This window comes from Dreissena polymorpha, chromosome 11 (assembly GCF_020536995.1).
Source record: "Dreissena polymorpha isolate Duluth1 chromosome 11, UMN_Dpol_1.0, whole genome shotgun sequence".
NCBI classification, from domain to species: domain Eukaryota; kingdom Metazoa; phylum Mollusca; class Bivalvia; order Myida; family Dreissenidae; genus Dreissena; species Dreissena polymorpha.
Window position 1 is genome coordinate 23768043 of NC_068365.1, and position 144179 is coordinate 23912221.

The 144179-nt window shown below is 35.7% G+C and overlaps 2 protein-coding genes and 1 long non-coding RNA gene across 6 annotated transcripts; 1 reads left to right on the top strand and 2 right to left on the bottom strand.

Annotated features, from left to right (window-relative positions):
• Positions 1–5184: 5184 nt before the first annotated feature.
• Positions 5185–21989, bottom strand: LOC127851622 (catalase-like). 3 transcript variants are annotated; one of them, XR_008035854.1, is made up of 13 exons: positions 21822–21989; positions 20080–20251; positions 18994–19104; positions 18112–18242; positions 16759–16809; positions 15305–15484; positions 12273–12464; positions 11723–11875; positions 10896–11034; positions 10184–10338; positions 8271–8438; positions 7020–7080; positions 5185–5913 (listed from the first exon to the last, which is right to left on the bottom strand). XR_008035854.1 is itself a non-coding variant. In XM_052385448.1 (13 exons), exons 1-12 carry the CDS (start codon positions 21876–21878, stop codon positions 7037–7039), a joined length of 1521 nt encoding a protein of 506 aa, XP_052241408.1. In that variant the 5' UTR covers positions 21879–21989; the 3' UTR covers positions 5185–5913; positions 7020–7036. The 3 variants fall into 3 exon arrangements, 2 of the variants coding, with proteins under 2 accessions (XP_052241408.1, XP_052241407.1); XM_052385448.1 differs by having other exon boundaries at positions 7020–7048; XM_052385447.1 differs by lacking the exon at positions 7020–7080.
• Positions 21990–30744: 8755 nt separating this feature from the next.
• On the bottom strand, positions 30745–85318 carry LOC127851621 (inhibitor of Bruton tyrosine kinase-like). Of its 2 annotated transcripts, XM_052385445.1 has the most exons (26): positions 85189–85303; positions 80070–80204; positions 78640–79301; positions 78330–78426; positions 77947–78086; positions 76664–76774; positions 73020–73105; positions 69271–69473; positions 68791–68968; positions 63200–63320; positions 61184–61379; positions 59926–60094; positions 58961–59066; positions 56766–57217; positions 56111–56203; positions 55728–55857; positions 46631–46727; positions 43709–43810; positions 43056–43173; positions 41294–41354; positions 39008–39334; positions 38507–38700; positions 37074–37220; positions 36568–36759; positions 35797–36046; positions 30745–33408 (listed from the first exon to the last, which is right to left on the bottom strand). In XM_052385445.1, exons 3-26 carry the CDS (start codon positions 78958–78960, stop codon positions 33271–33273), a joined length of 4029 nt encoding a protein of 1342 aa, XP_052241405.1. In that variant the 5' UTR covers positions 78961–79301; positions 80070–80204; positions 85189–85303; the 3' UTR covers positions 30745–33270. The 2 variants fall into 2 exon arrangements, with proteins under 2 accessions (XP_052241405.1, XP_052241406.1); XM_052385446.1 differs by lacking the exon at positions 80070–80204 and having other exon boundaries at positions 85189–85318.
• A 29717-nt stretch (positions 85319–115035) lies between these two features.
• Positions 115036–116620, top strand: LOC127850794 (uncharacterized). Its single transcript, XR_008035455.1, has 3 exons — positions 115036–115590; positions 115848–116033; positions 116327–116620. It is a non-coding gene; the product is annotated as an uncharacterized LOC127850794 (long non-coding RNA).
• Positions 116621–144179: the final 27559 nt, after the last annotated feature.

Below are 144179 nucleotides of genomic sequence, written 5' to 3' on the forward strand. Positions count from 1 at the left end.
TAGGTAGACATATCCCGTATCAGGTAAACTAACATCTATATTTATCTTCACCTGTCCACATGTCCACTCTTCTTTGTTATGTTAATTCCCTCTAGCGCCGACTAATTGTATGGATATAACATCAGTTATATAGTGACCTAGTTTTTTACCACTAGTTACCCCAATTCTAACTCAACTTATATATCTTAAGGACAAATGTTCTCATCAAGTTTCATGAAGATTTGGAATGCAGAGTGTTCGTAAGCTTTTTTAATTTGTGACCTAAATTGTCATCCCATGCGACTCAGTTTAGAAGGAAATTGATAAGTAATTATCTGAGCAAGTTTCATGAAGATTTTGTAATAAGTGTGACCTCTAGATTGTTCACAAGGTTACAGTCTTAAACGTTTTTGATTCGTTGCGACCCAGTTTTCAATTCGATCGCGATATTATTTGAATATAAATGTTCTGACCAAGTTCCATACAGATTGTGCGATACACATGACTTCTTAAGATTTATCTTAAATTTGACTTTTTAATTTAATTTTTACGTCATGCCACATATATTAGAACTCATTTGGATATTAGTATTAAGGACACATGTTCTGAGCAAGTTTCATGAAGATTATGCATGATTAAGTGTGGCCTCTAGAGTGTTCGCAATATTTAACTATAGGCTTATAAGGAAAACCACCATGCCTCACTCTCCTGTCCCCCTGCAGTCCATTTTTTCAACGGACCGGAGCCTTTTTTCAACTCGGTCAAGAGATAATAAGAACGAATGTTCTTAGTATGTTTCATAGGCTATTTGTGTGACTTCTAGAATGTTCAAGAGGTTTTACTATAGCCTTATTAGGAATAATACCCCGCCCCTCATCAGGCCCTATTTATCAAATTACAAGAACCGAAATATCATCGGTCAAATATTCTAACCACGTTCGGTGAATATTGAGAAACACATGCTACCTCTATAGTATTCACAAGCTTTTCTCGTAATTTGATCTCTTAACCTCGTTTGCGATATCATGTGAACCAGTTTCGTACTCGAATGCATTATTGGGACAAATGTTCGTTACAAGTTTCATGATGATTGGGCAATTAATGGTGCTTCTGAAGTGTTCACAAATTTATTATAATGTACGACGGACACAATGCGGTAACAAATGCTCACATTATGCTGAGGTGAAAGAAAAAGTATTTCGTTACAGGAAAGGGTGTCGTTTGCCAAACTTTATCTTTTTCAACTATCTACCACACAATAATAACGTGTGATCGTAAATAGTTTTTGAACTTCATACGGGGTACATGTTCCCATTAATATAATATTTTATGCTTTGCAATCTATAAATAATGAGGCCATGTAAAAAATAAAATAAAAATAAAACAAATTTATATTAAAGATAAGATTAAATATTACTTTATAATTTGTAGCTATATACTCATTTGATTAATGCTCAAGTTTTGTACAACATCAGCTAATTGAACGGTTAACTTTCCATTTTCGCAACAAAGCTTTTCCCATCAAGACATTCTTATGACAGAGAACACACACCTTTTGTTTTTGAAAGATTCTTTTTAAACAACATGAAAAGGGTCCAAACATTTATAAATGCATTCCATTTAAAATAAAACAAAATGCTAAAGCCGCAAAAGGTTACCATATTGATTAAAATCCACCAAATAGTTAAAGAGCAATTAAGTACACATACAACGGTTTTAATAATTTATAGTAGAAACACACACAAAGAGTCACATTTTTACCTAACAAGGTTGCAGACAAAAACATTATATAACAATTATCTACACATAAAGGCCATCCTACTGTGAACGTTTAAGCTAGTCCATCCAGAAGTTATAGAGGAGTTAAATTCAAAAGTTTCTGGATGGTCTTACGTAAATATTATGGATGATTAAGATCATTGTTTAACGCCGCTCAATTTGCTAGGTGAAACATCGCTGTGTACACTATATTCTAAAATTAAAATAACCCATTTCACAACTCATTTCTTTCGCTTTACTGTTATTATGGTCATGCATTCTATTTATTTTAATAATTACTATGTTTTGATTTCTTGAAGAATTTTCAAACTGTTTTGAACTTGTAAAACTTCAAACAGGTCACTTTAATTAAAGAACTTACATGAGTTAGTTTCGTGTGTGCTATCGTTGCTGCATGAACATGCTGTAAGCACTTCGGATCAGTCAGTAGCGTAGACAGTCTTTGGAAATAGCCCTGCAGATCAGAATCTGTAACTTTGCAGTCGGAAGTGTGACGTACATCTCGGCCTATCTGACGGACCTACACAACACGACATTATGGTACATGATCAAGTTATTTGTCTGTCTAATGTCAAATATTAATGAACAATGGCTATGTTACTTCATGCCGTTTTAAGAAACTCATATTTAATAAATAACATGAACTATGCCTTAGCTATTTTAAATGACTCTTTCCTCATCGTAAATACATTAAATTTCCAGTCACATAAATAGACAAAATACTCGATGTGCATGAAACTCGTGCGGTGCTTAAAAATGCCATTTCTAGTGGACATTGCTCATCTGGTGGTGGAGGTGACCGACATGAAGAGGAGAGACAGTTCTGGAAATGTAGGCAGTTCAACATGATGCTTATCGCGCCATTAAAGTCTGATTCCTGCACCGTAGAAACACTACTATATCCGTCCGGAGGGAGAAAGCATTTTCCTATTTCCCAACTGTCACTTGCCCATTTTTTTGGCATCAGTGTTCCGCCAGGACGGGCTTTTATATCTGTGATATAACGTGATATTCTTTTTTAATTTATCACATGTTAAGCATTGCTGTTGTTTCTGAGATTTGTGAAAAGGGCAGTAATTCCGTTTTCGCTTGTTACAATATATGTTCGTTGGGCATGGTATGATTTGTTCAATTGAGCAGTTTCCGCAACTTGTACCAACGGCTGTGTGAAACTTCTGTAATTCTGTATCCACAAAGTTAGCTAGTCCTTCCTTCGTTATATTAAGTGCTAAGCATGCCTTGAACCAGTTATTGGTCTCTTCGTCGATGAACACGTTGATGTTGGAAGCCATCCTGCTGAATAAAAAATACACATTTCAGTGGTGAGTTCTTTGATAAACACGTTATAAACACGTAATTTGTTCTGTAGTTAGAATGTAACACGTTCATTCAAGATATCATTTATTTCATTTTCTATTTACTATGGTATTTGTATTGCTCATCTTCTTCTGTATTTTCAGTAGTTATGTGTGAGTTCTTGTTATCGTTACACTATGGTTGTGTGCGACTAGTAAAATATTTAAAATACACGTAGTATTAACTGCAGATAATGATTGATTGATATTATTTATGAATGTTGTAGGTATAATATTCAACAACCTCGCTTACTCATAATTTAAATACTCATCAGAAATATGTATATATTAGTATTAAATTAAATGCTGTTATCAATTGCATGTACTTAAATGTGCACATATGGGTCATTAGCCTTCTTGAAATACTGCTAATAAAATCTTGAATATTTAATCTTGAATAATACATAGTCAGAAATCGAACAGTTCCAAACAACGACATATAACGTAATGATATATAATGATTACGCCCAGCTGTCTGGCAAGAAAGCCAGTTCGAATGCAACATACCCGAATAAAAAGACGATAAAGTGCTAGAGAAAACTGCAATAATTATTTACAAAATTTAAATAATCTAGAAGAAAACTAAAAACAGAACCATACTTTCCTTGGATCTTTCATATAACCGGTTAGAGACAGTGAGTACAAACATTATTTGCAAAATAAACATTGAAGCAATACATGCTATGCTTTTAAGATCTGTATATTATATCGAAAAGTGACAATGAGGAGTTCGCATAACCCGTTTAACATCGCCTGGTAATACTTCTTGTCAGGAGACTAATTTCAAGACCAGCGAAAAAAGTGTTGACGAATGTATGCGGTAATTTGATGGACCACCATCGTTGCGCTACATGCTCTTGAAATAACTTATGTAAAATTAGATAGTTGAACATGCCATTCATTTAAAAGAAATGTTTAAACATAGTTACCGATCATAACCATGTAAGGAGACAGCTCTTGTTTTATTATGAACTTTAACTTATACATTATTTTCAAAATATAAAAGAAGACAATACTTTTCAAAATATAATACTTAAACAAAACAAGAGTTCCGCGGTCCAAGACATATGCCCCTTCAACAGGGCTTTGAACTAGTGACCCAAATTTCACTACGGGTCATCTACTGTCCAAGGCCAATGCACATGTAAAGTATCAAGCCAATTGACCAATACGCTGACGATTATTGATCGGAAACAATTTTCACACTTATTGCGACAGTAACTTTGACCTTGGACCTAATGACCCCAGTGTCATTAGGGATCATCTACTGTCCAAGGCAAATGCACATGGGAAGTATAAAGCTAATCTGTTGATTCATTGACGAGTTATTGATCACTAACGATTTTCCCACTTATTGTGACAGTGACCAAGACCTTTTAACTTTTTACCCCATGTTTAATAGGGGCTATCTACAGTCCAAGTCCAATGTACATGGGAAGTATCAAGCCAATAGGTCAATGTATTGACGAGTTATTGATCGGAAAGATTTTCACACTTATTGTGAGAGTGACCTTGACCTTCGATCAAGTGACCCCAATTTCATAAGGGGTCATCTACTGTCCAAGGCCAATTCACATTTGAAGTATCAAGCCAATAGGTCAATTCGTTGATGGGTTATTGATCGGAAATGATTTTCACACTTATTGTGACTTTGACCTTTGACCTTGTGACCCCAATTTCATTAGGGGTAATCTACTGTCCAAGGCCAATGCACATGTGAAGTATCATGCCAATCAGTCAATTAATTGACGAGTTATTGATCCGAAATGAACTGGTATATCAACAGACAGACCGACAGACCAACCAACATCCAGCAAAAGAAAATACCCCTTTTTCTTCAAAGGGGGGCATACAAAAAATCCTTCTAAATCTGGACGGATCTTCTTGTATGTGAGAGCATGGAACGATAACTCTGTGTGGAGATTATCAACTCACTTGTTAAACATGTAAAAATCACGTGGCTTAATTAATTGCATTAAAAGCGAACGAGTAAATACCACACTGCATAATCATTTGCATGAATAGTAAAAGGTATGTCAGACCAAATCTTTAAACTCCAAACAAGATAACATACTGATATACAAATTTTATTAACGATTGTCTTTTTGAATTATCAATTTATACTCTGTAAAGTACATATAAAAATCAAATGCATTACAACCTTTTAACTGAAAGAGCCTCCACACAATAAAATGTACACTTAACAAATACTTAACAAATCACACAATTAGAAAAAAATCTGATTAATTGCGCATCAAAATAACAATCTTGTACATCTTGGCTAAAGCATAAAGGCCGTTGCCTTCTGTACATATAAGTTTTACTATGTGCTAGCAAAATGGAGGTCAATTAAAACATAATTGTTTTGCTTTTAATTCCGCTTAAAATATGAATTGTGACAATAGCTAGCAAAACCATTATTATAAAAAAACTGCATACAAAAAATTAATCACAATCTAATAATGCTGAATGACAAACTGTAATTATTAAAGTTATAAGTTAACTGAAAAGCAAAACAGTTTTTAAATCAGGATTACAAAAATTCATAACAATTATGAACAATTTTTGACATGTACATCATATTTATATAAACTTAAAACCAATGGTTTAACACCATTATTAACTGCGTTAACATCAATAATTTCAAGCTTGACCAATAATGTATCTATATATTGTGTTGCAATTATATACAAACTTAAATATGCCCATAAAGTCTTTTTTTATAATGCCGTTTGTGCATATATTTGAAATCACTTAATGTCTCTCCACGGTTGTTTTACAATTGTGCTGGAACGCTTACCTGAAAAGGACAAAAAACAAAATTATATTGTTGAAAATTGATTTTAAATGAAGAGCAGTCACTTATATGAGAGTATCAGAACGGAGCATATGAATATTCATTAAAGTAGTTATTTATATAGTTCAACTAGTTTGGCAATTACATTTCGTCATATGGTTAAATACTACAGTTTTAATAGTTTGTATAATATCTTAAATATAATAATGACTAACAGTAAGACAACTTTATATGGAACCAATGCATCACTAAAGTTTATACAATAAAAGGTGATTTTTTCATGTTATCTCCTATTTATTTATAGGTGTTTGAATATATAATATTCTACATGAACCCAGTCATTTGATAATTGCAATTATCATAACCATAAGTGATCTTTGTAAGACAAGCACATATCAAGTAAGTTGAGCCAGCTGATTACACCTCTATGATACACCACTTCTTTAACTAGCAAAACAAACAAAAGTTTAAGCAAAATTATTTATCAACACGCATTTACTGTAGCTTACAACAGGTATGGACAATCTGACTGTTCTAAATAGATAACCTTATTTTACTTCAAATGCAATATTGTCCATAAAATAGTTTACAAAATGTTGCAGTTACATAACAGTTGTATAGAATGATGAAAAGTTTTGAGTAAGATATCTCTGAATTAATTCGTAGAAAAGTTAACAAATTTAAAACAAATTTTAAAAATAAAAATGTTTCAAACAGTTGTGTTACAAGGAGGAGAGGTTTAATACTCAATAGACATGAATAATGAAATGTTGGTAAAAGTGTGCATGTGAAAGGCATGGGTTTATAGTCTGATTATGATACTGGACTCATCTTCAACTTAATTTCACATTTACCCCCATATCAATAGTATGTAAAGCATCTGTTTACATTCGGCGCAGTATGCAGCCACGGCACTTTGGCTAATTTCCCTCAAAGGTACCCATGTATTCTCCAGTGAGGAGAGGAGCAAGCGTGAGAATAATTTTCGCTCAGGAAAATTTAGCAGTCTGAGCGGGATTTGTTTATAGTCTTAATACTAGAATGCCGCCCATTAATCCAAAGCAAATCTCACTAGTTAATAGATAAAAATACATAGATCCACAACTTACTGAAACCTGAAGCTAAACTAATCTTCAATCTACATGCGGACAAAAGTAGAAAATTCTATACCTGCATAAGTTTCATAAAGTTATTGGTCATACAATTTGAAGTGGTTTATTTTTTACTCTTTAAGGCTCTTTAACTTAGTTTTGCAGATATAAAAATGTTTAATGTTTAAAAACTTTTTACATAAACATTTTGTATTTTGAAACCTTAAACTATCATGTTACTATATACCTAATGACAGCATGGTGAAAATGAAAGAGTGATCTTGATATTGGAGCAAAAGACACAGGCATTGAGCACAAAATTTCCACTCAAGAGACGGTACATCTAAGATATATATTATTTAATTTGTAACTAAATAACGTAACAGCCTGCAAAAGATGTATCATGCCCATGTTTCGCCCTTACAGTGTGACCTTAAAGTTTAAGCTACTGATAAACATCTTGCTTGACACACACTCTCCAATAATTGGTAAGTTATTGTAAAATGGCCCAGGTATACAATTTATTGTCCGGATTATCTGCATAATGCTCGCACTTGACCTTGAACATTTAGTATTAACTTCACCTGTGAGCTACGGACACAGGTCTTGCATACGACATGCCATCTCCACATGCTGAACATTTGAGGTAAATTAAAATTGTCAATGAATGATGAAGTTACAGTCTTGACAACCTATATCATGCCTAATTTTACATTTTAGCTGTGTGACCTTGTCCCATGAGACATAGGGCTTACACCCGACTTGTCATCGCCACATGTGAGAAATTTGCGGACAATTTTTTTAAGTTTCCAATAAAAATTATGAAATTGTAGTTTTTAAGGGATAAATTATGCCCACATTTAAGTTTGAACTTGACCTTTAAGCTAGGAACATGAGTCTTACAATCGACATGCCGTCTCCGCATTATTATTTTGTAAGGTAAGTTTTTTCTATGATTGAAAGAGGGATGAAGAACATACAGTCAAAACAATGACACATTTACATACTTTCTGGCGCACCCATGCACATAACACAACCAAACTTTGTAACAGCTGTGTCAAGCTGACAGCTAGCCGGCTCGACAACAATTTTATTCAAGTGGAACCATTTATGGAAAGAAGATGTCTTATTTCATTCTTTGCAATGCTTACATCACAAATCTTTGAAATGCTAAAATCGGCAATCTGATTCTCTAAGATATCTTCAATAACAAAAAACAGACCTGAATAGCCGAGGACACACATACAAACCAAACTAAGTTCAACATACCTGTTTCTTTGCCTTAAGCTTGTCAATTTTCTCCTGTATCATCCTTCCGTAAACTGGGTCAGCCTGGGCAAAATTGCCAATGGCACGTTTCTGGATGAACTCCTGTGCCCCAATTAAGTGACCCGCAATGTTGGATGTTAGATTCTCACGATGAGCAGGCGAGAGGACCTATTGTAATGAAGGATTACAAAAATGACCACATTTTGCTTTTGAATTAGTTAATGGGATGCTTCTAAGATTCTAAAAACAAAATAATTTCCAAATGCTTTTTGTGCAATTATTAGTATAATATAAGCAATGCAGTTATAGACAACATGAAGAATATTAATATTAAAGAGGTCATATTAATTAAAAAAACTTTCAGAACATTTGTCCCAATGATATATTGGCGGCATTTGATATTTTGTTTCCTAGGGTCAAGAACTAGTTCACACAGTGATATTAAAGAAAATGATTATGAAGGTTCTGAAGGCAGCATTTATAGCTGAATCATAAAAGTGAATAAGAACATTTGAACCAATTTCATATGGGCTTAGTTTATAAACTTGATCAATAGGGTCAAAAACTAAGTCACTTGCTCTAACAAAAGAGGAACACTCTCCCGAAAGTGAGATATTGTTACTGTCCAGTTTAAAATATGGCTGCCATGAGGTGTTGGAGTTTTATATATGTGAATATATATGTGGATATATTGTTAACATATCATGGATATATGTTTTTAACAGCTTTTCCACTGGACAATGAGCTAGCCATCAGTTGAGCATAGGTGTGACGGTTTATCAAATAACGTGAAAAAATAAACATTTCTTTTTCCATAACATTGTGAACAGAAAAAGGTTTAAATTGCGATCATTAAGTTCTAAGAAAAATCAAATGACCGAGTAATGTATTAGAAACACATATAAAATGACTTTAACATTATAACAAGAGGGCCATGATGGCCCTGAATCGCTCACCTGACTAACCAAATACAATCCCAACCCAGATTTCATCAAGATAAACATTCTGACCAAATTTCATAAAGATAGGATGAAAACTGTGACCTCTATTGTCTATACAAGGTTTTCTATTATTTGACCTAGTGACCTAGTTTTTGACCTAGTGACCTAGTTTTCCACCCCAGATGTCCCAAATACAATCCCAACCCAGATTTCATCAAGATAAACATTCTGACCAAATTTCATAAAGATTGGATGAAAACTGTGACCTCTACTGTCTACACAAACAAATTGTTGACGGTTTTTCTATTATTTGACCTCAGATGACCCAAATACAATCCCAACCCAGATTTCATCAAGATAAACATTCTGACCAAATTTCATAAAGATTGGATGAAAACTGCGACCTCTATTGTCTACACAAGGTTTTTCTATTATTTGACCTAGTTTTTGACCTAGTGACCAAGTTTTTGACCCCAAATGACCCAAATACAATCCCAACCCAGCTTTTATCAAGATAAACATTCTGACCAAATTTCATAAAGATTGGATGAAAACTGTGACCTCTACTGTCTACACAAGGTTTTTCTATTATTTGACCTAGTTTTTGACCTAGTGACCTAGTTTTTGACCCCAGATGACCTAAATACAATCCCAACCCAGATTTTATCAAGATAAACATTCTGACCAAATTTCATAAAGATTGGATGAAAACTGTGACCTCTACTGTCTACACAAGGTTTTTCTATTATTTGACCTAGTTTTTGAGCTAGTGACCTAGTTTTTGACCCCAGATGAACCAAATACAATCCCAACCCAGATTTCATCAACATAAACATTCTGACCAAATTTCATAAAGATTGGATGAAAACTGTGACCTCTACTGTCTACACAAAAAAAATGTTGACGGACGCACACACACACACGCACACACAACTTCGTGACAGGTGAGCTAAAAACAGGCACGGTGCTTACCTTGTTAAAGAATGTGCCCACTTGTGTGAAGTTGTCATCGTCTGCGGTATTATAGCGGCCAACCTGAGCATTAGAATACTTGTCCATATGCTCCACCCATTGCTTGTCGTCTACTGGTCCACTAAAACTGTTTGGGAAGTAATTGGGCGCTCCTCCTGAAAAAGAGATGTTTCTTGTGTTAATGATTATGTATAAATGGTTTTGAGGAATACATTTAAATATCAACATTTACTGATAACATGTAAACTGTTTTTTGTTTCATGAATCATCTCTGCCTTTAACAACTACAGACATTTAAAGCCATCAATTTATCAATAATGTAAAACTATCATTACTAAGTTTTTAACATGTTATATTGTAAATGCACTATCCATACACCATACATTACATAACTGATCTATACATCAAGAAAGTTAACATCTTCTGTACCCTTATTTGTTCTTCTTCATGACCCAGTCCATTTTTGAGTTTTCGACAACAGTTAAACACTCACTACCATTCAACAGCTAGAATTGTAACAAATCAAAAATTACCCAAATAATACCAAAGTTAGTTACATAGAACAATTTAGTGAACATGAAGAAACGCTTTGCCAAATAATATATATAATAGAAAAAAAAACAACCTGGTTTAACATTCTAAATGTTATGAATGAGATTTCACTTCAGATTGTTTGTGTAACATGGCTCAAGGCAAAGAACATTTTACACACCTTGGTTATCATTGACAGTCTGAGGTCCATCTCGCTGGTAGTTCCTCAGGCGAGCGTTGTACGGGCAGTTGACAGGAATCTGCAGGTAGTTTGTACCCAGGCGGTGTCGATGGGTGTCAGAATAGGAAAACAGGCGACCCTGGTTTCAGAAAAAATAGTCTAGTTGTAATTCATTCTAACATGAATTCCTAGTTTTGAATATTTTGTCTACCTTCATGTTGAATATTATTTTTCCGGAATGATATTTAGAACAATTTAAATTTTAACATTAAGTAAACTTACAAGTAAATTTTTTAGTTCATTTGTCACTTGTCCATGACATTTGAATAATAATTTTAATTAAGAATCCTTTAAGGGTTGTAAGAAGGGACTTTATTTAATAAGCATATTTAGTCACTTAATAAACATTGAAACTGAAGTGTGCAATTTAATTGTATTATATTTCTTGACTTCACAAACAGAATAAATTTCAATGAACTTGAGTATTGTGCTTCATCATTTCAACGAACTACATTACAAATCATGTTTTATGATCTGCCTTATTTTGAAAAGTTAGCGGACCTCCCCTACAAAGGTCCAATCTATATTCATTAGACTGACTAGAATATTTTATATAACTGTTTGTATACCAGTGATAAGACTATTTTGTGGGCTTGAAAAGCTTCGTGTAAAGTAGAATAAAATTCAGTAAACTGGTCTTCAAGTTGAATTACGTTAATAAATTGCCTCTACCCCAGTGATTTGGTGTAACAATGTCTTCTCAGGAATCAACAGGGACCCAGTCTCACTTGCTTCTAACTCAGATATCAGGTAGGACATTTTCTTACCTGCAGCATCTTGTCAGGGCTAGCTTCCACGCCGGGGATCATGTGGGCTGGACTAAAGGCAACCTGTTCTACCTCGGCAAAGTAATTCTTGGGGTTGCGGTTCAGCACCATACGGCCAACAGGAATCAGCGGAAACTCCCCTTGCGGCCAGATCTGTTAAGAATAGAAGTAGCTTTAAAGGACAATCTTGAGTTTAAAAAAGGCTGAATGATTTTTAAATGCTACTTCTTTTTTTAGATTTACAATATCACACAAATTATTGGAATAACCATTATAAGTATGATCATTCTAATCACTTGCAACACCGTGACCACAACAATTCCCTTTCCCTTACAAGTTACAGCATCCAATTCACACTATTGTTCAACAATGCCCCCGTTATCTTTATTATTTTAATTATCACATAAAACATAATAATAATACACATCATCATCCTGAGCATAATCCTTTACAAATAATAAAGTACACTATCTAATCCTTCCCCAACCCACATTTTTATCGTAAAAATGACACGTGCAGTATATTCAGATTAAAAATGGTGTTTCCTGACCTTCGTGAGGTCAAAGGGATTCCAACGGAATTTTTCTGCCTCCTCGTAGGTCATGACTTGGATCTTAAGGCTCCACGAGGGGTAATTGCCCTCAGCGATAGAGTTGTAGAGGTCGCGCATCGCATAGTCGGGGTCACTGCCCGAAAGCTCCCCAGCCTTGTCAGCGGAGAGGTTCTTAATGCCCTGGTCACTCTGTAATAAAGAAATAGTAAAGTATGCAAAAAGAAAAAGGAATGCCATGTTAGTGTAAGAAGGGTAACATTCTTCTAAACTACATACCAAAATATCACACACATACCCCCGTATTTTCAGGTAATAGGTAACATCGGAATATAAGACGCATTCCCAAATTGTTAAAGTTTTTCGAAAATTTTTTCACATATCAGATGTGTCAGTGTAAAAGAAGCACATAACAAATGTAAAATATTATCAAGAATGCATTCATATAAGCTTATATATGAAATGTTTAATTATCTGATATTTTGTATTGCCATATATCTTCTCCATTTATAGAAACAAATTGGCTTTTTGGGCACATAGCTTTTTCAGCCCAGTCTGAAAATTCAGGTTAATTTGGCAACAAGCTTATTCGGCCCAAAATTGATCAGGCCATGAAAACCACAATTTCAATGAGGATTTCACCCTGTTGTCATCACCAAAAGCGACAAGTTAAATCAGTCTCCTGCAACTGATTGATTTGGGTGTAAAATGAAATTGTTGAATGAAACAAGAGCTGTCACCACAGGATGACATATGCCCCCCTATAAACACTTTGATAGAAGTTATGAGCATTTTTCGAAACCTAAACGCAGATTTCGAAACCTAAACGCAGACCCTAAGTTCAAGGTCAAGGTCACAGGGGTCAAAATTTGTGTGCGTATGTAAAGGCCTCGTCCATATACACATGCATACCAAATATGAAGGTTATATCTCAAGGGACATAAAAGTAATGAGCATTTTTCGAAACCTAAACGCAGATTTCTAAACCTAAACGCGGACCCTAAGTTCAACGTCAAGGTCACAGGGGTCAAAATTTTTGTGCGTATGGAAAGGCCTTGTCGATATACACATACATACCAAATATGAAGGTTATATCTCAAGGGACATAGAAGTTATGAGCATTTTGAGAAACCTAAACGCAAAGTGTGACAAAAGGACAGACAGACAGACGGACAGACGGTCCGATCACTATATGCTCTCCTTCGGGGGCATAAAAAGCGCAAATCAAAATGTGGGGTATGATTATCACTCCCTCATTTATGCAATGCTTACATACACATTTGGATATTCTGACTTTCAATTTATTTTATTCATGAAATTTGTCTCTATATATATATATATATATATATATATATATGTATCACACAATTAGAAAATAAGATGATGGTTACTTTTGTCTGGTAAAGAGTCACATGTTCAGTGCTTTCCACAGGCCATTTAATGGTCCCTTGCCAGGGCGCTTGAAAGTCGAAGTCAGAGTCCCCAGGGCCTTGAAATTTTCTGATCAGTGTGTATTTTTTATACTGCAACTAGGCATTTTAAGATCAAAGTGATATCGACTTCGCCGAAAATTGTTAGAGCCGATTTATGATCCTCTGTCAATTATGTCATATATATCTTTTCCCACCTAAAGCCCGCCTAAAGGCGGATCGTCATTGTAATGGAAAATCGATATTGGCCAACGAGAGCGCACGCTTTGAATGAGCGACAACACTCTTAGGCAGTAATACCTGCATAAAGATCATGCATACGACGAGTCTCGGCCACTTACTAAGAAGACTGATGGCAACAGGGTGTAATCCTCATGAATATTGTGCATTTCATGCATAATATGGTCAAAACATTTATTCGGCTTGTAATGCGTTTTAACAAATTATCGTTGAATTATTTACGCACAACAGTAAATGTTTCTGTCCATTCTCAAATGAGCATTATTAAATTTGTAATCCAAAACATGTTTACGAATTTTAATGCTAACATTCATTAACAAATTCTTGCGTAAAATAAACAGTGCTTTATCCTTTGCCTCAATAAAAAGCGCGCGAAAATTATGCAGACATGTAGAACGTCGCATGGAAAGTGTGGGTGTATTTTGTGTTGTGTAAAAAGGAGAACATCACGTCAGGCGATTAACGCGTGTTCAGAAGGAAAAAAACGCCCCGATTGAACATTTCATCACATCTTTAAATAGTAACATATGCCAAAATGTATTTAATACTTAAGAAAAATGGCGAATGTTTGTGTTTCTTGAAAAATTCTTGAGCACTTTTATGGTAAATGTTTACCAGAGTTTGCTTTTTAAACTGGAATATACAAGATTATCCAGTAATGTGTAGCGACGGGAAAAGTATTCAGTACCCCCTCCCCAAACAGCCCCGGGGCGTCTGAAAAAAATCCCGAGGAAAGCACTGATGTTATAACCCGAAAAATGCGGTACACAATTGGAATTCATTTTAGGTTTTCACTTAATTCCTAGTTGTTCACACCAATACATGTTGTAAATGGATTGATTAAATATATTATAGGAAACTATTATTTTTCAAAACTAAGCATTCCTTACTGACGTTCAACAAATTACAGAAATGACCTCTTAGTACATCTATTAATTTTGTAAGTTGCCACGAAACAAGGGATCCAGTCTTCTAAATGAAAGTAGCAAACAGGTATTACATTTTAAAGGATTTTTTTAACGTGCCATATTTTGACTAAATTCATATACTTTCCTATATAACACAGGCTTTCCCACATCAACATCATCCAACAGAATGAAAAAATCTGCAACATCACATTTCCAAACTGTATTTTTCCCCACACAACATTATTCCGCACAGCCAAATGACCCTTCAATCATTTTCCGACAAGCTAAGAAACACAAACAATAACCATTCACTTTCCAGTGCTACTTGATGTACACCCTCCACCAACACAGGGGGGGGGGGCAAAAAATAACAAAAAACCTTCACTTTGCTGGTAACTTTCAAACAATCCTTCACTTACTAAGAGCCATAAAAACACAACACATAATTGCTTACCTTAAAGTGGAACTTGCAATATACAGCTTCACCATCCTTGTTGACAAGCTTGAACGTGTGGCTTCCATAGCCGTTCATTTGGCGATAACCATCTGGCGTGCCCCGATCTGAGAAGAGGAACGAGACCTGGTGGGTCGTCTCTGGTCGCAGGCTGATGAAGTCCCAAAACATGTCTGGGTCCTGTAAAATTGGTAATCAGGCAAGAACCTAGCCACGTCATCTTAAAATAGGAATCAAGACATATCCGCCGATGTAGCTTCAGATAAGCTTCTGCATCCTTGAACTCTGATATAAAGTTATAACTTCTGATGAAGGTAGCTCTTAACAAAACTGCTTAAATGCGTAGGCTGGTCTGTAGCTACGCTGCCAGCATATATTATAATACTTACTTGAGCACTTTATTCTTTTGGAAACAATGGTTTTCATGTTACAAGCTCCTGTGATTTAAACCTCTATTGACCTAATAAAATTGATAGATGTCGTCCTTTCCTCCCAAGTTACTATGAAACTAATTTAGATTATCATAGTTCAAAGGTTCTGAACAAACTTTTTAAAGATTTTTATATCATGAAATACAAACATATTATTTTATGAAAAAATAACGAATGAGTAACGTAACGACCTTCTTTTGATAAAATATTCAAACAGCAAACACATGTATAAATCGTGGCTTATGAAAAACTAACTCACCTAGATAATTTTTGCATCATAATAATGAAAACTAAATCCCTAGGCTTAAGCGCCAATTGTCTTTTATTTTGTTTATATTTCCTATTAAACTTGACACGAGCCTAACTTGTTTTCATAAGCGGTTAAATCTGGCTGTCAGACATGTTAATTGTTTGTTTACAGAAGTTTTGCATACAATGTTTTGATTAATTGTGTATTCATTGTATGTCCATTGCATTTGTTTTATTGCCATTGTATTTGTCATACGTCAATTGGATTCGTCACATATCTGTTGGGTATTCTTGTATATTTGCTAGCTGAAGTAAAAAGTTTACAACACACTTTAGGCAGCCGGAGACATCATATTCATTTTCTAGTTTCTCAGAGCCGGTCAGGGTCCTGTATGTATCTTATTAACCAGAATAATTTGTGGACTTAAAAAGCGTTGTGTTATATGGCAAAATACATTTGAATCAACAGTTCATCAAGTTGTGTGCGTTATTATTCCATCGAATCACACATCTGATCACATTGTTAGTGCAGACTTAGGGACAAAAGCAGTGTCTTACAAAACAAAGAACTTATAGGCCACAACCGCATTATGTCTAAAAACCTCATTTATGAACAGTATGTAAAGACGTGAATTAATACAAAGGTAATAATTGCAATTATTGAAATACATTCATGGCAGATATTGGTGCTAACATGTATGCTTCTTTTCACAAGATATCATGCCCTGGATGTTCCTTTTGATATATAATATAAGACAAGTTCAAGATACTGACCTTCAGGTGAGTCTGAGGATTCCTCTTCTGTGTGTGAATGAAGCTCGGGAACTGAAATACAACAATACATGTAGATGCGATGGTTGGGGAGACTCTGTTACTAACAATAGCTGTCAGAGGATATCAAAGTGGAGATCAAACCACAAAATTCGACCACACATACAGACTTACTTACAGATTGACTCAAAAGTGCAATGCTAAAAGCCTTCAATCATGTGGGGTAATATGTGCATTACAAAAAGATGGACTGATAACATATAGAACAAGTGTCTATGACATTATAATTGTTTGTTTATTTTAATGTAGAAGTTATAACAAAGGTAAAAACAATATTACAACACCTATTGAAGTATCCTCTGGGTTTTATGTACAAAATCATATGGTCAAGTTATGCATGCATATCTAAATGCAAATGTATCTACAAAATCTGCCTCGGTAAGCCAAGTAAACTTATCATCACTTTTGCGTTACCCATCAGTTTTCCCCCCTTAAATATGCAAACACAATTCTGCCCCATTCCCAATCTAAACAAGATATGTGTTTGTCAGAAACACTATGTCCCCTTTTGCGCCGCTTTGAATTTTTTGTTTGTTTGTTTGACCTTTGACCTTGAAGGATGACCTTGATCTTTCACCACTCAAAATGTGCGGCTCCATGAGATTCACATGCATGCCAAATATCAAGTTGGTATCTTCAATATTGCCAAAGAATTCATATAATGAGCGATTTTGGCCATATATATTTGACCTCTGACCTTGAAAAATGACCTTGACCTTTCACCACTCAAAATGTGTGGCTCCATGAGATACACATGCATGCCAAATATCAAGTTGCTATCTTCAATATTGCAAAAGTATTCATAAAATGAGCGATTTTGGCCACATATATTTGACCTCTGACCTTGAAGGATGACCTTGACCTTGACCTTTCACCACTCAAAATGTGCAGCTCCATGAGATACACATGCATACCAAATATCAAGTTGCTATCTTGAATATTGAAAAAGTTATTGCAAATGTTTAAGTTGGAGCGAACAGACCAACGTACAGACCAACAGACAGGGCAAAAACAATATGTCCCCCACTATAGTGGGAGGGGGACATAAAAAGTACCGTATATATTTTCCCCCAAAGTTTTTTTCATTAATATTTCAATAATTCATCTCCCTATCCAGCTTTATGAGTTGGAACATATTGTTACAAACACTTGTATTTTTAATTGTATTGCATTTGTTGTAAGCAACAACAAAAAAACCTGATTTCTCTATTTTAGTCAAAACAACGTAGTATTTCCCAATACAAAGGACCCCATACCCATTCACAAAATGGTGGAACAAAACACTGCTGTTCCTACCAAGAAAGGGTCCCTGATAAAGAAAATGGGTGTATTATTGCCCACAATGTCCCAGTTCCCTTCCTCTGTGTACATCTTCACAGCGAACCCTCGAGGGTCACGTGCGGTGTCTGCGGAGCCCGACTCCCCTCCTGTTGCCATGACAACAATACGTTACTAATCAAGAAATCATGTATACACATAGAGCATATGTTATGAACAATGTGATAAAATTATAAGTCCAATTTATATACACTGTTTTCATTTTACAGCATCATGAATCTGATTCTATTGAAATAATTGCAACTAAAATGAATAGAACAATTATCATTATGATTCTAATGATGATGATGACTTTTATTTCGTTACAAAATTAATAACATGTAGATAAAACCAATCACACCAGTAAGCATTTTCCTGTGATCTGTTTTAAAGCACTAGATGCTGATCTCAAATGAAAGATTCATAAACATATATCCATTCAATATATATAGGATCTGGCACAAGTTGTCATATTATACCATATTTTATTAAACGAGTTCAGGAATTTTGTTAGTAAGCGAGCTTTTGGCGAGCTTACAAACAAATTTCCTGGACGAGTTTAATAAAATATGGTGTGATATGACAACGAGTGTCAGATCTGTTTTATCACAAGCTTTTAAATGAGCAAATTAAATAAATATTTACGCAAACATAATGATAAATCTCGAATATTGTTTACATTTCCTGACGTCATTTGGAATGCCTCGGCTTTTACAAAGCAAAATAACAAAATGTATTACACATGTTTAATATAAAAAATATGTAATGGTTGTATTACACTGGAAACACGGTATAGCATGTGATAAAAGTTTCTATCTGCTGTAATACTTAATTGCAATAGTTGTTCTAATGTCAACTCACCGACAGTAGAAAACCGTACAGCCAAGGGTGTCTTCTTGCCAACAAACTCAAATGGCTTGAGTTTTGTATACTTTGAGACATCATGGGTGCACTCAAAGTAACCAAAAGCACCTAAAAGATTCAGGAATATTCAAAGTACAGTGACAAATTGAAGAACATCAAACATGTGAAAATTTTCAATGAAAAGTGGGAGTTGTATTTGCTAATATGATCAGCTCAATGTAGGTAATATTTTTGGTTTCTTATGAATCTGTTCTATTAAAAATATGTCACGATGGTCAGTTTTAAATCAATCAATACTTAAGTATACAATTATAAAATCTTATTCAATGTTAGGATTTTTATTTTTTATTTTAGAGACATTTCATTGCATATGGCCTGATTGAATTAACTAATACATGTAACATAACAGCAATAAAATGTTTTGTGATAAATATTTTAAGCTCCACATGAGCATGTTTTCAAAAAAGAGTGTCACTTTAACAGTCACAAGTGTTGTGATAAAAAAAGAAATCCATTAAAAAAGGAACATTAATTTAAATTTGGGGACCATGTTTAAAAGTAAAAGTAATAAAAGCAATTCACAACCTTGGAATGTATAAGGCGTACAATCTTATATCTTGATATTATATAAAGTGTAACCCAGTTGCATGAGCCACTGTTATCAGCATGGTTTGATAAGAATGAAGACAAGAGCCTTATTATGACCTTGCATTTTAAACATTCTAGATTGTAATTTGTACAAACCCTTGCATATTGTAGCAGATAAACTCGGTGCATACAGCTATTTGACTTTAAATAATGCAGCAGAGTCCACGTCTCAAATATGTGTACAAATAGAACAAGTCAGTAACTTTTTGTCACTTGAACATTAACCAAAAATGTAACATGTTCATGCATCAAAAGCCTCAAGTTTTGTGAAGCACTCAAGTCCATTGCCTGGGTAGAAGCAGTACAGGGTACTTGGTGTTTTAATAGAATATCTTTAGAATGCTCTCAGAGTGGAAATCGAACATGGGACATCCTGATCTCTAAGCAGACACAGTATCCATTATTCAACCGCTTACTAATACCAAGGCTTGTTACCTGCCCCTTTCGCATGCACCACCCTCTCTGGGATCCTCTCCCTATTGAAATGTGCCATCTCATCTGTGAACACGAAATCCTGCATCAACAGGGGACCGCGCGGCCCCACAGTCATGGAGGCTGTTTTGTTACCCACCGGGGAGCCTATACCAGTTGTCAGGGTGTCTGGGCTCTGGAGATACATAGCGATTAAGCTAAAATAGAATGGCAGGGGCCCACCTTTCATTTCCATGCTCCACACTTTAAAAGGGACCTTTAAACATTTTAATAAATTGACAAAATTGGAAAAAAAATGATTAAAATTTGCAAGTTTTTGTTTTAGTTATATTTTTTGCTAGGAAACAGTACTACTGAACATTTACCATTTTCTAAAATATCCATTATAAGCATCTTTTGACGCAAAAGGATTGTATGATTTGGAAAGTTCTGTTGCTATCCTTTGATTTTGCGACATTGCGCGGATTGCTTATATTAGGAATAAAATACATGAAAGTTACATCAGCACAAATTGTTTATGCGCTAAATGCGGTATACTTTTACTGGTTGGAGTCCAGGTGTAGATTACTTGTTTTCTTTAAAAAAATTGTTATATACTGGAACTCTTTCAGGGCTCAACATTAACAGTTGTTCTATTGTCCCTGGCAAGTTAAAGTTGGGTCCGGGCAAGTTATTTTATAATCTAGTTGTCCGCCCAGGCAAGTGCAAAAAAGGACATAGAGCATTTTATTTAGACTTTAATTGCTGTAATCATTTTGTTAAATGTGCACAAATAAAAAAGGTTTTGTGGTGTAGCATTTTGATCTTTATTAAAAAATATGAGGTTTACAGTAAATGTGATATTTCATGTTTGGGCAAGTGGCTTTACGTTCAGGGCAAGTAGATTTTCTAAGTACTTGCCCAGCAGGGCAAGTTGGTTTTTAGGTTAATGTTGAGCCCTGTCTTTAGTTCCAATTGAACTAACAAAGTTTACCATCTGACAATTTCTCACGAAAAAAGGTCCCTGTGCTCTTTTACAAGCACACCCCCCTCTGCCATATTTAAGTCTGACTAAATCCCTTAATATATATATCAGACGAGGCTTTGAATATAAAAATGCCAGCATGGCAAAGTGGTATGATTAACAAGAGATTGCCAAGCAATAATGTCTCCTACCGGTGAAACTCCACCCTTGTCAGAATTTTTTTTACATTTGTTGCCATAGCAACCACAATTTTTGACATACAAACAAAATGAATTGACGTGCATAATCTCCATATTGCCATCTGTCCATGTTTCAATTTTAATGAAAAAATATTTAGAACTTTTTAAGTTATCGCAGGATCCAGAAAAGTGTGACGGACAGACAGACTGACAGACAAACTGACACACAGAGCGCAAACCATAAGTCTCCTCCGGTTTTACCGGTAGGGGACAATAACATTATTCCTTAAATGAAAGGGAAATAACAACTAACTGTCAATTGCCTTAGGCTTAACTTTTAATTACATAAGTCTTACATTTTGAGATATTTAAGTTTATATTAATTTAGAATAAAAATCTAATAGCAGTTACAGCGCAGAAAATCTTTTAATTTGAGGCTTAGCAGATAAAATTATGAAAAAAACACTTCACAACAAGTAAAACGCATTAAATATACAACCCATATTAGACGGGGTTCATTATTTAGAATTATGTCACTGACAGTGCCACACTGTCAACGCGAAAACTCGCGTTTGAAACCTCACAGTTGAATCAACACTCACCCCCTGGGTCCGTTTAAACTCTTCCATTTGGTTCGTAGCCTTGTCTCGGTCTGCCATGCTTGTTGTTTGACGATTGCAAATCCAAATATCAACCCCAAAACTTGAAAAGTTATCTGGGTTATATACAAGTTGTATCAACCATTAGCCTTGACCTTTTTGTAGAACGCGTCTCTGACGACGCAAAAGATTTTCAAAATGGCAGACGAAGTTGGAGTCGAACGTCGTGATGGAAATGTAGCACTTATTACTGGTGTGTTTGCAATGTTAGTTTGTTGGCAATAATTAAATTTTAATCCGACAATTGTCTGAGTCGACTTTTTTGACAACAAATATGATAATGACCTGTAATTATTATTAACTACAGGCCCGTACCCAGGCACTGGGCCCAGGGGCCCGGGCCCCCCCAGCTGGCTGTCGAGTTATGATTTTTTAATAAAGGGCCTACTGCAAATTTTCTCACATGAAATGGCCCAAAGTACACTTCCCTGCAATACAAATGTGCAGATGTGTTTTATTGCCCCTGATACACAAGGGGATTAGCGCTAATTTACTCGCCAGTGGAGATAAGCCCCTAGGCATTGTTTTCTTATCACCTTGTAGAAACATCCCCGATCTGTCAATTACCCATTGTGCTCAATGCTTCATCTTTTGATGGTGGGTGTAACACGTCTTTTGATTGGACAAGGAAAGAGAAACAGCGAATGGATGAAACTGATACAGAAGGTCGTAGGTCTGAACGATAATAGTGTTTTCTCTTTTGAATTCAAACCTCCTCTAGAGTCATAGCTTATTAAACATTTCTGTGAAATCTGTCTTGTAGATGATAAACATTTTATAATGAATTAACTTTGAAAATTTATATAGAGGAGGTTTGATTTCAAAGAGAAAATACTAGTAGGTTATATGGTAGTTTCTGACATACAACTATAGTAGTATTTTCTCTTTGAAATCAAACCACCTCCGCAGTCATACTTTATGTTAAATTTCATAATAAAGGTTTTTTAGTTTCAGAAGGATGCTTTAACTTCTTTATAAAGTGTAATACATTTCTGAAATCTAAAGCTTTAAACATGTGTGTGAATTTCACACCAAGAGGTCGTTGATAAAGCATGTCACGCTTTTTTTTACCATTTTTACCTCGACATGTCACAAACTGTTACAAAATATTGGAGCCCCCTTCCCTAAAGTACGTCACAAACTCACACTTTCGAACATTTTTTTTTTAATTAATACTTAATTTAATTTTAATCTAAAACTCAATTCACTATTAAACCGTATTAAAATTTCACTTACCGGTAAAAGACATTTCACATTACAGGCTTTTATAACTGTAGGATTGTTACGATGAGCAGTATGAATATTTATCCACGTGTTAACCTCTAATAAAAACGAAATTATAATTTAGATTTTCTTTCAACCCTTTACTAACTAAAAATGGAACAGTCCAATTATTTCGTCATTGAAATCTGTGTGGAGGTTGTGCCTATTCAATAAGCCGGCCCAGCCAAGTTGCCTATTGAACATTCGAACAACAGAATCAGGAGATACGCAATTCGTCTTATTTTGACATAAAACTAATTCAAATGTTTCACAATTTTTTGAAAATTATTTTTAAATTCTACTAAAGAAATAATAAATAAATTATACATTTTTTTTAATAAATGTGTGAAATCACACATGGCCTGACTCCCCTCCCCATGTCACAAACTGTCACTTTCTTACTCACCCTCCCCCTACCTGGAGCGTAACAAACTTTATGGACGGCCCGTAATGGTTAAAGCTTTAGACTTCAGAAAGGTGCTGATTTACTTGTTATATATCCATAAAATTATAACACAACATATGTTTCTATATGCATTAAAATTCACCTTGAACAGTGCCTAATAAAAAAATCTATTCGGGGGGGGGGGGGGGGGGGGGGGGGGTTGCCCCTCCCGCACCCTCCCCGTTTGGGCCCCCCCAGTCAACATTTTCTGGGTACGGCCCTGAACTAACACAGAATGTCCAAACTTGTGGTTGACACAAGACTTAAGTGCAGGCTACATTCAACCAATTATGACCAGGTCATCGGCATCTTTAACACCAACGTAAAAGCAGTCCTCCTCTATGGGTCTGAAACAGCTGGGTTACCAAAACCATCACCAACAAGATACAGACATTTGTCAACAAGTGGTTGGGCCCAGAGGGGATAATCACGTGATAGTCAAGATGGCGACGTCCACGCCGAGACTTTTATTTTTCGCCGTTTTATACCCTTTATTACTCTTGTTTAAATTTTTAACGACACTCACTTTCCAGTTGTATCAGTAATTAAGTGATAAGTGTTTATTTCGTATTTAAATTCGCTTTGTATCTCGACTTTACTCCGCGCAAATTTTCTTAGTGGAGCCCAAATTAGGTCATCCCACTAAGAAATTTCACTCCTCGTAAAGTTGAGATATAGAGCGAATATTACTATGAAATAAACTCCAGTAACTTTCTTGCTAATATGTCTGGAAAGTAAGCGGAATTTAAAAAATATAACAATTTATTAAAGGGTATAAAACGGCGGAAAATACCGGCCTCGGCAGGGGACAAAAATATTTCTTAACTGCACTCGTCCTGAAGGATGAGTGCATTAAAATGTTCACTCGTCCTGCAAACACATGCACTCGTTCTTCAAATATGTATGAAATAAAGATTGCAAAGGGCTGATATGACTAATAAAGTTTCCTATATCACTGCTAAAATGCTGCTTACTCAGTTATTCATGCCAGCTGATCACAAAAGAACGGACGTTTGAATATTGCCCCCGTCCCCTGTAAAGAACGCTTGTTTGTCAGACATTTTTCAGACGAAATGCAGACTGGTTTAAAAATTTATTTTGCGGTTAAATAATTCTTTAAAATACTAATACTAAGAGTGAATGCAGTCGGATGGTTCCCTGTCAACATGCACGCGAAAAGTTTACACCTAAAAGCCAATATTCACTCTGGACACTGACAGTTACGCATAACAACATGCACCTGCTGTATGAAATTTACAATTACAATTTCCGGTTCAATCGTGTTCTACTTTCGGAATAGATATGCTTTAAGAAAATGATTTTATTTAATGAAAAAGAGTCGTACTGGTCAGAAAAAACATATTTCAACATTAGCTTTTTTCACTCGTCATGTAGGACGAGAGCTTTAGAGAAATTCACTCGTCTTTTCAAGATTTCAATCCTCAATACGAGCGGACGAGTTTTGTGTCCTGCTCCGCATGAACGTCGCAATCTTGATAATCACATGATTACCCCCTCTGGGTTGGGCCACATTTCCAACATCAGGTGGCCTGAGAAGATTTCTAAAAGACCTATGGAGCAGAACCAACCAGAATCCCATTGGACAGGACATCAAAAAAAGAAAATGGGAGTGGATAAGTCACACACTTTGAGAACCAATCAGCAACGTCACAAGGCAAGCACTAGACTGGAACCCACAGGGAAAAAGGAAAGTGGGATGGCCCAAACAGTCGTGGAGAAGGTCAGTTTAGAGCGAAGTGAAGGATGCCGGAATGACATGGACATAAATCCCATTGGACAGGACATCAAAAAAAGAAAATGGGAGTGGATAAGTCACACACTTTGAGAACCAGTCGGCAACGTCACAAGGCAAGCACTAGACTGGAACCCACAGGGAATAAAAGCTGCGCCATGAGCGCATGATACGCCCGTCGTTCGCCAATGAAGTAGTAAGGTAATAAATAACCCTTTGAATCATTTTTTTACTTCAGTTTATTTGTATTTGAATACATGGTTTATTTTATAAGTACATGAGCATGGAAATCACGAAATTTTGACGAACAAAGTCCCATAACTCTGGAACGACAATTCAGAATTCCGTCAAAAACGAAAGGGGATCAGGGTTTATCAATATTAAGATTGTGTTGAAATTTGAAAAAAATCCATCGAAGGATATTTGAGCTACAGTAGGACATTCAATGAAATCACGAAATTTTGACGAACAAAGTCCCATAACTCTGGAACGACAATTCAGAATTCCGTCAAAAACGAAAGGGGATCAGGGTTTATCAATATTAAGATTGTGTTAAAATTTGAAGAAAATCTGTCAAAGGATATTTGACGTAGCGTACGACATTAACAGACGGACGGACGGACGGACGGACAGACGGACGCGGGGTATACCATAATACGTCCCGTCATAGACGGGCGTATAAAAAATCCATCGGGGGATATTTGAGCTACGGTAGGATACATGAACAACAATAACATTTAAGGTCACAGTGACCTTGACCTTAGAATGAATGACCTTGAAATGACCAGTGGTCATCTAAGTGTGCTTGCAAACCTTCATGTCAAGTTTGAAGACTCTATGTCCAAGCATACCAAAGTTATAACAATTTTAACATTTTAACATTTAAGGTCACAGTGACCTTGACCTTCAAATGAATGACATTGAAATGACCAATGGTCATCTTCTAGTACTGGCCAATCTTTATTTCAAGTTTGAAGACTCTAGGTACAAGCATACTAAAGTTATAACATGAAATAAGAACTTTAACATTTTTACATTCAAGGTCACAGTGACCTTGACCTTCAAATGAATGACCTTGAAATGTCCAGGGGTTACTTACTAGTTCTGGCCAACCTTCATGTCAAGTTTCAAGACTCTAGGTCCAAGCATACCAAAGTTATAACAACTTTAACATTTTTACATTCAAGGTCACAGTGACCTTGACCTTCAAATGAATGACCTTGAAATGTCCAGTGGTTACTTACTAGTTCTGGCCAACCTTCATGTCAAGTTTCAAGACTCTAGGTCCAAGCATACCAAAGTTATAACAACTTTAACATTTTTATATAGCTACAGTAGGACATTCAATGAAATCACGAAATTTTGACGAACAAAGTCCCATAACTCTGGAACGACAATTCAGAATTCCGTCAAAAACGAAAGGGGATCAGGGTTTATCAATATTAAGATTGTGTTAAAATTTAAAGAAAATCTGTCAAAGGATATTTGACGTAGCGTACGACATTAACAGACGGACGGACGGACGCGGGGTATACCATAATACGTCCCGTCATAGACGGGCGTATAAAAAGGAAAGTGGGACGGCCCAAACAGTCGTGGAGAAGGTCAGTTGAGAGCGAAGTGAAGGATGCCGGAATGACATGGACCCGGCTTAAGAGAACAGCCCAGAACAGAGTGCTTTTGCGTGGTGTTGTTGCTCCTATAGGAGTCGCAAGATATAAGTCAAGTAAGTCAGTCATTCTAACAATCCTTAGCAACCAATCAGAAGGGCCAATATTATAAGAAACATTGTACACGATACAGATTACAACAGGAAGCTAACTCTAGCCAGTATTTTGTCAAAACGCCAATTAAGGTAGTGCACCTCTAATGATTTCCCGCGATTTCTTCGAAGGTTGAAGAGCCTACTATTAGGTGCCGTAGCCTAGTGGTTAAGGCGATAGACTAGAATTCTTTTGGGATATTCCCGCGCAGGTTCGAATCCTGCCGACGACGTATACTTTTTTGCGACGCGTTTTATTTATTTTCTAACGTAATTTGATTTAATATGGCATATAAGCTATATTTATTGTTAAATATGTTGCAATTTTTATGCACATTTTTCAATTATTAAAATTAAAACAACGTTATGGCGAAATTGGGTGATTTACTGTTGAAAATACGAACCATGCATGTTGCATTTTTATTTTTATTTCAAAAAGTAAACGGTAAATCTGTCTAGTTCTTGGTATTTTTGCTGTATATAGTGTTTCTATAAAAACTAAGTTTAAAATATGACTTAAATGATACTATTTTGAATTTTATGACACTTTGTTTTTAACCGACCCAATTTTTACTTGGCTGAAATCACTTACATTTCATGGTGCTCTTCCATAGATAAAAATTTGTAAAAAATAAATGTCTGTAAAAGAATACTTATTTCATCTTGTTTAAACTTTAAACACCTTTACAGCATCTGTACACACCAACTGCATGCCCATATTTGGAAATTTGAATGAATTATGGAACTTTTATATACCCCAGGGGTGAAAATAAACTGGACAAAAGCCGAGCGTGGGGGTGGTTTTGAAAAATTCGGTATATTTTTTTTAAAAGCATGGAAAGCCTACCTACAAATTTGCATGTAGTTCAGTGAAATGATGCTGATTAAGAAAATAATTAATTAGATTATATTTGGATATGTGCCCATTAGAGGTGCACTACCTTAAAATGCAGTTTTGGTTGCTATGCCCAAGAATACAAATTTACCTATAGATTGACATATAACATATTTTGTAAAAAAAAAATCACTTTTAAAATTCAAATGTATTCATAAAGAGGGCCCATACTACTGATAGACATGCTAATGTTTAATATGTCAATATATTTAAGTGTGTATAACTGGACTTAATAAGTTTTTGCTGCATTCAACCAATTATGGTCAGGTCATTAATTACACTGGGAGAACTTAATTTTCTCATCTGGGGCTTGCCTCTGAATATGTTGGGGGGACAGAATTAACATATTGTACAGTTCCCTTATATTGATCGTCTCCTGGTATGAATCGTTTTGTTTATATTAAAAACGAGGCTCTCGTGATGACGTCACAGGCATATACTTCTAGTATTTTGCATAACTGACAAAACGTCCCTTGAAAACAAAAACAAACACAACCGAAATGAGGAAAAAAAGGTATAATTGCGTTTCAAAATCTTCATCATCATCATCATCATCAATCCCTTGGCCGGTGTGGCTGTTGGGGGGAAATAAGGGAAATAAGGGATGAAGATACATAAATCCTTCTCCAGTCAGGTCTGTTCTATGCTACTGAGAGTAATTCATCCATTGGAAGGGATGTCCACTCTTACATTGTCCAGTCAGCTTTTCTTCTGACGGCCTTGCCGTTTACCTCCCTCTAGCGTGCCCTGGAGAACAGTCTTACAAAGAAAGTAGTGTCTTGTGACGCGTCCAAACAAGGCCATCTTTCATCGTTTGACAGTCACCAGTAGGGGCTCTTGTGGACCAACAAGTGTTGCAGTCATGTTCAGGACGTACTCGTTGGTCTTGTGCTCCGTATAGGAGATGCGGAGCAGTCTTTTGAGACATTTATGTTCAAATGCCTGTATTCTGCGTTCTGTGTCCGCGTGAAGCATCAAGGTCTATCAGCCTTAGAGTAGGATGGAGACTACGAGTGACTTGTAGAGCCTGTACTTGGTGGGAAAGCTGATGGAACTGCTTGTCCACAACCAGCTCAGTCTGGCAATCGCTGCGGTCGCCATGGCAATTCTTATACGGAACTCAGCGATCCTTGGATAGGGTTTTGCCGAAGTACTTGAAGCTGGTCACTTCTTCTAGCTTCTTGCTGTTCATTGTGATTACTGCACTGGTGTTGGTTGTGCTGTTCACCATGATCTTCGGCTTTTCCGTGCTGACCTCCCTCCCGTAAGCTCTTGCTCTGTTGGTGAGATCTTGAAGTTCACTACTGGTGTCACCCATGAAGTCAATGTCATCAGCGAATCTATATTTGGAGATGGGGTTTTCACTGATAGAGATAGAGGTGTGATGGTCATGGAGTCTCCTGCATTACTAGTATCTTCTCAAGAAAAATGTTGATGGGAGAGAGCAGACATCCACTGATGTCCTGAAGAGGTCCCCCTGCTGTCTGTTGAGAAGTACTGCACTTACTGTTGAGTTCTTGAATGACTTGCGCCAGCCCTTCGTCAATTTTGAACCATCTCATTACATGCCATAGGCCATCATGAAACACACAGATGGAAGCTTTCTTTAATGCAATTAAGTTATGAAAGAGCTAACATTGGTGTTGCAGTTGTTTCTTAGTGATGATTCTGCAGTTGAATATCTGTTCCACTGTGCTCCGCCCAGCTCTGCATCCAGCCTGCTCTTTGGCCAGCAGTTCATCAGCCTTACTTTTCAATTGATTGATTGATGATGCAGTAATTCACCCGCAACTTGAGGTTGCCCTTTTTCGGTAGGGATATTACCAGTGACTGGGTCCACTCCTTGGGTCACTTCTTCTCCTCCCAGATCTTTTGGCATAGTGCCATCATTGCTGCAGTCTCTCCTCCATGCTTAATCAGCTCGGAAGGGACGTTATCCACTCCCGGAGATTGTTCTGCTTTAGAACTTCCCACTGCCTCTTCCACCTCTGTATGGGCTGACTTTCTTCATCCGCTTCTGGTCTGGGATTGTTGACTGGAGTCTGGTTAAAGTGGATAGTTGTAGATGTCAATGCAGTATTCACTCCATCTGTTTAGGACTGCAGCAGTATCGGTAAGGAGATTCCCCGTCAGTGTCGGATATAACACTGGCATTGGGCTGACTGGTCTTCGGGAGGGTCTTGAGGGTGCTATAAGCCTTCTTGCTGCTGCCTGCGGTCATATTTAAGTCAAAATCTTACTTTAACTAAAATAATACAAATTTATCCATTTTCCATAATTGATCCTCTTAAGTTAATTTCCATATAAAGTACAAGGTAAAGCAGACAAATGCACTAATGTTAACAGAAGGCTTTCATTTATTTATTTTTTTTTAACTTTCTCCTGATTCTCAGAAAATGTTGCATGAACAATTTTAGCATTAAAACGTTGCGCACACATCGCGTCAGGTAATATACACATGTTCAGTGGTTAAATACCCTGTCCTTATTGGATGTTTATTTCAGGCCATCTTTTAATAGTGACATATAAGCTGAAATTTATTTGAACAAATGTTGAACATTTGTGCTTGTTAAATTCTTGAGCACTTTTATGTGCTCATGTTGCTCAAAAGAAGAATGACCCATAGAACAGAAACTTGTAGTGAATTTTATTCCGGGTGTGTATGGAATCGGCTTTGAGTGATTAATCACGCTGTAAAAAAAACACTTTTGACATGGATTTAAAGGAATTAAATAAGTCTTTGACGTTAAATCATGTATTGTTGCATTGTGTGCATTTATTCGGAAATTCTGTTATCTGTTTCCTTGACCGCTCAATATGCGGTAACAGGAGGATATTTGCAAATAAAATTATGTGAATTTACAAGTAGCTACCGTTGTTGTTACTCTAGTCCAAGAATACTTATACATTTTGTTAGTTTTGCGATGTCAGAATTTAAACTTAAGTTTCTTCTTGAATTTTCACATCTGTACATTTCAAGTACAGATGTGAGCATTCTTAGAAAATCAAGTCAGGTCTTGGGTGTGGATAAAATTAAAATGTTGGTAAACAGACACAATTCTATGAAGATTTTTTGTTTATTTTACTCATTAGTAACCTTGCACCAAAGTAACGCATAGGTATGCATCATCAACAGGTACAATTTAATATATACATTAAAAACAGTACTACTTTTGATATCCATTAATTAATATATTGCTACTACTACATGATCATCCCTGTGTCCAAATCAAACTGAAAACCTCATTACCCAACGTGTTAAAAATTTGGTTTAAAAGGTAGACAGACATTATTAACATATGATACTGATCACCAGTAATGATCATGAACTAGTTTCAATGAGAAATATATGATTTACATAAACAGTTATCATAAATAATGACCATGAACTAGTTTCAATGAGACGTCCATGATTTATGTAAACAATTATCATACATAATGACAATAGGTTATTGCCTTTACAGTCATTTAGTTATTTACAAATCAATTGTTTACTGAATTTGACGCTTTATCAACACATCTAGATGTGATGAAGATAAACTAATATCATACCCAATCCTTATATAAATATTTTCTTATGAACATACACTGACTTTATGACATACATTTAACACAATAGGATAAAAAAAATGTGAGCCAATAAAAAGAGGAGTTGATTAACTGCTTCCTAATAAATATTAGCTATATGTTAAAGGTATCAAATAGATACTGCCAATCATTGTATTACCACAATGACTAGAAGCACTACAACTGAATATCAACTACATATCTGTAGTGTACATGTATAGCATAAATAATAGCTAAATCAAATAATTACAAATACATACAGCACAAATATTTTCTCAATATGCCAAACTTTAAATGTATAATATTTTATACACATGTCAGCTTATAATATGTAAGATCAAAAAACAATATTCAGATATACACAGATAAAACCAGACATATTTATCAACAATATATAAATTGCCATATCACAATTAACAAACAAACAAAAGTGATCTGGTTGATATTATTTAAAATATATTTGCAAATTTTGGGAGGGGGGTGGTATAAGCAAGCATTTCTGTAAAATAGATTGCAGAATATTCCTATACATGAAGCCTGCAAATCATAATATACCGAAATATGTAACTTTACAAATAGACAAGTCGTTCAATTAAAGCAATGGAGAATTGGCAGTTTACAGCTATTGAAATGAAATGCAATTTAGTGTACCCATAAAAATGCAATCATGAAAATAACAAATTAAACCCTGCACTAATAAATAATGGTAATTTATGATAGTATGCTACCAATTTACTCTTTTCAAAACTACCGGAATACCAAAAAAGTGAACCACAAGGTTCAAGAATAAAATGAACCATCAATACAGTTATGAAATATAACAATACATGTGTAATACTAAATATTTTTATGAATGATTTTATAAATAATGAATGAAAATACGTTTGTAACAAATCATATGGCAAGGACAATTAGTTGAATTACTTAACTATGTCATTTTAGCAAATATGTGTCATTTTAGCAAATATGTAAAGATTGCGGAAAAAGATGCATGCAAGAATATATTAGCAATAAACATCTGTTTTGATGGGACAAAATAATGCACCCAGAACTGAAAACAGACGTTTTTAATGACAATAAACACAAGAAACAGATTGCCAAAAGCTGGAGATTGAGATGGAATTGGTTTTCTAACAAAAATGTATGACTACAAAGATATTGATTGCTTGAGGCTGGTATATAGAAAGGGTCAAAAGTACTTTTAAATAAGTTAACTTGGCTAAAAAATGTAATGACATCTTCTGCACAAAAAAATTAAGTTGATTTTTTAACAGTATAATTGCATCAAGTAAATGAAATACCTTAAGTAAAAATGTTGATATACTCAACATAAAACAAATAGATTTTTTTTTAAGTGTAATTTAAGATTGCAACATTGTTAAGATTATTTCTTCGGATGACACAGCAGCTATCATACTAGGAACCTAGCAATCCCATATCTGACGTCATCCTTATAGTTTTGAGTTCGTAAAAACTGGGTTTTCCACTCATTTACACCAAGTGAAAATAAAACTGACGGGGTTATGTGTTGTCTTCAAAATAAAGTTACTTCAATTCTTATGTCAAAATGTTTGTATGAGTTCCAAATCAGGTCTATTAGATCATTTCAACACAAGACATTTTATACCAAAACATGTGCTTAAAAAGTTCATGGCTACTGAAGCATTTGGCACTTTCATAGTGTTGCACTTGATCACGAGGAGATGATCATGAAGACTGAAGCCTCTCCCGTTTCCAGAGCGGTGTAGCTGACTGCCTGACTACCCGCTCTACCGTAATTCTCTCATCCACATTGCTTGAAGCCTGGTAGTGACGTAGCAGGTCCTGTATTGCCTGCTCCTCCATCTGAGAGAACAAAAAAACATCATTTTATCACAGTGAGTAAATAAGTGTTTATCTCAATGATTTTAAATGTACAACTTTTTACCATACAATAAAAGGTAAGATATTAAACTTTATGGTATATTTATCATGGAACAAGAGATGTGTTTGTCAGAAACACAATGCCCCCTAATGTACCGCTTTTTTTTTACCTTTGACCTTGAAGGATGACCTTGACTGTTCACCACTCAAAATGTGCAGCTCCATGAGATACACATGCATGCCAATATCAAGTTGCTATGTTCAATATTTCAAAAGTTATTGCAAAACTTTACTATATTAAAGTTTTAAATTTTCGACCTTTGACCTTGAAGGATGACCTTGACCTTTCACCACTTAAAATGTGCAGCTCCATGAGATACACATGCATGCCAAATATCAAGTTGCTATGTTCAATATTTTAAAAGTTTATATTGCAAAACTTGAATATAATCAAGTTTTAAATTTTTGGCCTTTGACCTTGAAGGATGACCTTGACCTTTCACCACTCAAAATGTGCAGCTCCATGAGATACACATGCATGCCAAATATCAAGTTGCTATGTTCAATATTTCAAAAGTTATTGCAAAACATTAATATATTAATTTTTTACCTTTGACCTTGAAGGATGACCTTGACCTTTCACCACTCAAAATGTGCAGCTCCACGAGATACACATGCATGCCAAATATCAAGTTGCTATGTTCAATATTTCAAAAGTTATTGCAAAACTTTACTGTAACCTTAAAGTTTTGAGACAGAATGACGGACAGGCCAAAAATAATAAACCCCCCATCTATCGATCCGGGGGCATAAAAATAACCAGGCCTACAAAACTTATGTAAATCAAAACTCCTCATTAAAAACATTTAATTAACAAACACATTATATGTAATTTCATTTTTCTAATAAAATTGATGAATAAGAGCTGGTAATTGCTATCAAACCACTTCAACTATCCCCCTTGTTAAACTCGACCCTTTCCGTGATAACTGTATTAGTGACAGTGGTTTATTGAAGCCTTCTTGTCCATGATACCTGTATGGGTGGCAGTGATTTATTGGAAGCATTGGTCAGTTGATACATTGCATAAGTGACAGTGGTTTATTGGAAGCCTCCGTCAGTTGATAAGTATATAAAAGACAGTGGTTTATTGGAAGTCTTGGTCCTGATGCCTCTATAAGTGAGAATGTTTTTTTGGAAGCCTTGGTGTCTGAAATACCTGTATAAGTGAGGGTTGCTAATTGGAAGCCTTAGTCATTTTACTTGGGAAAGTGACAGTGGTTTATTGAAAGACTTGTTCAGTGTCTGAGATACCTGTATAAGTGACAGTGGTTTATTGTTAGTCTTGGTCAATGCCTGAGATACCAGTAATCTGTATAATGGACAATGGTTTATTGGAAGTCTTGGTCAGTGTCTGAGATACCTGTATAAGTGACATCGGTTTATTGGAAGCCTTAGTCAGTTGATACCTGTATAAAAGACTGATTTATAATTGGTCTTGGTCAGTTGATACCTGTATTAATGACAGAGGATTATTGGAAGCCTTGGTCACTTGATACCTGTATAAGTGACAGTGGTTTATTGAAAGCCTTGGTCAGTGTCTGAGACACCAGTATAAAAGACAGTGGTTTATTGGAATCCTTTGTCAGTGTCGGAGATACCTGTTTAAGTGACGGTGGTTTATTTGAAGTCTTGGTCAGTTGATACATGTATAAAAGACAGAGATTTATAAGAGGCATTGGTCACTTGATACCTGTGTAAGTGACAGAGGCTTATTTGAAGCCTTGGTTAGTGTCCGAAATACCTGTATAAGTGACAGAGGTTTATCTGATGCCTTGGTCAGTTGATACCTGTATAAAAGACAGGGATTTATAAGAGGCATTGGTAACATGATACCTGTATAATTAAGTGACAGAGGTTTATCTGAAGCCTTGGTTTGGTCAGTTGATACCTGTATAAAAGACGGTGATTTATAAGAGGCATTGGTCACTTGATACCTGTATAAGTGATAGAGGTTTATTTGAAGCCTTGGTCAGTGTCTGAGATACCTGTATAAATGACAGAGCTTTATCTGAAGCCTTGGTCAGTTGATGCCTGGATAAGTGACAGTGGTTTATTTGAAGCTTTGGTCAGTTAATCCCTATATAAGTGACAGTGGTTTATTAGAGGCCTTGGTCACTTGATACCTGTATAAGTGACAGAGGTTTATTTGAAGCTTTGGTCAGTTAATCCCTATATAAGTGACAGTGGTTTATTAGAGGCCTTAGTCACTAGATACCTATATAAGTGACAGAGGTTTATTTGAAGCCTAAGTCAGTTAATCCCAATATAAGTGACAGTGGTTTATTAGAGGCCTTGGTCACTTGATACCTGTATAAAAGACAGAGGTTTATTAGAAGCCTTTGTCAGTGTCTGTATCATCTCCTCCTCATCCTTCACTATTTCTGAGAAGCTGCACATCCTAGATGGTGGGCTCTGTGCAGCCCCTCCCATCCAGACATTGTCAGGCGACTGGGGGCTGGTTGGGCTTGAGACTGTGCCCCAGGGGGTGGGGATGGCCTCAGACTGGATCTCGACCCTTGGGCTGGTCTTGGCCTTTTGGTTCAGAGGCAAGCCCCAGCTGTTGAGCAATGACAAAAGAATTACAATATCAATACATTTTATTGGTTAGCATCGTTTAAAAAATTCAACGCAAAACTGTTCTTATTCTTTTTTTTTTCAAAAATGACACCCATAAAGTTTCATGTTGAAATGTGTTATAGATTCATATCTGAGATATAGTCATAAAAAGTTCCATTATACAAAAACAACACTGGGCAACAACTCTTATTCAAGAAAGCGAAGAGTTGTGGTTCTTAAGCATGGCTATTCTCCTCCTTGATATCTATACACCTATTTAGTTTCATGTTAAATCTTATATAGTTTCTGACATATAGCTCTACAAAGTTTTCTGACAGACAGATGGGCAAGTCCAATTCAATATCACTCCGCCTTTGGCAAGGGGATAAATAAAAAAGATAACATTCTTAGGCACAAATTTCTACATATTTTGTATTATACTCTTCAAAATTATACGTTTGTTCTATCAAATGCTTTAAATCAATCAATCTTACTCAAAACACACCACTGTTCTTACTTTACCTGACAACTGGTCCTTGAGTTTTGGAGACAGATTTCATGAGACCAGTGCTACTCTCCCCTGACACGGGTGCCTTCACCATGGTTACAGGTCTGACTGCAGTTGCTGTCTCCACTGTAGGAGGACCCCTGTGTGACTTCTGGTCCTCCACCATTAGACTGCGGAAAGACTTCACTTCCTTGCTAGTTGAACCCCTGTGCAGAGCATTTAGTACAGACTAAATTTCATAAGGCATGTGCAATTTCCCATTTTTGTATAAAAACGGGTATATTCATATATAGCATTGTGAAATTCTAAATATCTAGTGTGCATCATACTATATTCTAGGAATGCATTTCCCACATCAAATGCATAAGAAGTAAATATTCACTGCTTATAAGAGTATGTTATTGTTTAACAAACACAGTCAAAAATGACTAAAGGTTTTAGGAAAATAAGTTCCTACAAAGGAGTTTTCAAGCATCTGGACGCATATAAAACACCACACAGGCTGCTTGTTGACACCTACCATGGGCTCAGTGGGGACCTCAAAGTATCCTTAGCCTCGGATGACTGGCGTTCCAAGCAAGGGCCCTCAACAGAGCCACTGGAGCCTTGCTGTTTCTGCTGCTTCTGCTTCTTGACATCTTTCCAAGAGAACTTGCCCTTCCTTTCACTGGGAACAATAGAGGGAAGGGCTTGATTGTGAATAATTGAGAACAAGCTTTCTGGAAAATTGAAACATTATATGTGTACCACTATGACATCATAAAGTAAAATCACTCAGCAACAAGAAATATGCCCATGCCACAAAACCAGAAGTTAATTGAAATAATTGTGCAATCCAAAGCTGGGTCAGCCTATCAGCTAACTACACACACACACAAACGGCACAATACCTCCCTCCAAACTTTTGTGGCACAAACTATTTTTTCTATTTTTATTTAAAGTGACTTAGACTGTCCAAACAAATTTGCCCCAAATGCAATTCCAAGCTATAGGCTTGCATGTAAGCGTTAATGTACAAAACTTCAGCACAATATCTCCAAGTTTTTCTATCAGAAACAGTGACCTTGGTCTTAACCTGACTTGCAGATAATGAAAGCTAGGTGTGCATGGAAGTTTCATAATTAAATAATGCACAATTTATGTACAATTCCACTTTCCATACTCAAGTTATTAAGCGGGAACCTTTTTTGTCTATTTTTAGTAACATAGACCTTGACATGGACCTGCCCTGTTTGAAATGTAATGCCCAAGCTAGGTCTGACAGTGCTATATTTAAAGGTTCATTAAGATTGGTTGATGACTTCGGTTATTGACCTTAAACCACTTTCTTGCAATTTTAATATTGTTAGTACCAGGTAACAGTGACCTTGATCTAACTAGAACCAATTGTAATTCAAAGCTAGGTCTGCATGTAAGCTAATGTACTAACATACAAATTTTGACTAAAATATATCAATCCATTTCCTTTTAGTAAGTTATTGAGCTGAAACATTTCCTATTTTTAGAAAACATATCTTTGACCTAACTTGCCCCAAACAAAATCCCAATCGAGGTTTCCATGTAAATTGCGGCATCTAAGTTTCAATCACATTGAATGTCGAAAACTAAAGTTACTTACTGGAAATAACCAGTTTCAGATTAATGCAATACCCCAAAATATCTAATTACCAGGATTATAAGTTTTGCAGAAAACATGATTAAATCTATCACAACTGATAAGCAACTAGTATGTCTTAATTTTACATTTTCTTCTATTAAAAACCAGGTAACTATGACATATTATGACTTACCATAACCATGACTGCAAGCTAACAATTGTATGTAAGTTATACATGAAAACTGAATTCCAACATTGCTTTGTCGAAAGGTATAAACCATTTCTGAGAGAATTAATAGTGTTGTCATAATTGTAGCTTTTTTGCATCATGATAAAGTAAGCATTACAAATTTAACCTCGGAGTCTTCACAGATGACTGCAGTCTTGTCTCCTCCTCTTTCATGATGTCCCGCAGACTGTGTGTACATACATCACTACCGGGGGAGTGAGGCAGAGGGCTTTTGGGAGAGCTGGGGGCTTTGCCACAACAACTACTATTGTTGTTGTCATTATTGTTGTTGTTGTTTATAGCTTTTCTTGAAAGATCTTGCTAATAAATAATATGGAAACTTTAAGTTACCCTGATTATCAGTGGAGAATAGTAAAATAAAGATTTAAGTTAAGATTTATTACATGGCTTTAATACATGGCTTTTCAACTTGTGGTTAAATTCCATTTTTAACTCAAAAGCATTGTTATTAAATCATATAAGTTCTTAACTAAATAATTGCATATGAAGGGTTTATCGGTGTCCACAAATTTCATTCATATTCGTATGTATTTAGCCTCGTATACATTGTGCGCAAATATGATTCTTCTTCTTGTTCATATTGCATCGGGTATAACTATAAACTTACATCGTTTCTTTTACAGACTAAGAGATCCTCAGCTATGACAGGTATCCCTTTCTTTTCTGCCACATCTGAACTCTCTGAAACCCTTCTTGCCAGACCTCTTTCAGGGATGTCAGATTCCGACAGGCGTCTCTGATCCTTTTCAGTCTCCTCCATACCACTTTTATTTCTCGACCTCTTTTTCTTGGCTTTCACCTTTCTGTTTTCAAGTGAGGTCCCCAGTGGGTGATAATCTATACTATCCTGCATCTCTGAGGCCAAATATTGCAGATAATCCCTACTTGGACCCTCGTCGTATGGTGTGATCTGCCTTCTCGACATATTTGGAATCTGCAATCAGTTAATACAAGCCATTTTCAATATGTAGAAGACTATACAATTCTTGAAGAAATAATCATTTACCTTAATAAGTCATATCACAATTGCTCACAGTGGGCTCTTATTGCTCAGTTCAGCTAGAAAATATATAAAGAATACTGTGACATAAGCAACAGGCCCCCTGTTCACGCAAACATTCAATTTTGGATGTTTTCATACCAAGCCATAATCAATGTCATTAATTTAATTTAATAAATTTAATTTAGGTTCCACCAAAAGTAACATCAATGTCACTTAAACATCAATCTTTCATCATCCCCACACTCCGAATTGGAGCGGGGGGATAATGTGGTTATCTCCACCGTCTGTCCGTCATGGCCACTATCTCTTCCTACACTATGAGCACTAGAACCTTGAAACTTAAACACATGGTAGCTATGAGCATATGTTCGACATTATATCGAATTTTGATCTAAGCCCTGGGTCAAAAGCTGCGGTGTGTGGATACCCGTCGGCCGCGCCATTTCTACTTATAAAGTAAAATAGACTTCACTGTCAATGAAAAGTTTTGTGAACCCAGCCACTGGGATTATATTTGTTTTGATTCTGTTATTCCTAGACTGATGAGTTTGAGATAGACCTATTGATTATCCCAAACAGTCAGTCATAACTGGTTTGCCTTTTTGTCAGCAGAAAAATGGTTGCATTTCATCCACAGCTCACATTGCCCACTCCCTCCTGCAGATGATGAAAGTGTGACCATTAATTGTCCAAATCAACATATTCCCCCTAAATGCATAAAAAGTGTGCATGTTTTTTGGCTCCAAAACAGTACTGCCAGTACTGGTGTGAACTAGGGTGAATCAGTCCTGTTACTATCAATCAATAATTTCAGTAGTTTGTTGGCTTTGTTATACTACCCACATCTATGGGTCTCTGCTGTTAACTTTACCATGACAAAATTGTGGCAAGTTAACTTAAGTCAAATATGAGAAATAATTCCTGGTGGAAAAAAAGGATTTGCTGAACTATTGTTTAAATGACCTTCATGACGTCACATACCGGTAGTTTATTTTATTAGAAAATTACCTTTTTTTTTAAAGCTTACATTTTAACTTTATTTTGGCAAAACTTGTTAATCAGACATAGGCCCTTCATTTAAAAAGTTTGTTGAAGTTCAATGTAAAGAAACTCTTATCTTATATAAATAAAGAAAACGAAAATTTTAACATTTAATTGTTTTTAAGTAACAAAATGAATACATAATTCGGATAAAATAATCCTGTGTCAAACAAATTAGTTATTGTGTAATTAAAACCACAGGTGGTTAGCGTGTGGCTATGATATTAATTAGTGAAAACATCATTTTGAATGATAAATTATCATATTATTAAGAAAAATCAACTTTTCTGGAGAAAAAAAAAATCACTATCAAATATATATATAACAAGGTATTCAACTCGAAATCACCCGAAAACAGGTTGCATCGCTTTGAACAGCCATTACTTCATCAATTTTGGCAGCGATTTTCATGAACCCAGTCTTATTCAACACAGAAATGAGTTCCCTTTCTTGAAATGTAGAGCTATATATCTTGTTATATTTCTACACATGCTGGATTAAATTTTAGGAAATGAAACGATGTAGGTGCATCTACATATGAAATTTCAAAGTTGCAGGTGGAAGAAAATTGATTTTAGAGCAAAATGTCAAGATTTTAGCAAGACGCGAACAGCGTACAACACGACGCGCTGGCTATGACAATACCTGGGGTTTTCTCCGAAAACAGCCGAGCTAAAAAATATAGATGTTTACAAGTTGAAACTCCAAAGGTGACACAAATTACTCATGTGCAGCCTTACAGACCAGCTGACTTACCTTGCAACCAAATGACATGCTGGACAATTCCAGTATAGCCTCACACAACTTTGTTAGCAGGGATAAAATAAATTATTGCTGTTTTCTACTCACAATGTTTCTGTAGTATGATGACAGTTCTGCTATAACGTCATCACTTAACATATCCAGCAACCTACAAAATTAAAGCACTGAAGAATGACAGTCATCAAAGCAATACCAAATGAGACATGTAAAATCCCATCAATAATATTAGTCATTTGCTATTATCTACATTACAATAATAATAACAGAGTATAACATTATTTTTGTCAGTGATAATAAAAGGAATTTACTATGTTTATTAATATTTAATATGATGTGTTTTCATGCATCCAATTAATAGATTTACTACTACAAAAAATACTCTACATGCAACAAGAGATAAGTCACAAATCTGACTAATATTCCCGAAATTTCATACACGGTATGTCGAAGGGCAAATGAGTCAAGAATCTGTGGATCACTGTGGATGAATAGTGTCTTGCACATTACAACTCCTCCTTTAAGTTTCAATTAAGACTTTTAAGAATCTAAACAAGAGCTGTGTTCCTGAAACACAATGCCCCCTACTGCGCCGCTTTGAAGCCATATATTTGACCTTTGACCCTGAATGATGACCTTGACCTTTAACCACTCAAAATGTGCAGCTGAGATAAACATGCGTGCCAAATATCGAGTTGCTATCTTCAATATTGCAAAATTTGATCTGACCTTGAAGGATGACCTTGACCTTTCACCACTCAAAATGTGCAGCTCCATGAGATATGCATGCATGCCAAATATCGAGATGCTATCTTTAATATTGAAATCTTTGACCTTGAAGGATGACCTTGACCTTGAAGGATGACCTTGACCTTTCACCACTCAAAATGTGCAGGTCCATGAGATACACATGCATGCCAAATATCAAGTTGCTATCTTCAATATTGAAAAATGTTGACCTTGACCTTGAAGGATGACTTTGACTTTGACATTTCATCACTCAAAATGTGCAGCTCCATGAGATACGCATGCATGCCAAATATCGAGTTGCTATCTTCAATATTGCAAACTTTGACCTTGACCTTGAAGGATGACCTTGACCCTTCACCACTCAAAATGTGCAGCTCATGAGATATGCATGAATGCCAAATATTGAGTTGCTATTTTCAATATTGCAATATTTGACCTTGACCTTGAAGGATGACCTTGACCTTTAACCACTCAAAATTTGTAGCTCCATGAGATACACATGATGCCAAATATCAAGTTGATATCTTCAATATTGCAAAAGTTATGGGCGATGTTAAAGTTCGGAGGGAGGGACTGACAAACGGACAGACTGACTGACGAACAGACAGACGGACGGACTGACAGACAGTTCAAAAACTATATGCCACCCTTCGGGGGCATAAAAAAGTTATGGTGAATGTTAGTTTTCGGACGGACGGACGGATACCATATCTTTGACCTTGAAGAATGACCTTGACCTTTAACCTTTCAAAATGTGCAGGTCCATGAGATACACATGCATGCCAAATGTCAAGTTGCTATCTTCAATATTGAAAAAGTTATAGACAATGTTAAAGTTTTCGGACGGACGGACAGACACCATATATTAGACATTTGACCATAAAGGATGACCTTTACCTTCACCTTTCACCACTCAAAATTTGCAGCTCCATGAGATGTACATGCATGCCAAATATCAAGTTGCTATCTTCAATATTGAAAAAAATTTGACCATTAAAGTTTTCGGACGGACGGACATACTGACGGACAGTTCAACTGCTATATGCCACCCTACCGGAGGCATAAAAATGTTGCTGTACAAACTTTAAAATCACTTTATTACCTCCCTTCCAGAAGTGCGGCTAAATTGAGGACTATGAATTGGTGGCATGTTGCCTTCAACTGTTTTGCATTGTACTTGCTAGAGAACTCCAGTAACTCTCCCACGTTCTTAAGTGTTACTGTGGCAATAAAAAAAACTTTTTGATCCTAGCCGGAACTTTATAAAATTCAGACTGACTTAAAGCTTCAAGCACAAATACATTTAAAATAGTTTACGGTGAACATATTATCAATAATACTTTAATCTCCAAACACAATTTAAAAGCATTAAATATTCTTTTGAATAGAAAAATTAAGAACTTTTAAACAACAGCTTAAAAAACTTTAAATTTACCAAACTCCAAGTTTAACTACCTTCAATACTAAGGGAGTTATGCTTTGCAGCCCTCTATCACCATGTTAAGTTTCATTTCAATACCTTCAACACTTCATGAGTTATGCTCCACACAAGAAGTCGGACAAACTGACAGACAGAAGGATGGGCATGCACTCAAAATGAAACAAGAAGACAAATCAATATTCTTCATCAACCTATATTTTAACTTCTGTTGCCCAAGACTGGCGTGTTAATCTATTTCCTCCAATAACTAAACATTGTATTTTGTATCATTAAGGCACAATCAAAATATTATTTAACTATACATTAAATCCTACCGAGGGTGGCAATGGAAGCCTCGCACATTTCCTTCAGTCTTGTCACCAACATCTGGTCAGCTACCACCAGCACATTGCACAGCAGCTCCACCTTTTGGGTGCCTGAAAACATTTACATTTCAAACAGTGGTTTTTTTTTCATAAATAAAACAACATCTATAAGAATTAAAGTTTCAGATTTTTATGGATGCAAATGACCCAGGTGCAAACTCGGCCTAGATATTAAAAGAATAAACATTTTCTACAACGTTTTATCAAGATTGGGTCATAAATGGGGGTCCAACTGCATTTTTTTACAATACGATTTGACATTTTGACCAAGTTTTAGACGTACATGATTCGAACTTGGATACACATTCTGAGCAAGTTTTATCAAATTTGAGTCATAAATGTGGCTTCAAGATTTGCAGACAAGTTTTAGTATAAGATTTTACCTAGTGAGCTAGTTTTGTGACACATATGACCTAGATATTGTCAAGATGAATATTCTCACAAGCTTTCATCAAGATTGTATTTTTAAAAATGTGGCCTTTTAAATGGTTAAGAACTTAAAGAAATAAATGTGACTTCTAAAAAGGAAACAAGGGCTGTTTGTAAAACATGCATGCCCCCCCCCCCCCATATGGGCTGTCAGTTGTAGTGGCAGCCATTGTGTGAATACGTTTTTTGTCACTGTGACCTTGACCTTTGACCTAGTTACCTGAAAATCAATAGGGGTCACCTGCCAGTCATGATCAATGTACCTATGAAGTTTCATGATCCTAGGCGTAAGCTTTCTTGAGTAATCATCCGGAAACCATTTTACTGTGTTGAGTCACCGTGACCTTGACCAAGTGACCTGAAAATCAATAGGGGTCATCTGCGAGTCATGATCAATGTACCTATGAAGTTTCATGATCCTAGGCGAAAGCTTTCTTGAGTTATCATCCGGAAACCATTTGACTGTGTCAAGTCACCGTGACCTTGACCTTTGACCAAGTGACCTGAAAATCAATAGGGGTCGATCTGCAATTCATGATCAATGTACCTATGAAGTTTCATGATCCTAGGCTTAAGCGTTCTTGAGTTATAATCCGGAAACCATTTGACTGGTTCGAGTCACCGTGACCTTTGACCTAGTGACCTGAAAATCGATAGGGGTCATCTGCGAGTCATGATCAATGTGCCTATGAAGTTTCATGATCCTAGGCGTAAGCGTTCTTGAGTTATCATCCGGAAACCATTTTACTGGTTAGAGTCATCATGACCTTAACCTTTGACCTGAAAATCCATAGGGGTCATCTGTGAGTCATGATCAATGTACCTATGAAGTTTCATGACCCAAGGCCTAAGCGTTCTTGAGTTATCATCCGGAAACCATTTTTCTGTGTCCAGTCATCGTGACCTTGACCTAGTGACCTGAAAATCAATAGGGGTCATCTGCAAGTCATGATCAATGTACCTATGAAGTTTCATGATCCTTGGCGTAAGCTTTCTTGAGTTATCATCTGGAAACTATTTACTGGTTCTAGTCACTATGACCTTGACCTAGTGACCTGAAAATCAATAGGGGTCATCTGCGAGTCATGATCAATGTACCTATGAAGTTTCATGATCCTAGGCGTAAGCGTTCTTGAGTTATCATCCGGAAACCATTTGGTGGACGGATGGACGGACCGACCGACATGTGCAAAACAATAAACCCCCTCTTCTTCGAAGGGGGGGCATAATAAGGTTTTTCAAAGTTTGACCAGGTGACCTTGTTTTATGACAAACATGACTCAGTATCAAACTGGGCCTTGATTTTGTAAACATTTACAAAGATAATTGTAATGGTAATTGTGGTCTCTAGATTGGTCACAATGTTTTTCTATCATAAGACCTGGTTCCATTGTTGTTGGACACACATTACCCAGATTAGATTCAAATATGTATTTTTATGTTTACAAGGTTTCTCTAACATTCAACCTAGAAACCTAGTTTTCGCCACACTTCCCCAGATTCGTACTTGGCATAGATATTGTCAAGATAAACAAAGCTATTGTCAAGCAATATGGTCCCCTACCAGCTCCACCATTGTCAGAAATTCCACCATTTTCAGATTTTTTTTGTTTGTTTTCTTGGTTACCATAGCCACCACAATTTTTGACGTAGGAACAAAATGAAATAAAGTGCATAATGTCCATATTGCCATCTATCCATGTTGCAAGTTTCATGAAAAAATATTAAGAACTTTTAAAGTTATCACATGATCCAGAAAACCACCATTTTCAGCAGTATTTCTGGTCTATTTGTTGCCATAGCAACCAGAATTTTTGACGTAGGAACAAAATGAAATGACGTGCATAATTGTCCATATTGCCATCTATCCATGTTTCAAGTTTCATGAAAAAATATAAAGAACTTTTAACAGAAAAGTGTGACAGACTCACAGACGCACAGAGCGCAAACCATAGGTCCCCTCCGGTGAAACCGGTAAGGGACAATAATCTGACCAAGATTCATCAAGATTGGATAAAAAATCTTGCCTCTAAAGTCGTACCAAGCTTAATGTTAGCAATCATGACAATACTGTGCTCACCACGAGTTATCCATGCTCAAATAAGCTAGAAACAGTGTGCATAATTGTCACACTGCATTAAATGTGTTTAATCCATTCTGATAGAAAACTGAAATAATATTTGTTGCAGTCACTTAAGTACTAAGTTTATCACACATATTAACTCATTTTCTTTCAGGTGTTATACAAAATGGGGAAAGGAATGCAAAGACATGACCAGGCAACAATTAAGTTTGCTAATTCGACTGCTGAAAATCAAATAAATCCTGTAGGATGGCCAAGTGAGCAATAACCTTTCTTAACAGCGCACAAGGGGCATTATTGCAATAAAATCCCAGCATATGACGAGCAATAACAATAATAAAACACAAATGAGTACTGACTGTTCACAAGGTGAGACTCGTCTGTGTAGAGATAATCTAGTAGTATCTCTAGAATGTCACTGGGAACAGCCAGGGTCAGGGCTTGACTCGATGAAGTCTGAGAAATACATACACATACAATACAAAATGCAATAAATATAAGAAATATATGTCACTACATATAAAACTTTAAACAAGACAGCCTGAAAGGTCCAAAGTCGCTTACCTGAGATAACAAGATATTATTGGGACAAATCTTCTGACCAAGTTCACGAAGATCGGAAAATAAATGTGGCCTCTAGAGAGTTAACAAGGTTTTACTATAGCCATTTAAGGAAAAATGCCCCGCCCCCTGGAAGCCATGTTTTTCAACCAAACGGCATCATTTTTTAACTCATCCAAGATATCATCCGGATGAATCTTCTGACCAAGTTTCATGAAGATCAGACAGTAAATGTGGCCTCTAGAGTGTTAACAAGATTTTACTATAGCCATATAAGGAAAAATGTCCCGCCCCTTGGAAGCTATTTTTTCAAGCAAACATACTTATTTTCGAACTCATCCAAGATATCATTGAGACCAATCTTCTGACCAAATTTCATGAAGATTGGACAATAAATGTGGCCTCTAGAGTGTTAAAAAGGTTTTACTATAGCCATATAAGGAAAAATGCCCCGCCCCTGGTGGCCATGTTTTTAAAGCAACCAAAACCATTTTCGAACTCATCCAAGATATCATTGGGACAAATCTTCTGACCAAGTTTCATGATGATCGGAAAATAAATGTGACCTCTAGAGTGTTAACAAGGTTTTACTAAAGCCATATAAGGAAAATAGCCCCGCCCCTGTGGTGGCCATGTTTTTCAACCAACCGGCATCATTTTTGAACTCGTCCAAGATATTATTGGGATGAATCTTCTGACAAGTTTCATGAAGATCGGACTATAAATGTGGCCTCTTGATGTTGACAAGATTTTACTATAGCGTTATATTGCGATATACGGAAAAATGCCCCGTCCCTTGGCGGCCATGTTATTCAAGCAAACGTAACCATTTTCAAACTTATCCAAGATATCATTAAGACAAATCTTCTGACCATATTTCATCAAGATTGGACAATAAATGTGGCCTCTAGAGTGTTAACAAGGTTTTACTATAGCCATATAAGGAAAATGCCTGGCCCCCTGGCGGCCATGTTTTTCAACCAACCGGCATCATTTTAGAATTCGTCCAAGATATCATTGGGATGAATCTTCTGACCAAGTTTTATCAAGATTGGACAATAAATGTGGCCTCTTGAGTGTTAACAAGATTTTACTATAGCCATATATAGCCATATAAGAAAAAATGCCCAGCCCCTTGGCAGCCATGTTTTTCAAGCAAAGGTTACCATTTTTGAACTCATCAAAGATATCAGTAGGACAAATCTTCTGAGCAAGTTTCATGAAGATCGGAAAATAAATGTGGCCTCTAGAGTGTTAACAATGTTTTACTATAGCCATATACGGAAAAATGCCCCGCCCCCTGGTGGCCATGTTTTTCAACCAACCGGCATCATTTTCGCACTCGTCCAAGATATTATTGGGATGAATCTTCTGACCAAGTTTCATGAAGATCAGAAAATAAATGTGGCCTCTAGAGTGTTAACAAGATTTTACTATAGCCATATATAGCCATATAAGGAAAAATGCCCCGCCCCTTGGCAGCCATGTTTTTCGAAGCAAATGTACCCATTTTCGAACTCATCCAAGATATCATTGAAACCAATCTTGTGACCAAATTTCATGAAGATTGGACAATAAATGTGGCCTCTAGAGAGTGAACAAGGCAAATGTTGACGTTGCACAACAGACAACGCACAACAGACAACGCACGACGGACAAAAGGCGATCACAAAAGCTCACCTTGAGCACGTTGTGCTCAGGTGAGCTAAAAACAAAAAATGTGTTTGTCAGAAACACTATGTCCCATTCTGCGCCTCTTTGACTTTTTCTTTTTTTTGACCTTTGACCTTGAAGGATGACCTTGACCTTCAACCACTCAAAATGTGCAGCTCTATGAGATCAACATGCATGCCAGTTATGAAGTTATAGAAGATGTTAAAGTTTGACTAAAGCAACAGACCAACAGACAGGGCAAAAACAATATGTCCCCCACTATAGTGGTGGGGGGGGGGGCATAAAAAACATTAAGTCCAAAATAATAATATAAATAATCAAGAAGGGACAAAGCGGCACAAGTGGACCTTTGTTCATTCACCCCTTCCCCTGATCCACCAAGATCTGTTAGCAGTCACAATGGCATAATCACCAATGTGTTTGTGCAACGAATTTCATTACTTGTGAATAATGTAAAATGATTGAATTTCATTTTATTTTCTGTATGATTGGAACGCAATTGTGGTTATTCGGGTTTTAAGCTAGTTTTCATACCATAAAATTAACAGCTGTACTCTAAACAAGAGCTGTCAGAGGACAGCGCGCTCAACTTTTCGAGTGCTTGACAGTATAACGTAAGCCATCATGGGGAAATTGTTCATATTCAATAGTTTATTAGACAATCTTTCAAAAATAAAAAAGGAAAAAAAATATTTAAAAAAATGGGAGGGGGGGGGGGGGGGGTAGGGGGGTGTGAGAGGGGGGTATAATGTGGGGTGTGGTAATTTATTAGATGATGTTTAAACAAGAGGGCCATGATGGCCCTGTATCGCTCCACTGTTTTTTTGTGCGAAAAAAGCGTGCAATGCGCATGGGTTGAAATGTACCCAAGCAAGTGACTTGCTCTTTTTATCCCTCGTCCCACTAGGGCGCTTAAAGTTGGAAGTGCGAGCATGGTAACGATTTATTTCCAAATAAGAGAAGGGCTGTAAATAATTTTAACCATGGTTACTTTCAACGAAACCATGCAAACGTGTCAATTGAAATATAATTACCCCGTAGACACATACCAAAAGTGGTCCTTCTACGAGTCTACGTACTTGAACAGATACAGAATTGTCTCGCGCGTCCTGCATATTGAGTTACAATACCCTGCCGGGTACCTCTCAGTGCTCTGAATTAAATAGAGCGTGGCCTTCCAAACAAATACTTTTGCCACTTGCAAACAGTTTTCAAACTTTTTTGTTTTAAGTGCTGGCGATCTATAATGCAATAATACTCGGTGCAATGATATTTTTGCCACAATTTAAGCAATATCTACATCTGAGTGGGACATTTCTTGTTTAAATCGCATTTTCTGGACAAAATAATCAGCAATTGTAAACGCTCTATCTACTTGAATAGAATCACGTGAAATATTTGGCGAGAGCGAAAATGACATATTTAATTGAGCACGAATCCAATCAGGAGACACAAAAGTATGAGAACGAGGCACAATATATTTACCTTTCAATATCTTGCATTTCACATCTTCAGTTTAATGCTATTTCAGTTAACTGAACAGCGTGACAAACATAATAAAGCAGAATATGCACATGAATCTGATTAAACACAGATCCACTAACATATAAATTAAATCATGTTTGTCTATTTCCAAGTTCGAAAGATACTCTTCTAAATTATTTATCTTCGCTAGTAGAGTGAACTCCAATTTGCAAACACCGACTTCCGTGACGCAAATTCACTTTGCACATTTCTAAACACAATATGTGTATCTTGTATCTGAAACGTAATCTTTTTCGTTGACAAAAAACACATTTCATTATTCCTATCAAACTATATGATGTCAGTCGTTAATTCCATTGCTATTTGTCATTCAGTAATCTTAATTTTCGTTTCGCAACGTGCAAACGAATCAGCTCAGAAATACCAAACACATTTTAAGAAATCGATTTTAATTGGAAGATTGGAAGAAACTACAGCCAATTATATCGCTCGTTTTAAAAATGCTTAGGCAGAATCTACCAGTGTAAAATGCGGAAAGATTTCGCAGGCCACGGTTATATAAAGAGTATGTTCATTTTTGTGACCCCCGGAACAGGGTCAAATTTGACCCCAGGGGCATAATTTGAACAAACTAAGTAGAAAACTATTAGATGTCACTACATACCAAATTTGGTAGCCGTAGGCCCTACGGTTATGGACAAGAAGATTTTTAAAGTTTGCACAAAGTAGACCCTTTATAAGCATATGTTCATTTTTGTGATCCCCGGGGCAGGGTCATATTTGACTCCAGGGGCATAATTTGAACAAATTTGGTAGGGGACTATAAGATGTCTCTACATACCAAATTTGATAGCCCTAAGCTCAATGGTTATAGACCAGAGGATTTTGAAAGTTTTCACAAAATAGGCCTTATATAAGGACATTGTAATTTTGTGACCCCCAGGGCAGGGTCGAATTTGACCCCAGGGGCATAATCTGAACAAATTTGGAAGAAGTTCACCACAAGAACATTCATAGGAAATTTCAGCAGAATTAGACCAGTAGTTAGGAAAAGAAGATGTTTAAAGGAAAAGTTAACGCACGGACGCACACACAACGGAACACAGGACCATGACATAAGCCCCTCTGGCCTTTGGCCAGTGGAGCTAAAAAAGACATGAAATTAACATGTCATCCAAAATATTTTCATCCGGATATATGGTCACTTTCGACATATTTAAATAAAACCCGACTTTTTTCAGTTTATAAGAACAAGGGCCACATTGGCCCTCAATCGCTCACCTGAACAAATTTAATAGCCTTAGGCCCAATGGTAATTGACAAGAAACAAATTTTCTTGAACAAATTTTTAGGGGAGCCTTTAAGGATCATCCTTGTAAAAAAATTTGAAAATCCTGAAAATCCGACGAGCCCTTTCTGACAAGAAGATTTTTCAAGGTATTGACCATATATGGGCATGGCAGCCAGCTTGGTTATGTGACCAAATTTTTTTTTAACAATATTTTTTTTTCGTGACGTAGGAATGCTCCACATGAAATTTGGTTGAAATTGGCTCAATGGTTTAGGAGAATATGATCTGCTCAGGTACGCTAAAAACTTAAACATTGAGATAAAAGGAATTTTTGCTTGTTTTGAAGAGATTCCTCCTTTTTCTCAAAATTGACAAGATATCATCGACTAAACAGGCAACCCATGTTTGCATAAGGATAAATCCTTGTACCAATCAACATATTTTGGACTGAACAATTTCTCAATTTCCCACAATGATTCAACCCTACCAGAGCAATTTCCTAAGCAATAATCACCTCCCATTTTAAAGGAAAAATAATTTCTCATCAACAAAACTACAGCATTAATTGATTTCTGGTAGTTGACCCTTTTCCAAATTGAAAGAGGTTGCAGACGACAAATTAAATTATAATGGAATAAGAAGAAACTGATTTAATAGGGTAGGAAGCATTGTGATGAAAGGAGAAAATGCTAATTTCAGCAATTTCTCCTTTTATTTCAATGATTTCCACAGTCACAAACATTTGCAGAAAGAATTAACTGTTCTGGGTTAAGGGTTTATGTGGTCTGCAGCAAAGCCATCAGAAGAGAATCGTGTCAGAGAAACCTGGCCTGTAGCCAGCAAATCCTTTACTCTAATAGCACTATTAATTGGAAAAAAGAGTACACTATAATTATTTCTAAATTTGCCATCTCAAGGAGATAATTCTGGACTTAATGGTCCGATGTTGCTCATTTTCGACAGGGCTCGAGTTTTCATTGATATGAAGACACTGTGCAAGTTTGGAAAGAATTGGATGAAAAATTTGGACTTTATTGCATAAACACCATTTTCTCAATTCAAGGGTAGGTAATTCTGTACTTCATGGACCAATAATGCTCATTTTTTGTAGGGTTCGTGTCCTCATTGATATAAAGACAGTGTGCAAATTTGGAAAGGATCGGACAAAAAATGTGGAAGATTTTTGAAAGTTTTCACAAAATAGGCAAAAACGAAGAAACATGCAAAGTTCAACGAGCTCCTGCCGCCATGTTTTTTTACGAATCAAATTTCTTTGAACAACTTTTTCAGGGGAGCCTTCAAAGGTCATCCCTGTGACATTTTTTGAAAATCTGATGAGCGGTTTCTGACAAGAAGATTTTTTAAGGTTTTTACCATATATGGTCATGGCGGCCATCTTGGTTATGTGATCAAATTTTATTTAACAATTCTTTTGTCCCATGACCTAGGGATGCTCCACATGAAATTTAGTTGAAATTGGCTCAATGGTTTAGTAGAAGAAGATGTTTACAAATTGTTTACAGACAGACAGACGGACGGACGGACGCCGGACGGTGAGTGATCACAATAGCTCACCCCGAGCTATCACTCAGGTGAGCTAAAAACATTCATAACACATGTTCATACTTCAACGCCTTTGTAAGCAGTCACCATCTGACCTAAAATGGCACTAAATGACAGGGTTTAATCTCATGTTTACAAGATGCTGATGTTGTTGTTGGTCACAGCCAAGCGGCCGCAGTAATCTCCACTAGTAAACATCATATGTTCAGTTTTGTGACCCCCAGGGCCGGTCCAAATTTGAGCCCAGGGGAATAATTTGAACAAATTTGGTAGAGGACTATTAGATATCACTACATACCAAATTTAGTAGCCCTAGGCTCTATAATTAAGAACAAGAAGATTTTTGAAGTTTGCACAAAATAGGCCTTATTTTAGCATATGTTCATTTTTGTGACCCCTGGGGCAAGGTCAAATTTGTTCCCAGGGGCTTAATTTGAAAAAACTAAGTAGAGAACTATTAGATGTCACTACCTACCAAATTTGATAGAAATAGGCCCAATGGTTATGGACAAGAAGATTTTTATAGTTTGCACAAAATGGGCCCAATATAAGCATATGTTCAATTTTGTGACCCCTGTGGAACGGTCAAATTTGATCCCAGGGGCTTAATTTGAACAAACTTGGTAGAGGACTATAAGATGTCATTACATACCAAATTTGATAGCCCTATGCCATACGGTTATGGACTAGAAGATTTTTAAAGTTTGCACAAAATAGAACTTATATAAGCAAATTTTCGATTTTTTGACCCCCCAGGGTGGGGTCAAATTTGACCCCAGGGGCATAATTTGAACAAACTTGGTGGAGGACTATTAGATGTCACTACATACCAAATTTGGTAGCCCTAGGCCCAATGGTTATGGACCAGAAGATTTTTAAAGTTTTCACAAAATAGGCCTTATATAAGCAAATTTTCAATTTTTTGACCCCCCGGGGCAGGGTCAAATTTGACCCCAGGGGCTTAATTTGAACAAACTTGGTAGAGGACAATAAGATGTCACTTCATACCAAATTTGGTAGCCCTTGGCCCATGGTTACGGACGAGAAGATTTTTAAAGTTTTCTCAAAATAGGCATTATATAAGCAAATGTTCAATTTTTTGACCCCCCGGGGCAGGGTCAAATGTGACCCCAGGGGCATAATTTGAACAAACTTGGAAGAAGACTATAAGATGTCACTACATAGAAAATTTGGTAGCCCTAGGCCCAATGGTTAAGGACAAGAAGATTTTCAAAGTTTGCACAAAATAGGCCTTATGTAAGCAAATTTTCAATTTTTACCCCCCCGGGGCAGGTTCAAATTTGACCCCAGGGGCATAGCTTGAACAAACTTGGTAGAAAACTATAAGATGTCACTACATAGCAAATTTGGTAGCCCTAGGCCCAATGGTTATGGACAAGAAGATTTTTAATGTTTGCACAAAATAGGCCTTATATAGCAAATTTTCAATTTTTTAACCCCCCGGGGCAGGGTCAAATTTGACCCCAGGGGCATAATTTGAACAAACTTGGTAGAGGACTATAAGATGTCACTACATACCAAATTTGGTAGCCTTACGCCATACGGTTATGGACAAGAAGATTTTTAAAGTTTTCACAAAATAGGCCTTATATAAGCAAATTTTCAATTTTTTGACCCCCCGGGGCAGGGTAAAATTTGACCCCAGGGGCATAATTTGAACAAACTTGGTAGAGGACTATAAGATGTCACTACATACCAAGTTTGGTAGCCCTAGCCCCAATGGTTCTTGACAAGAAGATTTATAAAGTTTGCACAAAATAGGCCTTATATAAGCAAATTTTCAATTTTTTTACCCGCAGGGGCAAAGTCAAATTTGACCCCAGGGGCATAATTTGAACAAATTTGAAAGAGGTTCACCACAGGAACATTCCTGAGAAATTTCATCAGAATTGGACCAGTAGTTTAGGAGAAGAAGATGTTTAAAGAAAAAGTTAACGCACAGACGCACGCACGCACACACGACGGACACAGGACCATGACATAAGCCCCGCTGGCCTTTGGCCAGTGGAGCTAAAAAAAAATTGGGGGGGGGGTGGGTTGGGGGGTGGGGTGTGAGAGGGGGGTATAATGTGGGGTGGGGTAATTTATTAGATGTTTAAAAAAAAAATTGGGGGGGGAGGTTGGGGGGGGAGGGATTCTGGGTAGGGGCGTGGGGGTATTGTTTGGGTGGAATCCATTGTGGTATTCAGGTAAGAGTTGTTTTGTCAAAGTAATAAAAAAATGTGATCATAAATAAAGAAGTTATGGCAATTTAAGCAAAATGTTCAATTATCTAAGTGTAAAAGGGGCCATAATTATGTCAAAATGCTTGATACAGTGGTCTGCTCTTGTTTATAGGTTGGGGTCATGTTGGTAAACAAGTATGCAACATATAAAAGCAATATGTCAAAGGATATAGGAAATATTTGGGGTAGTACGCAAACTTTAACATAGAATTATCAATAATATGCATATTCTAAGTATAAAAGGGGCAATAATTATGACACAATGCTTGATAGAGTTGTCTGCTCTTTTTAATAGGTTGGGGTGATGTTGGTAAACAAGTATGCAAAATATAAAAGCAATATGTCAAGGGACAATGGAAATAAATGGGGTAGTACGAAAACTTTAACATTTGCTGCATATTCTAAGTGGAAAAAGGGGCCATAATTATAAAAAAATGCTTCATAGAGTTGTCAAGGGACAAAGAAAATATTTGAGGTAGTACGAAAACTTCAACATTTGCACGCAGACGCTAACACCGACGCCGGGGTGAGTAGGATAGCTCCACTATATATATATTTTATATATAATAGTCGAGCTAAAAAAAACACTTAATGCATGTGGGTACAATATTGTCCCAGACTAGCCTATGCAGTTACCTCCATCCATCCTGATGCCAGCATACTGTGGAAGTACTCTAGTCTGGCCACCAGGACACACTTGTGACAACGGAACACCATCCCATCCTCGGACCTCACACATACATCATAGCACTCAGACTTCATATTTCTGACAATTAATAAAAGGACTCCAATTACCATTTTTGGTCTTTAAATACGTTTAACACATAATTTATATGACTTTTTTACTGAACGATTTCCTCATTCCAGTTAGTAAAAACTTCATTTTCAACACTTACCTACACATTTATATGCTATACTTAATTTTAAAAACGTCATCAATTACAATATTTTGTTTCAGCTATTTAATAGTAATTAAAATCACTATATTAAGAAAATGTAAAGGGGAATTTAAGACTCACTGCAGATTGTCCCTCTCAAATTTCAGGGTCATTTTTTGAACCACCTTCCCAGTGGATTCTATCCTACCCTTTCGATAGGTAAACCCAGCAACCCTGAAACACATTTCGAAAGTGATTTAAAAAAAAGTTTTGTTAGTAATTCTGAGAGAAGTTCCATTAATATCTAGGAATATTACTAATATTTAAGTAGTTCATAGAGGTCATAAATATATTCCAATAAATCAACTTAATCTTAAATGGACTACATACTACTTCACATGGAGACAAATAAAAGCAAATGTTTAAAACAAATATTTAAAGAAAGTCTCAATGATTTATTTTATTGCACTGTGGTAAGTCCATAAGAAGGTTAATTTCATGGTAAAACTTTGGTAAAGTGATGTGGCTGTGTTGGGACTGTTGAGATAACATCCATACAAGTGTCAAAGTTTGAAGGAAGAATTACTAAGTTAGAGGAAACATGTCATTTAAACTTAAAAAAAACACATGGACGGAAGCATGTCCGAACAGACGGACAGGCAAAACACTATATGCTGCCAGGAGTTTGCAAATGCTGCAACTATGATAAGGCTTAGATACATGTATAGGTACATCACAAATAGACATTATATACTTATTTGCTGTATAACAAGATATTTTTAAGAACAGAACTTGCCTTTTGGCCAATCCTTTAATATCCCATTTTTTTGCAACATCCAACATCAATTTGAGAGGATCTCTTTGCCCTGGTTCATCTTTGGGTTCCATTTTCTTCTTCGATGTATATTTGTCCTCTTTGGCTTTATTAATAACTTCAAATGCTGATTTATGCTCTTCTTTGACAACATGACTTTCCATGGTGAAAATATCATCATGCACATTATTGCTAGTAGATAGCTGATGCTCCTCATTTAGACAAAAGTGTGTGCCTGCACAGAGCACATCACATGTGTCTGTATAAATGAACTGCAAAACTTGTTCAATGATTTGTGGATGAATGTCATGGATTTCCAACACTTGCACCTCAGTGTTATTATCTTCATTGTTAACGTTGACTAGAAGGTTTGAGAAATTAGCACAGCGTGTAATCATAATGAATCCATGTACCGGCCACTTCCGATCTTTGGACTGAAAATTAAATTCAGTTGTAAATGAGACTTTCCTTCAGAGAAGATTTGAATTTATTAAGTATGATATATTTGCATTATATTTTAACCCGTTCCTACTCTGACTCAGAAGCAAAGTAAAAATGGCTTTATTTTAACCCGTTCCCACTCAGAAGCAAAGTAAAAATGGCTATGTGCAAGGCGCTATGAGAAACTATAACCAAAGTGTGACCTTGAGAAAATCTATTATTAGCTGCGGTGACCTTGACCCCAGTGACATCAAACCTCATCAAAAGGTAGAGGTCCATGCAAGGTACCTACATGCCAAATATGTTAGAGATCGGTAAAATATTGAAGGTGCTATGAGAAACTGTAACAAATATGTGATGGAAAGTGTGACGGATGGAAGGAAGGACAAATGGCTACTATAGGCTCCCCTAAAATTTTCGGGGAGCATAAAATCCAGAACTACCTGCGAGTAACTCGCAGTCTGTTCAGGTTTTATGCTGTTTACTGCTCATCAGTACCTAAGGTTTGAAAATGAAGCCTCGGAAACTTGAATTTAGTAAGACTGTTTCATTAAATGAAACTTTCTAAGGGACTAAAATGCTTCAAAATACGTATCTAACTGGTCAAGGGTTAACACATCATGATGACACTTTCATCATTAAGTGTGAAATAAATGAAAAAAAGTTCTGAAGCAGGAAAAGTTCCCAATGCTTCAGAATAGGCTTTAAAGATCTCCCCCCCCCCCCCCCTAACCCACCTAACCCATGTTTGTGAAAAAATCACTATCATTTTTTAATTCAGCCTTGTGATAAGTGGGTCAAAAATGTGAATTATTACATGATTTCTTCTATAGCCACACAAGGGAGTACTGCCCTGCCCAATGGAAGCCATGTTTTCCAATGGCCCTGAACTTGGCAGAGAAATCATAAGAATTTATTTTCTGTCCAAATTTCATGAATAATGCAAAAAATGTTACTTCAGTGTTCAAAAGCTTTTTCTTAAACATGACATCGTGACCTTGTTTTTGACCCAACACCAACCAGTTTTGAACTTGGCCAAGACATCATTTAGAAAATTTCTGACAAAGTTTTAAGAAGATAAGCCAATATAATTATGTGTCTCTAGAACGTTTACAAGATTTTCAATTAATTTCACCTAGTAACCTAGGTTTTAGACTCCATATGAACTAGCTTCCCATGCGGAAATGTGATATCATTGTGATAAATGTTGTGACCAAGTTTCTCAACAAAAACTGGGTGATATATTTGGCCTCTATAGTGTTCAAAAGCTTTATCTTAAATGTGCACTTTTAACAAAGTTTTACCCCAAATGACCCAGTTTCTAAATCAGCCCACATATCATTGGGACAAATATTCCAACCAAGTTTAATGAAGATCGAGTAAAAGATGTGTTATAGAGTATTCACAAGATTTTACTTCAATTTTACAGAGCGACCTAGTTTTCATGGCCCAGCTTAAAAGCCAGTTGAGATATAATTAAGGAAAATGTTCTGACCAAATTATATGAAGATTGGGTTATAAATGTAACCTTTAGAATGTTCACAAAGCAACTGTTGACGACACATGGCGGACAAAAAGCTATCAAGCTATCTAAAAATGGTGAACGTAATGTTTTAAAATTGCATATGCATTATTAAATAACAAAATTTTGTAATAAAACACCATGTGTAAACAAAAGAAGAACAATAATCAAAAGATATTTTTGATAACAAAATAAAGTGGAAAGGTACATGTACCTTCAAAATGAGATCATGGATGAGATCAAATTCATCTGCCTCACTGAGCAGCTTGCCAAAACACTCAGTCATCTCACTCGAAGAAGTGCTTGGAACATCAGTTAAGCTGAAAAAGATATTCCAAAAGGAATCGTTTAACTTTCATCAATTATTATGTGCAAGTCTACAACTGCTATATGGTTTTGAATCGAAATGCATTTCATTTAGATTATTCTTTCTATTACTCTTGGATTGATACTTGGAGGTTATTTAATCAGCATAACTAAAGCTTGATGCATATTTTTTACCTTGCATACACATACATGTGTGTGAAAACATATTTTTTTTTTAACCATATCTTTGTTCCAACTTGTTAATCGAGGACTCAACGATATTAGCATTTGCAGTTCGCACACTTTCTGCTTTTAGTGAATTTTGAAATAAGTCTATACTTGATTAAAATCTAGTATTGGCGGAAAGTGTTGTCCCTGATTAGCCTGTGTGAACTGCACATGCTAATCTATGACAACCATTTACGCACATGAATGAACCCTGGTTTTACTAGAAGGAGGCTGAATAGTAAATTACAGTTGGTGAAAGGATAATAATGGGTTGTAAATATTGTGATTTCTATAGTCAACTGTATTCTTGTCAGTCTTCTTTATTTAAATACAACTTACTCATTCATTAATAACATAAAGTTCATTAACCCTTTACCAGTTAGATATGTATTTTCACACATTTGTAGTCCCTTAGAAAGTTTTATTTAATTTAAGACCTTTCTTACTAGATTCAAGTTTTTAAGGCTTCAAATCCAAACCTAAGATACTGATGAGCAGCAAATAGCATAAAACCTGAACAGACTGTCAGTTACTCACTGGCTGTTATGGTTTTATGCTGTTTTCACATAGCCATTTTCACTTTGCTTCTAAGTGGGAAAAAATGCATTTAGCTCAGTTTTCCAAGAAAAAAGCTCTACTGTTTACCATGCGTTAGGTAGGGATTGTAAAACTGCGTAGTTGCGTCCTTTCATGTCAGCGCTCACGTATGAGGCTCGGTGCACGTTGGGCACCATATGTACCTGCAACTCTTCAACCTCCTCCTTCATTAACAGCTCCAACAGCGTCATGCGCCCAAACTCACCATCCAGGCACTCTGTTACAGGAATAAATGACAAAATGACTTCAATCACCCACCAGGCATTATGTTTCAGTGATAAATAACTTCGGGGACTCTGTTTAAGGAACAACTAATAGAATGGTTTTACCCTTAACCAACCTTTCACATACTCTATCTCAAAAAATCAGAATTTATTAAATGACATTTAGCTTCTTGTTATAACAAGAGATGTGTTTGTCAGAAACACAATGCCCCGTACTGCACCGCTTTGATTTAAATTTTATTTTAATTTTTAACTATATCCCTTTGGATTATATAATTTGGCAGGTACAGATCATTTTCACAAGAGAATTAATTTTTTGTATTACTTCCCTTGTGAAAATGATCATTACCTGCCAAATGATAAAAGAAATTATCTCCCTTTTAAGCTTGTTATTTCCCTTGGATTTGTTTTTTTTACTTTTGAACTTGAAGGATGACCTTGACCGTTCAAGCTCCATGAGATAAACATGCATGCCAAATATCAAGTTGCTATCTTCAATAATGCAAAAGTTATTGCAAAACTTTAACCAAGGTTAAAGTTTTGAGACACACACAATGAATGACAGACAGACAGGCCAAAAACAATATGCCCCCGATCTTTTGATCAGGGGGCATAAAAAACATAATACCTGTAAAAAAAATTATAGCAATCAGATGATCTTGTCAAACTAAAGATGAAAACCTCACAGAAACAAATAATTAAAGCTAAGTCACTTTATTCTACCTTATGCTATGCAATAAAGTAAATTTACTTGCATGTTCATAGGCATAAGGAAATTTTGTAAAGCGGTGCAACAAATCTATCATATTTGAGCGGCATCATGCAAAATTGGTCTTATGCCAAATGTTTCCATCCTAGCTTAAGACGAGGCTGTGCAAATACACGATCTCTTTAAGAGCGACACTTGAGGCTATGAAATCTCTAAGTTTCCTGGTCTCATTAGAAGACAGGGTAGCTCCTGACAAGAATGTGCAGATGCGCAGGCTGATTTGGAGCTAAATTGGCTGAAAATGGCATAAGACCCATTTTTGTATGACATTGGTCATTTATAACAATCAAGCTAATACCAGCTGACAGCATACCTTTATGACTGCTCTGAGCGCAGTTGTCCCTGGTCAAGGCTGGTTTATTGGACAGTGTACACACAAACACCTCTCCCTCATCCGTTACTATGGCTACACCGCTCTCGGTCATCACAAAGTCAGTCACATAGAGCTGACGCCTTATAAGCCAGCTGGCTCTCTTCAGGGTCGGACTCCTCTCATCCCAAATGAACACCTGCCATAAAAGAATGCAGGGCTTACTCTGACATTTACAAAATTAGTCCAACAGCTGCACATTGAAATGTCTATTTAGCTATAACATTCTCTTCATACTAACCCATAAAGTAGCAAAAAAGACAAGATTTCTGGAAAAGTGAGGCAAATTGACTAAATAAAACTCTGAGCCAAGGAAGCTCTGGAACTGTTATTGTTGTGCCTGAAATACCCCAAACATGCCACTTCATCAGAGGGAATTGCAGGGGTGTAAAATAACGGTCGCCTGCTCGCATTGGCGACCGTATTTTAGCCTCGGGCAAATGAAATCTTCAAAATACTCGCCAGACCGGGCGACTGCATAACTTGATCAGCCAGTGATTTGATTAGGTAACAGGTGCTAATCTGGTTGTCATGTAAATAGACTGTGCGGTTGTTTAATAACGATAGAAAATCTGGGCTTAATGCTGGAACTGTAACCAGTCTGCAGTGCGCGTTAGGTAATGTTTATCAGGACACCGTTTATATTCCCGCATTATGTCGTTGTCAAAACAAATCGACATTTGTAACTTTTTAGGAGCGAATAATTGTAAGGATAATAAAGATAGTGATACTCCAAAATTTGACCAAATAAACAAACAAAAGCTACAACAAAGGAATTATGATAAGTAAAAAAGAAAACGTCAGGTATACGTTTCAAACTGGATAAGCTGGATAGTTTTATTGAAAATAAAAGTGACAATTTTGACTTACCGAATTTAATAGTTGGTCAATGTGTTGGACAATATGTAAGACTGGTATATTTATTAGGCTCATTACTGAAAGACTGACACCATGCATGAATGATTATATGACAATGAGTGAATAAAAGGTGAAAAACTTGGTTACTTTTGGTCATATTGTTTACTTACACAAGTCAACACATGGTTAATGTTTACGGACATAATTATAATTATTTGTCAAGTAAACAATTGTATTGTTTTTAACACAAATATTAAAGTCTCTTTAACGCTCAAAATCAACGAAAAGTATTTCGTAAAATAAAGTAAACACCTAAACAATCAGTGTTCCTTATAGCAATAGCCACAATTTTAACACTAGATGTGGTATGATAAGATTTTTGTAGATACAAAATGCTTGTTTTTATTTATTTGTGACACAATTAATTCCATTTTAATTTCCCGCAAATATATATATTCATACGACACACAAACACCATGTTAGTGTTCATGTGTCGTATGAATAGATATCGTTGCAGCAAATTAAAATGGAAAAACAACGAGCATTTTGTATCTACAAACATCTTACCAAACCACATCTGGCGTTGAAATTTCGGCAATTGCCATAAGGAACACTGATTTTTAATTGGTTAAGTTTATTTAACATAATATTGTGCGAAATTTTCGTTGATTTTGAGTTGTAATGTCACTTTAATTATACATATTTGCTGTGAAAAGTGCAGGGCGACCATAAAATCAGTATGGGCGACCTGCTTTTACAAGTTGGTGGCCCTGCAGGCCGAGTTGCTCTTTGCAAAATTGTACACCCCTGAATTGGAAGTTTTATTTTAAGAACTAGTTTTCAAACAATGCAAGATCTATTACGTTTTATCTCGAAACCTTATATTATAGTCAAGAAATGCCCTCTACACAATTCAGCATGAACATTCACTTAGGCAATGACTGTAAAATTATGAAAGTCGGCATTATTTGGAAGTTTTTTGGATTCTTTCAATAGGAAAATGTTTGGCAGTCATTTAAGAAAAATGTACACTTTAAGAGATTTGTGAGCTCCTAATTTGACCAACAAAAACACTGTAGCTAACATTTTGAAATCACACACCTTTCCAGTGGAGTTTAGGTAGCTGATGACCAGCCTGCGACCCCCGTTCTCCCTCAGTATCTGAGAGTCTGTATGGTCCAGATTGCCTCCTACCACACACACTTGTAAGATGTCAGCACGACTGAAGGTAACAAATAGTAAGAAGTTAATTAGACAAAATATACAGAATACTTTGGATGGTTATAAAGAATTAAAGAGAAAGTTTAAATAGATTTAAAAACAAGAGGGCCATCATGGCCCTGAATCACTCACCTGACTAACCAAATACAATCACAACCCAGTTTTCATCAAGATAAACATTCTTACAAAATTTCATAAAGATTGGATGAAAACTGTGACCTCTATTGTCTACACAAGGTTTTTCTAATATTTGACCTATTGACCTAGTTTTTGACCCCAGGTGACCCAAATACATTCCCAACCCAGATTTCATCAAGACAAACATTCTGACCAAATTTCATGAAGATTGGATGAAAACTGTGACCTCTATTGTCTACACAAGGTTTTTCTATTATTTGACCTAGTGACCTAGTTTTTGACCCAAGATGACCCAAATACAATCCCAACCCAGATTTCATCAAGATAAACATTCTGACCTAATTTCACAAAGATTGGATGAAAACTGCGACCTCTATTGTCTATGCAAGGTTTGTCTTTTATTTCACCTAGTGACCTAGTTTTTGACCTAGTGACCTAGTTTTTGACCCCAGATGACCCAAATACAATCCAAACCCAGATTTCATCAAGATAAAAATTCTGACCAAATTTCATAAAGATTGGATGAAAACTGTCACCACTACTGTCTACACAAACAAATTGTTGACGGTTTTTCTATTATTTGACCTAGTGACCTAGTTTTTGACCTCAGATGACCCAAATACAATCCCAACCCAGACTTCATCAAGATAAACATTCTGACCAAATTTCATAAAGATTGGATGAAAACTGCGACCTCTATTGTCTACACAAGGTTTTTCTATTATTTGACCTAGTTTTTGACCTAGTGACCTAGTTTTTGACCCCAGATGACCCAAATACATTACCAAGCCAGATTTCATCAAGATAAACATTCTGACCAAATTTCATAAAGATTGGATGAAAACTGCGACCTCTATCTGACTAATGGGGTTGTTTTTACCCTCGGGACTTCGGTTAGAAACCATTGCCCGAGCACACTGCTTAACCTAAAACTCTACGTTAAAAAAGCCGAAAACGGCTATTATATGGTCAGCCTGATTTCACTGGGCTGTACCATTTATAATACAACAATACATTGCAGTGTTGATGCGGTGCTTCAATAAAAATCTATTGGTTTAAAAATATCTGTACTTATTCAAAAAGCGTTAAAAATGCAGTACTCAATAAAATTAATAAGCAATGTCTTGCCTAAAGCTGTTAGAACGCGGCGTTTTCATTGGTTGACAGTATTTAAAAGCATGGCTCTGATTGGTTATCTCTTTCATTAGGTCAATCCGTTTTGAGGTGTAAAATTCACACAAAGAATGACCTTGGCATGGCGTCTGCTCTTTGCACGGACGTGAAAGAGACAACCAATCATATTTTATGGCGTCTGCTCTTTTGCACTTTTAAAATGTAAACAAAGCAGAATTTCATTAGGAAATGTATGAAACAAGAAGGTAATTACATCCATCAGTATTTGAATCTATTTGAATCTAATATGATTGGTATCTGTTATTAAACTACTATGAAGATGTTATATTAATATCATTGCTATTATTATTATTATTATTATATGTATGTTGTTTGCGTTGAAAAGAGAGAGAAGGAGAATAGCCCAATTTTTATAAGTAAAGATGATAAAAAACACATACTGTTGTATGTGGCATCATCATTACTAGACCCACTGTTCAGTATATATTGCAATGGGTTCGTTGGAGTCTTTAGACTTTGTGATCTGTGTTTTTAAATGTTAAAATCAATAGAGAATTACTTTAATTTTATGTTTCTATGAAAGAAAAGAAATACACGGAAGTGTAATGTGTTGGAAATAAGCTCAAATTATAAATATTTTAGGATTTACAGATCATAAAGTGGTTTAACATTGCCACTATGTATTAGATCTATGAATAGTTGGAATTTGAGAGCGAACACCATGCTGCATGTTAAAAAACACACTAAGTGACCCCGTGACCTAGTTTGAGGCCCGGAATGGCTCATGTTCAAACTTGTCCTAGAGATCAGTTAGATAAAACTTGTGACCAAGTTTGGTGAGGATTGGAGGAAAACTACTTAAATTAGAGAGCAGACAACATGGTGAGGTTTAAAACGCACTAAGATACCCCGTGACCTAGTTTTTGACCCGGCATGACCCATATTCAAACTTGACCTAGGCATCATCTAGTTACAACTTCTGACCAAGTGTGGTGAAGATCAGATTTAAACTACTTGAAATAGAGTGCGGACACCATGCTCAATGTGTAAAACGTACTAAGTGACTCCTGTGACCTAGTTTTTGATCTGGCATGACCCATGTTCGAACTTGCCTTCAGATCATCTAGATATAACTTCTGACCAAGTTTGGTGAAGATCGGATGAAAACTACTTGAACAAGAGCACCGCCTTGCAGGTGCAGACCGCTCATCTATTTTTCTTTTTAAAGGTGTAGGGACCAATCTCATTTTCAATCACAAAGGAGGGAGGGTTGGAGTGGAGAGGGGTGTATAGTGTGGGGGTGTGGTCATTTATTACATAATCTTCCAAAAATGCAAAAAAAATGCAAAAAGAAAATTTATTTTTTTTGAGGGGGGGGGAATTCTTGGGTGAAATGGTTGGACGGTATTTCAAAAATAAAATAATAAAAATAAATATTTGTGTTTTTTAACCATGTTTGAAAAAAACAAGAGATGTGTTTGTCAGTAACACAATGCCCCCTATTGCGCCGCTTTGAAAAAAAAATATGTTTTTTTTCCCTTTGACCTTGAAGGATGACCTTGACCTTGAACTTCCACCACTCAAAATGTGCAGCTTCATGAGAACACTGCTTTGAAATTTAATTTAAAAAATGACCTTTGACCTTGAAGAATGACCTTGACCTTGACAGATGACCTTGACCTTGAACTTCCACCACTCAAAATGTGCAGCTTCATGAGAACGCCCCTTTGAAATTATTTTATTTTTTTTTACCTTGAAGGATGACCTTGACCTTGAACTTCCACCACTCAAAATGTGCAGCTTCATGAGATACACATGCATGCCAAAAATATCAAGTTGCTATCTTCAATATTAAAAAAGTTACGGCTAATGTTAAAAGTTTTCGGACGGACAGACGCCATATATTTGACATTTGACCTTGAAGGATGACCTTGACCTTCACCTTTCACCACTCAAAATGTTCAGCTCCATGAGATACGCATGCATGCCAAATATCAAATTGCTATCTTCAATATTGAAAAAGTTATGGCCAATGTTAAAGTTTTCAGACAGACAGACACCATAAATTTGACATTTGACCTTAAAGGAATGTCTTGACCTTGACCTTTCACCACTCAAAATGTGCAGTTCCATGAGATACACATGCATGCCAAATATCAAGCTGCTATCTTCAAAAGTGAAAAAGTTATGGCCAATGTTTGTTTTTTTTCCGGACGGACGGGCGTACTGACGGACAGCTCAACTGCTATATGCCACCCTACCGGGGGCATAAAAAAAAAAATTGTGGGGGGTGGGGGGGGGGGGGCTATAGTGTGAGACAGCGGTGGTCATTTATAAGATGATCTTTAAAAAAAAATTAATAATGGCGGGGGGATAAGGGGGGGTTCGGGGGCGGGGGGCGTGGGGGATGGTTTGGGTGGAGTCTATTGTGGTATGTCAGGTTAGGTAAGAGTTGTTTTGCCAAAGTATCAATCGAATCTAATCATAAATAAAGAAGTTATGGCAATTTTAGCAAAATTTAATAATTTGACCTTGAGAGTCACGGTCATTCAAAGGTCAAGGTAAAATTCAACTTGCCAGGTACAGTACCCTCATGATAGCATGAAAGTATTTGAAGTTTAAAAGCAATAGCCTTGATACTTTAGTGGTAAAGTGGATCTAAACACAAAATGTAACCATATATTCAAAGTTTCTAAGTAAAATAAGGGCCATAATTCCATAAAAATGACAACCAGAGTTATGCAACTTGTCCTTTACTGTCCCCTTATGATAGTTTGTGAGTGTTCCAAGTATGAAAGCAATATCTATGATACTTTAGGAGTAAAGTGGACCAAAACACAAAACTTAACCACATTTTCAAGTATAAAGGGCCCATAATTCCGTCAAAATGCCAGTCAGAGTTACATAACTTTGTCTGCACAGTCCCCTGACGATAGTTAGCAAGTGCTGCAAGTATGAAAGCAAAAGCTTTGATACTTTATGAAAAAAGTGGACCTAAACACAAAACTTAACCAGATTTTCAATTTTCCAAGTATAAAAAGGGCACATAAGTCTGTCAAAATGCCAGTCAGAGTTACATAACTTTGCCTGTACAGTCCCCTTATGATAGTTAGTAAGTGTTGCAAGTATGAAAGCAATAGCTTTGATACTTAAGGAATAAAATGTACATAAACACAAAACTTAACCAAATGTTTAATTTTCTAAGTATAAAAAGGGCACATAATTCCGTCAAAATGCAAGCCAGAGTTATCTAACTTTGCCTGCCCAGTCCCCTCATGATAGTAAGTAAGTGTACCAAGTTTGAATGCAATAGCATTGATACTTTATGAGAAAAGTGGACCTAAACGCAAAACTTAACCAGACGCCGACGCCAAGGTGATGACAAGAGCTCATAATTTTTTTCAAAAAGCAGATGAGCTAATAAGAGAGAGGACACCATGCTGAATGTTAAAAAACGCACTTAGTGACCCCGTGACCTAGTTTTTGATCCGGAAAGGCCCATGTTCGAACTTGGCCTTAAGAACATCTAGATACAACATCTGACCAAGTTTGGTGAAGATCGGATGAAAACTACTTGAATTAGAGAGCGGACACTTAATACGGACCGACAGACAGACCGACAGACCGACCAACAGACAAGTTCACTCCTATATACCCCCTAAACTTCGTTTGTGGGGTTATAATAACTCTCCATCTGAACTTGAACTTGCTGCAAAAGCAACACTTAATCTAATTTAAAGTCCCTTTTAACATGATAATGACTACTAAATTTGGCCTAAAGGGGTGACAATCCTCCATATGGTGTACCATTAGGGACAATTATTTACAATTGAAAAATAGTAACGAGGTTACAGTCCAAACAAGCTATGTTATTTTTGGCCAAATTTAACATTTGACCTTTAAGTTTGACCATGACTTTTGAGGTGAGAGAGGGTATTACATGCAAGACATGTCACAAATGATTTAAATATCATATGGTATGTAACTTTAAAACTGAAATGTGCATGAAGCATAATGAAGTTGTATTCATGACAAGCTTTTTATGGCAAAATTCAACCTTTGACCTCTTAAGCGTAACTGCATGTACAAAACTTTGAAGCACGCATTCACAATACACTAGACCATTGAGACTGCTATATTGAGCTTTCCGAAAGCAGAGTTGAACAAATTACAGGTAACTATTTACTGATTGCACCTACTTAGAGGCAATCTTCCTACACTGGTACTCGTGAAGAACGTAAATCTCGCCAGCTTTTGTCATGACAACAGTCGCTGCATCTGAGCTTGACACCATGACGATGTCAATGTCAGGCACATTCAGGGCGGAGACTTGCTTAAACTGGCTTAACTTTCTTTCTTCTTTAGACTTCAGATGACCTGGAAACAAGTATACAAGCTATTCAAGGAACTATATGTTTTTTGGGTATTATTTTACTATTAAGAGTTGCTGTGATAGGCTGGATACCTAGTTGTGGTAAATATTGAAATATTTTTCTTCAATACGTAATATAACTTTACTGTTGAGTGTTTTGGTGTTAAGTATAAACAATGGCAGTATGAAATACACCATTGTTCAAAATGTTGACCATACACCAAATTAACGGTGGTCAAAGTTCAAAGACAAATTCTACATTATCAGGGTAAAAATCTGCACACAACTATACTGCATTCACACTTACCCAGCTGTCCTGCATTCAGTCCACACGTGAAGACAGCACTGCTGGTATAAATCACAGAGTGGAACCGGCCGACTGCCAACCCCAGCACGTTCTTGCCTTTCAGGGACTTGCAGCTGACTGGGCGTGGAACAAGACACTTGTCTGGAACTGGTACCTGACCTAGCTGGTGGGATGTGTTCATTCCACAGCTGTACACTGTCCCACTGAGAAAACAAGGGAGAACATTCTAAGACTAGAAACGGGAGAGAACTCATGTAAGACCAGCTATGGGAGGGCACTCACACAAGACCAGAAATGAGAGCACTAATACAAGATATGATATGTGATCACTGATGTAAGACCAGAAATGAGAGAGCACTCATCTAATATCGGAAATGGGACAGCACTCATACAAGAACAGAATTGGGAGAGCACTATTATAAGACCAGAAATGGGAGAGCACTCATATTAGACCAAAAATGGGAGAGCATTCATAAAAGACCAGAAATGTTAGAGCACTCATATAAGACCGGAAATGGGAGATCTACAGATAACAGCCTTTATATCTCAATTTATGCTTGTTAAGACAGGGAAATTAGTCTCTAAACTTACACCAACATTTAAAAATTTTAGCATCTGAGTCTCGTACAATTGTTTGATCAAAAAAGATTGCTGGCCCTATCTGAATTTACATTAACACTTTATAAACGCAACTGAGACCAAATACACTTCAACACTTTTTAAACACCTATAATCCAAAGTCACCGTTATTTTGAAGTATTTTTTGGGTCCCGATTTTGGTTCTTCTTTGTTTAATGTAAAATTTCATTGTTAATCCTAACTTCGTTAAACCAAAGAAATCGTTAATTCGAAGTGATTCTGTTAGTCCCAACAATATAATTCGCACTTAATTATCAATCTTTAATTCGAAGTCAAAACTGCAAAACACTGAGAGTAATTTCACACCTTTGTCGCCTGCGCGTGGCGCGTCAAAAGCCGAAAATTACACCTTTGTCGTCTACGCAACGCGTAGCGTGTTAATTTTATAATGTCGTGTCACGTTAGGTTTGAGTAAATGTGGTCAAAGGAAATGCATTATATATAAACTATATCTTTTTTATAAATCATTACAAAATGTCTGATACAAACAAGTCAACCACGTTACTATTTTCCCAACCAAATGTCGAGCAATCTGGAGAAGGACCCAGTACCCTACGAATTCCACGTTTTATTTTTACAGAATCAAAGAAGTCATCTGGAAAATGTTTATTTCAAATTATCGTTAATCCGCAGTTTTGTTAATGGTCCCGACGACTTCAAAATAACGGTTATGAAGTGTAAGGCTTTTGTTGCGCAAATTATCTTAAACTGTTACATGTCAATATCACTATTCAACCCAATGTTAGATCAAACAAGAGATGTGTTGTCAGAAACACAATGCCCCCTAATGCTCCGCATGAGATACACATGCATGCCAAATATCAAGTTGCTATCTTCAATATTGCAAAACTTATTGCAAAACTTTAACCTTCACTTAAACCAAGGTTAAAGTTTTGGGACAGAATGACACACAGACAGAATGACAGACAGACAGGCCAAAAACAATATACCCTAGATTAGGGCTGCAACAATATACCGGTATATCGGTATATATCGCAATACGCAATCCGCATATTGTATTGCGATATGATTTTCATCATACCGGTACGAAAATTTTACAAAAATTCACTCACATTTCGTCCAGAAAAGCCATCCGAAATAATGATAAAAAGGTAAACAAAACAAAGCAGTGTAAATTATTTTTTACGTAAAAATAGCATTCTAAAAAGTGTATTATACGGAGAAGCGTTGTTACACCCATGGGAGCGTTCATTCGATGCTTTTGAACAGATTATCGTTGAATTAATTGCGCACAGCTGTAAATGTTTCGTTCGATTCTGATTTGAGCATTATTTGTAATCCGAATTTCGGAAACACGCTTCCAAATTTGAATGCTAACGCGACAATAAAAAATTATAGCGTCAAATAAAAAGTGCTTTATCCTTTGTCTCAATAAAAAGCGCGCGAAAATTATACAGACATGTAGAACGTCGCATGGAAAGTATGGGTGTATTTTGTGTCGTATAAAAACGGGAACATCACATCAGCTGAATTACGCGTGTTCAGTGGGAAAAACGCCCCGGTTGGACGTTATTTCATCACATCTTTAAATAGTAACAATTTCAAAAATGTATTTGATACTTAAGAAAATTTGCGAATGTTTGTGTTTCTTATTATTCTTGAGCACAATTATAGTAAATATTTACCAGAATTTGCTTTAAAATTGGAATTTATGGGATTATCGGGTAATTGGCAAGTTATAATTTTGGTACAAGTTAGCAATATATTGCGATATATTGCAATACGGGTTTTTGAACTGACAATATATTGCAATACTGTTTTTGGCGTATTGTTGCAGCACTACCCTAGATCATTCGATCCGGGGCATAAAAATAACAATATCCCTACCTAAATCAAGTAAAAGGAACGCAAATTTAATATAATGGCACATTTTTATGTTTTGATGTCATCAAAATAGTTTTAGTGATAAGATTCACTACAATCAAAAATATAAATAGTATTTCCTAACCAAAATCAAATTTTCTTTTATAAAAATATCCACTGAAAGCATATATAACAAGGGCTGTTTGTAAAACATGCATGCCCCCCATATGGGCTCTACGTTGTAGTGAGAGCCATTGTGTGAATATGTTTTTTGTCACTGTGACCTTGACCTTTGACCTAGTGACCTGAAAATCAATAGGGGGCATCTGCAAGTCATGATCAATGTACCTATGAAATTTCATGATCCTAGCCATAAGCATTCTTGAGTTATCATCCGGACACCATTTTACTATTTCGGGTCACCCTGACCTTGACCTTTGACCTAGTGACCTGAAAATCAATAGGGGTCATCTGCGAGTCATGATCAATCTACCTATCAAGTTTCATGATCCTAGGAATAAGCGTTCTTCAGTTATCATCCGGAAACCATTTTACTATTTCGGGTCATCGTGACCTTGACCTTTGACCTAGTGACCTGAAAATCAATACGGGTCATCTGCGAGTCATGATCAATCTACCTATCAAGTTTCATGATCCTAGGCCTAAGCGTTCTTGAGTTATCATCCGGAAACCATTTTACTATTTCGGGTCACTGTGACCTTGACCTTTGACCTAGTGACCTCAAAATTTATAGGGGTCATCTGCGAGTCCTGATCAATCTACCTATCAAGTTTCATGATCCTAGGCCTGAGCGTTCTTGAGTTATCATCCGGAAACCATTTTACTATTTCGGGTCACTGAGACCTTGACCTTTGACCTTGTGACCTAAAAATCAATAGGGGTCATCTGCGAGTCATGATCAATCTACCTATCAAGTTTCATGATCCTAGGCCTAAGCGTTCTTGAGTTATCATCCGGAAACCATTTTACTATTTCGGGTCACCATGACCTTGACCTTTGACCTAGTGACCCCAAAATCAATAGGGGTCATCTGCGAGTCATGATCAATGTACCTATGAAGTTTCATGATCCTAGGCCCAAGCGTTCTTGAGTTATCGTCTGACAACCACCTGGTGGACGGACCGACAGACCGACCGACCGACAGACTGACATAAGCAAAGCAATATACGCCCTCTTCTTCGAAGGGGGGCATAATAATAAAGTTTGCATCTATTACATGTCTTCATCAGATGCCAAGGTTTTTCACTATTCCCTAAGCAACAAACCTTTTAGTGAGAAACACAGTATGGTCACGTGATGCAGCTACGGCAGTGCACTCTTCAGATTTGAGACCCTCCACAAGCTTGGGCACCTGCAATACACATGTAGTATTGAACACTGAATAGTATGGGCACCTGCAATACATGTACACATGTAGTATTGAACACTGAATAGTATAGGCACCTGCAATACACATGTAGTATTGAACACTGAATAGTATGGGCACCTGCAATACACATGTAGTATTGAACGCTGAATAGTATGGGCACCTGCAATACACACATAGTATTGAACACTGAATAGTATGGGCACCTGCAATACACATGTAGTATTGAACACTGAATAGTATGGGCACCTGAAATACACATGTAGTATTGAACACTGAATAGTATGGGCACCTGCAATACACATGTAGTATTGAACACTGAATAGTATGGGCACCTGCAATACACATGTAGTATTGAACACTGAATAGTATGGGCACCTGCAATACACATGTAGTATTGAACACTGAATAGTATGGGCACCTGCAATACACATGTAGTATTGAACACTGAATAGTATGGGCACCTGCAATACACATGTAGTATTGAACACTGAATAGTATGGGCACCTGCAATACACAATAGTCATGTAGTATTGAACACTGAATAGTATGGGCACCTGCAATACACAATAGTTATGTAGTATTGAACACTGAATAGTACGATCTAACTGAGCCTCGCTCTGGTAAAACTTTAACGTGCGTATGGTATTTCCCGGATTAGCCAACGCAGTTAGCACAAGCTTATCAGGGACAACACTTTTTGCTTTCATGGAAATCTTGTTTAAAGGACTCTCTTGTAACCCAAAATCCAGTCAAGGCAGAAAGTCCCTGATGAGCTCATGTAGACAGCCCAGGCTTATCTTGAATTACACTTTACGCAGATGCAGTAAGTCCCTTTTTCCCAGACTGCGGCTCAAATGTCAAGATTTTATTTGTTCTTGCTTTGAACAACACAACTAAGAAGACAAAAATGAAAAAGGTGTCAATTTAAAAAATAAATAGTTACTTATTTCAAATGTTTCAGTGAAAGCATAATGACACTTTTATTTATATTTATAAGCTAATGCAGTTACTTTAACAATATTTGTTTGCCATACAAAGAACACCTTAAACTTGATTTGCGAAGATTTGAGACTAATTCTTCATTTTTTGCTGAGTAGAGGCCGACGCGTATCCCAACGCCGCATGTTTGACCCAGGGGCGCCACAGGGTTGGTTATGGGGACATGCATAGTTGAGATTGATCATATTGTCATAAGAGAAGTTCAGTATCAATTAGAAGTGAATCGGTGTAGAAATGAAGAAATTATAGTAAAAGGCAATTTTGGGTGGGCGTGGCCTATGTGGGCGGGGCGTCCCTGGGTTGGTAATGGGGCCATACATAGTTGAGATTGACCGTATTGTCATAAGAGAGGTTCAGTATCAATTTGAAGTAAATCGGTGTAGTAATGAAGAAATTATAGTAAAAAGCAATTTTGGGTGGGCGTGGCCTATGTGGGCATGGCGCTTCAGGGTTGGTAATGGGGCCATGCATAGTTGAGATTGACTGTATTGTCATAAAAGAGGTTCAGTATCAATTTGACATGAATCAGTGTAAAAATGAAGAAATTATAGTAAAAGGCAATTTTGGGTGGGCGTGGCCTATGTGGACGGGGCGCCCCAGGGTTGTTAATGGGGCCATGCATAGTTTAGATTAACTGTATTGTCATAAGAGGTTCAGTATCAATTTGAAGTGAATCGGTGTAGAGATGAAAAAAATATAGTAAAAGGCAATTTTCGGTGGTGATGGCCTATGTGGGCGGGGCGCCCCAGGATTGGTAATGGGGCCATGCATAGCTGAGATTGACCGTATTGTCATAAGAGAGGTTCAGTATCAATTTGAAGTGAATCAGTGTAGAAATGAAGAAATTAAAGTATAAGGCAATTTTGGGTGGGTGTGGCCTATGTGGGCGGGGCGCCCCAGGGTTGGTAATGGGGCCATGCATAGTTGAGATTGACCGTATTGTCATAAGAGAGGTTCAGTATCAATTTGAAGACAATCAGTGTAGAAATGAAGAAATTACAGTAAAATAACCTAAATCAAGAGCTGTGTTCGTGAAACACAATGCCCCCTACTGCGCTGCTTTGAAGCCATATATTTGACATTTGACCTTGAAGGATGACCTTGACCTTGACATTGCACCTTTCAAAATGTGCAGCTCCATGAGATATGCATGCATGCCAAATATCGAGTTGCTATCTTCAATATTGCAAAATTTGAACTTTGACCTTGAAGGATTACCTTGACCTTTCACCACTCAAAATGTGCAGCTCCATAAGATTTGCATGAATGCCAAAAATCGAGTTGCTATCTTCAATATTGCAAAATTTGACCTTTGACCTTGACCTTTCACCACTCAAAATGTGCAGCTCCATGAGATTCACATGCATGCCAAATATCAAGTTGCTATATTCAATATTTAAAAAGTTATGACCATTAAAGTTTTCAGACGAATACTGACATACTGACTGACGGACAGTTCAACTGCTATATGCCACCCTACCGGGGGCATAAAAATGAGTAAAAATCTCTGACCCGGCCCCACTCCAACCCCCATAACTTTTGACCCAGGGGTCAGATCAAAATTCCAAATAGTTCTCCGTCGCACATATTCTAATAGCTACCATGTGTGTACGTTTCAAGGTTCTAGTGCTAATAGTGTAGGAGGAGCAGGTGGCCAGGATGGACGGACGGACAGACGGACATAACCACAATATCCCCATTTTTCTCCGAAAAGCGTGGGGATAATGATGTTGAAATTTGCTGCAGAAAGATGGGGGTATCATGGGAGAATTAACAATCATTAAAGAGTGCTTTATCTAGTCAGTCTCATGAGGTAAACATTTTAAAAATCTCATGAAGTTTCATTAAAATCTCTCACTTTGTTCTTAAGATATTGAAAGAAAACTCTAACTTGACACAACATTCCCTCTACAGAATTACTTGGCTGATTTTAAGCATTTTTGGCCAGACTCTTGATAGAAAATAGTGTCTATTTTCCTCCAGTCAACAAAGTCCCAATTTATTATAATTTATTTTGTATGGTAAGTAACAGTAATGATGAGACAAAAAATAAAGAGATTTTATATGCTGTAATATCCATTTTACTTGAATGTTTATGTTTCAAATTAACTGTTTTTTGAAAATTGTATCACCAATGGTTCAATATTTATTTACCAAATACAAATTTACATTCCCAATTTTAAGTTATTTGGTTTCCCAATTAAGAGTAAATTGATTTATTTATTCCACATTTGAGCGATTATTGGTCATGTTCCCAAAATAATAAGAAAAGCCCTGCAATAATCTGTCAACCAGCCTTATAAACAACACTCCCCATCCTTACTGAATAAGACCAGCCTTGATCTGAGAAAACAGGGCTTAATGCATATGCAGAAAGTGTTATCCCAAATTAGCCTGTGAAGTCAGCTCAGGCTAATCAGGGACGATACTTTTCTCCATTGCCTGGTTTTCATGAGACTTCCTTTTAATGAAAGGGAAAAGCGTTGCCCCATTTTCCCAGAAGAAAATGGTAATAACTGGGTGATAAGATCCCCAACTTACAAGACACGTCTCCTCAGTTTGATGCCCCAGTCTGCCCCCCAGACCATGTCCACATGTGTACACCTGACCATCCTGACTCAGGAACACGGTGTGGTACTTGCACATCACAATCTGTTAGAGAAGAATCAACAAAATGTGAGCCTCACTTTGGGAAATGAGGTTAAATGCATCGGCTAGTGTTGACCCAGATTAGCCTGTGCAGGTCACACAGACTAATAAGTAACAACACTTTAGGCTTTAATCAAAATCAAGTTTAGGCCAAAAGTGTTATCCCAGATTGCGACTTTTATTATGCGTGTTCGGATTTTACTGGCTAATCTGAGATAACACTTTACGCAAATGCATTAAACCCACTTTTCCTGAGCAAGACTCATATAAATTATGATTTTCATATATATTGTTTGTAACACATAATTTTCATTGGTTTCAGTAAATAATTTGTTTGAATTGACAAGTGTTAAGAGAAATGTACATGTTCTTTTTTCACAATTGGATAAAATATCAATACTCCACTGAAACCAACAAATTATTTTTTCTCTGTGGAAATATTTACACATAACAATGTCAAAATGATGGAATAATTTCACAAACATTCTTTAAAATAAACTTCATATACTGTTTTACATTGGAAACTTTGAAAACATAGTTAAACGGTGAATATCATTAATAACAAGAAACCAATGTTGATAAGACATGACACTAGACTAATATTGTGAAACATGTGAAACAAGAGCATCGAATAACGGGTGCCACGCTCATTCTTGAAAATAAACTTCATATACTATATAACATTGGAAACTTTGAAAACATAGTTAAACGGTGAATATCATTAATAACAACAAACCAATTTTGATAAGACATGACACTTGACTAATATTGTGAAACATGTTAAACAAGAGCACTGCATAACGGGTGCCACGCTCGGCTACGGGTGCAGTTTTGAATAAATAAAGCTTGTCAGAATAATTTTTTTTAGAGGTCTCAGTGACCTTGACCTAGTGACCCCAAAATGGGTGTGGCGTGTAGAACTCATCAAGGTGCATCTACATATGAAGTTTTTGAAAGTTGTAGGTGGAAGCACTTTGATTTAAGAGCCAATGTTAAGGTTTTAGCACGACACAGACGGCAGACGTCAGAAGGCGGATGCAAGCTGGCAATGACAATACCTCGGGTTTTCTTCGAAAACGACGAGCTAAAAATCAATTTCCTGCTTAAAAAGAAAATTCTGGACATGTTTATTAAGCAGTAGCTTAACCACAGATATTCTGTAGTGTATAACATACCTGTCGTATACCCTTTTGCTGCTTCCTAAAGATGTCCACCACCTCTGGAGTCTGCCTTCGTTGTTCAGAGCCGTGACCAAGCGTGAAGTTGGAATTGTCTCCCCATGTGAACACCTCGTGTCTGTCTGACAAGGTGTAGGCTTAAACATCAGGACATACATTGATGTTATTGCTCCAATGTTAAACAGGGATATATGGGCCACATCTTGCAAAAACAGGTCTTATGACGTTTTCTATAACATAATATTTAAAGCACATTCTGACTAAGACCAGGGCAAACATAGTCAATAGGGATTTTCATAGCCTTTAAAATTTGAATTCATGAGTAACCTTACAAAAGAGGTTCATGAAAAATAAACAACTGATAGCATTTAGTGTCCCACCTGGCGGGGGAACCCCTGTGACCAGCTTCCTGTCCCTCATGGCAATACCAAGGGGTCCCAGGCCTTCATGGTCTGGGGTAAAAATTTCACTCTTGTACTGAAATACATAAAGTGCCCGAATGTCACAAATAACTTTATAGCATCATTACAAATATTTTGTCTTTAAAACTTTATCGAAAGCCTTAAAATGCTTAAAAGAAAGGAACATGCTATTATTGCAATTGAAATGATTGCTGATAGATACAAACATGACATGATTATACTTCACCTGAGATGCTAATTAATCAAAATACAAATTATCCAATTTCACCTGAATGAGCAATCGTGCAGCTGCCAGTTGGCCATAAAACACCGCCCTGTGCAGTGCAGTCCATCCACTCTCCAGATCCTTCTGAGTCACATCGCCATTGAGCGCCTCCAGCACCCACTCTGTGATGTCCAGTTTCCCACACGAGACCGCCATGTGCAGCATGCTGCGTCTGTGCATATCGCACAGTTGACCTCCATTGTAGCAGAGTCTTGCATAGCTCTGTACTTCCTTCAAACTGCCCTTCGTCACTGCAGCATTCATCTCGTATGCATGTTTCCTTGAGCGACATTTCGGCCCACATTCTATTAGCTTTGATGGCATTGTGTTGTTTTTTAACGCCTAAGATTATTCTATCAGACTGTTTGTTCGTTTTTGAACATGTCTACTGCAAATGCACACCTTTTTGACTTTATTCAATGTATTTAAACTATAATTGAAAACTTCAATTTAACATAATCCAACATAAACAAGTGTATGATCATGAACTGAGCACTTATATTGTTAACACTATTTAAAGTGGTGAAATTGTATCATTATAACATCTTGTCAAAAAAGTCTTCATTATTGCACAGTTATATTGCAGTAACAGACATGTTTGCCCCATCGCCTGGGGCAAACAAACTCTTTATCTGGTTAACACTCCATAATTTGAAGAAAGGCCCCTGAAACAAGAGTTGGCCAAACATTGAAACCATGTTGATACCATATGTAAATCAAATACATGTAAACAAAATATTTCTTGAATTTTAACACCTTACATGAAAGAAGAACCAACTAATGACAAGGGAAGTGACCCAAGATATCCTTCAGTGGGAGAACCACAATTCTGTTTTACAGCATGGGACCAAACTAAACATATTTAAAGAAAAACAAAAATAGATAATTTGTGAAATACAACGCTTGATGAGACAACATGGAAAATAGGATTTCTAACATGAAAAATTCATTAAACAACCCATATGCTCAATTTGAGTCCAATTGCACATCAAATGATTCCCTTGTATTGATCGTTCCCTGATTTTTATCATTTTGTTTACATTAAGAATGCGGCTCTCCTGATGACATCACACGCATGCGCTCCGAGTGTTTTGTTTTAATTACATTTCTACACTTGTAATTTATAAAAACAGACACAACCAAAATGAGAGAAACACAAGTATAACCGCATTTCAAAATCTTACTTCAACTAGAAATAAACCAATTTATCCCTATTCCATTCAATTTTTCGGTCCTCTTCATTAAACTTTCTCATAAATTGCAAAGTGAGGCAGACACTGCGCTAGTGTAAAAGCAACACATTCATTTCTTTGATTTATTTTTAAGAAAATTCTTTTAGTTTTTCATGTTAAGTAGAAAATGTTGCATGGATCAATCCGAGTGCGCGCATTGCGAAAATAGGTGAAATGGCAATACAGTCGAAACTGACCTACCTAACGGCCACCTGAGAATAAAGGTCTACTGCAGACAACGGTCATTCTGGATTCCCCCCAACGAAAATCACTCCATATTACACTTGAGAATAACGGTCACCTGTCCATAATGGCCAACGGCCACTATATTCCATGCTGAAATTCATTTTTGAACTGAAAACAACGGTCACACGACAGTCATTTTAGAGTCGGGAAAATAAAAAAACACAGCACATCATTTGCCCGTCTATTTTGCGGGTTAAATCATCTGATAACAGTAATTTCCTGTGATTGTTCTATGACCGAAAGTCATTATTGAACTGAAAACAACAATTGTGCATAAGTCGTTTCCAGTCGCGAAAATTAAGAACAAAAACGAAACAGGTGCACATAACCATGAGAATGTGTATAAGTAGCAATTATCGGCTGCATTCATAACAACAAAGCATGAGCGTGTGACGAAGTCAATAAATCTTTACAGCTGATAAGGTGTTTAAATCAACACGTAGATGGCGAGTGTTGTTATAAGAAGGGGATAAAAGGATTAGTGATTGTCAATTCAGGAAAAATGTACACTGATTTGCAACTTTTATAACAAACTAAATATTTTAAACAAGATTTTTGCGTCTTTTTCTTTGATATAGAACGATATGGTTAAACCGTACTGTCGGTTTATGACAGCGAATACGCTTTTATAATTGTTCGGACGTGATGTCAATGACAGGCGACAATCATTACTTAAAAGTACATTCAAATAAATGAAATACGAACTGAAGGTTTTACTGAATGAACGTACTATCGGTTTAGACAGCGAACCTGCTTTTTAGATGTTCGGTTGTGACGCCAATGGCACGTGACAATCTTTATTCACAAATGAACGAGATGCATGAGTAAACAATTATACTACTGTTGATAAAGTCATTGATTTAGTTTAACAATATGAAATTAAATCATTTAAGAAGATATTATTCTGTATTATTCAATGTAAGTTACTTATGTTATTATGCTTAGTAATTGGCAATGAGCCTTTGTTTCACACTGTATGCAAACAACTGAGTGATGTAATGACGTAGCAATACTACCAACTGACCAACCATCTAAAAATTGTGGTCCGAAAACAACGGTCACCTGTGGACAACGGTCACTTTGGTAATTTCCCTTGACTGACCGCTGTTCTCAGGTTTGGCTGTATACACATGTTCATAGGGTTTACCTTGTCCTGATTGGATGCTAATTTAACCAAATCTTTTAATAGTAACATATACGCCAAAATTTATTTTAAAAAATGCTAACATGTGTGTTTTTGCAATTCTTGAGCACTTTTATGTGACCATTTTGCTCAAAAAAGAATAACAGATACAACAGAAACTTGTTGAATTGTTATTGCATTGTTATAACAAAGTTTAATTACTGATCAGTTTGTATAAATATGTTCAGTTAATAAAAAAAAAAATGGCAGTTTTGTTGACCTATTACATATGGTAACTGAGTACTCTCCCTTTTTGGATGTGTTATGTATTGATTCCAGGTAAACAATAAGGGTAGTAGATGTTATTTCAGTTGTGTATGGAACTATCCTCTTTGTGTGGTTAAACACACAATAAAAAAACAATTTTGATATGGATTTAATGGGAATTAAATAAATCTTTAATGGTAAATCGGTTATTGCAGAATTGTTTGCAGTAATACACTCAATAATATTGTACTATTTTCCTTAACCTCTCGATTCACGGTAATTGGAGGATACACTTGCTTTTCAGATGTGACGTTTCAACCAGGTAAACAACGCATGAAGTGGACATAATTTACGTGTGTATGGAAGTATCGTCTTTGGTTAAACACGCCATAAATAAACAATTTTAACATGGATTTAACGGAAATTAAATAAATAAAAATAAAGGTAAATTGTTTATTTCATTACTGTAAACGTATAGAAATTCGTCTGTATGAAATTTCGTGGTTAAATAAAAAACAATTTATTCGTTGACACGTAATTTCGCGGATTTCAAATAAAAAACAACTAATTTGTTGATACGTAATTCCGTGGATTTCAAATTTTCTGGGAAGACTGACCGTCATAATAATTAACCTTTTATTAAAACAACCAGAGTAATAACGAAGCATAATCTGCTAATCTGTGTTGACAGCAAGACTTGAGAATGATGTGCACTGAAGCATGACAGTGTTGCCGATAATTGTCGATAAGAGCGATAAAGTGGCGCACTTGTTGGCTCCCCGCTCGCCATCAATGTTTTTTTGACAAGATTTGCAATTTTCAGCACAATCGGTCCCCTAGTAGTAACAATTGAGTAATAAGGTCCCAAAAATACACGTGTGAAAACTGTTATGTCTTTTTTTAACTTCATTTGGCACTAATTGACATGTGTGATACATCTGCAAACTGTTAATTTGACAACGTCACATAAAAGAGAACAATCGCTGATGTACAGTTTAAATACAAGCTTGATTTAAAAAGTATTATTACCCTAACAATTATCAAGAAAACAACATATTGTATTAACAGTGCTTTCCACAGGATTTTTGACAGGCGCCCCAGGGCCGATAGGGGTGGTTGACTTTTTTTGTTATTTAACATGTCAATTAACGCTCTGTGGTGCGTTTTAACTCAAAGAAAAACAGCGTCGAAAGACGTCATTTGGTGCGCTATGACTCTTCAAAAAATCCCCCTGCCATTTAAAAATATATATACTTTTTTATATTGTTTAATTGTTTTAAACTTTCCCGTACTGACAGTAAAATCCTGACTCGAACGATTCTCCAATACATCCGTTTCAACCCGACTCTATTACTGCATACATACTACTATTCAAGTTTTTATTTATTATCCGATAATCCCGTTTATTCCGTTTTTATAAATCACTTTCTGGTAAATATTTACGATAAAAGCTCTCAATTATTTCTTTTGAACAAACCTTGCCATTTTTCAATAGTATCAAATATATTTAAGGTGACTATTTATAGATTTGATGATATATTGCCTCTGAACATGCGTCAATCCTCTGACGTGTTGTGTGCTTGTTAAAACAATACACGCAACGTACATGCTGCATAATTTTCGCGCTCTTTTGAATTGAGAAAAAGATTCGACACAAAATAAATTTGCACTACTAATTTGAAGCAAGAATATTTTAACGTTGCGGTAACATTTACATTCGGAAGTGTGTTTCGGATTAAAAACGCGTTAACGTCGACATACGGGAAAGGGTATCGGATGACAAATTTAATTATTCCCATTTGAGATTTTAATAAATATTAACAGTTGCGTTATGAATTTAACGATAATTTGTTTAAACACTTAAGTCCAATAAATGTTTTGACAGAATTATGCATGAAATTCACGAGGATTACGGCCGGTTGCCAACATCAGTCTTCAAAGTATCGATTATCGGACGATATTTACCAGTGTGCGTAATTAATTCAACGAAAATTTGTTAACGCATTACGTGTCGAATAAATGCCAGCAATACATTATAAATGGACATGATGAAAAATACATGTACTGGAATTAAATTGTTATCGCATAATTGTAACCGGGAGTTATTTGCACAACTTACTCGCTATAAGTAATTATTTCTTTACCTCTTTTAGTTAATTTCTTGTATTAATTACAAGAGTCATAGGTAACACTTGTTTACAGTAAAAAAGGTGTGATGATGATGCTCGAAACCGTCTTAAATGTACTTTTTTATTACGTAAATGGTACAAATTCTTGCTAATCAAGCTGCGATAAACTTTTACATCGTGCCTGACGTCAATCAAAAATAATGGTCGATAGATAACCCCGCCCTCATAAGCATTCGCGTAACCGATTGGAAGATGAACATAACAGTTTGACGACTGGAAAGTTACCTGATACATCCTTGTCAGCATTAAAATGACTGTGTAATTTGGCTAGAATAATCTATACGCGCGTCATGCTATTCTCTTATCAGTGGATTATCCATTACCCCATGTGGTGTTTATGGCGAGTTCTTGTGAAAGTAGGTACCGTGTGCTCTTTTAAAACAGAGAATATTGATACACTGATAGAGAAACCTTTGGTTTTTTTTTACAATCTCCACTTTCTTTCACTGAAAAACACACAGGTCGGAAAATTTCAAGCGCCCCGGGGACTCGGATTTCAAAATTCAAGCGCCCCGACATGGGGCGCTTAAATGGCCTGGGGAAAACCCTGATTAACTAGCATATAGCACATTAAGTCAATATAAACAGACTCCCAGAGCCTTTGATAATGTTTGCTATGACGGCTCTGGTAGTCCATATGCACCCCTTCATAAACATGGGTGCAGTTCAGCGCACAGAATCCGTGTGCTTCACTTAACAGATGACGTTTGAGACAAATTGAGGAAAATAATGAATAAACTTCATAAAAATGTTAAATTAACCTGAATGGCAACCTACGGATGTTATCCTTTGCATGCACCCTATAAAAACACGATGATGTTTCAACACACTTTTTTCGCTGACATGTTTATGTTTAAATTTGATACAGTGTATTTTGTATCGAATACCACATCAACTTTAATAGGCTCCATCACGTAACCCGACGTGCAAAATATTGGTGAACTGCGACCTAACCAATATTGGGTCAATTTTCCAATATGGCGGATACAGCCTACGAAAGAAAAACTATATCAATAAAAAGCAATTATTTCTTGCTTTAATGGTACCATTTGGATGAGTTTGTGGTTTAGACAGGTAAACTTTAATAGGTTCTTGCAGTTTCAGTGTTCCTTAGCCATTGCATTGTTGATAACATTTTGCACCCATGGACAAGAGAGAGTGCATTGCAACTCTCAGCAACCCATTGGGTTATAAGGCTGAGAGTTGAATTATTGCAACAAATAGAACATTCAGAAATGACTGATTTCGGATTAAAAATGTATAAATAATCGTTGGTACTTGAAATTCGTGGTTCAGCGGACCAACGAAATCCACGAAAATTCGTACCACATGAAATTTAATGGTTGTACAGTAATTCTTATTCAGAAATTCTTTTACTTGTTTCTATAACTTGTTTCGATACACGGAAGAATATGTCACTGTGAACGAGACTTTTTCACACAGAAGTTTTGGATGCCGATTAAAAAAACAGAAAGAAACCAATATTGCATAACACCTTTGTTACTTGTTCCAAAATCCAGACTTTGACATGGCAATGTTGGAAGACGCAACGATTTCCTTCATATTTATTTCCCGGTGGTTATGCAAGTTTGCAATGGAGGCGGCCATATTGACATGTAACAATTAGTCTTTAAATAAAATTGTTTTCACAATTACACAAACGTATCTAATCAATATATATATTTATTAACTATTGTAAAAATTCAAATATCTTAGCTATTTTATACACATATTTTGAACAATTTATGTAAATTTATTAAATTAACCATTGACGCGGTCTCTAATACAATTTAGAGATTAATATTTCTGACATATGGCGGGAAATTTTGACAACGAACTTTTTTATGGCGTTTATTTATTGATATGCGGGTCACGTTATTAAATAACCGTTAAAACGTTGAAAAATAATTGAATTGTTTAAATATAAGTGCGAATTATATTTTAACAAAGTTTGCTCGTGTAAAACGGACAAAATAAAGGCAGAACAATTGCATTGCCTTAGAGTTAGACTTATAATCAGCACCCTTCCAGGTCCAAGATTTCGAAGTGAGTCCTGACTTTAAGATGAAGAAAAAATGTTGTTTTACATTCAGGTACTATTCAAATTTATTGAATTATAGCAAAGAGTTTTGAATCAAGATCGGTCCTACCTATGTTCTTTGTTGAATAGAAGCCGAACTTGTTTACTTCTGTAATAGACCGGATTCCTAAAGCTCACACCTAAAGAGTTAAGGGATTTAACTCTAATGGAGACCTAAGAAATTAACGTCCATCTATTTTATTTTTTATTCTAAATTGTTAAGAATGTGTTATAAACATACTGGTCATGATCCTATTTCAGGATGGTGCCAACCTCAACTCCAATTTCTAAACACATCACACTACAGGCTGAGACGTAAGTACATCTTTCTACTATCATCTACTGAGAGTTCACACATCTCTTGTATACATAGTTAACGTAACACTTATACGATACACATATATCATCAAAACAAGTCACAAAATATACAAGTGAGTAATTATAAAGAGACCACAACAAATTATTTCAAACTATTTTATCCAATTTACTTTAGGGAAACATTCATTAAGATGATTTTAAATTAAAGATCAATAATTGAAATGAAGGGAGAAAACCTGTCATATTACACAGTCACTTTAATGAATCATTCAGATTTTTGTCAGGAGATAGCAATTACCAGGTAAATGTTGTAATTCTTTGTTTATATAGTCACGGAGCGTATATTGTCTCATCTAGAGTCTGTGATCAGGGGCGTTCCTGAGGCTATTTCAGCTATACACATGATCGAGCAGCGAAGCTGCGAGTGGGGGGTAGGTGCGGGACGGGGTCTACCCCTCCTGCTGGGGGGGGGGGGGGGTTGTGAGGTCTCCCCCACGAACATTTTGGAAAATTCATTGCAGATGGTGCGTTTTGGTGTTATCTTTCAGTCACGTTTTGGCAATTGTATTCATCAATTTCTTGCTTGAAAAAGACCGATAAAAGAAAATATTTCATTAAACATTGTCAACAGCAAATATACTTTCGACCATAAAAAAGTATAAATGGTAAGATCATTATATTTTTCTACTGAGATTAAAAAGAAAAAACCCACTAGGAAATGGTTATATTAGAAGAAAAAATACTTTTAAAATACTTCGTATATTTGGAGTTAAGACTGTGTTGTGTTTTGTACCCACTGTTATTTTCTAAACGAGGATGCCTTGTTTGCTTGTTTACATAATTATACCCCTAACCCCCCTTAGCACTCACTTTTTATTGCATTTTTAGAATTTTAGAGTATTCATTTTTATAAGTTTGTAACTGAATTATACGCACGGGCATACTGCCGTATGCCTAGGAACGCCCCTGGTGATATAGTGAAACCATTTAGTAAATTGTATTGTATTGGCATAAATTTTAGTGCAAAATGAAATTTTACCAGTTTGATTGTCAGGAGGGCTTTGACCTTTAATTTTCCAGTGGTCATATTGACCAATGTCTACAGATGAGCAGCATGTCCTAGCACTCCTACCTAAATAACTTACTAGACCCATTAAAGTTTGGATAAATTATGAATTGTTGCTGCAAATTACAGCTATTTCATTCTTAAAAAAATATTATCAATTTTGGTGTGATCTTGTACAATGGGTGGAAGTAAAAGTGCTTCTAGGATCGGAGATTGTACCAGGGTCACCTAGGTAAAAAGCTGTTGGAAAGGATTACCAACAGATAAATATGTAAATAATGTTTACATATAAAGTTTAAAAAAAACATAAAATCATAAAACAATGTCAATAATACGTAATATAATATAATAATACACAACTACCAGTGACAACTATCAGTTTAACAATAATTCAACATTTGTAAGGTTTGTAATATACTGTCAAAGGAACAGGGTGATAATTCACCCTGTCTCATATCTTTCTAATGCTCAACACAATATATTGTATTTGTAAACATAACATTATGTGTGGCTTATGTCTGTTGAGATCTAATGTACGCATGACTTTGATTTATTGCGTTGGTATAAGAAGAATAACATTTCTTTTATAATGTTCGCTCACATGAATTTTAAGTCTAGCCATTGGGAGACTAATTATTGATTTGAGGTTTAAATCTAGCAAAGCAACAATACCACACTGTGCTTCATGCATTGATATTTGTTACAAAGCGATCCATATGTCTGGAACATGACTGCAGATTTATCCCCGAAAAAGCCTATGAACATGACTTTCAATGCACTCTTTATAGGCTGCATGCTAGAATAGAAACAATAGAGCGGTTATGAGCTTGTACGAGCATGAACAACTTCTGAGGCACATGCAGGCAGCCATGAATTTTTTATGTCCCCCACCACTATAGTGGGGGACATATTGTTTTTGCCCTGTCTGTTGGTTGGTTGGTTGGTCTGTTGGTCTGTTGGTTGGTTTGCGCCAACTTTAACATTTTGCAATAACTTTTGCTATATTGAATATAGCAACTTGATATTTGGCATGCATATGTATCTCATAGAGCTGCACATTTTGAGTGGTGAAAGGTCAAGGTCATCCTTCAAGGTCAAAGGTCCAAAAAAAGTCAAAGCGGCGCAGAAGGGGACATAGTGTTTCTGACAAACACATTTCTTGTTTAACCATTAAATCTACCCTGTTTGCATAAAAAACTAAGACTTATATAAAGAGAAACATTCTTTACTCTGTTTCCTTGGAAAAAATCAGTGCTTGGGGTCTTTGAAAGTTCTTTCTTCTTGAAAGAATGCTCCTTGAGTAAGAAGTAAAAAGAAATCAACCATGTTATTTTGTTTGTGAAGAACAACATAAATTTGGTATGTATTAGAAAGGCAAGGCTTTAAATATGTCAGGTCCAGTTTTGCTTTATGTCAGTCAAACCCAGTGGATTCTTCTGGTTAAAAAATGTTACAGCACTCACACCAAAAAACAGATACATTATTTTCAAATTGACAATTCAATAGAAATTCCATTATATCAAAGCATGCAGGTTCATAAAATATTAATCAAATTTCTTTCAGATAATTTTCCCTTTGAGAATTGAATAATTAAATAAAATATGAGAGTGGGAAATAATTAAGAATGGGAGTGTTTTCTGTCAACAAAGTTGTAGCGCAATTGAAATGTGCATCAACAGTATTTACGCCTTAATTGCAATATGGAAGACTAGCAAAAATTCAATAGGGCATATATCAGGAAAAAAACAAGCTTAAACCAAATCCTCACGGAAAAATAATTTAATGTATCCTAGATGACATCAGTTCCAATGTCAGAAAATGATGCATATGTAAGAAAATGATGCATATGTAGCGGAAAACTGTAAAATTTGTAAAAAGGACATTTTATTATTTGTATGCTCAAAAGAGCTGGTTGTGATCAGAAAATACTGTAATTACTCTATGTTTTTCGTGACTCTTAATTTTCGGGCACATGAGTTTTCGTCCATAATGAATGCCTCTAAGTTTTCGGACAGTATATTTTACAGCGCTATTTTACCAAATTTCGGTCCTGTTTTCGTTATCTAATGACACTTCGATCATGGGGTTTTACAACAAGGTAAACATCATAAAACATGGCAGGTGCATGCCTGAGGGCAACGGACCATTACAATTGCGTTATTGGGTATATAACCTTGTAAACCGGTGTTAAACAATGGTTTCGCCCGATAGCATAAGCATTATGACAATTAACAGTTCAATTATCTAATGCAATGGTACTACCCCTTCTCAGTAAAATAACTGTGACAAATACTAAACACTTCAAAGTGTGATGCACTCTATTGCAAGTTTTACGAACAATGGAAGGTGTTAGACAACAACTATCGTAAATTATCAAAAGCAGAATTCATAGTTTGCTTTTTTATTGCGTTAATTACAGGTTCATACTAGCGATTATCGGTATTTAAAATGATTTAAAATGCAGTGCAAACATATAACTGGAATTTATACTACACAGCATTATTTTACAAGCGCATGCTATAACTGTTAGTCGTTGATACAATTGACGCTATTTTCCGACATTTAAATTTTCGACTATAAGTTTTCGGACACCTGTATTTTGTGAATATTTTTCGTATCTATGTTTTCGGACATGACAAAAATTAATTATTTTTAAGTGTCCGAAAACATAGAGTAATTACGGTACACGCTCATGTGCATTTGAAAGGCAGCAAGTTAAATGTAAGTTACACAATTTGATCAAGAGACATACCCTGCCGTAACATATGTAGAGACGATGGGATTAAAATTGACCCAATTATTGAGGGATTTGGCCCCGACAGAGTGGCATATAGCATTAATAACTGTTTTCTGGAGGGGTTTTTAATGCAAAGCTTTTAGATATTGAGCAGATTTGTATGTCCCCCCACCACTATAGTGGGGGACATATTGTTTTTACCCTGTCTGTTGGTTGGTTGGTTTGTGTGGTTGTTTGCTCCAGCTTTAACATTTTGCTATAACTTTTGCAATATTGAAGATAGCAACTTCATATTTGGCATGCATGTGTATCTCATGGAGCTGCACATTTTGAGTGGTGAAGGGTCAATGTCAGGGTCATCCTTCAGATCAAATAAACAGCTTCAAAGCGGCGCAGTAGGCGACATAGTGTTTCTGACAAACACATATCTTGTTTGTACCTGAGTCCATGTACATGACCTACAGATGAAGTGTGAAATTCGTTCTGGTTCATTGATTTTTGGTGAAGTTATGGGCTTATGACTTAAAAAACTTTCAATATAATTGCTGTTTTCTGAAGGGTTTTTTCGCAACTCTTTCAGATATTGAGCTCATATTTGGTATGTGTGTCTACATTCATGAGCTAATGAAGAGGTGTGAAAATCTTATTCCAGTCATTTGATTTTTGCAAAAGCTATGGGCCTTGGACTTAGAAATTTATCCGTAAAATAACTTTTTTTCAGAGGTTTTTTAGGCAAATGTTTCATATATTGAGCCGATATTTGGTATTTGAATCTACAAACATGACTTACAAATGAAGTGTGTGTTTTTTTTTGGTCCATTGAGTTTTGGCTTAGTTATGGGCCTTGTTTTCTCTAAAATAGTTGCCGTGGGACTTATGCGCAATGGGGGAATTGTGTTTCACAAACCCAGTTCTTGTTACTTTTGTATTTGTGTTGGTCAGATGTCCATTAAAAACTATTTAATGCTCATTGTGTGAACTGTCAAGTGGTTTTGACTTCAATGAACATCATATGACAATTTGGTGGTGAAATTCACGTCATGAAGAGGATCTTAAGTTATAAATCAGCCCATAGGTCCATTGGAATGGTTTGTAGTGCAGACATTTGCAAGTGCATGTTTAGTATAAAAAGAAACACTGCTGAAACTGCAATAATCATTCTACTCATGTTCATAACAGCCTTTTTTTTTCCAAATGTAAATGTTCCAAATATTATGAATCCAACATTACTGTTCCCATTGTTTTGTTACTTGATTTATAAATTGACAACAACCTGAGTTTTGGTCACTTTCCCATTAAAACAAAAACAAAAGTTCGCTGTATAAGTCTTCTTCTCTATCACTCTTGGAGTCTTAGGAAACAGGCATAAAATGTGTGGTCTTCTAAAGCACTTCCTCCTGTGGGTATACATCTCCTGCAGGCTCACTGGATTGGGCCATACATTACTGCATCCATGACATTTTCATTAAAATCTTGCAATAAAACTTTTTTCCGGATATTTTTTACATGGGATTAACTGTGTTTAATTATCACAATAAAGGTCATGTATAGTGTCTTTATTGTTGAACAGGGAATGCTGTTGAGGGACTTAATCAAGATGACGTTTCCAATTATATTATAGAAAGCAGCATCAAAATACCCTTTTGTAATAAAAACAAACAAAAAAACAATATCTCATCAAAATTTCACTGAAAGACATGTCACTCGTCTCACTCACTCTTCTTTTTTTAAGGCACACTTAACTTTGATTTGTATGGCTCCATGACATGAGAGCCTTTTACGCAATACACCTGCCTGTCTATTGTCAATTGCACCAAAAATAAAATAATAAAATTTGCATAATGACAAATGAAAAGCAACGCTGGGCTATTCCTGAAAACAATGACATCATTTGGCCCCTTTAAGTCAAAATTAACAACGGACATGCATTATGAGTTATTCTGCATATGTAATGGGTTCATCAAGAAATAAAAACAATTTAGGTTTACGTTTTCCACTCAGAATGCAGATTTAACATGAAAATGCAAAAAGTCATAATTATATGAATCCTGTTTTAGGACTTTATGACAGAAGGCAGATGCACATTCTTGTATGGAGCTAGACTGGCCACATAAAGCATTAGACCGATTACGACATGACGCCGATCATAGAAAACTACAAAAATGTGCTCTGAGACCTTAATATCGGTAAGTCCATTGGTATTGTCAAGTAGCATTACAATTTAGGCTGCAACTCGTTCGCAAAACAACGTCAACAACTGACAAGACTGAAATGAGCTCAAAACACCATACTAGCATAATTTTCTATATGTACAGTAGACTCTCTGTAAACCGGACGGTCTCGGGACTGGCCTGATTGTCCGGTTTTCAGAGAGTTCCGGTTTACCAAGAGTTTTCATATTGCCGAAATATACATGGTATGCATTGTGTACAGAATCACATAAAAATAAAACAAACCATATACATTTACATGTACCATGTGATAACTGTACGCAGGTACTGATGATGTTAATGGCATTCTTAAAAAATGTGTTTTTAATCGATTAAAAGCACAAAAAAAATCCATACCGACTTGTTTTGATTATTCCCAAAGTGAGCGTGGTGCTTTATACATGTACGTACGTGGCATTTGTCATATAGGCGAGTGACGACTAAAATAAGATTGTTGTAGATACACGATTTATTATTCAATACATACATGAACCACATTTCATAAAATATACACACAAGCAAAAAACAGAGTCATAATTATTTTTTAAGATATTCATAATCTCAAAACCTACTAATTCTTAAAGTTAACGATTTCATGAAAAAGTCCAAGATCACTGAGCGTAATCTTATCCTCTAACGTGAGCTCTACGCGTCTGCGCTTAGCTGGAGGCTGCGACATTTTAGATGCGTTTGAAATTAGTAAACGGCAATTAATGAATTTGCATACAGATGGATGGATATTTAACAGTCATATTTCTAACAGTTTATCTGACAAACAAACAAACAACCATTTCAGCGTTAAAAACATGGCTATAAGATCTTTTAAAACACCCGAGAAGATCACAAGAAAGTGATCGTCGCAACAGCATGCATTAATTTTTTAATTAAATTGTTTATCATAGGCGATAATAAATAATTAATAAAACGATCGAGTCAATCACTTTTTGGTGTTACCGCACGTCTATTATAGACATTCACAGTTTGTTTTACATTACTTAATCGGACTCGCAAAGCGCGGTAACGACTTGACACCTTTATGGTATGTTTAATCCGAATATCGATAATTGCGCGTGCAAAATGTGTGACACCGCACTCGCTGTGCTGACTAGGTATTGTTATTTTCACGCCTCGGGCATCTAGAGAATTTAGACCGTCCGGTATACTCAATGTATTTTACGTTGAAAATGATTAAATTTACGGAGATACCCGTCCGGTTTCCGGTTTTCAGAGAGTTCGGTTTATTCAACATTTTTTAACAAAGAAATAGAAGGAGAAAATACGGGACTGGCCCGACCGTCCGGAATCGGGAGAGTTCCGTTATTCAGAGAGTCCGGTATTGGCAGAGTCTACTGTATTAGATTTCCCCTTGTCAAAATACCAGTCCAAATATAATGAAATTGTCTGTTTACAGCATGGACAAAGTCAATTAAGACATGCATAAATATTCTTCGCGTACCAAAACTAATTACAAGAAACAATCAGCAATATTCATTAATGTAATTGTGGGAAAAGTGTGTCAGTTCTTACTGAAGGAGGCACTAAAGCAATTAATGATTAATTAAGATATGATTGCTTGAGGCGGGCGTGTCAAGAATTATGTGAAGCTGAAAATGATGAACTCTCCTTCTAGGAGATACTTTCAGCTCAACATGGGTTTGTTGTTGTTGTTGTTGGAAAATTGAGTTACTGCATCCAATGGAAATTTGTGTTGCTTTTGATCCTAATTTCCCCATTATCATATCTATTTGAACCAATAAAGGATAGACAATTAAATTTGCCTGGCAAGTCTGAAAAGTTGATGAGTTGGCTTGACTTCATGAATCAATTCAGTCTCCAGTGCTTCATGCTTCTCTCTGAATTCGGCAAATGATTGTTAACCCTTTCAGTGCGGGAACCGAATTTTGAAGGCCTTTGCAAACAGTTTGGATCCAGATGAGACGCCACAAAACGTGGCGTCTCATCAGGATCCAAACTGTTTGCTATTCTGATAGTATTCTTTGAAAAAATTCGAAGAAAATGCTAATTTTAGAAATTCAGCAGACGACATTTTAGCAGAAGACAAATTACCCAGCATGCAAAGGGTTAAGATTGTTTTCAATCTTTAAAATATAGTAGCTTTTTGGAGCTTTTGATGCCCAAATCTTTGCAACACATTCCCATATTTTTATCTTAGTCTTTCTCAAATATAAATGCCCCATCAGCCCAAGAGGCTTTATACTTTACGAATTGGGGCATATATGAGGAATAAAAAATACTTGACTTGTGTAATGACATTCTAATGTACAGCGACCACTCACAGAAAAATATAATAAGTTTACTGGTTTACTGTGGTTACATTTCAGTACAAGATTTTGTTAAGCATGTACTTGCAGTGAATATTCATGCAAAATAAAGCATTTATTAAGCATGGTTTTGTATCACCATGTCTGGATAGGCATTTAATGGGATAGGGGCATGTATTAGGGAAACATACCAATATACAGAGCATTAAGGCTTATTGGGTCATTCTCTACCTGAAATGGCTTGAAGTCACCATGGGGTGACTAGAGGCCGATTCATGTCACCCTGGGGTGACTTCAAGCCAATTCTAGTCACCGGGTCGGCTTGAAGTCACCCTAGGGTAAAAGAATCGGCTTGAAGTCACCCTAGGGTGGCAAGAATCGGCTTCTATAGTCACCCCTGGGTGACTTCAAGCCATTTCAGGTCGACAATGACCCAATGAGCAGCATTAAGACAAAAATTGCTAATTAATATTTTAGCAATTGGAAAGAATCTTTCGAAAAAGACTCAATCATACATTTGGTGCTTCCTGATGACATATGTCTCAGACACTCTTATAAAACTGTACACTGTTATTCATCCTTCTTCCATCTTTCGTCCATAAAAAATGACAGGAACACATTTTAAGAAAGCCAATTTGCCAATTTGTAGCAAAACCTGCCAGGCCACCTGTCAAGTGACCTCTTAAGGTGGTAGCAGAAAAATGGTTTTAAGCCAAAGTGTGTTATAATTTGTTCTCATTATAATCAACTATGAATAGTAGATTGTTTGTAGAAATTTAAAGATCTTTTACCATGTAATAAAACAGTTATTGGAATTGTTTACATTTTATCCCCATGATAAAAAATAAGCTGTAGATGAATTGATTTTTATATTTGATAAAAAGCATAGTTAATACTTCTTTATTTTTTCCGATATTTAAACAAACTATATAAATATACTAAAACAAAATTAGTAGTCATTAATCAAAAATAAGGACAAATGAAAAAACGATAAACATGAGTGTTCAAACTTCAAAGTCAGCTGTGGGCATGTAGAAAAAAGTTAGTTTTTTATCTCGACAAAATTAAGTACATTCATTCACGTTTACTCTTTCACTGCCATATGACAATGTCTACACATTAGTTTCACCATCACACTTTCAGGAGCCTTTTAATGTGGGTATTGAAGCTGTTGCGTATAGACAATTTATGTCAATATTTATGGTTTACGCCTGTACATATTTATAATCACCATCCCAAAATGCAATATTTTTATGTCCCCCACCACTATAGTGGGGGACATATTGTTTTTGCACTGTCTGTTGGTTCATGTGTTTGTTGTTTGTTTGCATCAAACTTTAACATTTGCCATAGCTTTTGCAATATTGAAGATAGCAACTTGATATTTGGCATGCATGTGTATCTCATGGAGCTGCACATTTTGAATGGTGAAAGGTCAAGGTCAAGGTCATCCTTCAAGGTCAAAGGTCAAATATATAGCTTCAAAGCGGCACAGAAGGAGACATAGTGTTTCTGACAAACACATATTTTGTTTTAATTGGGAGTTACAAAATATATTGTACATAAATTATAAAAATAACTTGCAGATTATGACAGATAATAGAATGTTTTGTTTAAGGTTATGGTTTATATTCAAAATATATGATACTCAAAATTATTTATGTTACTTTTTGACATTAACGTCCTCAACAATATCTGTTAATATACCGAGAGATTCCGATACGTTACAAACTCAGTCTGTATTACTTGATATTAGTCTTCTCCGTCTTAAAGTGCTGTAAGTGTCTAATTTAGCCCTCAAGGAAACCAGACGGGGTATTGCCTTTACCTAATCTATTATCTTACCTAATCTATTATCTTAGACTTCACTGGTGTGCTATACTTCACCAATCTGTGACAACTCTGACTGTAGAGCCAAGACATTGACACTTTACTTTAGTCTTATGTCCCAGAAGGAGGTCTTGAATGTGCGTCTGTCCAGTTATTGATGGGATACTATGTTCTGAATTACGGCCAGATTATTGAAGCATTCTGCTTTACGCTTTACCTCTTAGATACGTATTTTGATGCATTTGTAGTAACTTAGAAAGTTAAATTAAATATCTCTTTTACTAGATTCAAGTTTTAAAGGCTTCATTCCCAACCATAAGATACTGATGAGTAGCAAACAGCATAAACCCTGAACAGACTGCGAGTTACTCGCAGGCTGTTCTGGTTTTATGCTAGCTGCAAAAGCCATTTTCACTTTGCTTCTGATGAGGAAAGGTTAATTTCCAATAAAACTCATTTTGGCTTGCAACAGTTACTGTGATATCAGTTGTACAGATGATCCTTCAATTCATCATGAAAAACTCTTTCAAACATGTCTGTTACAGAAGAGGGATTTTCTGAGAAGCGTGACATGATGTGTGGTTGCGCCATAGGCCAAAATTGAATGTCAAGCATAGATGCAATTGGCGATTGTCCGAAAGAGATGTACAAATAGTTGAATACGTGGCTGTGTACCAATGAACCCATTAATTATGCAAGTTACATTCAAAGTCGTAAAATGAATAACAAATAAACAACATTTAGTTGGCGAAACTAGTTATACAGGCACTGATACAGGATAATATGGGTTAAGGCAGGCAGAATATTTAATCATAACCAACCATTCAAAATATGTAAATCTGCACACGTTATGTCATGGTTATGTGTAATTGTCAGATAAACACATGCAGTAATGAGTAAGTCTGTAGAAAGTCAATTTACTTTCTATTTATGTAAGTCACAAACATCCACAGTTAGTTGCTTTTTTTTCGGGCACATTTTTAGCTCGGCTGTTTTGGGAGAAAACCAGAGGTATTGTTATAGCCAGCTCGTCCGCCGTCCGGGTCGTGCTAAAACCTTAACATCGGCTCTAAAATCAAAGTGCTTCCACCTACAACTTTGAAACTTCATATGTAGATGCACCTTGATGAGTTCTACAAGCCACATCCATTTTTGGGTCACTAGGGTAAAGGTCAAGGTCACTGTGACATCTATAAAACTTCTGACAAGCTTTCATTTATTCAAAACTGCACCCACAGCGGAGCATTGGTACCCACTATGCGGCGCTCTTGTTTTCTTTGGTGTAGACAACATTTTGATGTTATTTGTTATTGTATGTTTATCGCAACAAATTGCTAAAAAAGACAGGAAAATATGTACTACAGAACCCTACCCTGACATAAATTCAATGTAAATTGTCTTCACAAATTGATCACAATATCCCAAAGTTTTCATTGAAATAAGTTAGTGTGACTTAATAAAAAGTCGAACCATGTCAAATGTTTGAGGTTTAATAAACTGTGTCTGCCACCCTCTAAATCTGGCCATGCGATAACTATTCTTAGTATTTACATGCTTATTGACATAAACAGTGGAATAATTAATGTTCCAAAAATGGATGTTCCAAAAATGGATAGAAAATGCCGTTCAGACAAATTTATTTGCAGTATATGCCATTCTGATAAGGGAGGTAGGAGACTCTGCTGCAATTGGTTTCCCTGATTCTGTGTCGCTGTTTGACAGATTGTATTGATTTTTGACTAGCAAAACTTCCAGAGAAATGGATAGTATTCCAAGCCATGTCTGGTGAGGCAACATTGTGGAGAGTTCCTACCTCCTTTAAGAGAATTCTCTGAATACACATATACCGGTAGATATGTAGATGTTTCTTCATGGACTTGTTAATAATCATAATTTGATATTTCACTGCCAGAGGACACACATATTTCTGTAAGAAGAATCGCCAACCATTTTGTGTATATTATGGATACATTATCTCAACGTGGTTAAATTTAGAATGTAGCTGTATGACAGAAAACTTGTGACGATATAATACTGGAAATACATTCTCTATTTTTATGCACTGAACAAGAGCGCTGAAGGTAAGTTAACAAAATAAAGTAAATAATTCAAATTTAATCATAATTGTTATTGTTTTTTCATATTAGTAAATTTTAATATCTATATCATATTTAGGCTTTTTTTACAATGCTGGGGCATACACTTTTCTAACGCATCACTTAATCATATCAATATAGCTCCCTTATTTTTGAACGGATTGCGTTGAAGTTTGGACCAAGAATAATTCAACACATGTCTGATAATTCATGAAAGTTTAATTGAAATTGAAATACAACAAAATATAAAACTTAACAAATTCAAAACGTCTCTTCAAAAGTCAATGTCGCAAACTCGTACAACGTTAAATAATAACAAGGTGAAAAGTAAAACGCATAAACTTACACGTCTTAATAACTTACCGGCTTGCAACATGCCGATTGAGCCGTTTCACTCCTTAATATTCATACGAGCCATATTGTTTTTCTTTAATTAATGTAATGTTTTTCTTGTGTAAAAACTTACCTAGAATTATGAAATTGAAATTAAATTGGACTAACATGTATATCACCTTTTACTACACTTGGTGATTTTTCTAACACAACACTTTTAAAACTTACACATCTCAGTAATGAGTAAATATTTTTATTTTAAATTGCACATGTGATCATTTGACTACAATATGTGCAAGCTAACGATAAAATCATTCATCCGTTACGATCGGACGCTTTAGCAAGTGGGAAAGGTAGCCTGTAAAATGCAAAGTGCGCGATTGCGCTCCTGAATATTCATACGAGCTATATTGTTTCGAAAATTATTATTATGTTTTCCTTGTGTAAGAACCCACCTTAAATAATTTAATTGAAATAAAACTAGAATTAAATTGCATTTTACCATTTGCACGTGCAAAAATATGGAACCACACCTACCCCACGTGCTAAAGCGTCCAATCTTTATGGATGAATGATTTTATCGTGAGCTTGCATAGAATGCAGTCAAATGATCGAATGTAAAACTTTAAATTTATATCTTTACTCATAACTGAGATATTCAAGTTTGAAAAGTGATGCGTTAGAAAAGTCCCCAAGTGTATAATAAAATCAATTGATTCTTTTTTTTTAAACAACAACACATCTTTAATGTTTTCAATATTATTTTGTGCATGTTGTGATTTTGAAACATATTCTAATCATTTGTGATATCATGCAACCATTTTGATACAGGGCCTATAGTCTCCTACCGATGCTTATGAATAAAGAATAAACTAAGAACAAATAAAATACCTTTTGCTCAGGTTATGATAATATACAGACTACACATGTTGCTTATGTAAAACAAAATTGTTCTTAATAAAGAATTGTAAGGAGATGCTAAATTTCATGTCCAAGTTAAACCGTAGAATGCTATTAAAACTTTACAGTTTCCAGAATATCCTTTATTGTTATAAATGAGTCTAAGAGTTGGTAAGTGAAAGCAAGCCATGTTCATTTAAAATTTACAACCATTAATGTTGGAATATATCAAATGATGTAGAAATTTAATGAAATAAAAATGGTCCTTATCCTTATCAACTATTTAAATATGGTGCCCAAAAAAGCATGCTAAAAAACTTAAAATTGATCAAATAAAAGTGATATTGTACTGATTTACACATGCCTTAAATAATGCAACTTTTGAAATGTCATGCTTTTAGAACATACAACCAATATTTTTTTATGATTGCTATATTTTGCAATTTTTAAATTATGGGCCAGTTTCATAAACAAAATTCATAACAATTATAAGGTCAGAAAACCGCATGTACAAACTTTATAAAACTGACCCATTGTGCCAATTAAACATGTAGCTGCTAATCTTTGTTTTGGTGCTCCTGAGTCTGATGATCTCAGTTCTGAGGAGTTTTTCAGTACATTTTGTGACACTCCTTGTTCTCACAATCAATGACAATTGCTCCCATGTAAAAGCTCTTGGCACATTCAATACTGGGCTATGACAAATGTTTGGCAGGGACATATTGGTGGAAAAGCCCTCTTTGCCCGATTTCTGTATGCATGAATTCAAATGAAAATTTAAACGTTTGATTTTTTAGCTCACCTGATTGCTCAGGTGAGCTTTTGTGACCGGTCTTTGTCTGTCGTCCGTCCATCTGTTTGTCGTTCGTCCGTCCACATTTGTTTGTAAACATTCTAGAGGCCACATTTATTGTCCTATCTTCATGAAACTTGGTCAGAAGCTTTGTCCCAATGAAACCTCGGTCGAGTTTGAAACTGGGTCATGCCGGGTCAAAAACTAGGTCACAAGGTCAAAAAAAAGAAAAAACTTGTAAACACTGTAGAAGTCACATTTCATGCCCAATCTTCATGTAACTTTGTCAAAATGTTTGTCTTAATGATATGTTGGTTGAGTTCAAAAGTGGTTCCGGTCCGTTGAAAAACATGGCCGCCAGTGGGCGGGGCAGTTTTCCTTATTTGGCTATAGAGAAACCTTGTAAACACTCTAGAAGTCACAATTTTTGCCCAATCATCAAGAAAGTTTGTCAAAACATTGGTTTTATTGATATCTCGGACGAGTTTGAAAATGGTACAGATCGGTGAAAAAACATGGCCGCCAGTGGGCGGGCATTTTTCTCTATATGTATGTAGTGAAAACATGTGAACACTCTAGAATTCACATTTTAGGCCTAAATTTCATGAAATTTGGCCAGAACATTTGTTTCCTTGATATGAGAGTTGAGTTCGAAAATGGTTCCAGTCAGTTGAATAACATGGCTGCCAGGGGGGGGGGGGGCAGTTTTCCTTATTTGGCTATAGAGAAACCTTGTTAACACTCTAGAAGTCACAATTTTTGCCCAATCATCATGAAAGTTGGTCAAAACATTGGTTTTATTGATATCTCGGACAAGTTCGAAAAGAGTCCAGATCGGTGAAAAAACATGGCCGCCAGTGGGCGGGGCATTTTTCTCTATATGTATATAGTGAAAACATGTGAACACTCTAGAAGTCACATTTTTGGCCAAATTTTCATGAAATTTGGTCAGAACATTTGTTTCCTTAATATGAGAGTTGAGTTTGAAATGGTTCCGGTCAGTTGAATAACATGGCTGCCAGGGGGGGGGGGGGGGGCAGATTGTCAAAATTTTCATTATATTATCCAAAATCCTTGTAAACACTCTAGAGGTCACAATTTTGTTTCAGACTTTATGAATCAATCTTGGTCATAATATTTATTTTTGTTAGCAAAGTTTGATGTTTGGTAAGGGGGGTCAACTCAAAATATAGGTCACCAGGTTAAATCTTACAAAAACAAAATCACTTCATATGCCAGAGTTTTGGTTCAATAATGATAAAACTTCACCAGGATGTTTGTCTGGACATTATCTAGGTCAAGTTTGAAGTTGGGTAAAGATTGAATAAACCGACACCTCTCAGGTGAGGGAACTAGGGCCATCTTGGCCCTCTTGTTTCGATCTGGTTTCTGTTGTGTCCAAGGGCTAATTCCCACTCCTGGGGGAAAGGGACCAAAGTAATTTCCTTGGGGCAATTTTTTGGAGGATTGCCTCAACAGCTTTAATTGTCCCCTACCGGTTTCACCGGAGGTGTCTTATGGTTTGCGCTATGTGCATCTGCCTGTCTCACAGTCTGTGAGTGTGTCTGTCACACTTTTCTGGATCCTGCGATAACTTTAAAAGTTCTTCATATTTTATTAATGAAACTTGAAACATGGATATATGGCAATATGGACACAATGCAAGTCATATTATTTTCTTCCTACGTCAAAAATTCTGGTTGCTATGACAACAAATATTTATAACAAGAAATATCTTTAAAAAAAGATATACGGCGTTGATTGTGGTTGGAGTTTATGAAAGGTAAAGAGTTCAATAAATGTGATCAAGGATAGCGAATATCTTTTTCTGTGCAGTTCTTAGCTGCATCACCACTCCGGCTGATCTATGTTACAATGAGAGGTACGTCTGTACGACAATGTGATACGGCGTCATAACTACAACCGTTACAGCGTCTTGACAGTTATAGACATACACACGCGTTAACACTGGTATATTCTTTGTTTAAACTTACACGTAAACCAGGATATGGCATTTATTTTCATTTGTTTCTTTACTCACTACCTAAGCTGTCGAGACATTTTCTAGCGTGAAATCATGAAAAAATAAAGAAGTTCAAGCTCAAAACATAGAAAATCCAATAAATTCGTTGTTTCTGGCTTGCAGTTTCTGTCACGATGATTATTTTCAATGATTTGTATCAAGTTCACTCTTTTACAAACATGTGATGACCATGTGTATACTATTATTGGTGATTTCTATCCGATTTTGCAAAAAAAGTTGTAGCATGTCAACTCCGTGTACATGTTACGGTATCTTCTCTTACGACTAAGACGTGTTACAGTGTCTTCTTTACAGCGTTACAGCGCCTGCAGGAAGTCAAATTTACAACGATGGAGATTTCGTTCCACGATAGTACCATTTTGGACGTGAGTATGGAGGTCGTCATTGATTGCAACAACAACAACAGTTACTAATTACCTCAATTACTGTAAAGAATTTAACAGGAATGTAAAAAATATTTCACACATCGAAAGTGGGTAATTCAATAACATATTAAAGGGATCTTTTCACGCTTTGGTAAATTGACAAAATTGAAAAAAGTTGTTTCAGATTCGCACATTTTCGTTTTAGTTATGATATTTGTGAGGAAACAGTAATACTGAACATTTACCATGGTCTAATATAGCCATTATATGCATCTTTTGACGATTTTAAAACCTAAAAATTATAAAGCGTTGCAACGCGAAACGAATGAATAATTTGGAGAGTTCTGTTTTTGTCGTTAAATTTTGTGAAACTACGAAGATTGCTTATATAAGGTATAAAATACGTCAAGCATGTGTACTCGGCGGAATAGCTCAGTAGGCTAAAGCGTTTTTACTTCAGGACTCTGGCAGGACTCCAGGGGTCACTGGTTCGAAACTTGCTCCGGACAATGTTCTTTTCCTTTTTTTAATTTTATTCTTGATTTTTTACTGGAGCTTTTACGATCCTATGTTTACATTTATCAATATAAAGCATTTAATGAATAAGTTAAAAAATGCCAAAATCTGTGAAAAGGCCCCTTTAAGGTCATTTAAAAGCAAGATTTCATTTGGGTAATATTTATTTGTATTTCTTTATGGCGTTTTTTTTATCAATCAGTAAGAGTGAATTTTAAGATTTTGTACATTTATTTTAAGATAAAATTTTTTTTAAATATACAATTAAAGACTGAATTAATCTTAGAATCGCAAATTAATTAATATTTGTTTATGTTTTGTTTTTTTAAATAAATCAGTATTACACTATTTAACAAGACTTTGAACATTTGTTAAAGGCATTAATCTAAATTGAAGATCTTCTATTAATTCAGTCTTTAAATCAACATTTAGTATTACTATTTTTTTAAATAAATGCACCATATCGTTAAAAACATTAGGTATTGATTTATTTAAATCGTAAATTTACTTTCAATAAAGTTACATATATTAATTCAATCTACATTTTTTGGTTTGGTACCTAAAATAATTCTTTTTAAAAAGTTCAGTGGTAGCATATTCATGCCCCTAAATTCTTTACTGTAGGAATTGCATTAATTAATCAATTAAAAATTAATCACCAGTTTGCAAATATATGCCCCTGATGTAAGACAATAATAGGTGGCATTAACACCTCATTGTAGGAATACCTCTATAAAGATCCTTTTTACCGAACCCTCCTCAACATATACTATATAAATACAATTTACCGAACTTGTTATTTACCGAAACCTCAAGTAAACGTCGATACTATATCGTAACCTTAAACATGTTGTAGTAAATGCACTGTAACACTCTCTGTTAGACGTCGTAACATTTAAATTCATCAAAATTTATCTTGTTACACTTACATGCAGTTACTTTTGATGCAGATCTTTATAAGAATGATTCAATATTCGTTTGTTTGCGTTTTCATCTGTTTTATGTCAGACTTTGAATTATATTGCAATGATTTCACGAGTTGTCTATACATGTCTGTAAAACTACCATTTTATCGATAAGATAGGAATAAATTACATGGCAAACTGTGAAAGAGGAACACAATATCCGTATTTAAATAAACATTGGCTTACACATATACAACTTATTCAAAATAACCGTTATTATCATTTATTTTAAAGACATCCCGTATCGTCAACAAACTGTGGAAAGACACCGTAACCGTTGTAGTTATGACGCCGTATGGCGTTGTCGTAGACGTACCTCTCATTGTAACGTAGATCAGCGGGAGTGATCACACGCAGTACAGGATGTTACGCGGAGTTTTCGCGGCTTACTATACATTATTACGTATTGCTGGTCATAAACCTATAGATACGAAACAGAAAACCAAAAGAAGAATGGAAATGAAATTTAAACATATGAGTCAACCAGCCACACGCCAAGTATCCGTATTTATAGGCGCGTTTTTCGAACAAACCTGGCCACGTGTTCACAAAACATTTTTTGCAATCGAAAATCGATTTTGCTTGTCATTGAAAATGGATTTCCATTGTAGTTTATAGGCAAAAATGAAAATCAATGTCAGTTAAAATCGATTTTCGATTGCAAAATCGTTTTGTGAACATGGGGCCTGTTTTAGTGGTTTGTCGGGCTTGCCATTTGATTCGATATTAACAGTATTGAGAATCATCGCGCTCATGCTTAATACATTAGTCAATATGGTGGAATTATTATTGTTAAATTAATCAAAAATAATAATTATCATTGTATTGTTGAAAACACATTAAAAATCTATTATTGACATACCATAATTATATTGCTGAATATCTTCATGTAACATATTTCTGGTCTAAAGAAAATTCCAGGTCACCAAGTTCACGGATAGCTTCTTTATTATGTAACGATTATTTTACTGGCCGCGAAATCCGGTGATGACCTCTATATAAACTCGATACCTCGCGGGCTGAAATGCAATTAATTAAAGTATAAACGCTTTTGCGCTGGTAATTCTATGAAAATAAAAGGTGCATGCACAAACTGTATTGATGTCGAGAATTGAGTGTAAAACTGTTCTATCTATTAAGTCTTTTCATTAGAGATAAAATTGTGTCATGCAGTAGAACAGTGTTACAAAGACGCGGATATGTTTCCAATGTTCTGGTGGTATACTCAAATCAGCCAGTGGAATAAATGAAGTGTATTAATTCGTACCTAGCCGCGGGAAATTTTATTTGAATATTATTGGACACTTACAAAGGTCAGGTAAGGTGAAAAGCTGGCTTAATACAGCTACGCCGAAAAAAAACAAATAGGTGAACCGAATTTAACTCCTGTTCTGGCACATATGAATTTGATTGGACGTCACCATACTGTAAAAGCGGGGTTTTCTCCAGGTACTCCAGTTTTCCCCCATCAACACAATTGTAACCACATCAAAATTGAACATCTTGCAGTAGATACTAAATAGCAAGAAAATATTAGCAATATTTCAATTAATCTCAACATTCAAAATTCTAGTCAGTTAATGTGGTAAAAATATTTTCCCATTTTCTGTGTCCTAATTTATTGTAGCTTGAGGCGAAGAATTTTAGATCTCATAAACTTTAAAATACACATAAGTCAGTTACCCTTGATCTGCTTGCCGCTTCCCTCTCTTGGGAAAAAAATGATGGATGAAAGCCAAAAATGGTCTGCTAGTTTTCTGCAAACAGAAAATTCATTGGAATAGTACATTTAAGTCGGTCAATAATTGTTGCGCAGAAAAAAAGCCAATCCCGAAAACAAGCTTTGTTCATTTATTATTATGTTGAGTGTTTTGGTTTGTTTGCTGGCTTCAGTTTCCTGATTCAATATTATTGCTTTGTATCAGAATTCTATTATTATCTTACAACATTACCCATTTAGATGTAGAAGCGATTGTGGTTTTATCCAATATTACAGCAAATGCTCATAAATCTTTCTGACTGCTGAAGATGTGATTCAATGATTGTGATGAAAAATGGAACAAAACGCTTTAGTAATAAATGTTATCATATTAATCATTTGAAATACGATGTAATAGATAACCCACTAATTGTTGTGAATTGGTTTTTAAGCTCCAGTCCATTAAAAATCGTATTCAAGACATTATTGATTATGTAATTTCCTTTGTATGTTAATTACTAAATTCTATTTTAAATGTTCCTAATCAATCAAATGCAATACAGATGTTTATGTACAAAAACAGAATGTAATATACATAGGGCCTCGGTAATATTCGTCTAGATTAAGTCCAATGGCATCAAGGTTGCAGTGGTGTAATGGATATGGTGTATGCCTTGCGACTGGGAGTTTGCGACTGGGAATTCAAGGGTTCAATCCCCACTTCGGGAGCATTCTTTAGATCTCCCTCAAAAACACCAATTACTGGTTAAATGCAATCAAGCTTAATTAAATCGGTTTAAACTAGGTCATCACCAGCTTGCTCAGTTGGTAGAGCACAGAACTTCAAATCCAAGCCAGCCCATGCATCCACATGACTAGTTTGCTGATGGTCATGAAATTATTTCCCCCCCCCCCCCCCCCCTCCCTACCCCGTCAAAAAAACCCTCAAAATTGTCCATTTGTTATAAACAAAATATCAAAACAACAAAGGCAAAAGTTGGTTGATTTTTAGCTCACCTGAGCGATAGCTCGGGGTGAGCTATTGTGATCACTCAGCGTCCGTCCATCCGTCTGTCTGTCTGTAAACAATTTGTAAACATCTTCTTCTACTAAACCATTGAGCCAATTTCAACTAAATTTCATGTGGAGCATCCCTAGGTCATGGGACAAAAGAATTGTTAAAAAAAATTTGATCACATAACCAAGATGGCCGCCATGACCATATATGGTAAAAACCTTAAAAAATCTTCTTGTCAGAAACCGTTCATCAGATTTTCAAAAAATTTCACAGGGATGACCTTTGAAGGCTCCCCTGAAAAAGTTGTTCAAAGAAATTTGATTCGTCAAAAAACATGGCCGCAGGAACTCGTTGAACTTTGCATGTTTATTCGTTTTTGCCTATTTTTTTAATGATAATTTTAGAATGCATACGCGGCCAACAGGGCACACTCTGAACAATATTACTGAAGCAACTGGTCTGTATATATAATCCTAAATCTATAATTATCAGTCCAATGAAACATCATCCTTTAAGTAAAATACAGTGGATCAGTAAAAATATTATCAGAATATGAGATTTTTTGTATATTTTGTATATTAAATATTGTGTTAATGTTTAATTTTGTTGATTAATATAAATATAAGCAGGACAGGGGAGGTAATACACTACAGGGGAAACACCACCATTCACAGTGACAAAAAACCTATTCAGTGACAAAAAACGTATTCACACAATGGCTGCTACTACAACTTATAGCCCATATAGGGGGGCATGCATGTTTTACAAACAGCCCTTGTTTTTTTTGTTTTTTTTTTGTTTTTTTTTAAGATCATCTCACAAATGACCACCACACCCTCAAACTATACACCCCCCACCCCACCCCAATTTATTTTTTTTGAAACGGTTAAAAAACACAAATATTTATTTTTATTATTTTATGTTTGAAATACCGTCCAACTATCGCATCCAAGAATCCCCCACCCCCACCCCCACCCTCCCGATTTTTTTTTTTCATTTTTTTTTTCGCATTTTTGGAAGATAATGTAATAAATGTCCACGCCCCCACACTATACACCCCTCTTCACTCCACCCCTCCCTCCTTTGTGATTGAAAATGAGAGTCCCTTCACCTTTAAAAAGAAAATAGATGAGAGGTCTGCACCCGCAAGGCGGTGCTCTTGTTAAACATTTTAGTAGGGTGAAAGACGCAAATACGCAGCTTATCTGGGGCACTGAATGTATTTACCTTTTGAAATCAGTAGGGTTTAATTCGATATAATTATATTTTCGCCTCGCTATTGGTTTTTTCCGATACGCTGCTTTTCAGTTTCCATACAAAATGGCGGAACGTTAATGCGGCTCAGAGTTCGTGTCAACTTTGTGGTTAAGCTGGCAAATAGTGCTACTTCAATTTAAAATGCGAACACCTAATTTTTCCGTTGCGAACAATAATTTTGGTATCATAAGAAAGATCAATCTTTCCTCTTTCCCATAATGTGTTCAAAATAGTAATATCAAATGCGGAAATACAAATAAAATGCATAGACTTTACGGACTATTTTCTCAGTGTAGGGTCAACATATGCAAATTTTGAATGCATCAATGAATTCGTAATTCATTGGAGAATTAGATTTCACCTGTCTCATTAATATTTATGAGCATTAGCAAGCGCGCATTTTGTAAATATACACATAGGGCTCACAGCGAGTACGCAGGAAATAGCAATTCACGCACATGGGTCAATATTGATAAGAGTTTGAGATTAATCTTACTATGTGGTCATGATATTATAACTTAAAACTAACGAATTTAACAACATTTTGTAGACAATTTTTTGCTTTTTCAAACAGTTTTTATTTCATTCAGATTGGTTGAGAGGTGTTTATTTAATCAATATTCTAGTAACATTGGTGTCAGAACTGATTGATTTTCACCCTGATAACTGATAAGCATCTGGCTGATATTGGGGTTGCTATGAATATTGCATTCATACATACATGTGTATTCATATAATAAATATCATTACATATAAAAGAGTGAATTAGTAATTTTCCCCTTTACCTAAAAAACGACGCGTTTTTCCCCTTTGGACGGGCCCCGCCACCATTCCCCTTTAGGTGAAAAAAAACACTGACTTGTCTTAGCATTTTAGAGCAATACCTATGTATGAAAACATAAGATTTAATAAGATAAAATAAGAAAAATAATTTCCCAAATAATGCTTTTGCTGATGAAAATTTTTCCCAATTTGAAAGATTTCGCGACTCTAAAAATCCCATTTTTGCTAGGTACTTTTTCCCAAAATAGAAAGAGGCCTGTATGCTTATACTCATTTACTTCCTCATAATATACTTTGATATATGATAACAACATATTGTATTGAATTATGAAAATACAAATTATATGAACACTAAATTTATTGAAAAATTACAGTTGTTTTCTGTATCTAAAGCTGTTCTTGCAAAAAAAGTCATCCCGTATAACACCCTTAGATGCTGAGATGCTTATATAATTATCTCAAAGCTTCACTTCAAATTGTGAAAAAAAATGAAGTTCCATTTTCTTTTGCTGATTGTGCTCATTATTTAATTACTGTCCTCAAATCATTTTTATCCAAAATAAACATTTGTTGCAATGGGAAGCAAATGTCTATTGTAAAAAGCATAAACAAACACAAACAACTCCTTATAATACATATTTTTTTTTTATTACACATGTGTAATACAACATTTTTAAACGTTTTCATTGGCTTAGTTTTTGTTTATTGACCAATCACATTTTGTTATTTTGCTGAAATGACGTTGCAAGGTCAAATGACGTCATGAAATGTAAACAACATTTGGGATTTATCATTATGTTTTCGTAAATATTTATTTAATTTGCTCATTTAAAAGCATGTGATCAGGGACTACCCTAGACCTTAAAAATAGGGAGAAGTGACATCTCCTTTGTTCTGAAACAGGGAGAAGTTTGAAAAATCAGGGAGATGTTTGTGCAAACAATATCAAAAACAAAGCGTGTTTATTTTACAACTTTTATTTTTTCTATCATTATACTATGTTTATTTGTAAAAACAATAAATTCTCACTAAAATCTTCTTCATCATAACACATTTAAGTCATTTAACACATTTAAGTATTTAATAATTTGTACCGGTAGCACCTTTTCATCACATATTTATCATCATTATATTATCATCATCCTTATGACTGCTTTTGTAACAAAACACAATCTAAATGCATGGAACATCTAATATATCTATTACTGTTTATCCGAATACTATACATGTCCGAAATATGTTCAATTAAGAATGCCTTACCTGTTTAACTTTAATAATCAAAATTTTCCTTGTTGCTATCTGGTTTAACAAACCTTATCAAATGTTTGTTAAATCCAGTTCATGCTTTCTCCATTATTGAATCACCATTACTTGTAATGTGAATCGCCAGCTTTGAATTGAACGCGGGTGTAATGTAACAATTCGTCCGCCATTTGCAATGTTGATGGTCATGACGTAGCAATTTAATTCTACTCGGATAATTTATATCTAATCGAGGAAATGTGTTTTCTCAATATTTATGTGTAGTATTATGACTTATAGTATAAAAAATGAACTGGTGATTCCAGTTTATATAAGATGGGTGTTATATATACTCGTAATTTTCGGTGGATTAACAAACTGACAAAACTCGCTGGACTTTATAGTGGATCTACGCAATTTATAGACCTTTGATCAAGTTTGTTTTTCTTGAATTATTTTTGCCGACTTTCTTTAACCGTGCTGTCTGCCAAAAACCTGCAATTATCGGATGGTCAATCAATTATCACGTAATCAGTAGACAACTTGCGGCCCGCGCAAAGAGGCACGAGTGTGTTGTTATAGCAACCAATATTAAGGGGACTGCTTTGTCACGGTCAATTAACGATCCGTGCGGGGGGTAAATTGTGTCACCGTTAGATAAACAACAAACAATAAACTTGCTAATCGCCTGCGGGCGGTAGCACGCCTTAGCAAAAATAATGGGGCGGCTTGATTTTCGCTTTTCCGGTCTTGTTTACTAAAAAAATCGGGCGACTTTATCTTCGCTTTTCTGGGCTCGTAGGGCGAAATCACAGGCGTAAGAGCAAAATTAGCGCTCTAGTCGCCCGTAGGGTAGTCCCTGGTGATAAAAAAGATCTCACACTTGTTATCATAGCATACCATATTTTATTAAACTCGTCCAGGAAATTCGTTAGTTAGCTCGCCAAAGGCTCGCTTACTAACAAAGTTCCTGAACTCGTTTAATAAAATATGGTATGTTAAGAAAACTCGTGCCAGATCCTATATATATATATATATATACATGTATAAGTTAAAAAAAAATCGACTAGTTTTTGTTGTTTTTATATTTTGTATAACAAATTTTTAGGGTTTTGGGAGGGGGTAGCAGCTGGGGGGGGGTAAGCTATTAATTCTAAGTGCCTTCGTTTATTTCATGGCCATTCTCTGATGTGCTCATGGTCAACCTACAATAACCAGAAGTAATTAAATGGCTGCAGATTTCTATGTCTGTCAAACATCTCCAATTCATCGCTGACCATGGTCCACCCATGGTCATCAGTGATATCAGGCGATTTGCATTTCAACAGGGTCCAGAATTGCTCACACAAAATGTATGTTAACCATATTTAAAAATGTTTTCTTCTTAATATAAAACATACAAAGCAGTAAGATCAGATACTGATAATGAAAACTATTAACTGAATGCTGTTTCATGATTTTATTTCTAATCTGATTGTGCCATTCAGAGTGCATTTATTACTGCGTGAGATTTCCATCGTAGATTTTAAGATAGGGACTCTGCAAATGCAATAAACATTATCACAATATGCAGAGAGATCTACAAAATTAATATTGATGTATGTTTATTTTGATTTGAATACTGCAAAATCATTATTTTGTGTGATATTAATTGTGTTGTTTTTGTAAGTAAACCGATTCTTGAAATTTGAGATCTTGATGAACAATTATTCCCAATGTTTAACCCTTTCAGTGCTGGAACCGAATTTTGAAGGCCTTTGCAAACAGTTTGGATCCTGATGAGACACCACAGAATGTTCTTTGAAAAAAAATCGAAGAAAATGCTAATTTTAGAAATTCAGCAGACAACATTTTAACAGACGACAAAATTTCCCAGCATGCAAAGGGTTAATGTTTTAAAGATAGATCTAGGTCTAAGGTTTGAAAGACATTTATATCCAACATAATCTAAGCACACTTTCTGCATGTTTGTTTTTTCACAATACAGATTCTGCTTAAGTTAGGGTGCATGACGTTACCATGAAATTATGAAATATCATGCCAACAACTAGAAATCATAAGAAAAGGAAACATAAAGAAAATGATTTGCCTTTATAATCGTTGCATATAAAATACTGTATTTATCTGCTTGAAGAACAAAAATTAATAGTTTGTTTCAGAAAAGTCTCATAAACGTACATATTTTAAAAATAGAAATACTTAAGTCATGGTCTGTATTACTAATACATGTACTTCAGAAAAGAGGGCTGATATATTGATTTATTTTGATTTCTTTGGTAAAAATTAATTCCAACTTCTCTATTATTTGTGTGAGTGTGTTTGTGTTTCTCAGACAAAAGAATGCCAGATTGCCCATAAAGTGCCTTGTTGAAATGAGGTTTGGAAAAAAAATTGGTTTGATCTAATTATCTTTTCATAAGGAATTACATTAAAAAAAACAAGTGCCCAAGAGGAATGAGGGTATGGATTGGAAAATTCAAATAAATTCAGCTTAAATTAGTCAGAAATTTTAAATTGGCATTAAACCAGGCAACAATTCTTGGCAATTTTAAAGAAATGGAGCACATTTGTTTAAACGTGGCTGAGAAAAATAGTTTGGTTTTGTAATGTTTGAATTATTTTCCTTATTTTGCAACACCAATTTAGTTTTACAACACCATGATACAGAAAGAAAATTATGCGAGGAAACCTTTGTGCCATTTATTTTCTGTATAATTAGAGTAAAATACCTGAATAAGAATAAATCCTCTCCTTGCATGGTTATTGGCAGTTAAAGGTCAAATACATTTTCATTTTATGAGGTAAAAAGTGTTCAGAATGATAGAACTAATATAAGGACACGGCTGGAATGGGGATTTTTCTTTGTAAAAAGCTGTTAAATAATAAGTATTTATATTCATTTGAAAAACAACTTGTTACAAACAGTATACAAAAACATATTTTTATGGTGTTGTTTTTTTTAGAATATAACTAATGGTTTGATTGGATATTGAATATTTATAGGTAAAGGTTAACTTGCACTAAATTTCTGGAAAATTCATTCTGTGAATAATATGAAAAGCTTTAATTGTGTTCACCGGACATTATTAACACAACATGCGCAAAATACATTTGTTCAATACATACTGTCAATACTCCTATGACAACATACACTGGTATCAATTTTCATAGCAAGAAAATTCATTTGTCGAGAGAGGCCCATCTTTCTTGTTTGTATTGCAAACATTTTGTTGGTCTTTTACTTCCATCGATCGGCATTCATTTGATCATGACAGGTATTAGTTTTCCCTTAGTTCAATATTCATTAGGGAAAAATGTAGTGTACTGCTGGGCAGTGTATTTGCATATCATTATCTCACTGTCTCCAGAGAAGGCTGTAATTTAGTGCCCAATATGATGTTAACTTTCTGCTCTTATATTCACTTGGTGTGATATTGGATATCATTAGATACATACAATATTTCAAGGATTATGATTGAAACCATCTAATATCTAATATTGTAATGTTCAGCATATGCACTGGTTTTAAAGGTATGGAATGTTGTGTCCAGTTATAATTATACCCCCACAAACGACAGAGGCGTATTTAGGTGTGGGGCTAGGGTCTAAAGCTCCCCCAGCTGGCTGGCTAGATACGATTTAAAAAAAATGAGCCCCTTATTGTTTCAATCCACTTGTGTATTTCCTGTCATTTGCCCCTAATTAAGCCATAAACAGCTGACGATTTGTGTGATTAGCCCCCAGGCATGAGTACAGACGATCTAACCGTCGCCAGCTAAACTGCACGCTTTACCCTTGTCAAATAAAAACGCACTTTTTACCAAAACACACATTTAGCGCACTTAAAAGTGCGTTAATTGTGTGTTTTTTGTTAATATGTGCGTTTTCAGTGATCAAAAGTGCATTTAAGTGCGCTTTTTGTGCGTTTTTGCTTTTCAAGTGCGTTATTTTAGTGAAAAAGTGCGTTTTTTGTGTGTTTTCTTCATCTGTATGTGCGCTTTTGAGTGTAGATGTGAGCAAAATGTGTGTTTTTTATCTAAGAAGTGCGTCTTTTATTTAGGAAGTGCGTTTTTTGTGTGTTTTCTTCATCTGTAAGTGCGCTTTTGAGTGTAGATGTGAGCAAAATGTGTGTTTTTTATCTAAGAAGTGCGTCTTTTATTTAGGAAGTGCGTCTTTTATCTAAGAAGTGTGTTTTAAGGTTTACAGATGTGGGTTTTTTCTCACAAAAGTGCGTTTTTCTATTTTGATGTGCGTCTTTTTTAAGCATAAGTTAGTCTTTTATTTCATAAGTGCGTTTTTATCATATGATCTGTTTTAAAAGGATGTATCTAAAAAGACACATGTTTAACACACTTCTTAAAAAGTGCGTCTTTAACAACCGTTTAGCAAATGTTGTACAGAAATTGAACAAGAAACAAAATTGTTGCAGGCTCTAACAATTTATTTACATCAAATGATTAAACATAGACATATATCTCAGTAACCTGTAATAATATAAGGGGCAGTTTGAATAATTACTGGTTGTCCATATTAACCTGTTTAATGTTTACATACTTTATCATACAATTTCAATGCATACCCTATTGCTTACGTTTTAATCTCAAACATTTCTAAAAATTTCCACCTAAATCAGACTGTGTGTAACTAATTAAAAATATTGAAAGTGTCAAAAGTATTATGTGGGTTTGATAGTATCAATTATATTTCCTCAACATAAATAAGTATTTGAACTTTCTTATACTGATATTTATACCCTAATACAATTAATGTCTACCACATTGACCATAAACATACATTTTAAAAGGCAGTTAAAATAATATTTATACTATTAATATTATTTGCTAAAACCATTCAGCATTTTATATTTAAATATTTACAATTAAATATAATGTGTTAAGGGTGCTGTGTATTATTCAATAAATATTTTGGTGTTGAAATGACTGCCTTATCAGTATTTCTCAAATTATGCAATTTTTGGCTTAGACACAGCATGGTATCAGATAAGAGAATAGCCAGTCCCTATCAGTCCTCCATCTAAGCCTAACTAAGGGGTGTTGATATACTTTTGATTTGTTCAGGCACCATCTATTTGAGAACCACAGATAGGAAGTTATTTTTTGAAAACAAGCAGCATCAGCAACTGACTTTAAGCTAGAATTAAGACTTATTATTTTAGTGTAAAATGTCTTGAAATACTTTCAGCATGAAGTATTGTGTGATGAAAAAAATGTGTATTTACTACAATGTGTAAATCAACAATAAAGGAGATTAAAAGTGGGTGGTTAAAGACATATAAAGTGATATGGTCAAGTTCAACAACTGCCTGTATTTTTGGAATACTGAAGAACAGTCTGTTGTAACAGGTTCGTATTTTTAATTCTGCATCCCTTTTTTATTTTGTTTATTGAATTAGTAATGATCATTATCATATTTATGTATTGTCACTGGGAAATGTAAATGGATGAGTAAACGTAATGCAATTTTAAAGAAAAACAACACCATTTGAATTATTATGGCTGTATTTTATGGTTAGTGTCATCTTAAAGTTATTTATACCTATTTTTGGTCATTAATGAACAGATTTTTCCCCCATATTAAATGAGAACTTTTTAATTTATAGGTTAAACCCCATGGAAAGAATGTGCATCATCGCATCGCCTGCCAAAAAAGGGAGCAAAAAAGAGACTACCTGATGTATGGACTTGAATACCAGGTTTTACCCTGCACAAGCTGGCCGACATGAGGAGAACAGGAGTGGGAAAACCGCGCCCTCTCCTTGACCAAGAAAAGCTGGATTTGTTTAGAGGTAAAACTATACAGGGTACTGGTTATTGCATTTTAAAGGTGTCACACTTCCGACCAGTCCACACAGCAAAATGAGACCACGTATCTTGGTACATTTTCGAACAGTATTTTCTATCAAAAGTATTTATTTATGAAAAGCGTTAAGTCACATGTGATCAGGGGATTAAAATTGCAAAATAAACAACCAAAAACAACAAGCAAACAAACTAGTTTTGATTTAAATTTATAATTTTTATAGCAACAAGATTACCATAACAGCAATATTCAACACTTACATTATAAAATATCTTTCAGGACCTGATCAAATGAGATCATGCACGAGACGCATCGTGCAAAGGCCATGACAGTATAATTGTTGCAAAGAAGTTTGACCGGCTAGTGGCAGACTTGGAGAGAAAGATGAGAGCTGCACTCCGCTGCCTCAAAGAAATGCTGAAAGGCCTTGATTGATATGCATCTTTCTTATGTATATAGCTGTTCGTGTGTATATACTGTACATGTTATTATAGTATGCTATTATTTTTTGTTTATTTATAATCAAATTATGTTTATATTTATTTCATCAAATTGCCATTGATATTTAATTACTCATGTATGTTAAAAAATGTTGGTGTACATTAAAGTATAAAAGTGAATTATCTTGTAATTATTAAAATACACAAATATATATGTTTATATAATTATTGGTTTTTATTGCATATCTGAATTAAAAAAAACTTTTAACAGCATATAATTGAATCAAATGTTAAGGCAAAAGATGCACCTTTAACGCACATGTGTGCTTTTTGTGAGTGCGTTTTTTGCTGCCATTCATTTGCGTAAATTGTTCGTTTTGTGTGGGTTATAACTGCGCTTAACGTGCGTTAAATGTGCGCTTTTTGTGAGTTAAATGTGCGCTTTTTTTATTTAAAAAGCGCACATTTAACGCACATAAAAGCGCACATTTAACACACATGTGCGCTTTTATGTGGGTTATAACTGCGCTTTTCGTGAGTTAAATGTGCGCTTTTTAAATAAAAAAAGCGCACGTTTAACTCACAAAAAGCGCACATTTAACGCACTTAAAAGCGCACATTTTACACACATAAATGGCAGTCAAAAACGCACTTATAAAAAGCGCACGTTTAACGCACATTTAACGCACATAAAAACGCACTTTAACACACATGTGCGCTTTTATGTGGTTTATAACTGCGCTTTTTGTGAGTTAAATGTGCGCTTTTAAAAAAAAAAAAGCGCACATTTAACTCACAAAAAGCACACATTTAACGCACTTAAAAGCGCACATTTTACACACATAAATGGTAGTCAAAAACGCACTTATATAAAAAGCGCACGTTTAACGCACATTTAACGCACATAAAAGCGCACATTGAACACACTTATAAAAAGCACACGTTTAGCGCACATAAAGCGCACATTTATCCACAAAAAGCGCACATTTTCTTGTTTGTTTGTTTTTATAAAAACTAACTCGGTAAGAAAAAGCGCACAAAAAACGCAGTGCCAATACCGCCACGTTTAACGCACGCAAAACGTACGTAAAACGTACATTTCACACACTTTTTTGAGAAGGGTATTGACTGTAAGTGATAAACTGCGCTATTTGATTGGCTGAAGGAGATACATTCAATCTAACAGAACGTAACAGAACTTTATGTTCACCCAAGTATATAACATATGTACTAAATATATATATAAATACAATATGGGCAATATAACAAAGTACAATATTAAGTACAATATTTAGACTTCCAATAATGTTTCTCCTTCAGTTTGTAAAACCCTAATCAAAGTTCCACAAGGTTAGCGAAAACAGTGCTGAAATCTAGTAAGTAGCACTGTTAAATAGACTGTCAAAAAATTTAGAGTCATTAATCACAGACGAAAACACGCATTTGCGAAAATTAAGAGCCACAAAAAATAATTTTGGCCAAAAAATGGGGAGCCAAAAAATTTACGGTACTTAGTGTGTGTCCCACTAAAAACTCCCAGTTGTGTTATTTGTTCACTTAGTTTAATCAAAGCGCTGAAGGCACTGAAGTTGTACGCTATTGCATAATCTTCAACTCAGTTTTCAAAATTATGTTATATTGCAAGTTTGAAATGAACACAACCTATTAAAACTTATAAAGAGTGTGTTTTAAAGCAAAGGTGGATATGTGGGTGCACTGTTTATCCTCATATTTATGTTATAGAGATAACTTAGACAAAATAACAACAATATTTCTCTTGTTTTCTTTAAATTATTGAGCAACAATTTTGCCGACATGTTAGACTTTTAATGCATCATGTCTTGTTGTGAGCCGTAATTGAATAATTACCAAGGCCTAATTGATCCACAGTCGCCAATTTGTATACTATGTTTAATTGGATTGAGCTTTTTCAAGCTTTGAAAAAGCTAGTTGCCAAAGTTTTTAGCCCAACTCGTGGCACTTGACATTGCAGACGACAGCAATAATTTCGTGCTGTTTAACATTGCATACATGTATAGTGAATGGTTATTATCATGTGACTGTAAAAAAAGATGTAAATCAGTTTTTTAAATATACACGATGAAATATACATGCACTGGAATTAAATTGGCGCCGTATCAAATTGTTAAAGGGTATTGCTTGTCACACAGTGCTTTCCACAGGATTCTTTTAGACGACCCGGGGCCGTCATCAGTGGAGGGGGAGGGGGTAGGGAGATGAGCCCCGGGGCCGTCATCAGTGGAGGGGGGGTAGGGAGATGAGCCCCCCTCTGTACGTTATTTATGACTTTATTTTGGTCCGTTATGACTCTATAAGAAAAAAGCTATTAAGTCATGGATAACGATATTTATTTTATTGCTGAACACTTTCTCACGCAAAGATACGTATAATCCCAAATTAATCGATTCCCCAATGCATCCATATCAGTCCAACTCGTATCAATTACTGAATACTTACTTCTTTTCCCATCGCTTTTCATTGCCAGATTATCCCGTATATTCCATTTTTAATATTAAACTCAAGAATTTCTTAAACATAATGTCGGCTTGCGGGCGGGCGGAACAAGCTTTTCTGGGCCATAACTTTGTCATTCATTGTGAGATTTTAAAATCATTTTGGCACATTTGTTCACCATCATTAGACGGTGTGTTGCGCAAAAGAATTACATCGATATCTCCAAGGTCAAAGTCACACATTGAGTTCAAAGGTCAAAAATGGCCATAAATGAGCTTGTCTGGGCCATTACTATGTCATTCATTGTGAGATTTTAAAATCATTTGGCACATTTGTTCACCATCATTAGACGGTGTGTTGCGCAAAAGAATTACATCGATATCTCCAAGGTCAAAGTCACACATTGAGTTCAAAGGTCAAAAATGGCCATAAATGAGCTTGTCTGGGCCATTACTATGTCATTCATTGTGAGATTTTAAAATCATTTGGCACATTTCTTCACCATCATTAGACAGTGTGTCGCGCGAAAGAATTACGTCAATATCTCCAAGGTCAAGGTCGCCACAACTTAAAATAGATTGATTTTGAAATAAGGGGGGTAACTATAAACAATCAGTAGCAATGCACATTTTTAGTTGTCTCCCTTAATCAGTCTTTTTTTTCAAATTTCAAACCTGGTTTTGTGACAATTTTGTCCCTTGTTTCTTAAGTAGCAAATGAATTTTGGCATATGTGACTATTAAAAGATGTGATGAAATAATGTCTTATGGAGACGGGGTTTTCCAACTGAACGCATGTATGTCGCCTGACTTGCTGTCCAATAAATACACCCATACTTTTCACGTGACGTTGTACATGTCTGCATGGTTTTGGTGCGCTTTTTACTGAGACAAAGAAAAAGCAGAAATACACGAAGCACTGTAAATTTGAAGCTAGAATTTGTTTATGTCGCATTAACATTAACATTCAGAAGCGTGTTTCAGATTACAAATTTATTTATGCCAATTTGAGAAATCGATAAAACAGTTTAGTGGTATGTAATGAATTCAATTTGTTAAAATTCTTCACTAGTGGAATAAATGATCTATCTGTATTTTTCATGCAATGTCCAGGAGAGGAGCAAATTTGGGATAATTTTCTTGCTCAGAAAAATCTTGTGTTCAGGGAGGGATTCGAACCAGGAACCTCTCGATCTCTAAACCAGCGTTCTACCATTACACCACTGTTCCCACTCATTCATCGTCTGCATAATTTTACTGTAGCTAGTGCAGGCCTACGAGTGCTGTCGCTCATGCAAAGCGTGTGCTCTCATTGGCCAGTATTGATTGTATACGCTCCGCCCAGCATAGCTAACCCCAGACTGACTTGCAAAACTCGCTACATTAGTTGTACTCTATTGCGTCCAACTAAAAACAAGGCTTAGCACATGTCTCTTAAAACAATAGCAATTCCATTCATTAAGTTGATCAGCTGTGTTTGATCTGTCTTTTAAGTAGACCTAATCTGATATCCAAAACTAGCACTCATGTTAAGTGATGTTTGATAAGCTTTCAAGAAGTGTAGAAATTGTTCACATATCCAGTTCAGAGGCTGGCTGACAGATTAAAAAAAGCAGTTAAAATTTGTGATGGAATTGCACAGCAAATCTTAAAGCAATTAACCTCTTTTGGTATTCAAACTTGTGACTGGCAAATCAATATGTCAGATTAGATGTTCTGGTTTACTTACATTTCTTTGTATGATTCACATCATGCTGAAATGGGTCGTCTGCCATTAGCGGCTAGTGAAGCTCCAGAACCGCTGGGGCATCCACAGGGTCTAGTCAGGAGCTAAGATCTATGCTGATGAGATCATGAAACCTTGCATAATGTTACAGCAGACAGGCGAGCTCCTGATCAGACTGTGAGATTGCACAGGCTGGTCTGGAGCTTTATTTCATAAGACACATATTTGCATGATGGGGGTCATAATATAATTATTAAACGTGACAATTTATAACAAGCAAAAACTATTAATTTGTGTGCGTGTTCTGAGAAAACTGGGCATTATACATGTGCGTAAAGTGTCGTCCCAGATTAGCCTGTGCAGTTCGCACAGGCTAATCAGGGACGACACTTTCCGCCTAAACTTGATTTTCGGTAAGGAGGGACTTCCTTGAAACTAAAAATACCATTAAAGCGGAAAGTGTCGTGGCGTCTTAAAAGGATTCAAACTGTTTGCTATTCTGATAGTATTCTTTGAAAAAAATCGAAGAAAATGCTAATTTTAGTAAAATCAGCAGACGACATTTTAGCAGACGACAAATTTCCCAGCATGCAAAGGGTTAATGATATTTAAGGCATTAAAAGCTGCAAAGGTTATCATCTCAGAGGTTATCATCTCAAATGTAATAAATGGTTTCTAAAGAATTCTGTCCACTGAAGTACTCTAAAATATAGCATCCATTTTTATTGTAAGTCTTTATTCTAGCCAGACAGTATTCCCTCTGTGCTAACCTTTTTCATGAAACTCAATCTGGTTCTTTTAATGGCATTTTAGTCTGTAGAGATTTCATTTCTTGTCTAGGACCAAATCACTGTCTGTAATGTCCGCATGGGAAGCATTGGATTGCCAGTAAGTGTTGCAAAGATTGTCACGGAAAAAACTGCTTTCATGTTTCAGATCTTTAATAGTCAATACTGTCGCAGTGGTTTTGATTTCTCCTTTGTCTCCATCACATCTTATTTCTGTTTGTTTATCGTAAATAGTTGGCTGTTATGTCAAGAAGTATTTGACAATCATCCAACTAAAGTTTGTAAAGCAATTCCTTTTACCACTATAATTACTAAGGATTTGTGATATAGTGATGTAATGAGGTAAATCATCTTTTGTTGTACCTGTGTTTTTAAGTTTTTGTTACATTCAATCATCAATCATATATTCATCTTGTACTGGAATGAAAAGTACATAATCGTTATAACTCTAAGTTTTTGGACACTCTTAATTTCAGACACCCCCTTTTTTTGACCAAAATAACAATTTTTTGTGACTCTTTAAGTTTTGGACGTACCAATGTTTATCCAAAATTAATGACTCAAAATTGTTGGACGTTTTATAAAAACAAAGCTTTTTTACCAGAATTCTACCCTTTTGTTCTTATCTGGTGACACTTATATCATGCGTTTTTACAATTGGATTAAGGTCATAAAATATTGCAGAAGAATACCTAAAGGCAGTGGACATGATATTTGCGTTATTGTGTAAATAACTATGCATACCCAGGGATCTCGAAAACGCTTAATTATGTGTATTTGTACGCATAAATTTGAAAAAAGACGCATGTTCCAAACCAATCGAGAGTCCCTGGTACGCATGTTTTTATGCCCCCTTTCGAAGAAAAGTGGGCATATAGTGATCGGACTGTCCACAAAAATTTTCACCCCTGTGACCTTGACGTTGAACTTAGGGTCCGTGTTTAGGTTTCTAAATCTGCGTTTAAGTTTCGAAAAATGCTCATAACTTCTATGTCCCTTGAGATATAACCTTCATATTTGGTATGCATGTGTATATAAACGAGGCCTTTCCATACTTACAAAAATTTTCACCTCTTTGACCTTGACCATGAACTTAGGGTCCGCATTAAGGTTTCAAAATCTGCGTTTAAGTATCGAAAAATGCTCATAACTTCTATGTCCCTTGAGATATAACCTTCATATTTGGTATGCTGAGGCCTTTCCATACGCACACAAATTTTAACCCCTGTGACCTTCACCTTGAACTTAGGGTCCACGTTTAGGTTTCGAAATCTGCGTTTAGGTTTCAATAAATGCTCTCAACTTCTATCAAAGCGTTTATAGGTGGCATATGTCATCCTATGGTGACTGCTCTTTTTTATGCCCCCGAAGGAGGGCATATAGTGCTCGGACTGTCCGTCCGTCTTTCCGTCACACTTTGTGTTTATTTGTTATTAATTTGCTTAATCGGTTGCAAATGGTGCCTTTGGCTTTGTGAGTTTTGGATTTCAGTGGTCTTTTTAGCTCCAGTATTATATATGAAATATATATAGTGGAGCTATCCTACTCACATCGGCGTTCCGTTTCAGTGCCGTTTACGATAGCATGCAAATGTTAACGTTTTCACACTACCCCATTTATTTTCATTGTCCCTTGACATATTGCTTTCATATTTTGCATACTTGTTTATCAACATCACCCAAACCTATAAACAAGAGCAGACAACTCTATCAAGCATTTTGTCATATTTATTGCCCCTTTTATAGTTAGAATATGCATATTATTGATAAATCTATGTAAAAGTTTGCGTACTACCCCAAATATTTCCTATATCCTTTGACATATTGCTTTTATATGTTGCATACTTGTTCAATATTGAAGATAGCAACTTGATATTTGGCATGCATGTGTATCTCATGGAGCTGCATATTTTGAAAGGTGAAAGGTCAAGGTCATCCTTCAAGGTCAAAGGTCAATTATATGGCATATGTCCGTCCGTCCGAAAACTTTAACATTCGCCATAACTTTTTTATGCTCCCGTCAGTCCATCGGTCGGTCAGTCAGTCCGTCCGTCAGAAAACTTTAACATTGCCCATAACTTTTGCAATATTGAAGATAGCAACTTGATATTTGGCATGCATGTGTATCTCATGGAGCTGAACATTTTGAGTGGTGAAAGGTCAATTTTAATGTCATCCTTCAATGTCAAAGGTCCAAGGTCAAATTTGGCAATATTGAAGATAGCAACTTGATATTTGGCATGCATGTGTATCTCATGGAGCTGCACATTTTGAGTGGTGAAAGGTCAAGGTCATCCTTCAAGGTCAAGATCAAAGGTCAAAATAAGCAATATTGAAGATAGCAACTTGATATTTGGCATGCATGCGTATCTAATGGAGCTGCACATTTTGAGTTGTAAAATGTCAAGGTCATCCTTCAAGGTCAAAGGTCAAATTTTGCAATATTGAAGATAGCAACTTGATATTTGGCATTCATGTGTATCTCAGGAAGCTGCACATTTTGAGTGGTGAAAGGTCAAGGTCATCCTTCAAGGTCAAGATCAAAGGTCAAATTTTGCAATATTGAAGATAGCAACTCAATATTTGGCATTCATGCATATCTCATGTATCTGCACATTTTGAGTGGTGAAAGGTCAAGGTCATCCTTCAATGTTAAGGTCCAAAGTCAAATTTTGCAATTTTGAAGATAGCAACTCTATTTTGGCATGCATGCGTATCTCATGGAGCTGCGTATTTTGAGTGGTAAAATGTCAAGGTCATCCTTCAAGGTCAAAGGTCAAATTTTGCAATATTGAAGATAGCAACTCGATATTTGGCATGCATATGTATCTCATGGAGCTGCACATTTTGAGTGGTGAAAGGTAAAAGTCAAGGTCATCCTTCAAGGTCAAGGTTAAATTCAAAATTTTGCAATATTGAAGATAGCAACTTGGTATTTGGCATGCATGTGTATCTCATGGAGCTGCACATTTTGAGTGGTGAAAGGTCAAGGTCATCCTTCAAGGTCAAAGGTCAAATTTTACAGTATTGAAGATAGCAACTCGATAGTTGGCATGCATGTGTATCTCAAGGACCTGCACATTTTGAGTGGTGATAGGTTAGTCATCCTTCAAGGTCAAGGTCAAAGGTCAAATTTTGCAATTTTGAAAATAGCAACTCTATATTTGGCATGCATGCGTATCTCATGGAGCTGCATATTTTTAGTTGTGAAAGATCAAGGTCATCCTTCAAGGTAAAAGGTCAAATATATGGCTTCAAAGTGGCGCAGTAGGGGGCATTGTGTTTCACGAACACAGCTCTTGTCTTGCAATAAAAATGTATAAAAATATCGAAAATTGCGTCAAATCAAGCAGCTGAAATGTACCGAAATTGTCTGCTATTCAAATCCGGACTGGTTTTGAATTTGGTTGCATTGTCAGTGTAAGCATTAAAACAAAAGCGAACCAGGTCTGCACCATAGTAAGCGACAATGCGTGCCCTTTTTGTTATGGCAGAGGGCATGCTAGCTGGGCCAATCAATATCAAGCTCGCGTACACATGAGATAACTTTGTTGAATGAAATGTTAGAAAGGGCGGAGCTAATGGTTCATAATCCGAGTAAGACGCAATATATCGGGAGTTAGAAAGCACGTGCAACATTGATAGTTTGCACATTTATTTGACGCGGGCAACCTACATGTTCGTTATTACTATCATATTGCTCAGAGATGGAAAGAAAAAGCAGTGAAGATGCTAATGCGAATAAAAGAAGATGGCCCAGATGTGGAGGAATTCGCAGCATCAAGTAGTGTGCAGTTGTTTTGTGAAAAGAGGAAGAGAAGAAAATAAAATGCTGTCCAGACTGATTACCTCAAGGTGTTTGAAACTGTTAATCTTATGTTAATATTATACATGTTTAAACTGGAACGCCATCAGAAGGGTTCATAACATTTTAGTATTATTTTAATATGATAGGTCTGAAAAGTATATTTTGTGTGTTGTGTTTCTTACTTAGTTTTGCATGTTTAAATTTGATGTTTGACAATTTGTTGTTATCAAACAGAAAGTGCATGCTGATATAAATATACTATTAATTTATAAAATGTCCAATCTATGTGCCCTGTTATGTTTTTAATGTGTATATGCATGGGTTTAATGGCATTTGATAAAAATGTGTTATGTTAATTGTATCATGACCACTGATTAAAACTAGACATTCAAGTAAGGACTAGTGTAATGTGGGTTTTTAATAATAAAACCAATAAGAAAATTATGTATATTTGGCTGAAAATTTGAAGATGTGTGCAAAATACAACTGGACTACTACTTTTTCCTTTTGGACTCCTACTTTTTCCTTTTGGACTCCTACTTTTTCCAAGGAAGGAGTCCATGGACTCCTGTTTTAAAATCCTAGCAAGAGCCCTAATACCTCTGATAGACAATTGTTTTACCCAACAGCTTAAAATGAAGCATGTCCAAAAGTAATTTATACTTAACAGAGTGTTATTTTACTAGCATGTGCTAGTGTTCATCTTAATTTTTGAATATATGTATTTTTTGCCTCTAAATTTTTGGATACCAGTGTCTTTTTAAATATTTTCGGTATCTAAATTTTTGTAAACGTGCTTCATGAGTAGATATTTGTGAAGCTCATGATTTCCCTTAGTTCAATATTCACTAAGAAAAATTGAGTTGTTGTTCCAGGCTCTCAGATACAGTATGTGCCATCGCCAGCACATCCTTGACCAGATCTGGAATGATTTTTAACCAGGTTTTAAACCAGGTTTTCCGAAGGAAAAAACTGGTTATTAGATTGGCGAATGCGGGCGGGCTGGCTGGCTGGCTGGCTGGCTGGCGGGCTGGCGGAACAAGCTTGTCCGGGCCATAACTATGTCGTTCATTGTCAGATTTTAAAATCATTTGGCACATTTGTTCACCATCATTGGACGGTGTGTCGCGCGAAATAATTACGTCGATATCTCCAAGGTCAAGGTCACACTTTGAGTTCAAAGGTCAAAAATGGCCATAAATGAGCTTGTCCTGGCCATAACTATGTCATTCATTGTGAGATTTTAAAATCATTTGGCACATTTGTTCACCATCATGGGACGGTGTGTCGCACGAAAGAATCACGTCAATATCTCCAATGTCAAGGTCGCCACGACTAAAAAAAAATATTTTTTTTAAACAAACTTACAAAGGGGGTTAATTTTGTTTGTTCATTTCAAAAGTTCAGTTTGAGTTTTCTCCCTTTATCAGATTTTTTTTTCACAATGAAAACCTGGTTTTGTGACAATTTTGTCCCTTGTCTTATATTTGTTAAGGTATTATATTATGAAAAGTAGTATCCTTTGTCTTTTATACATTGAGAAAAGTGCATAAGTTTTAAAACAAAAAATTACCTCAGTTAAAAAAGTTAAAATAAGAAAGGGACAATTATTGTACCAAGTGGCTTGGCTGTCATCACGTGGTTGGTTATGAAGGCAGGGATTTAATCAAGTTATGCTGGTTCCAGTCCCTGCCCGGAGGTTGGGCAAAATGTACTGTGTTGGGCAGCGCATTTGCATATCATTATCGCGCTGTCTTCAGAGAATTTTGTAATTTAGCGTCCAATAGGCATGTCTAAAAGAGATTATACCAAACGGCGTGTTATTTTACAAGCAGGTGCTAGTATTCATAATTTTCGAATACCTGTATTTTAAAATATTGTTGGTATCTGAATTTTCAGACACTAAAGAGCCTTGCTCAATGAAAATGGGAATAATGCATGTGCCTAAAGTGTACTGAACAGAATGTAGAGGGTAATCTTGTATAACTACGAAGGACACTTTCTGCTTTTATGGTATTTAATATAAAGGAAGTTTTTCATTATCGTAAATAAGTTAAGGATAAAGTGTTGTTTTAATTAGCCTGTTTGGAGTGCATCATCATTTAAAATAAACACTTAATATGGTTACTACCTGAATTTAAGATTTGTTAATTAATATAGACGGCCATTGGGTCCCAATCTAAAGGAACTGTTCAATCAAATTAGTGGTAGATTAGTTCCAACAGTTTTCATTAATTGCATAATCTGTTGAACCTGTGTAGCCCACATAAGACACTGGGATGCAATACTCAGATATTTAGAGACTAATGACTGTTGATTGTTTGCAAATTTAAAAAATGTTGCGTTTTGTTAAAGATTGTGTAGGGACACAGTTTTGTTCCTGATGGACATTTTTATGCCCCCAAATGAAGGCATATAGTTATCACATGTTCAGACCATCATTCTGTCCAGAATCTTGTACGTCTTACGGAGATGTGTTGAAGGGATTATAATGAAACTTGTATAATGATAGAAAAATGATAGGTCACAGGTGTTAAGAGGATGGACAGAGTACTAGAACCATACTCTCTCATCAGGATTTGAAGAGTTATTGCCCTTTAGTAATTTTCTTGTACAATTCATAACTTGCTTTGAAGGTCATTGCTTGAAACTTGATTATTTGGTAGATGACAGTGACAGGAAGTCAATGAAGAGTTCAAAAATCACAAATCAATTATCAGTATCATTGGAGTTATTGCCCTTTGCTTGTTCTTTGTATGGTCCTGTTATTGTGTAGAGAATTACTTATATCGGAAGTAATGAAGGAATTATAATAGAAGGAATTAAAAGAAAGTGCAGAGTACAAGGACAAAACACTTTCATCAGCATATTTACTTGTATTGTGCTAAGCATGGCCTTTTTAGTATTGAAGGTTATTAAATGGAATTTTGTCCATTGATGAAAGACGTGATGAGGAAGTGCAGAAAACAAAAATCTCAATTCTCATGTGTTTTTGGAGTTATTGCCCTTTGCTAATTTTGTTTGTAGCTTGTTTCTTGTGAAGTGTTTAACTTTGGAAGTAATGAAATTGGTACACAAATAAATTATATATGAAGGAGGGCATTAAAGGGAAAGTGCAGATTTCAAGAACCATAATTTTCACATAAAAATGCACAGAGACTTAGCCCTTTAGTAAATTTTCTTGTGCGAAAAATGATATGGTATTTAAATTAAATGTTTTATATTAAGAGAGAATATTGAAAGGAGAGAAAGAGTGTAAGAACTACATTTCTGCTTAGTTGTGTATAGTCCGTGTACTTTGTTTTGCTTGTCTCAGAAAGTAGTGTATGGATTCAAATAAAACTTCATATTATGAAGGCATCAAGGCGCAGTGCAAAGAACAAGAAACAAAACTCTCTTAATCAGGATTTACAGCGTTTTTGCTCTTCAGTCTATTTTCTTGTGGTATTTGGTATTTAAGTTATTTAAAAAATATTGATACATTTAGCTCATGCAGTCAGTGGGTTTTGAGAGGCAATCATCAGAACTGTTATTTGCGGTCAATGACTTAAGCTTGAATTGACTAATCTTATCAAGTATCATATGCATGGATACCTAGCATGGGATTGAATTTTGGGGGCGATCAAGGTCAAAGTAGCTGTTACTAAAAATAGCATAAAAGTTTTAGCGCAATAATTGGCTAAATAATTTTTAACAGTACTAGATGCAATTTTTGATTCCATATGTAAAGTATAGAAGGACTGTCCTTTATCAGTCCATCTGTGTAACCAGTATTCTATAAATCCAATAAAAATCTGGAAAAGAACAACACCTAGAAATTCGCTTTGTGTTCCAGGACACAATCATTTTTATTGGACTGCATATGAAATACTCTTTTATGAAATTACAATTCTATATCAATATTGACAATAACCAAGAATGATTGCTCTTTCAGAAAAAAATGAAATATTGTCCAGAAGGGACTCCAGTAGTGTTGCCAATGATTTCAATATAGCTAATTTGGATGATAAATTGGGCTGTCTATTTATTCATTTTGGTAAAGCCACACTGGTAAAGTATGGCAGTAATAATGGTAGGTCATTGTTGCTCTTCATTTCTTGAATTGAAAAAACCAAGAGACATCAGTGATGTGTGAATATAGTTCCCCAGTGTATTTGGTATGATATTAGACCATCTTCAACAAGAGATGTGTTTGTCAGAAACACAATGCCCCCTAATGCGCCACTTTTTTTTTTGACCTTTGACCTTGAAGGATGACCTTGACCTTTCACCACTCAAAATGTGCAGCTCCATGAGATACACATGCATGCCAAATATCAAGTACTGTTGCTTTGTTCAATATTTCAAAAGTTATTGCAAAACTTTACTATATTAAAGTTTTAAATTTTTGATCTTTGACCTTGAAGGATGACCTTGACCTTTCACCACTCAAAATGTGCAGCTCCATGAGATACACATGCATGCCAAATATCAAGTTGCTTTGTTCAATATTTCAAAAGTTATTGCAAAACTTTACTGTAAGGTTAAAGTTTTAGGACAGACAGACAGACAGAAAGACAGACAGACACGCCAAAAACAATATACCTCTGATCATTCGATCCGGGGGCATAAAAAAATAAATACAAACTGACCTTTAACATTGCAGGCGGGTCCCTTGGTTGTAGATTTTGTTTCTTTCATAAATTGTTGTTCATGTATATCTTTGATTTGGTGTAGGTAATGATAAATAATAAATGTAATGATAAATTTTAAAATGTCTAGTTGCAACCTGCAGGGGAATTTATGGAAAATTCGTCTCAAATAAGTCTCTTATAAACGAAATTCTAGTTTAGGCTGAAATTATTGTCCCTACCCCTGCGAAATGTTGTTCTGCAGTTCACCAATAATTCGTGAACTGTTTGTGAACTGAGTTCATGAATTGTTCACGAATAGTCAGTGAACAGAAAATGAGCCACGTCTGTGAAATGTTCTTGAAATTTTAGTTCATGAACTAGTTTATGAACACTAATGGCATGAAGTGTTCATGAAATATTCTTGAAACCTAATGGCATGAAGTGTTCATGAACTATTCTTGAACCCTTATGGCATGAAGTGTTCATGAACTATTCTTAAACCATTATGACATGAAATGTTCATGAACTATTCATGAACATCAATGGCATGAAGTGTTCTTGAACAGTTCATGAACAACACAATTCTTGAAAAATTATTCAGGGTTTTGCTGTTCATGAACAGTTCATGAACATTTTTCTTCTATTTTTCAATGGCTCATTTTCTGTTCACGGACTGTCAGTGAATAGTTCATGAACCATAGTTCTTCAAGAGTTCATGAACTGAGGTGGCATGAAGTGTTCATGAACTATTCATGAACAAGAATTTGTCAATTTATGCAAAGGTTATCATAAGCGTTACCAAAGCTCAACAAACAGGTCAGGGTAAGAAGAAACAAGTCTTGTATTAGCACTTAACATATTGATAGCAACATATAACAATCATTTAAATAAAACACTAATAACTGAGATACAAGTGTTTTGATAATACTCTTTCAATTTCATAATACAAATTTGCACTATATGTTCATGAATAATTCATGTATTGAAAAGATTATGAATAGTCTCATTTTCAGTTCAAGAATCATTTACTAATAAATGGTTTCCCTGAAATGGTTACACTTACAGTTTCAAAGAACTTGAAATGGAACCAATGGCTGATCAGTTCAGCCGGTAATTTATTCAAGACTTAAATTTTCAAATATAACATAAACCATGTGCCTTCCGTTTCAACTTCCTGTGAACACAATATTCTTCCTTTGTAAAAACAGCAATGCAATGTAATGTTTGAGTTCTTGATATCATCTTAAACTGTTCTTGAAATAAGATGTCCTTAAAACGTTCTTAAACTTGTCTTTTAAGTCTTCCAAGAACAATGACAGATCCTTTTAAGAACATATTGGATTCTTAAAAAGTCCATCATATGTTCAAAAACATTGTGTAGACCTGTTTAAGAACATCAGAAGGAAACATGTTGTTCAAAAAAGTTCTTAAAGTGTTCAAGAATAGTTTAAGAATAATTCAAGAACAGGAAAGGTCCTTAAAAAGTTATTGAACTGTTCCTGAAGGCAGTTCTTGAACAGTTCTTGTACAAATGTTCTTAAAATTCTCTAGAACAGGTCAAGAACTCTTACTTACAGTGGTGATAATACTATGCATATTCATACTAACTTCATAGGTTTCACAAATCTACAAGATTAGTATGCTAGACATTTCAATATTACTTTCAAAAATATTTATGAAACATCTAGCACAAAGGAATTCATGAATTATTCATGATGGATCCTCAAAGTCTGTCTCAGAAAAGTCATCAGAAATAATTGTTCATGAAATTTTCATTACTAAGTATTTATGGTTAGATGAAGAACTGTTCATGAACTTTGAAGTGTTCAACAAAAATTCATAAACTGTTCATGAACATGTCTTAAGAACAGTTCATGTCCAAAAGTTCATGAACCAAGATCAGGAACTTTTTTAGAACGGTTCATTAACAATTCCTGATTGGCTTGAAGTGTTCATGAAATCATGAACAACATTTCGCCAAGGAAAATAATCTAATTAGGTTTTAGTGAAACATGAAGAAGTTTAAGTAATCTATATTTGATCAATTTTTTCCAATCCTAGTTCTTGAAATATTGCATGTTTCTATTGCCATCCAATATCACACCAAGTGAATGTAAGGATGTAAGGGCAGAAAGTAAACATCCTATTGGACACTGAATTACATACAATCTTCTTTGGAGACAGCAAGATAATCATATGCAAATCATAATGCTGCCCAGCAGTACACTACATTTTTCCCTAATGAATATTGAATGAAGGGAAAACTAATACCCTGTCATGATCATCTGAATGTCATTGATGGAAGACCAACCAAATGACTGGATTATATTTATTTGTTTATGGAAAATATTCAGTATTTAATAAGTAAAAATTATATGTGCCAACATACAATACTTAAATGGCAAATCATGTTTATTGCGTGTTTCCTTCTGATGCTGCAAAATCATTTACATTTGTTGGCATACAATATTGTGTTTTTTAAAACAATGACATAAGGTCACCATGGCCTATGGATATGGTGACTGGGAGGTCATGGGTTCGATCCCTTCCATGGCAGCGTTCTTTAGATCTCCCTCAAAGACACCAAGTACTGGTTCTAGGCCCAGGAAACGGACTCGAGAGTGTTTCAAATAAGTCTTTTGCTTTCTATGCATTTGAGCTTAAATAGGTTTAAAAAACAATGACTATATAAATTGGTGAATTTCTGATTTTGAAAAAAACACAAGGAATTTGCGTTGGTCAGTCACCAAAATGTTTGTAACACGTGGTGGAGGAGTCACTGAAGGAGGTGAGCACTGTCTATTGCCTGCGAATTAACTAGTCCATTCTTATAACAAAGAAATGTTATTATTTTTCTCTAATAAAAGCACAGAAACTCAATCACATGTTGAGCACAGTCGCCATTTCCAGAGGGGGTAATCACATGATAATCAAGATGACGATTCCCATGCTGAGACAGATATTTTTTGCCATTTGATACCCTTGATTATTATTATTTATTTTTTAAATTCTGCTCACTTTCCAGCCAATCAGCAAGACAATTATAAGTGGTTGTTTTGTATTCATATTCTGACGATATCTCAACTCTACTCACTTCTTAGCGGGATGACCTTATAACATCTCAACTAAGAAAATGAGCAGCAGGTAAAGTTGAAATATATTTAGCAAATATGATTACGAAATAAACGCTTATCAATGTCTTTATGATATGGCAGGAAAGTGAGCAGCATTTGAAAATTAAACAAAAGTAATGAAGGGTATAGGACTGTGAGCGAAATATACCTGTCTCTGCATCGACTTGGCCATGCCGTGACTATCACCTGATTACTCCTTCTGATTTCTTGTTGTAGAAATGTTGCATGTTTGCTGAATAAAATATAACAACAAAATGTATTACCTCCAAAATATAGAAATGCTTTTTAGCTTGATACAAAATAACAAAAGTGTAATATGTGGAGTATAAGATTATACATGTATACAAAAATTAAGGTGAAACAAAACATCTTAAACACAACACATATCGCTGGTCATGAAGTCAGAATGTAAACTACAGTGAAAACTCTCTTTATGACCACATCAGTATTCCGACCAACTTGCTAAGTCGACCACCATTTTTTAGTCCCGATTTTTTCCTTCTATATTTCAATGGTCGTTACACTCACTTATCCGACCAACCCGCTAATCCGCTATTACGACCACTTTAATCAGTACCAATGATCAATATTGTTCTTAATTGAAACCCGCCAAACGACCAGTAATTTTCACACCTTACTTGATCTGGTGTTGTGGTACTATCGGGCTTGTGTACAAAGCCATTCTGACCCAATTAACCACAATTTACGACAACGTTTTTTGGCATCAATTTGCGACACAGGTTAAATTTTCGGCACTTGTTATAATTTTTAACCCTTGATTGACAATCAGCTATTATTATTATTGAGTCTTTGATGGGTAAATTGGTAGTTGTTTGGTATACACTTTAAAGATTAAATACGGCAAATATTTAACAGTTAGGATATCTGAGTAACACGGTTTTGTTCGTGATGGATATAAAAACCGACCTTTATACCATATCGTTATTCAAAATGGATAAGCGAAAATGGAAAGAGTTGTGTTTAAAAGAAAAGATTGATTTGATCGACGCGAGTGATGGGAAATCTCAACGACAGTTGGCCGATTTATTCGGCATTGGAAAGACTCGGGTTCAAGCTATTCTAAAAAGAAAAGCTCAATTTTTATTCGACAAAATGCTAAGCAGACGACAATTGACTCATTCTTTAAGTAAACATCAAGGATCTTGATGAAAAGTACATGTACATGTATTTACACTTCTTTAATGAACAACTTGAAATACTATCTTTGTACAATGTATAAATGTATAAATACAATGTATAAACTGATGGCTGTTTTATTGTATGCAAAAAGATTAAAGTTCATTGAATATTTACGTTGTTGTAATTATATGTCCATCAAATTCATGAAAACTCAGAATTAAGATCACCTTGCTATTAAGACCACTTTTGAAAAGTCCCACAAGTGGTCTTAATAGCGAGTTTACACTGTATTAGCGCATACCCTTACTTATCTTCCAAAAAGAATGAAAGGTATCAACAGATGTGTTTTTCAAAACATGTAGAGATCCATATTACAACATCAGACACTAGCCAGCTGTCAATCATGCAAACTAACTGATCAGTCACATGGTCAGACAAACAAAGAGTATCATAATAACGAATGAATAATAATTTCCCGAAATGATATCCAAACATTTACAATCAAACTAACTCATAATAACTACATCCTCCTTCCAATGCTGCCCAAGGCCATTCTTGCATTTGTTCGTACATGTTCAGACATTGTTGTGGGAATTTCCCCGGAATACATTGTGGCACAAAAAATTAAAATATCATTTTATATCTCGTTAGTTCTATTGTATCGCAAGCCGCCGACTTCCTGAGGTCGCCACCGAGCCCTGTGTGCGCGACCTCAAACACACTCAACTATTTCGTTGAGCACAATAAAACTTATAATTTTCCTCAGGCTGCCTGCCTTTTGATTAGGAACTTAAAATAATCGAGTCGCTACAAATATTAACAATGCCACCACAGAGGGGACCGATGCCTTCCACAAACCCTCCGGCTTCTGTGAAGCTACTGGCTACCGCCTCCGTGAGGATACTGGATTTCGCTAAGCCACTGACTCTTCGTCACCCCAAGGCCTTAGGTGAAGCTCCCGTCACTGCCTTGTACAACTTCGGTATACTCCAACACTCTGAAAACCCTCAACAAGAAACAGGAACTCTGCAGCCCGGTCAGCACCGTTTAAAGCTTGCAGCCAACGTAAATACCCAACTGCTCCAGAATACTGTTCATGCGAGTACTGTACCTTTCTCTTTGATTTGATCCCGCTAGCATCCGCAAGAGAACTGACCACCTACCAAGAGACAAGCCTTTATATAGTGGCGAACGGAGCCCCACCTAGTCGACAGAAAGTCACGATCCGGAAACTACCGATGTTTCCGAATTCCCTCCGCACTCTACGGAGATTACCGATCAGCATTTTTTTCCTTTGCTGACACAGAAACAAGCCAAATATATATGCAGGATTTGACTAGAAACATTCCTTAAATATCAAATACTTTTTAAATGCTTAATACATTATTTTTAGCCATACAATTAACTTACTTTATGAAGAACAATTACAATTTCATATTGTTTACCTGGCAAATTTTAAACTAAGGGAGGTAATTATACTGTAGCAGTGAAAATACGCAAAGCATCAATTTTGATTACGAATCCTTTCGTTATACTATTTTACCATTCCACATCTAGCGTTGAAATTTTGGCTATTGCTATTAGAAACACTGATCTTAAATGGGTTAATGTTTAAACCAACAGGAGCGTGTGAATCAAACCATAACTTCTAGGGATAATTGAGCGAGCTCTAGAAACCAAATCTAGTACTTACCGATACTGCCATAAAAAGTCTATTAGCTTTACCAATGGTGGCTTGTACAGAAAAGCACTCAGTTTTTGTTTGGATATGATAGCAGGCTTTTAACAAAATGTGTATAAATGCTTTTAAAGAATTATTGGAGGTGATCAAATATATATTTATGTTTTCCATGTTATAAGTTCTCTGCATGAAGCATTTTTCAATGCATGCTTCAAAAAATACAGGAAGGTATTATGGGAAAGTGATTCTTTCAAGAGAGATATTCAGAAAAAGATTTTAACAGTTTTAGCTTGGTATGGACTTTGTTTGCAGACAATGGCTTCTGTTTTCCTCATAATGAAGAATCACAACTAGATTAATTGTGGTAAGAGTTTGGGGTTTATTTTACAGAAAAGTATATTTTAATTTTTTATCAAAAGCTTTTCTTTTTTAAAACTAATTCAGTGTTCTGGTTTAGGCATTAGTAAAATAATAACCAGCGTATGAACTTAGCTGTTTTACAACTTTATAAAAGTGAACAATTTGGACCTGAATTTTAAATGTGTCGGCTTATTGCGGATTTTTTTGTTACGTTCAAACCCATAAAGTTAACATGTGGCTATGATAATAATTTATAGAAACATTTTTTAGCTCATCTATTTTTAGAAAAAAAAAAGAGCTATTGTCATCAGCTTGGCGTCGGCGTCTGCGTCGGCGTCCGGTTAAGTTTTGCGTTTAGGTCCTCTTTTCTCATAAAGTATCAATGCTAATGCATTCAAACTTGGTACATTTACTAACTATCATGAGGGGACTGGGCAGGCAAAGTTAGATAACTCTGGCGTGCATTTTGACAGAATTATGTGCCCTTTTTTATACTTAGAAAATTGAAAATTTTGGTTAAGTTTTGTGTTTAAGTCCATTTTATTCCTTAAGTATCAAAGCTATTGCTTTCATACTTGCAACACTTACTAACTATCATAAGAGGACTGTGCAGGCAAAGTTATGTAACTCTGACTGGCATTTTGACAGAATTATGTGCCCTTTTTATACTTAGAAAATTGAAAATTTTGGTTAAGTTTTGTGTTTAGGTCCATTTTATTCCTTACGTATCAAAACTATTGCTTTCATACTTGCAACACTTACTAACTATCATATGGAGACTGTGCAGGCAAAGTTATGTAACTCTGTCTGGCATTTTGACGGAATTATGGGCCCTTTATACTTAGAAAATTGAAAATTTGGTTAAGTTTTGGGTTTGGTCCACTTTACCCCTAAAGTATCATAGATATTGCTTTCATACTTGGAACACTGGCAAACTATCTTAAGGGGACAGTAAAGGACAAGTTGCATAACTCTGGTTGTCATTTTTATGGAATTATGGCCCTTTTTTTACTTTTTGCTTAGATCCACTTTACTTCTAAAGTATCAAGGCTATTGCTTTCAAACTTCAAATACTTTTATGCTATCATGAGGGTACTGTACCTGGCAAGTTGAATTTTACCTTGACCTTTGAATGACCTTGACTCTCAAGGTCAAATTATTAAATGTTGCTAAAATTGCCATAACTTCTTTATTTATGATTAGATTTGATTGATACTTTGACAAATAACTCATACCTGACATACCACAATAGACTACACCCAAACCATCCCCCCCAAAAGTTTTTTTTTTCTTAAAGATCATCTAATAAATGACCACCACAGCCTTACACTATACCCCCCCCCCCCCAACCCCCCCCCATTTTTTTTAAACATGGTTAAAAAAACACAAATATTTTGTTGTATTATTTTATTTTTGAAATACTGTCCAACCATTCCACCCAAGAATCCCCCCCAAAAAAAATTGCATTTTTGGAAGAAAATGTAATAAATGACCACACCTCCACACTATACGCCCCCCCCCCCCCCCCCGCCCCCTTCACTCCACCCTCCTTCCTTTGTGATTGAAATGAGATAAAAGATAATAAGATGAGCAGTCTGCACCCGCAACGCAGTGCTCTTGTTATTAATTTGTTGTTTGTTGGTTAATAAACAATTATTTGGAGAATATGATTTAAATGCATAAGAATGAAAAACAAAGGCATTAGCTAGAAATGGTGAATAACCACTTAACCTGACAATATGGTCGTTGGACTGGGAAAACTGGGCGTAATGCATGTTTGTGAAGTGACATCCCAGATGCTAATCCAGTTTAGATATAAATTGTTTCCCAGATTAACCAGTGCAGACTGCACAAGCTTAGTCTATCTGGGACGAATCTGGGGATCGTTTCAATAAACATTGTAGTACACATTCACCATAAGATACATTGTTCGAAGATACATAATTGCTTAAGTCCATATCATATGATTATAAATTTTCAGTATTTAATTAATAACATTGGCATCTCAAGCGCCGTATATATTTGACGAGCATGGGAAGCTAGTTCGTCTACTTATTAAGATTACAAAATTCTCTCGTAAGTTAAAATTGTCATATGATCATTAAGGAAACAGCTCCCTGGCTCGTACATGCATGAAGACAAGTTTTTTCCAGAACACAGTTCATATAACTTCTTATGGATTGGTGTCTTTCAAGGTGCTTGACCTGCGTCAGGAGGGAGTGTGCATAGTCGCCATCTAAATCAAACAATATTAGAGAGTAAAAAAAATGAAACATTAATTATAAGAAACAAAATTATAACTACACCACCCTATCCAAGTGAATGCTATCAGTAGTCGAAAAGTTGCCTGTCCAACATCTTTTCAAGCGCTTTATGTTGCCTAGTTGACATTTACATGTAACTGTGCAGCAGTAGGAAGCTTCCAAATATTTGAGAAGCGGATTTTGTAAATTAATTCAGAGAAGTATGTGTTTCTGCCCTTACTTTAAGGTAGTGGCATATAAATTTGTCATGTTTTGTGTCTGTCCGACGGATTTCTGTGGTGTGTTTCCTTGAAAAGTCTTGTACTAGAGTGATAAAATTTTGCAATTTATTTACGCACATGATTTAAGCGCCTTTATGTTATTGTCCAGTTTAAGCACAAAATGACATTTTGAATGTCTGGCATGTGGCCTAGCAGTTTGTTTGCTAGAGTTATGAAACTTTACAGATATATTTATCGGTAGATTAATTTGTACTACTCCGTATTTTGGTTTATTTGAACATAAGTGGAGTTATGATGCTTTTTTGCGTTTTTAACTCAAACAGTAATATGACTGCTAACATGATTGATCTCTATATAAGTATTGTCCATAGTTGAGGACATGTTCTTTTGTTAACAACAATGGCATTTTGAGATAAAAGTGGACTGTGGTGGTTTCCAGGTTCTTATACATTTTCTAGTCTACTTTTTAGCCAAAAGGCTAAAGGGATCTACACATGGTAGGCCTTATTCAATTCTGTGCATGCAGGTTGCATGCATGCTTCCAAATTTTGTCATATTCTTTAGCGTGCAAATTATCCTACATTTTGCTCATATTTGTTATTAAACTTTTACAGACTGATTATTTCCAAGTGCTATTGCGCATATTGTAAAGTTTTGCGACTGAGTTATGTTTTAACAAGGCATTGCTTTTTGTTTAAAACTTAATTTAAAAGCTTCTGCGCTCAACTTGTCCTATATTTTGCATGCAATTTTGTCAGACTTACAGATTTTTTTATCTTAGTGCTTCAGTGCATATTGTGAAGGTGCAGTGATTTACATTAGCCATTGTGTTCATATTTAAAAAATGAAATAGGTTTTTTACGTTTGTCTTATAATTGATTGATGAACACATGTATAATTGATTGATGAACACTTATCCTAGGTCCATCATTTCTAACATTCATGTCTTCAGCCTTAAACTAAATCACATATATTTAACCAAATAGGATACTCTCTATAATAGCAAATAATCTAATGGGCATGTTTTTACCTTCAACTAACTTTATGTTTATAAGACTAACATTGTTCATAATCATGGGGCCAGGAGCTCACAGTTCTTTGAAGAAGAGTTGCTGAGGCTGAAATGCTCCCAAGGAACAGTTTTAATGACATTTCTTCTTACTGTCTAGACCACTATGTCAGGGTTTTGACACATGGTATTACAACAGTACTGTTCCTTATTCCATAGCTTCATACTTCCAGGATTTTGATGTGGTTTAAATTTAATAATTTGGAAAATGGATGATGTGTCTATGTTTTCTTCATTGATTTCTGTGTTGCATATTTATAAGGAAAATTGGTTTCACCGATGAATGTAATAAAACAACATTCTGCATGATGTTTGAAAAATTATTTTTGCTGTTATCACATACCCTTCTATTTGGTTTTACCTTAAAGGGGCCTTTTCACAGATTTTGGCATGTTTTGAAGTTTGTCATTAAATGCTTTATAATAATAAATGTAAACATCAAAAAATCAAGAATAAAATATAAAAAGGAAAAAAAGTAGCCCGCGTCAGGGCTCGAACCAGTGACCCCTGGAGTCCTGGAGCAAATACCAATTAGACCGCTCGACCATCCTGCCAATTATAATATAGGAGAGGCTATTTTATACTTTGTATAAGCAATCTTCGTAGTTTCACAAAATTAAACAACAAGCAATCTTCGTAGTTTCACAAAATTAAACAACAACAACAGAACTCTCCAAATTATTCAATTGTTTCGCGTTGCAACGCTTTATAATTTTCAGGTTTTTAAATCATCAAAAGATGCATATATTGGCTATATTAGACCATTGTAAATGTTCAGTATTACTGTTTCCTCACAAATATCATTACTAAAACGAGAATTTGCGAATCTGAAACAACTTTTTTCAATTTTGTCAATTTACCAAAACTTGAAAAGATCCCTTTAAATCTATCTTAGGTCTTAGATCTCAACTTAATATACAATTATAGTACAATACAGAATTAACTTGCTGATTTAAGTAATGGCCTAAACGTCTGCTCTATGAGCTGTGATGAAAAACAGAAATAATCATCAGAATATTTTCCATTTTTAAGCTGTTTAAGAAATACGGCCCCTTGCAGGTAACTGTTCCTGAAAATGTTTCTGATCTACAGTGTTAGAGTTATTTCTCTTTGAATCAGAGACTACATTTCTATACACCTGTCTTGGAGCCACTTTCACGCCTTGGAATTGCAGTTTTCAACAGCCTGTTTTCTGACAGATTTATTTCAAATGTAAACCAAGCTTCTTGCAAAAACAACCAGCTAGAACCAGCTAGATTGTTTGCAGACTAAGAAACTGTTGTCAATTAACCCTTAAAGCGCTTGAGCTGAATTTTAAAGGCCTTTGCAAACAGTTTGGATCCAGATGAGACGCCACAGAACGTGGCGTCTCATCAGGATCCAAACTGTTTGCTATTCTGATAGTATTCTTTGAAAAAAATTGAAGAAAATGCTAATTTTAGAAATTCTGCAGACGACATTTTAGCAGACGACAAATTTCCCAGCATGCAAAGGGTTAATATCTGCAGAGGCAGTTCCGGGTACATTATGTCTCTGTACAAACAGATTTATATCTGAACAATCTGTTGGCTGACTGAGTTGTTTAAGTTTGATGGACTGCTGGAAATAGGTTGTTGTTATACTGAACATGTGAATGGATTAATATTTATGTTCATGTGACTGGATATTCTGGATTGCACTGTGTGGTTTTTGGATTTTATGACATAAACTTAAGAAGGCGTGTTTCCTGATTCAATTGATCAAATGAACATGTAACTTTTTGAGTATGTTATATGCAGTTGATGGATTAAAAGATCTCCTTGTTAAAAGTGTTAAACAGCTGTTTTACTTGTGTGCATTTAAAGGACAAAATGGTTCCTACAAACATTACTGTGTACAATTGTCCATATTGATTTTTATGAGGTAAATTACTATTTTATAAATAAGCTTGATTTAAGAGATGTTCATGAAGTGTTTAGGATAGACACCTACTCATTCGCAAGCATCATGACGTGGGAGGATGTGGGAGGCACACAGTGATTCTGTTGTAAATCTGTCCCTTTGTCTTAAATTTCCATACACGCATTTTTTGCACATGTCCTATCCACTCATACCACCCAACCTTATTTTTTATGAAGACATTTAGAAAAATTAAATAATTCAATACTTAATAACTTACACATGTACATGTAAACTTCTATTACCGTAATTACTCCATGTTTTCAGACACTCTAAGTTTTCGGACACCCCTTTTTTTAGCAAAAATATTTATTTTTCGGACACGCAAATTTTCGTCCATAATTAATGTCTCTAAGTTATCGGACAGTATATGTTACAGCGCTATTTTACCAAATTTCGGTCCTGTTTTTGATATCAAATGACACTTCGATCATGGGGTTTTAAAACCAGATTAACATCATAAAACATGGCAGGTGCATGCCTGAGGGCAACGGACCATTACATTTGCGTTATTGGATAAATAACTTTGTAAACCGGTATTAAACAATGGTTTTACCCGATAGCATTAGCGTTATGACAATTACCAGGGATAGTGCCAATTAACAGTTCAATTATCTACCTCAATGGTATAACCCCTTCTCAGTAAAATAACTGTGACAAATACTAAACGCTTCTAAGTGTGATGCACCCTATTGCAAGTTTTACGAACAATGAAAGGTGTTAGACAACAACTATCGGAAATGAACAAACAAATAATTCATAGTTTGCTTTTTTTATTAGCTTTTGTGACCGGTCTTTGTCCGTCATCCGTCCGTCCGTTAACATTTCTTCGTTTATACTCTAGAGGCCACATTTATTTTCCGATCTTTATGAAACTTGGTCAGAAGCTTCGTCCCAATGAAATCTCGGTCGAGTTCGAAACTGGGTTGTGCCAGGTCAAAAACTAGGTCACTAGGTAAAAAAAATGAAAAAACTTGTAAACACTGTAGAAGTCACATTTCATGCCCAATCTTCATGTAACTTTGTCAAAATGTTTGTCTTAATGATATGTTGGTTGAGTTCAAAAGTGGTTTCGGTCAGTTGAAAAACATGGACGCCAGTGGGCTGGGCATTTTTCCTTATTTGGCTATAGAGAAACCTTGTAAACACTCTGGAAGTCACAATTTTTGCCCAATCATCATGAAAGTTGGTCAAAACATTGGTTTTATTGATTTCTCGGACAAGTTTGAAAATGGTCCAGATCGGTGAAAAAACATGGCCGCCAGTGGGCGGGGCATTTTTCTCTATATGTATATAGTGAAAACATGACAACACTCTAGAAGTCACATTTTTGGCCCAATTTTCATGAAATTTTTTTAAGTTTGAAAATGGTTCCGGTCTGTTGAAAAACATGGTTGCCAGGGGGACGTGGCAGTTTTCCTTATATTTATATAGTAAAAAGGCTTGCAAACAATCATCAATTAAGGTCATGTAACATGTGGGACAACTCTTCTAAATATTGCATTTAAGAATACAGTAGTTACTCCCCTTTGATTATTAATGTTTTCATAATAATACAGTGTAGTTGTGTTTCATTTATGTGTTAATTGTTATTCGAGGTTGGATGTTTTTATGCCCCCTTTCGAAGAAAAGGGGGCATATGGTGATCGGACTGTCCGTCCGTCCGTCTGTCTGTCTGTCTGTCTTTCCGTCACACTTTGCATTTAGGTTTCCAAAAATGCTCATAACTTCTATGTCCCTTGAGATATTACCTTCATATTTGGTATGCATGTGTATATGGACAAGGCCTTTCCATATGCACACAAAAATTTACTCCTGTGACCTTGACCTTGAACTTAGGGTCCGCGTTTAGGTTTCTAAATCTGCGTTTAGGTTTCGAAAAAATGCACATAACTTCTATGTCCCTTGAGATATAACCTTCATATTTGGTATGCATGTGTATATGGACAAGGCCTTTCCATACTCACACAATTTTAACCCCTGTGACCTTGACCTTGAACTAAGGGGCCGCGTTTAAGCTTTGAAATCTGCGTTTAGGTTTCGAAAAATGCCCATAACTTCTATGTCCCTTGAGATATAACCTTCATATTTGGTATGCATGTGTATATGGACAAGGCCTTTCCATACGCACAATTTTTTTTTACCCCTGTGACCTTGACGTTGAACTTAGGGTCCGCGTTTAGGTTTTGAAATCTGTGTTTAGGTTTCGAAAAATGCTCATAACTTGTATGTCCCTTGAGATATAACCTTCATATTTGGTATGCATGTGTATATGGACAAGGCCTTTCCATACGCACACAATTTTTTACCCCTGTGACCTTTACCTTGAAGTTAGGGTCCGCGTTTAGGTTTCGAAATCTGCGTTTAGGTTTCGAAAAATGCTCATAACTTTTATGTCCCTTGAGATATAACCTTCATATTTGGTATGCATGTTTATATGGACAAGGCCTTTCCATAGGCACACAAATTTTGACCTC

Bases quoted from the DNA above. Each gene is read 5' to 3' on its own strand.
- LOC127851621 (XM_052385446.1), bottom strand. From the start codon at position 78,960: ATGCCATCAAAGCTAATAGAATGTGGGCCGAAATGTCGCTCAAGGAAA. The intron at 55,858-56,110 runs GTGAGTCTTAAA...ATTAATTGTCAG, and splicing joins TTTGAGAGGGACAATCTGCA to AAATATGAAGTCTGAGTGCT. The intron at 43,811-46,630 runs GTCAGTACTCAT...AAATGTTTTCAG, and splicing joins CGAGTCTCACCTTGTGAACA to GCACCCAAAAGGTGGAGCTG.
- LOC127851622 (XM_052385447.1), bottom strand. From the start codon at position 21,878: ATGGCAGACCGAGACAAGGCTACGAACCAAATGGAAGAGTTTAAACGG. The intron at 15,485-16,758 runs GTCAGTATCTTG...CCAATTTTACAG, and splicing joins ATCCTCAGACTCACCTGAAG to GACCCAGACATGTTTTGGGA. The intron at 11,035-11,722 runs GTAAGAAAATGT...TTCTGAAACCAG, and splicing joins GCCCTGACAAGATGCTGCAG to GGTCGCCTGTTTTCCTATTC.